The sequence below is a fragment of the Gobius niger genome (genome assembly GCF_951799975.1).
Source record: "Gobius niger genome assembly, chromosome: 9".
In the NCBI taxonomy this organism is placed as follows: Eukaryota; Metazoa; Chordata; class Actinopteri; order Gobiiformes; family Gobiidae; genus Gobius; species Gobius niger.
The window spans coordinates 6,732,571-6,876,749 of NC_136860.1; the positions used below are offsets into that span (position 1 = coordinate 6,732,571).

A 144,179-nucleotide genomic window follows, 5' to 3' on the forward strand; every position below is an offset into this window, starting at 1 on the left:
GTACTCTGACACAGTAAGCAGGGAGTCATTTATGGATAGCTGACACGTTTGTTGTTGTGACTCCACTTTGTTTACATCAGCAAAAGAAAAATAAAGATGGTAAATGCTGTCGGGGAGACCAGGTATGGTTGTAACATGGGGAGAGTTGTAGACACCATCAGTTTTCCACCACTCAGTCAAATGATCATATCAGTGTTTGTTTACCCACTTCCTCCCTGATCACACATAGTGATTGTCAAGGCTGTAAACAGGTTCATGCAGGTGCAACATTTTTTATTTTTACTATATTTTGTTTAGTGTTTATACTATTGCACATAAAACCATGTGACTCACATTGGATTCAATTGTAGTTTCTCAGGCAAAATGTGCACAAGATGCACATTTCCCCTGATAATCTCAAACCATTATGCTGATGCGGACAGTGGAAAGAAAGACTGACAGATTTGTGCTAATGTTTTTTTTTGAAAAGCATCTGCTGTGGTCAGAATGAAGGGCCAGTCAGATCAGTTGCAAAGGCTCATGGGATCTGCCATGTAAAACTGAGCAGATACTGTAAAACACTGCCGAAGCTGAGAGGGTCCAGAGATCGTCCCAGTGCAGGTCACTGAAGCATCAACGGAGTTTCCTCTGAGGAGCAGGAGGACGTGTTTGGTGATTATTCGACTCAGACAGAGCTGTATTATGTGAGGTGAAGCGTATGACAGGTTAGAGAGAGAGAGACGTGTTCTTTGATTTAAATGAGCCTCTCTTTGAAGCAGATCACATGACCTGGCCTCGGTTTTTATTTATTTTGTTTAACTGTTACCTCGTACCCCATCATGTGGTTCCTCCCCCGGTAGTGGGGTAGGTTATAACACAGGAACACCATGCATTTGACATCAGCTCACGAGGTCTGTGATTTTCTTGCAGAGGTTTGAATTGGTGCAATCTGTAGATAACAAATGTGGGTACTTTGTATAAAAGTTTCAGAACTCTACCTCAAAAATCCAGTGAGTTACAGGAGCTAGAGCAAAAAGTGTTAAGACCATATGCCCAAACCTGTGTGGCACGGTATTGAGTTTTACTCTGAATTATTCATTGGAACAACAAAACAAAGTTATAATGTTGGTAAAGATATAAAAAACTAGACTATTTCTTTGACAAAAAACAATGTATTTATTATTTATTTGAGCTGGGGCAAGCAGGTAGCATTGTTTAACTGCGGTCTCAGGTCCTGCAGGTGCCGACTGGTACAATAATGAGGTGCGTTACACCGTTTTGCATAATCCAACTGTCTTTAACGCCAATGCATTCAGAATCACCCCACGATACTCAGATCTCTGTGTTCCTGACAGCAGGTGAACATGGGCCTGTCACTGTATCAAACAGATCAGTGTGTGGATGCAAAACTACTTCTTCCAGTGAAACAGATCAAACTGAGATCCTTGTCTTTGGCACAAACACAGAGACGTTGTCATCGGTCATCAACCTAAACCACGGGCTTCCTGTTTCTCAGAGAGTAGACTTTAAAACAGCTCTGCTTGTGTATAAGTCAGGCACCAAAGTATACAGATGACATGTCACAGCCGTATGAACCACCTCAGGGTCTCATGGTGGATTCCAGTCACCACTAAACTGAGGCTGTGTTTCAGTTTCATGCTGCAAAGGTCTGAAAACGTGGTTATGCACTGCTAGCGTATTTGAACAAATAATAATATACAGTAATCGTGTATCTTGATATATGTGTGCATATTTTTATTAGGTAATTGCATACATTGATTTGTTTTTCTTGTATTTTCATTATACGTTTTTGGCACATTGAGTTGTCTATATAAATAAACTTGCCTATATGGTCATGTTTGAAGCAGCCAGAGGGAAAATGGAACTTTCTCCGATTTCTCCACCATTGCTTTCACAAATGTTGAATTTTGAATATTTTTTTCTTCCACATAAAGATACAGAGACATGGAGAGGAACAAAGTGCTTCAACAGCCCATAAATACTTAAACGGACAATGCTAACCTGGAGGCTACTTTAGCTTCATGCTACATGTGCTAACTTTTGCTATGAGTGCTGGGTGTTTACTGGACAATCTGCTGTGAAAAAACACCCACGTGGACAACATTTTGGCTAGACTTTACTGGTGTGTGATAAATATGTTTATGGTCTGTCAGAAAACAGGTAAGAAGAGGGAAAAATTGTGATTCTCATGAGAGGTTTTCTTCCCCCTTGGCCAGGCCAACTGAGGGTGGCCAACAGAAAAATAAGGGACACTATTGGGCAACCGGGGTGGGGGGGCAGCCATGACCTTAAAAGATGCAACTTTAGAGCTTGTGATTCCTAATAAAATAAAAGTTGCCTAGTGCTCCTTTAAGGACATATGTTCCTTGTGGTTAATTTGGTTCCTGTCGTGACAACGTGCTCTGTGTTTGAATAAATATAAGAGCTTTGGAGATTAGATCGGAAAGTTCTAGACGGTCCTGTGTTTGAACAGACAAAAAGTGGGCAACTGAACAGGCAAGAATTATGTAACTTTTTATGCAAAATGAATAAAAAGTTCATATTAACACATTGAGGCCGCGCAGGGTGGCTGGGCACACCCTCCGAGATCGGGTGAGGAGCTCAGTTACCCGGGAGGAGCTCGGAGTAGAGTCGCTGCTCCTTCACGTCGAAAGGAGCCAGCTGAGGTGGCTCTGGCATCTGTTCCGGATGCCTCCTGGTCGCCTCCCGCGGGAGGTGTTCCAGGCATGTCCTAGTGGGACAAGGCCTCGTGGAAGACCCAGGACACGGTGGTGGGACTATGTCTCCGAGCTGGCCTGGTGTCGCCTCGGGGTCCCCCCAGAACAGCTGGAGGAGGTGTGTGTGGATCGGGAAGTTTGGGCGTCTCTGCTGAGACTGCTGCCCCCGCGACCCGGCCCCGGATAAAGCGGAAGAAAATGGATGGATGGATGGATGGATGGCCGCGCTGTTTTTAGGATTTAGCTGTAGAGTGCCAACAATCCAGACCATTTTTCATGATATTTGTAGCACCACAGAATATTATATGTTATAGCTATGGACACATGAAACACATGATCGTTTGAAAGGTGAGACTCTAAGCTCTCTGTAGATGAAAACAGTTTAATTCTAGGTGCCTCTGTTCCTGAGAAATCTAAGCTAAACAGAGGCAAGTTTTTTTTAAATCAAAATCACAGATGTTCACTGCACACCACGCCCCCTTGGACTAAAAAAAAAAAGAAAGAAAAGAAACGCGATATATGAAATGATCTGGACTTTTTACAGGTTTTTGATCTTTATTTATTTCACTTCTGTTCTTCACAGAGCTACCAAACTCACACATAAGGTGTATTAGTGTCTAGTTTGGTTTTTGGCACTCCATGTGTTAAAGCAGTACTAAGTAACTGGTGCCCCGAGAGGCCATAAGCACCACTGCAGGAGTGTTTTTTCACGCATTAATTGCCCGTGAGAGTAAATACTACACTGACAGAAAAGACAAAGGGACAGAGGGATATTGTTCATCCAATTACACAATGGAGATCATTTTTTTCACTCAAACTTGGCTGTTAATACGGTTTAAGTGGCGCTAGCCCGCAGTTAGCTTTGCCCGTTAGCATGTTAGCTTCTTCTTCATGAATCCATTAGTGTGTCTTGGTGCTCTGGTCCAGTGGCAGTCAAGTTGTAAACATGGTTTTCTGAGACGCCAGGGGGAGATGAAAGACCCCCCAGTCATCCCTTTAACACTTGTATTACCCCCAGAGGGAGGTAGGATTTATTAAGGTAAACAAGTTAATGTGTGTTTGCCTTTCCGTCCTGGTGGCCTCTGGGACGCTCCAGGACCGATTGTTTTTTTTGTAGGGTTTCTGGTAGGTTTTCACTGCTGATGGATCTGTGTCCATGCTTACGTACATTCCATCCATAAAATTGTTCATGATGGGGGGCTTAGCTCCTCACCTCATGCCCACTGAGCACGTGCAGCTATCTCAGCCCTCATCCTGCCAGAGCGAGGCTAAGATGAATCTGAGGGGGGGACATCGATAAAGTCCCATGTTGAGAAACTACATCACATCCCCCTTTAAATCCGCCTTTTCGAAATCTGAAGGCTGTTTTCTCCCGATGTTAGACGTCTGAGCCGTGCTGCGGTCTGACCGTGAGTGGATTATGGGTACAGTCAGTTTATGGAAGGGTCATTTAGGGACATCTCTGGCATAATGACGCACTGAGCAGCAGTCTGATGTGTGCTCTCTGACTACAAGCACTTAGACGTGACTCTTGAGTGATCGTTCCCGTTCGACAGTGGTGTTTGGAGTGGGATTCCATTACAATATCCCCGGAAAGTGCTCTGACCGCACCATCTGCTCCAGATCATTCTGCAGAAGTCAAATCAGAACACACTAACTGGCAGCGTCACAGGCGGTTAGAGAACTAAAGGTGGTGGAGTGGTCGTGTAAACAGTGAACCCCACATGCCGCCCTTGTGCTGTTGGCCAACACATTTCTCCTGCGTTGTGAAACGCTTCCAATGAAATTTACGTGAAAGAGCTTCTGCACAAAGATGAATCATTCTCATAGTCCTGAATTTCCAGCTCAAATCAAATTCACTTTATTTATCCGTTAGGAACTTCATTTGCAGGAGAAGTGCCAGCAGTGTTAATTTCGTCGACTAAAATATTTAGTCTTAATTTTAAGGCCTTTCTGTGTGGATTTTGCATGTTCTCCCTGTGTCTGCGTAGGTTTCCTTTGGGGACTCCGGTTTCCCCTACCACTAAAAACATGTGCAACAGCTGAATCCTCCAGCCAGGTGATTCTGACCATCAGCCTGGCTCCACATCATGGAGATGGGTCGCCGGGCGCAGGCACTGCTCCTTACGGGTCGCCCCAGCGGCATCGAAGTATGGGTTAAATGCAGAGGAGAAATTTCCCTACAGGGACAATTAAGTATACAAACAAACAAAAACAAACAAACAAAAACAAACAAACAAACAAACAAACAAACAAACAAAAACAAACAAAAACAAACAAAAACAAACACAAACAAAACAAACAAAAACAAACAAACAAAAACAAACAAAAACAAACACAAACAAACAAAAACAAACAAACACAAACAAACAAACAAACAAACAAACAAAAACAAACAAACAAACAAAAACAAACAAAAACAAACAAAAACAAACAAAAACAAAAACAAACAAAAACAAACAAAAACAAACAAACAAAAACAAACAAACAAACAAAAACAAACAAACACAAACAAACACAAACAAAAACAAACAAAACAAACAAACAAACAAACAAAACAAACACACAAACAAAAACAAACAAAAACAAACAAACAAAACAAACAAACAAAAACAAACAAACAAAAACAAACAAAAACAAACAAACAAAAACAAACAAAACAAACAAAACAAACAAACAAACAAAAACAAACAAACAAAACAAACACACAAACAAAAACAAACAAAAACAAACAAACGAAAACAAACAAACAAAACAAACAAAAACAAACAAACAAAAACAAACAAAAACAAACAAACAAAAACAAACAAACAAACAAAAACAAACAAACAAAAACAAACAAAACAAACAAAAACAAACAAACAAAAACAAACAAACAAACAAAACAAACAAAACAAACAAACAAAAACAAACAAACAAACAAAACAAACACACAAACAAAAACAAACAAAAACAAACAAACAAAAACAAACAAACAAAACAAACAAAAACAAACAAACAAAAACAAACAAACAAAAACAAACAAACAAACAAACACAAACAAACAAACAAAAACAAACAAACAAAAACAAACAAACAAACCTGTCTGGTCTTTGTGCCTGTGGAAGAGCGCGGTCGCTTCTAACATCAGCTATAGGAATATGCTGGGAGAGGCCAAATGCTAGCAACATCTTTGGTCGTTTTGCGTGACTGAGCGCACACACAAAGACCAGACAGGTATGCATCAACTCGTCTAAGCTCAGGTAAGACCATGTTTCTGTATGTAGAAACGGTGGCCTGTTCCTTTAAGTGAGGAGCTGGGCTTTCTTTGCTGTGTGAATGAAAGGCTTTCATGGAAAAAAACAAAACAATGAAAGACTTCCAGACTTGATGAGCAGCCGTATACACGTGGATGAGTAGAATTCCATTATTTTTTGTACAAATACCTCAAACCGCTCTTGCCCCTTCCAAAAACAATTCCACAGGCCTCTCTGATGCATAAACTCACGCCAAGGGCAACTCTGAGTAAAAATGGAGTCACGGAGTTATTTTCAACTGTTTACAATGTGGGAATTGACAGGCATTTTCCTCCTCTTGCCATTCTAGCTAAAAATGACCTCATGGTGAAAAAATGTGTCAGGGTGTTACTCAGACAACATGCAGAAGTTTGAAATGACATGTTTATCTGTTTTATAGAAGCGTTTTGAACAATAGTGATGAGAATGTAAGTCTATGGAGTCAAAGGGCCCACAAGGACAATACATTTGAGTGACTTGGCGACAGAAAGCTAGCAATGAAAGAGTTAAAATATCTACAAAGAAATATATCATTGTCTAAGTGGAGAGGTCAAACTTCAAATTTAAAAAGTAATTCATTGAGTTATTGCTCTCTAAAGTTACAAGCACGTGTTTGTGCTGAAGCTCCCACAACGCTTGTGTTTTACTAAAATTGCTGCCACATAAACACATTGACCATAGAAACAAATCCTTCTTTGTCATATTTCACCGACATCAGCTGCACCAGCCAGAACAGACATTTCCCGTTTTGCATTAGAGATTTTAAAATGATTTCATTTTTTGTGTGTTTTTGGAACATGGACAATAACCTTGGGTCAGAACGTTGGTAATTAAAGGGTTAAAATATTGATAAAAGAGTAATATGGTTATGGTTAAAATTATTCTATCAACACAGACATTTATATGGTTAGTCTGGTGTTATAAGTGATTTGCCTCAGGTGCACTGTGGAGCGGGTCAGACTGTTTTTAATGCAGGCTAGTTGATACCATAGAAATGCACTAGCCTTGCATTAGCCTAGCGCCACGAAACTCTTCAAACATAAGAACTGCATGAATTACAGAAGATAGCAACACTCTGGATAACTGAATGGAAATGAGGCCCTATGTCAAAAATCCTGAAATATCACTTTAACATGGAGCTGGAGAACAAATTCATTTGGATTCATTTGGATCACCAAAAACTACACCCCCGGGGAAAACTTCACTCAACTGGCATAAACTACGGTATACTATATATATAATAACGCCTATTTTAAGTCTTTTATTATTCCACAGAGTCTCTTTGGTTTTAAATTATGTCAGTGTGCGGGAACTATTATTATTGTTTAAAATTATGTAAAAGAAAATCAAATTATTATTAAAAAATGGCCCACGGAATCAGGCATTTTAGCAACAATCACAGAGAATGCCCACAACATCCTTTCCTCACTCCCTCACTGACACGCTCGGATGCTCCTTGTCATGGCAGAAGATGAGGTAGGCCCGGGTCACCGAGGAGGAGGAGGAGCTCCTTCAGGTGCAGCCGTGCTCTGGGCCGATGCAGATGGCAGATACGGCCGAGCGTCAGGATGTGATTGGCCGATACACAGAGGCACAGTGGGCGGAGAGGAAACCGCTTATCTCACCATGGTTACGGAGAGCTTCTGAGTACGCAAGAGCTGAGAGATCAGTGTCAGCTTTGTGGTCCATCCCACCACATTTGGAGCTCACATTTGACACGAGGCTACTCTCAAAACCCTCTGTAGGCCAAGTAGTACCGGAAAAAACTAGAAAAAATGGATTGGATTCACAAACCCGCCAATTATTTTCTATAGCAGAAACACGTATAAACTGAGGTCCAATTATTTTCTCATAATGGCGTCCAAAAGTGCCGACAATATTGAAAAACATGTGCTTAATGTTGGTCAAGATGAATACGGCCATTTTCAGAGAGTAGTACTGGTCCCTTTATCACATTCTAGAACGTAAACACACTGTGGGATTGTTAAGTGATGTCATCGCTCCACTTCCAGGTCCAATGGCTCTTTAGCCCTATTCACTATAAAGGGAATTGCCTTCTCTTCTGTCATCACTGAGACCTCATGTACTTTGATCTGCTGAAATGCTTCACATTTGATAAAAAAAAAGAGTGCAGTGGATTTATTTATCTATTTTATGAGTTTATTTGAACAGGGACAGTGCACATTAACAAACATCACTGTAAATGTGCCAGTTTTAGCTCTAAAGTTAGTTTTCAACTGTAGTCCTTGGACAAGATGTAGATTGCCAACAGTAAACAATATACAACAATAACAAGCAGTATTAACCTGTAAAGTGATAAAACTCATTAGTATAGTCTCTCTGACATTCGGCACAAACACTATGGACAAAAACACACTGGTAGAATTACACTGGCAACAGGCAGCACAAGAGACATTCAAATACATTAACAGTGATGTGCACAAGTTTGATTCTCAAGTAACCAGGATTTTAACATCTTTTTGAAAGGTCTTAATGTATCAACATTGTGTATGTGAGAGGGGAGTTTGCAGCATCTGTATTCAAAGTCTAATATTCCTAAAATTTGCAAATAAATTGTAAATTGTGAATCTAAGATGATACCCAGGTATTTATACTCTGTCACAACACTGATCTTCTCTCCTGCGATACACACTTCAGGATCTGGTAAGTCGGACTTTCTGTTTGTAAAACATATGCACTGTCTTTTTAAGATTTTAATGTAGACACGAGTTGTACAGCCAAAGGGAAACAAACTCCATAGTTTTAGAAAGCCTTTTAGCCCCCTCCTCCTTGTCCTTCCCATGTACATAGATCACAGTATCCTCTGCGTACATTTGTATCTCACATTCAGAGCACACAGACGGCAGGTCGTTGATGTTAAAACCAGTGTTAAATTCGTCGACCAATATATTTAGTCTTAATTTTAGTCAAAGTGTTGTTGTTTTTTACGACAAAAATTGGACTAAAACTAAATTAAAAGTTTTTCATGAGACAAAAACTGTGACTAAAATGTCCAGATATTTTAGTCGACTAAAATAAGACTAAATAAAAATGAAAGGGAGAGACTAAAATCATCCAGACTTCTATTGAGCGTCTGAAAGAGCCTCAGATCAATTCTCTGCTCTGAGCTTTGTTCATGTGGAGCAGCTCCATGAAGCAGAGAAAAAGATTAAATATGATTATAATGAATATTATAAATGCAAAGTCGACTAAATTTACTTGCAATTTTAGTCGACTAAAACTAGACTAAAATTGAAGATATTTTTTTGACTAAAACTAAACTAAAATCGAACTACATTTTCGTCAAAAGACTAAAACTAAATTAATATATGTTGTCAAAATTAACACTGGTTAAGACTAAATAAAAGTGGCCCCAGTATTGAACCCTGGGGTACACCTATATCATTAACAAGGTTACATGACAATTACTTTTTGACCCTGACAGCTTGTGTTCTGTATGACTTTGTCCAATGATTTGGATGTGTCTAACATATACATTTAGCAGAAGTGTATTATCCATTTTAATCCAAAACTACAATTTTTGAATATTTACAGTGTTTCTTCACTTTCATTATTTTTCCTCTGCTGTAAAGTGCTGCCAGTAAGTGTCAATAAAATGATAGAATGTTTCAAACTCATTGAAATACTGCCTTTAGGCATATTTATTTATTTTACAAAATACAGCAAACATTATTTCATGACTTTGCAAAAGCCACTTAATCATTTGCATTATTTGCATGTTGAACAATTTGCATCGAAAATTACAATACTATCCACAACCCTGAGAAAAACTGTGAAGTGTTGCTCCTTTTAAAAAAAAAAAATACATCCTTCTAGTACAGTACATTTGTGTTAATGTTTCAGGTTCACATTTGTTTGGTCTACAGTGCTTGCTCCACTTGGTTCATCACTCTTTGGTCTGGAAGGCGCAGTATCAGCACCAGCCAAAGGAGGGCAGTGTATCAGTGTATAAAAGGGCCTGACTCTGGGACTCGGCCTCAGACTGGCACTCCTTGAGCTGAGGACTTGGCTGGAGCTGCACTTGGGCTCGACTTGACAAGCTCCATGAGGCCCTGCTTTGGGCGGTGACCACGGTGTGAAGCAGAGCGTGACTCGGGCTGGACTGTTCCGCTGTGCACCCCCCTCCCTAGGGGCACCGGGGGCATGTGGTAGCGCAGTCCGTTCCAGAAGCCCCTCTCCGGGCGCAGGAGGAGGCTGAGCCTGCCCCTCGGTGCGAGTCTCCACCGCAGCGCCCCCTGTGTCCTCCTCAGGTACTGCACTGACTCAGGCAGAGAGCTGTAGTCCACTGGCCCACCTGCAGGGGGCAGTAAAGGGAGATAAAGGCAAATGATTGATAGCTTCCTCTCTCAGACAAAAACGCAAGAATCCAGCCAGTCTAAGGAAGCTTCTTTACACAAGAGTGTGAAAAATGTCTACAGTAAAAAAAATCAATATGACAGCAATATGGCACTTTTCCAATGCAAGCCGTTTTCTTCATTCATGTCAAATCTATGTGAAATAAAATGTATCTGACTAATATATATAAATATAAATATTTCACTGTCTCTTGAGTTTGGTTGGTCTTTATCGAAGAAATACAGAATTCCCAGAGTTTAGCGACTTACAGTATAGTAGATGTAATGCACTACACTGCTGGCACTCCGGACATGGGGCTCACCACTTTCTGCACGCCACACTTGACAACGTGCAGTTCAAGTAGTTACTCGTGATGGGATTTACGGCTCTCTTGGCTCCCAAATGGCTCTTCATATTTTTACATATACAGTTTAAATGGATTTAAATGGATTCATGGCATGTTAAATGAGCTTTTCGACTACTCCAAGCACAAAACAACTATAATCAAGAAAGAAATTAAAAATAATGTATTTGTTTTTCCATTGCTATAATGAAGTGATTTTGGCTTATAGTGGTGTTGTTTTGTCTTCAATAATCCACGTTGATTTTTCGAGATGGTAGAGCCATTTTTTATTATAGCAACACATGAACTTTTAAAGCTGGTAGTAGTTACATATATGTACTCTTTTATTTACAGTCAAAATCCTCAGTGTTTCTCCCCAGTCCCTCCGCCCTGGTCCTGCTGCGTCTGTAGCTGCTGCAGCCTCGCACTGAGAGAGGGACACAGACTCCAGATATCACTGAAGTCCAAACTTTAGCCTTTTGTTGTACTTCTGCTTTAGTTGCTTTTGCAATGGGCTCATCCACATGAGCGGTAAAGGCCGACATTGCGAGTATCGCCCCCCGTGTGTGATCGCATTGTTTACTTTTCACTCCACAAACCCAGCGTAACCATAAAACCTGAAAATATGAGGCGGATCTTTCTCATTTAAGAAGTGGCTAAAAGCTAGAGATGCACTGACTACGTTTATGGATTAGTTTAAGTATGTAGAGGTCTTGATTTTGTGTAAACAGCAGGTTCATTCCTGGCGGACGCTGTTTTACCTCCTTTCTCCCTCTCTCCCCAATCGAAATCTCTTACTCTTTTCTTTTCTCTTTTAGCATTTGCCTTTCTCTATTTTTCTCTAATGTAGCATGGAGAGGTGCACGTAAAGCTTGATAAACATGCAACCTTTAAAAAAAAAAGCAGCTCACGGGTGAGACTCGGCTCTCATCGTTCACTTAAAAGAGCCGGTTCTTTGTACCGACTCGTTCGCGACCGACCCATCACTAGTAGTTACAGTACTAGTAGTAGTCGGCAGGAGTAGTCCTGTACCAATGTCGATGAGGATGACTTGTTAGTAGTAGCAGAAATACGCCCGACACTAAAGGTAGTTACAGTAGTAAGAGCATTCAGAAGCAGTAGTCCCGTACCGATCTCAATGAGGATGACACGTGGCTCCTTCTGCGTCAGAGCGTCGTACAGGCCCACTCTCTGCTCGAAGCACAGCGGTTGGAGCTCCTCTGAGGATGACAGCGGCCCCTGTGCTCCGGAGCCGCACAGCAGCAGGAGCAGTCGGCGGCTTTTCCTCACCGTCTCTGAGAGAGCCTCGTGCATCGCTGCAACACAAAGTATATGCCACCATCAGCTAACGCGTACCCCTGTAGTGCTAATGATGCTAATGACACATACGTTTTGCTAATTATTTATTTACTTTCATACATATTTGAGAAAGCTACTAGATTATGGTTCTCAAGCCATATACAGTAACAGCACTGCTGTTACAGAGCAAGGAATTTTTCACTGGGGTGGCCTAATTGGGGCTCTACGTAATAGGGGATCTAGCAGAAACAGGTACATTCATCAAAACGCTCCCGTGCAATCAATGACATCTCCATCCATCCATCCATCTATCTATCCACCCTCCCATCAATCAATCCATCCATCCATCCATCCATCCACCCATCCTTCCATCCATCCATCCATCCACCCATCCATCCATCCACCCATCCATCCATCCATCCATCCATCCATCCACCCACCCATCCATCCACCCATCCTTCCATCCTTCCACCCACCGATCCATCCATCCATCCATCCATCCATCCATCCATCCACCCACCCATCCATCCACCCATCCTTCCATCCTTCCACCCACCGATCCATCCATCCATCCACCTACCCATCCATCCATCCATCCATCCATCCATCCATCCATCCATCCATCCATCCACCCACCCACCCATCCATCCACCCTTCCATCCATCCTTCCACCCACCCATCCATCCACCCACCCACCCATCCATCCATCCATCCATCCATCCATCCATCCATCCACCCACCCATCCATCCACCCTTCCATCCATCCTTCCACCCACCCATCCATCCATCCACCCACCCACCCACCCATCCATCCACCCACCCACCCATCCATCCATCCTTCCATCCTTCCATCCTTCCATCCACCCACCCATCCATCCATCCATCCATCCATCCATCCATCCATCCATCCATCCATCCATCCATCCATCCATCCATCCATCCATCCATCCATCCATCCATCCATCCACCCAAACCCATCCATCCATCCATCCATTTTCTTCTACCTGTCTGTTGCTGGGTCATGAGGGCAGCCTTCCGTGCTGACAAAAAACACGAGTAAACCATTTCCAGCTATTCCGGCCTGATAGCACAGTGCTAATATGACCAGGTTTGGACAGTGGGTGCATGTGTGTGTATAGCTTGAGATGAGGCCCTCACCTTCTCCAGGGCAGTCGTCTCTCCCGGGGACGTACAGCCTGTACCCCCACTGTCCCTCCAGGTGCCAGGGCAGGACCTGCAGACTGAAGAGGCTGAGCTCTGTGGGGGTCATTCCGGGAGGGTGCAGACAGCTCACCAGGCCATCGTACAACTTCCCATCTTGAACTGCACACAGGACAAATCATCATTGGAATTTTAGGACATGCCAAGTTGAATTCTTCAAGTCTGCATGCAGGTAAAAGCAATTCTGGATTGTTGATGTTCATTTTTTTCTTTTTCTTGCATTTTTATTGGAGCCTACGTACCTGGGGGCATTTAAGCATGAATGAAATAGTAAAGTCACCACTGCTGATGAATCCATGGTTCTGTGGCATTAGACCTGCTACACTGAGTCATTCTGTTTTATAGCTTTGTAATCAATGACTCACTTTTGAACTATTTAAACTGGACTGCCCATGCTTTTTGTGCTGTTCTGTGATTATTGCAAAAACAAAACATTTGTAGTAAGGCCGGGACTTTAACATCTTCATTTTGATTAATCGCATTTTCAAAAAGTCCTGAGTCAGAACCTTTTTATTTGCTTGTTTCTGGTATATAGATCTACATTCGCCCCTCACAACAGTGGCTGTGTCCGACTATAGTCCCTGACCCCAGATTCACTATATAGTAGTGCACAGATTCTGTTGGCGTTTTGGACCAGAAGGCCCCTCCTCTTTCCTCGCCCTCGCCGCGTGTCGTCTCGTGAGGCTGGAGAAAGTAGTGAGCCCGGTGTCCGGAACACTATATCTACTGCAAGTTTGCTAAACTACAGGAACAATGTATTTTTTCGATAAAGACCGACCAAATTCAAGAGGCGGTGGAATATTTATGGATAAATATCAGTTACGTTTGATTTTACGTGGATTTGTCATGAATGAAGAAAACTGCTTGGTAACCATTTATATTCAAGAACTTTATTCATGAAAAATATGCAACACGTGATTTTCACTCATTTGTGTTGTGTTTAGTTTTCCTCTGACTCTCGCAGTGCAATGTGGTCACTGGAGTGCACTATACACGACACAACTGTACAGAAAATGTCAAACTCTTAAAGGCAATGCTTTATGGCCCTTTTGCTACATTAGTTTGACTATATACAATGCAAAACATGGCACTATAAACACTACTGTTTACAAGTGACATGAATGATCAGAGTTCCTAAAACACTTGAAGCTGAATAGCTATAAATGCACTTTGAATTAATTTGTTTGTTAATTAGCTTAACAGATTAACAACACTAAATATAGTTTTAATTTTATTCAATAATAGCGTTGCCAAAGGGGTTTTTGAATTGAAAATGTTGTTTTTGGTTTGCGATTAAAATGCATTTAATTACAATTAATTAATTACAGAACTGTAATTAAAGTCCCACCACTAATTTGTAGTATGTGATAGTGATTAAAAGGGCTACTGCTATGCGATCTTCAAAAACACATATTTAGTGCTGTTGTTTTAAATGTATCATGCCACCGTAGATCTACATTGTAAATTAAGTGTTGTGTGCGAAAGAAAAACATACATTATCCTAAAATATGCAACCGAGTAAACGCGGAAGTAAGAGTCCAAATTAGTGTAGAGTTTACTTTACTATCACGTCAAGAAAATGCTGTTACATAACGTTATTGTGAATGATGTTACCGTAATGTTAAGAGAATGCTTTTACCGTAATGTTTAGAGAATGTTGTTACTGTAATATTTAGAGAATGCTTTTACCGTAATGTTAAGAGAATGCTTTTACCGTAATGTTTAGAGAATGTTGTTACTGTAATATTTAGAGAATGCTTTTACCGTAATGTTTAGAGAATGTTGTTACTGTAATATTTAGAGAATGTTGTTACCGTAATGTTTAGAGAATGTTGTTACTGTAATATTTAGAGAATGTTGTTACCATAATGTTTAGAGAATGTTGTTACTGTAATATTTAGAGAATGCTTTTACCGTCATGTTTAGAGAATGCTTTTACCGTAATGTTTAGAGAATGTTGTTACTGTAATCTATAATAGAAAACGCTATCTCAATGGCCGCCGCCTGGGCGCCGCCATGTTTATTTCCCATACCAACTTTGAAGCTAAGCAGGGACGGGCCTGGTTAGGACTGGGATGGGAGACCGTTTGGGAACACCAGGAAGCCTGGCGACAGTGAGTTTGTGCGTGGTTGGTGCTGGGGGCTGATCCGCCGTTACAACGCGAGTGCACGAGATCTGACTGCCGTGCGTGTGCGCGCATCCAAACAGGGCGATGTGTGTGTGTGTGTGTGCGCGAGTGCGCGCCCGTTTGGGTGTGCGTGTGTGCGTCCGTGCGTGCATGTGTGCGCGCGTGCATCCAAACAGGGCGGTGTGTGCGCGTGCGTGCGTGTGCGCGTGTGTATGTGTGCGCGCGCGCATCCAAACAGGGCGATGTGTGCCATCGTCACTCACCCTAACCTGCAGCTGCAGACGCTCTGCACAGGTACAGTTACCTCCTCCAAAACACATCTGCGTGTCTTTGTTTATGTCTCTCCTGCAGTGACCGAGGCTGTGGTTCATTATAGATCCAGTGCTGCGTAAAGTCAGAGACGCAGACAAATGCGCAAGATCCAATCCTGGCCGTATTCCGTCTCCAAAGCTTTGTCTCCGAAAAAAAGTGCGCGCAAAACATTGCCCAAAACACGAGCCTCTAATCAAACGCGCTGCTCCGACTGATTTATCCTCCGTGTGAGTAAAAGCGAAAATGAAACTACCACTTAACGAGCGCATGGCCTGCACTGCGTAGTTTTTTTCTTTTTTTTTACTTTGCTGCTGGACCATTTGTTTTCTATTTTGCTTTCACGTATTGTGAGCCCAGAGGTACATTTTATTCTAAAGCAGCTTGGAAAGCATTGCCAATTTTATTGTAAGGTTATAAATACTGTCAAACAACGATCATTAGCCTATTTCATTTCAAAACCTACTTAGTATTTTTTTGATTGTACACTACAGTGATGCACCAAACCACGGGTCCTGCACCGTGAACTAAACCGTTAGAGCTGAACCCCTAATATTTATCCATAATTATTCCACTGTCTCTTGAATTCTACTCCCTGAGTTTAGCGAACATATTGTCGTTGTAGTTTATAAGAAAGGAGTACGGGTGCATCAAACACTCCAACTGCAGTTTGTTTGAAATTATTTTTTGCATTCATTCTTTTACACATTTGTAGTGGCCATAGTTTTTGGAATGGGTTGGGAACCACTGGTCTACAGCTGAACTGTGTGACGGGTTGGACATTTCTTTGTAATCACTCATAATCTCAGAATATCAAATGTGGAGACTAGCGAGGCCCGGCCGAAGGCCGGGTCTCAGCTAGTATTTAGAGAATGTTGTTACCGTAATGTTTAGAGAATGTTGTTACTGTAATATTTAGAGAATGTTGTTACCGTAATGTTTAGAGAATGTTGTTACTGTAATATTTAGAGAATGTTGTTACCGTAATGTTTAGAGAATGTTGTTACTGTAATATTTAGAGAATGCTGTTACCGTAATGTTTAGATAATTCTTTTACCGTAATGTTTAGAGAATGCTTTTACCGTCATGTTTAGAGAATACTGTTGTCGTAATGTTTAGAGAATGCTTTTACCGTAATATTTAGAGAATGCTTTTACCGTAATGTTTAGAGAATGCTTTTACCGTAACGTTAAGAGAATACTGTTACCGTAATGTTTAGAGAATGCTTTTACCGTAATGTTTAGAGAATGTTGCTACTGTAATATTTAGAGAATGCTGTTACCGTAATGTTAAGAGAATGCTTTTACCGTAACGTTAAGAGAATACTGTTACCGTAATGTTTAGAGAATGCTTTTACCGTAATGTTTAGAGAATGTTGCTACTGTAATATTTAGAGAATGCTGTTACCGTAATGTTAAGAGAATACTGTTACCGTAATGTTTAGAGAATGCTTTTACCGTAATATTTAGAGAATGCTTTTACCGTAATGTTTAGAGAATGCTTTTACCGTAATGTTTAGAGAATACTGTTGCCGTAATGTTTAGAGAATACTTTTACCGTAATATTTAGAGAATGCTTTAACCGTAATATTTAGAGAATGCTGTTACCGTAGTGCTTAGAGAATGCTGTTACTGTAACGTTTAGGGAATGATGTGTGGTGATAGATGTTACCATAATGTTTGGTGAAGCGGCTCCTCAGGTCTCTGGAGGCCAGCACCAGTTCCACCCTGCAGTAGTACATGAAGGCAGCCAGGAGCAGCAGAGCCAGGCTAAGGGAGAGGCTCCAGGCCAAGGCTGAGTGTAGCTCATTGGGGTCCGCTGTAGTGACACACATACACACTGGGTCATTGTTACAAGAACGGAGTATAGAAAGTGACCAAACAAAAAAATCCTTACAAATTTGTTTGTTCAATGTTTTTCAGCCTAAACTAAAAGTATACAAATATGACATCAGTGTCCACTCTGACGTGGGACGGAGTGGTCCAAATGTTCACAATGTTCTATAGTCCACAGTGACACCTTGTGGTGATCTCTGTCCTGTCGCGTTGTTCTGAATGTCAAATGAAAAATGTGCTGCAAGTTTGGAATTCCCCATAGTCAGCTTATCCCATTCAAAGCTGTATTTCCGCATCAGAGGTGGGTAAGTGGTTAGAATTTACTCCATTACATTTAATTGAGTAACTTTTTGAACAAGGTGAAAGTGTAAGTTTAACCTGTTACTTGCTGTCCCTCCAATCAGGAGGTTAGGGTAATCATTAGGGTTAGGGACAGCAAGTGTGATGTAAGTTGTGTTTCACTCACACAGATCTCACACATAGTTTTAGACACTAGAAGGTCTTGGCTTTCAAATGAGGCGTCACACTGGCATATAGGCTGTAAGTTCTCCTGTCAATACGCTTTGAGATTTGGATATGCAGAATTGGAGAAAGTAACTCAGTAATGCTGAGTATTAATAAGGTATTAATAGGCATTAGTAATTAATAGGCCATTAATAACATGCTTGTGTAAGCTGCTTACTATACTTTTATCTATTAACATACAAGTCGGCCATTATAATGCTTATAAAGATATATTGGTAGTTAATAACATTATATTGTTAACAACTGCCATAAATAATATGCGTACTTATAGCTTACTCCAACAATAACGCTAACCTTAACCCTTACCCTAACAAGATTACTAATGCTTATTAATACTTAATGAGCACACCTTAATAAAGCCGTACCAATAACTCTAATCCTAAACCTAACCCTAAAATAATAATAATAATTTTTTAGACCCTACTACTTTTTATTTGTAGTTCAGTAATATCATTTTGAAGCAACAGTACTCTTACTGTTCAACTGCAAGTCGTAATTTACACTGACAAAAGCATAATTTAGACACCAGAAATTCATTTTTTCCTATTTTTAAACATTTTATGGCTTGATATATTACGTCACCAGTAAAAACGTATATATACTCAGTTACACAATACTTAAAGAGACAATGGGCCTCATTCTGAACATCTTCTTAAGTAACTTCTGAAAATCCGTCCTTACGAAGGCAGTGTCAGGAAACTGCCAGATTCACGACACATTCTTAAAGGAATAGGCCACCGTTTTTACATACTAAGATATGTTCTTAGCTCACTTTAGCCGAGTTAATATATCCCCGTCTGGTCTTTGTCCGCGCGCTCTGTCACGCAAACGGAGCACATACGCAGCCTCTCCCACATGTCACATAGCTCCGAAAAAGCTCACGATAGAAGCTACCAAGCTCTTCCACGTGTTCCCTATTTAAATAAAGTTACGTGAAGTGTTTTCATGCGAAGTATATTTACCCAGAAATGTAGCATGTCGATTTTATAAGCAAATAAAAAGGGGGACTATATTGTGAGGCGTAATGATACGAGGAGTAAAACGTCCGCGCAGTAACTCCTAAAGGTTATTGACGGAAGTGAGCGGGGGAAGTCTTTAGGAATTACTACGCGGACGCTGTGCTCCTCGTATCATTACGCCTCACAATATAGTCCCCCTTTTTATTTGCTTATAAAATCGACATGCTACATTTCTGGGTAAATATACTTCGCATGAAAACACTTCACGTAACTTTATTTAAATAGGGAACACGTGGAAGAGCTTGGTAGCTTCTATCGTGAGCTTTTTCGGAGCTATGTGACATGTGGGAGAGGCTGCGTATGTGCTCCGTTTGCGTGACAGAGTGCACGGACAAAGACCAGACGGGGATATATTAACACGTCTAAAGTGAGGTAAGAACATATCTTAGTATGTAAAAACGGTGGCCTATTCCTTTAAGTAGGGAAAAGACTTTGTACGTGTGCTCTTAGTTTGGTGAATACCGACTTGGATGCGCGTGCATGTGCGGACCAATTAGCACCGCCTATGAGTCACCATATAAGGACGAAAAAGTGCCGCACGCGAAAGAAGCCCAGAGAAGAATATGACTGACGAAACGGGAATCAAACCTAACAACCAAGAAAACCCTCAAATAATCAAGGACCCTCCTAAACCTTTGGGCACGCGAATTAGCTCTCATTACAAAATGTAGATGATACAAAATAGATGTAGACTTTTAGCAGTAATACATTGGCACTTTACTTGTCATTAACATCTTAACTCCCGCCTGAACCGAGAACATTTTCTCCAGTTCAGCTTTACCCAAATCCTGTAGGCCAGTGTAACACCTCATTTGAAAGCTAAGACCTACAAAACGAAATTGATATTTTTCCTCACGTCATCAGATTTTTTTTCATCACTTTTTCGATTTTTTTTGTCCATTTTTATGTCACTTTTTTGTCACTGTTTCGTCAAATTATTAGCGTTTTTTGTCAAATTCTTCTCACTTTTTTGTCAATTTTTTTGTCAATTTTATTCATTTTTTAAATTTTTTTTGTCACTTTTTCGTAAATTTTTTGTCACTTTTTTCACATTTTCATCCTTGTTTTCGTCTCAGTTTTGTTGCTATTTTCACACCTTTTTTCCAGAAGCTTTTGGATTGGGGTAAAGCTGGAGAAAATGTGCTTGGTTCAGGTGGGAGTTAAGGGGTTAATAAAAGTAGGCGACAAGGGATATTACCAACTTATTTCTGAATAAAGGCATCTGTAATATAATATAGTTATATTAACATTTTGGAATGATTTAATATATGACTTAATATGTACAAATATATATGACTCAGAATGTTCCATCAGAACATACAGAACAGGAGATTTGTTTTGTGCGTTAGAGTCCTCATGGCTGTTCTTAGGATTAGGAAGTAAGTAAGAACAAGTTTTGTGAATGCCAAGAAGGCCTTAAGAACAAATGTGTGCATAAGAACGTGTCGTGAACGTTCGTGAATGAGGCTCAAGCAACCCATTGGTATGAAGTTTATTTGTGTGGCTTCATACTACAGGGCTCTCTCCCTCTTCCACAGCCCGAGCACCTGTCCCTGGTCAGGTCCAGGAGTTCAAGCTCAGCGACTGAGTTCTGGAGGAGTTTGAGGAATTTCACTATGTGTCCATAAATAAACAAATGCCAAACAGATTCCAATAATGCATTATGAAAGTGTAAAAGGTGACCTTGAGTGAGCCAGAGCTGTCCATAGTCCTCTCCAACCGTGTTCTTCACACAACAGAAGATGGAGATGTTCAGGAGCTCCTGGTGGACCTCTGAGATGATGAGAGTGGACTTGCCCTTGACACGGCGCTGCTCAGGTACGCTGACGCATAACAGCATCAAAGTGAGGAGAGATTACGAATGGAATAATTTGAGAATCAAGGTAAACGGGAAAAATATACATTTAGCAAATTATTCATCATCTGAAGGACAATTAGTTTTGTCTTTTTTTCAATGTTGGATACAAATAGTTGTTCAAAGGGGATATGCATATCTTAGTTAGTATTTGCATAGTTGTTGTTGTAACAAAATATGATGATATAAATGTAATACAGAAACACAATTAAAAAAAAATCTCACAAGATCCAGGAGTCGCTGACCTCGGGATAGTCTTCTGTGTGAGTGTTGTTCAGGAGCCAGTACATGTCCACGTGACTGTCCTCACTGTAGCCCAGGTCAGCCAGGCACTGCAGCTCCACGCTCCGACCTGCAACAGGCAACAAGATGTCAATGCAAAACGTCAGAAACGGAACATCAGCGGCATAACGTTAGCAGTGAGGCATTAGCGGCAAAGCATTAGCAGAAACAGAAATGTCAGCAGCAAAACATAAAAAGTAAAAGGTTAGCTGCAAAACATTAGCAGCCAAAAAAATAGCAGCAAAACGTTAGCAAAACATTTGAGGCAAAACATTAGCGGCAAGAATTAACAGCAAAACATTTGAGGCAAAACATTAGCAACAAAATGCTAGCACCGAAACATTAGCAACAAAACATAAGCAACAAAACATTAGCAAGAAGAACATCAGCAACACAATGTTAGCACCGAAACATTAGCAACAAAACATTAGCGACAAAACATTAGCAACAAAATGATAGCACCGAAACATTAGCAACAAAACATTAGCAAGAAAAACATCAGCAACAAAATGTTAGCACCGAAACATTAGCAACAAAACATTAGCGACAAAACATTAGCAAGAAGAACATCAGCAACACAATGTTAGCACCGAAACATTAGCAACAAAACATTAGCAAGAAAAACATCAGCAAACAAAATGATAGCACCGAAACATTAGCAACAAAACATTAGCAAGACGAACATCAGCAACACAATGTTAGCACCGAAACATTAGCAACAAAACATTAGCGACAAAACATTAGCAAGAAGAACATCAGCAACAAAATGTCAGCACCGAAACATTAGCGACAAAACATTAGCAAGCAAAACATCAGCAACAAAATGTTACCACCGAAACACTAGCAACAAAACATTAGCAAGAAAAACATCAGCAACAAAATGTTAGCACCGAAAAAATAGCAACAAAACATTAGCAAGAAAAACATCAGCAACAAAATGTTACCACCGAAACATTAGCAACAAAACATTAGCAAGAAAAACATCAGCAACAAAATGTTAGCACCGAAACACTAGCAACAAAACATTAGCAAGAAAAACATCAGCAACACAATGTTAGCACTGAAACATTAGCAACAAAACATTAGCAAGAAAAACATCAGCAGCAAAATGTTAGCACCGAAACATTAGTGACAAAACATTAGCAGCAAAGAATTAGCACCAAAACATCATTTTGGATCTGAGTCAGGATCCTGTCAGTACTGAGATGGACTCTCTTGACCTAGCAGTATGTTGGCCGCGTTGAGGACATACCCAGATGAACCTGGACCACCTGATCCCGAGGGTAGACCACGTGAGGCTGCACAAACACAGTGTCTGTGAACACACACGCACACACATGACTTTACCACACAACCAAATCTCAACACAACAAACCGTAAATCCCTTACATGTTTAGTTTTGAATATGTTGCGTGTGTGTTTGTAAGTGTAAGCCCCTGACGTATTTTGCGTGCTTGTTATTTAGTTCTTGTTCCAAATACACATTCAAAAATGCAGCCCTTCTGTGTTGCACGTCTGCGGGATTCGGGTAGTTTTGGGTTTAGGGCAGGTGGGATGAAAGCAGTACATGGGTGTTTCTGACAGGGGGCTAGGCCCGCTTTGCACCCCCATGTAAAGTCTCTTTAGCCTACATTGGTAGCGAGGAAATGTTGTAACAAGAGGAGGCGGGGCCCGATGCCCGTCAGTGTTTTATCATGGCGGTACATCAGAGCCATCAGTTGGGGATGGCAGTAGTTTTCAAACGATGTTCATTGTCACAGTTGTTCACAGTTGAAGACAGGTTTACTTTATAGTCAAGCCAATTGAACCAGAAACCAGTGGTCATTACCGTTCGCTTATACAGCAATGTGCACACTGCTGAACACAAGGCACAGCAGACTGAGTCCTTTAGGGGGGGGGTGTTTTGCAGTTCATTCATTACCTCTTGCACTTGCTCTTGGATCAGGTTTTTGTGTCCTGGAACATGGAGAAATAACCCATATACTCAACATAACTTGGCTCGGATCTATCTTCAAGATGCTACAGTTCCACATCAGTCAGCCAGAGCACTTCGCTCTCAAAACTCAGGCACTAGTGATTCCTCGAGTCTCCAAAATCACTGTAGGTGGCAGAGCGTTTAGCTCCATGCTCTGGTTTTATGGAATAAACTCCCAGCTCACATTAAAGGAGCAGACACAGTCCCTACATTTAAAACTAGGCTCAAAACGTACCTCTTCGCATTAGCTTATGATCAGGTCAGTTAGGTAAAGCTCTGACCCACAGCCTGAAGTAAATCTGCCTATCTACAGCCTGTCCGTCCATGGGAGTGGATCTCTCCTTCTGTGGTTCTCCCTGAGGTCTATTTTCTCCAACTGGATTTTGGAGTTTTGTCTCGCCGTGTCAGAGTGTGCGGGCGGGTTACGCCCACGCGGCTCGTCACCACCTGCTGCCAACGTTTATTTGGACATTATGTTCATTTACCAGAACTTTGCATTGTCTTGTTTATTGTTTGATTAGGGGCAGACATTATACGTTTTTACTTCTTTCTGCTCCTTTTCATTCATGCTAAATGCTGTTGCATTTTTAAATGAATGAAATAAATAAAAAAATGGAAAAAAAAAAAAATGAAAAAGTTTAGTTTTGTCCGGATTGAACTAAATCTGAACAAGCTTCTAACTTTGCTTGCACGCTACAGAACACAAAGACCCTGTCAGTGACATTAGCTGATAAACGATGGTCATCACCATAGTCATTCTGTATACGACGGGAAATACAGATAAAGGACAAACACATAGACACAATCAACTGACTCATTGGTAGGCATTGAGGGTGAGTTCTGTCGCGTGCAAGCAAAGCATGAGTCGGAGGCTTGTTTAATCCAGACAGTTTCATTGCTTTACTGTTTGTGCAGTCCTGTGAGAGAACTCCTGTTGCGACATCGGTCTATACAAAACAATAGATACAGTGCCTCTCAAAAGTATTCATACACCTAGAACTTTTGCACATTTTGTCATGTTTACAACCCTAAACATAAAGATTTTATTTTGATTTTTTTACTGAACGTTCACACACAAGTAACAGACAACTGTGAAGTGAAAGCAAATTGATACATGAGGGCGTGGGGCGTGCATAAGTATGCATACAGCATTTCTGAGTGCATTAAATTGCCTTTATAACATTCCTAATGACTCCAGAATGTTCACACCTTGGCCTAACCATTAAACAGAGGTCACCTGTGTGTAATCTACTCTCAGTATAATTTCAGCTGTTCTTTTAGGCCTTCAGAGCTGTGGTCGGAGTGTATTGGTCACTAAACAACATCATGAAGGCCAAGGAGCACCAGAGAGGTCAGGGATAAAGCTGTGGAGAAGTTTAAAGCAGCGTTAAGTTATACAAAGATTTACCAAGATTTAAACATCTCACGGAGCAACTGTTCAATCCATCATTAGGAAATGGAAAGAGTATAGCACCACTGCCAACTTACCAAGACGTGGTCATCCACATAAAATATTAGATCAAACAAGGAGGACACTGGTAAGAAATACAACCGCTGAGCTGGGGGAATCTGTACATGGGACAACTATAAGTCTTACTCTACACAAATCTGGCCTTCATATACGAGTGGAAGAAGGAAGCCATTATTGAAAGGAGGCCATAAGAAATCCCGTTTGAAGTTTGCTGGAAGTCATATGGAGGACACAGCTCCATGTGGAAGAAGGAGCTTTGGTCAGATGAGACAAAAATTTAACTTTTTGGCCCAAATGCAAAACGTTATGTATGGAGCAAACCTAACACTGCTCATCGTCCTGAGTGCACCATCCCCAGTGTCAAATACGGTGGGGGGAGCATCATGCTGTGGGGCTGCTTTTCCTCAGCGGGGACTGGGGAGATTGTGAGAATAGTTGGGAAGATGGATGGAGCCAAATACAGAGACATTTTGGAGGAAAACCTGCTGGAGTCACAAGAGAACTAGGCCTGGGGCGGAGATTCACCTTCAGCAGGACAATGACCCGAAACACAAAGCTAAATCTACAATGGAATGGTTCAATAAAAACATATTAATGTGTTAGAATGGCCCAGTCAAAGTCCTGACCTAAATCCTATTGAAAATCTGTGGAAAGGTCTGAAAACTGCTGTTCACAAACGCTCTCCTTCTAATGTGACAGAGCTTGAGTTGTTTTGTAAAGAGGAATGGGCTAAAAGACTTTCTGCTGTTATTACAGCAAAAGGGGGTTCCACAAAGTATTCATGCTGTATGAATACTTATGCAAGCCCCACTTTTCGGTTTTCTATTTTTTGAAAAATAACAGAATCATGTAGCATTTTTCTTTCACTTCACAGTTGTCTGTTACTTGTGTGTGAACGTTCAGTAAAAAAATAAAAATAAAATCTTAATGTTTAGGGTTGTAAACATGACAAAATGTGCAAAAGTTACGGAAGAATCAGCACTTCCTCTGCCCTTGCTTTGACAATTGTGGCGCCGCTGCTGCTGCGCTGAAGGAACATACCGTTTGTCAGAGTCATCTCCACACTCCAGGCGGCGCTGTAGTTCTGTCCTCCCACACTCAGATCTATAAAGCAGGTGTATGTTCCCGCGTCCCCTGGAGTGACCCATGGTATAAGCAAATAGCCCCGCCCAATCACCTGGGCCCCCGACCTGTGCAGGGGAGCGCAGCCCTGCAGACACACAAGAGCGTACTGGTTACAGTGGAACCACCTCATAAATGTGGCTGATGTTTTTCTCTTTGTGCATCTCAGTCTGAATATTTCACACTTTATAAAACTGAAATGAAGGACACGTGATGAGTGAGGACTGCCTTTTTAGCATCTGCATGATTTGGAATTTATGAACCTATAAATGTGACTTCCTGTGTGTTGTTTCTCAAAGATATTTTGGAAACAGGGTTGACAACGGATGATTGCGGTGATGGTGATACCTTTGTCCAGCGAGTGTCCTTGGGGCTGTTGAGGTTGTAGGCTTTGTAGACGTGTGGGAGTTTACAGGGGATCTTCACGTTCTCCCCCAGGTGCAGGGGTCTGTGGTCGGCCACCACCGGACACTTCTCCTCGGACACGGACAGCTGCACCTGAGCCTGCTTCTGCCCACTCTGGGACCTGTGGGTTGGCATAAGTATACTTAATTCATCATTTATTACAACTGTAGAATGTTTCCCTCAATTGTTTTCGAGACGTCACACAAAGGTTGGGGTTCGATTGTCGTAGTAGAGAGTTAAATATTGTCGACTGGACCAGAGTTGACCAGAGTTATCCTCAGAAGCTTCTTGTTGCTGTTGTTCTCAAAATGTGACTGATTAAACATAAAGCCAAAAGTCTGTTTAACTCTCGCCACTGCAGAGGGGCGTGGTCAGGACATCACCACACCTGCAGCACCGGTCAAGAGTTTGGAAATGCTTTTCATATGTATTCGGTTTTCTTTTATTTCAAGATTATTTACTTTCTCACTGAAGGTGTTAATTTCTGAATGAACTAATATGGAATTATCTTTTAAAGGAAATAAGTTGAAATAGATTCTTCCAAATAGCCGCCTTTACTTTGATTACTTCTTTGCACTTTTGACATTCCCTCCATGAGCTTCACGATGTCGTCACAGAAATATTTTTGACTTCACAGGGACAAGGGCCTTTTGAAGCTCATGGAGAAAATGCCAAGTGTGCTAGAATATAACATATAAAACATATGTTTTTGGTTCCTACATAATCCCATGTGTTCATTCATAGTTTACTACTCCTGTAGTAGACCCCCCATTGCAAACGTCTCTCCAAGCGATCCTTTCTTGTACTCTTCCTTGACAATGGAGGGTCACAACTCTTCATTGGAGTCCGTTTTGAGTTCTTATTCCTTAAGGAAGTAGTCTTCGCCTTTGTGTAGTGTCAGTTTTTCAACATTATCATCCTTGGTGGCTGGCAAAAATGTCTGACGCTCCACATAAAATAAAATAAAATAAAATAAAATAAACTGGTAGACAAAAAAGATTTCAAAAATGGTAACGGAATTTATTACAGAAATTAAAGAGGTGCATATAAAATTTAAGCACTTGAGCAGAAATAATGATTGCTTTGATAAAAGGAAGATTAACTAAGGCAGCAGTGGAGGTCGAAGACTGTGTCTTCCTGCTGCAGCCACACCTTCTGCAGACAGCCTTTGCCCTTTATTTCTTCAAAGCGTTCTTCAAAGTGCCCACTAGATGGCGGCAGGAATTCCCCCACTCAAACATATTTGTAAATTTATTTGCAAGTCCATTTCTGGCTCCTACAATGTCTTTAGTGAGAATCACACAATGGAAAAAGTGTTGAAAATGAAGAAGATCCGAAACATAAAAAGTGTTTTACGTTAATGTACAGTTTCCCTGATTGGAATTGCCAGTGTTCTGAGCTGGGACAAAACTAGGAGTCATTAGGCGCCTTTGCATTGCCAAAGCCCTTCTGCTCCTGTGGCCTGAGGAGTCCAGGAGACAATCCCCCGTTTCTTTGTGGGTCTGTGTTTTTTGACAAAAAGTACCATGAATTGGATTACACTCTTTTTCTAATGTGGTCGTAGCTTCTTTCATTTCCCTTGATGCCGCCACATGTATAATCAGTGGCTTTTGTATCTGAAACAGTCAACACAAATAAAATATATCCTCTTTGTCCATTTTCAAGTGTTAGCAGAGACACGCAGACACAGCGCCTGGTCTAACCCGAGCCCGTCCCGGCTGCCCTCTACACGCCACCGCTTCACAGCAGGATGTTTGGGTGGACGCTGACCACGGCTTGAATGACACATGCTCTTTTCACCCGTGAGGGTATGAGTCATGCAGTCTCAGGAGGAAGCCCATGGCAGTTTTCAGATGAGCAGCAGAACAAGCAGCATAGTACTGCAGATGGATTACTACACTCAGTAGGCAGTACTGAGTATCAGTGTGTTATACCACAAGTTATAGCACAGGCTAGTTAGTAGCTTTGATGGAAATGCATAGCTGACTGTGGATCCATTAGAGCAGGGGTGTCAAACACATTTTGGGTCGCGGGCCACATATAATAGAGAAAATGTTTCCAATAAATGAATAATAATAAGCTGTGATTTGATCAAAGCCCCAACTTGACTGTAGCTTCATTAATGACAACGGCTCACACTTGTATTGCACTTTACAAGCCTGTGTCACAAGTTCCTGAAAGTGCAGTAGTCATTATTCATTCACTTGGTGGTGGTAAACTTTTATTGAAGCCACAGCCGCCCTGGGGCAGACTGTCCATTTACCACATGACTATATAATGTGTTGTTCATATCCTGAGCTCTTATTATGTCAGTGCCCTCTGCTGGACACGTGTGGAACTCTATCCTTTTTTTTTTATTAATGCCCCCTAGTGGCTAGAATGAGCATTCTGGTTATTCTTTAAAAATTCATAACTCCGCACAGGAATGGGCGAGAGACTTACTTTTTTTTTTTGACATACTCTGGAATTTATGCTCTACAGGGCAGGGGCCGGAATAAATCATCTCGCGGGCCGGATCAGAACCGCGGGCCGTATGTTTGACACCCCTGCATTAGAGGGAGGTGTGAAAGAGGCTATTTTTGTAAATTTAAAAAAAGCACTCACCCACCATAACCCTTGGGGTGGCCTACGGACCACAGGGACAGAAGGACTTTCTTGATGCAAATGGGATATAGGATATAATGACTGTTTTCACAAAGGCCCTAGTTTGGTCGACCCAAAATGGCTCTCCACCCGAGAGCGGCACTTTTGGGTCAGTGTGAATCCAAGCGCAGCTCTTTACCCACATATGGGTTTGGTGTGAATGCGGCCGACCTCAGGCCGATCTACTCTCACTTTCATGCCTCTTTTTTGAGCAAAGAGAGAATGACCACACGCTGCATGTGGACGTTTGGATTACTGCTCTGAAGAGGCAAATTGGATCAACTTTATATCATCAGTAGATCTCTTCTGCCGGCCTTTCACTTCCTGCTGCAGTAAAGCTTTCCCCTCCATGAGCCGATGAAGTGCATTTCTTCTCACCTTGTGCATCAGTCTCATTGTATTTAACCACAAGACAGATAGAAACAGGTGGATGCCTGTTGTCATGGGCAAATGATGCTGAACAGCTGCCCACAAGGCGATGCCCTCAGTTTCACTCCAAGCCATAACAGGGGCTATTCTAGTAGTTCTAATGATAAAACAAGAGCGAGAAGAAGCTTCTGAAGACAGAACACAGTTGTCAGTCCAGTCAACAATACTGAAATCTCTCCTAGGATCCAGAGACTGAAACGCTGCGACGCTTACCTGTAGTGGCAGGTGTACACCCCGCTGTGAGAGGTGTTAGCGGGCCTGAACCATAGCTGCCCCTCCTGGACCTCCACGCCCATAGTCCCGCCCAGCCCCTGACCGTCTCTGCTCCAGCTCACGTTCGTACGGTGTCGCTGTGCCGGACTGCACGGTAACACGGCCAGGTGTCCCGCGCTCACGTGGAAGGTCTCCAGCGCACCCTGGTGGTCTAAAAGGGACAGAGAGTGGAAAACCTGAAGCGCTGTGGTGGATTCATGTTTGTAGGATTCACTCTACGTGGGTTTGCCTGAAGCTGCGTAAGAGGAGAAAAGTGCAGGCGTCACTGTGGTGAAAACACGACTGCAGGTGTTGCAACAGCAGCAACGTAACTTTCCCTTCTTGTGGCTCAAGCTGTGATGTTGTTTGTCAAAGGGCAGAGTCATCACATTCATCCCTCCCCTTCCTCTGCTGGGCTCAAGTTCTGATCATGTGGTGAGTCTTACAACCTTTTTTGTGGGCGGGACAAACATCGCAGACTTTCCAGTTCATGTGAAGGAGTTTTTCATACAGTACTTTTTACTTCTACCTGAGTCAAATTATTTTAAAGTCGTGTTATTTTGGCTACTCTCCCCACCTCTGCACTTTGGTTCACTGTGACGCAAATAAAAGAATAGAATCGAAAAACTGTATCGTCTACCATGAACAATGACGGCTCACTCACACATTCAAATATAACTAAAATACAAAATACATTAAAGTCCATTATCAAATCAGTTCAGTGTAGACACAGCAGCAGCAGATTCACCGCATCAAAAGAAAAGGAACAGAACAGACTGAGCGACATTAGTGGTTACAACTTATTCAGCTCGTGGATGGCACTGGTGCACGAGGAAGTGTGCCGGTGATTTTACTGCCCTGTTTAACAGCTCTGCCAAGTTTGGCTTTGTTTTTGACAGTGAGATGACCAAACCAAGAGACTAAGTGAAATACCAGTACGCTCTGGTAAACCCTGTTGGCTTTCACAAGTGTGTTCTCCATGTGTTTATCATGATAAAAAAGGTTATTTTGTGTTCATTGAATGAATGTACAGACACCTAAATACTAAATCACATTGACATATATCTGAAAAGCAATAAAGTAGCATATTGTTACAACGTGAACTATTCCCATTAATGTCAAAATAGAAGGAGGTAGATCCTAATAAGCTCTGTGCTCCTGCTTGCTCCTCTGGGCAATATAACTGTTCTTTCAATGAAAAAATTATAGTAATCTTTTACAAAACTGTTATTAAACATATACAAATAATCATTATTTGTGGCCTAGTTAATCATCCCAAAAAATTCAATGTGGGTGCAATTTCTAATAACAGAGGGATGGTGGGCAGTCTAATTATAGCAAAACTCTCATTGATTGACTGCGGAATTCTTCCGCAGTCAATTATTGGTTTTCATGTTCTTTATTATTATTGATTGACTGCGGAATTCTTCCGCAGTCAATTATTGGTTTTCATGTTCTTTATTATTATTCCTCTTCCATCTTTTTCCCGATTTTCTAGAGCTTTCAGCACCTTCATGCTTTGTGCAATTTATGCAAGTTATGCATCAAAATGTTCCGCATGTTGAGGAGAAGGGTGCTATTACTTTTGGGACTTCTGCAACTTACGTTTTTTCCGCAATCGGCCAAAATGTCGGAGATTTTTCCCATTGACTTATAATGGGGCTGCAGCAAATCCATGCGTTTCTGCACTTTTTTCTGCATTTTATGCAATTTCTGCATTTTGTGCATGTTCAGCTTATGCAACTTGTGGGTTTTGAGAAAAAATTGGCCTTCTGCAGATTTCCAGTTTTTTTATACGAGAGTTTGAAATTTTTGCATTGGTGTGTATGGGGGAATCCAGCCAATGGGGAGACTCCAGGCCTTTCAGCCATTTGTGCTTCTGCCAATCAAGCACTGAGGCCATTTCAACAGTTTGACCAGTTTATGGAATTTAAAAGTTTATGCAATATTAACAATTTATGCAAATCAACCACTTTATGGGATTTAACCAGTTAATGCATTTTAAACCGTTTATGCAACTTAAGAGTTTATGCCATTGAGGATTTATGAATTTTAAAGAGTTTATGCAATTTACATAATTTATGCAAATTAACCCATTCATGCACTTTACCACTTTATGCATTTTACCAGTTTATGCAAATTAGATTATGCAAATTAAGCAACTTATGCAATTTGAACAGTTTATGCAATTTCTGCATTCGCTTCCTGCAATTCCGCAGTCAATCGCAATGGCGCAGCCATTGCATTTCTAGTTCCTCTTCCATCTTTTTCCCGATTTTCTAGAGCTTTCAGCACCTTCATGCTTTGTGCAATTTATGCAAGTTATGCATCAAAACGTTCCGCATGTTGAGGAGAAGGGTGCTATTACTTTTGGGACTTCTGCAACTTACGGTTTTTCCGCAATAGGCCGAAATATCGGAGATTTTTCCCATTGACTTATAATGGGGCTGCCGCAAATCCATGCGTTTCTGCACTTTTTTCTGCATTTTCTGCAATTTCTGCACTTTGTGCATGTTCAGCTTCTGCAACTTGTGGGTTTTGAGAAAAAAATGGCCTTCTGCAGTTTTCCAGTTTTTTTATACGAGAGTTTGAAATTTTTGCATTGGTGTGTATGGGGGAATCCAGCCAATCGGGCGACTCCAGGCCTTTCAGCCATTTGTGCAGCTTCTGCCAATCAAGCACTGAGGCCATTTCAACAGTTTGACCAGTTTATGGAATTTAAAAGTTTATGCAATATTAACAATTTATGCAAATTAACCACTTTATGGGATTTAACCAGTTAATGCATTTAACTGCAACTTAAGAGTTTATGCCATTTAGGATTTATGCATTTTAAAGAGTTTATGCAATTTACATCCATCCATCCATTTTTCTTCCGCTTTATCCGGGGCCGGGTCGCGGGGGCAGCAGTCTCAGCAGAGATGCCCAAACTTCCCGATCCACACACACCTCCTCCAGCTGTTCTGGGGGGACCCCGAGGCGACACCAGGCCAGCTCGGAGACATAGTCCCACCAGCGTGTCCTGGGTCTTCCACGAGGCCTTGTCCCACTAGGACATGCCTGGAACACCTCCCGCGGGAGGCGACCAGGAGGCATCCGGAACAGATGCCCGAGCCACCTCAGCTGGCTCCTTTCGACGTGAAGGAGCAGCGACTCTACTCCGAGCTCCTCCCGGGTAACTGAGCTCCTCACCCGATCTCGGAGGGTGCGCCCAGCCACCCTGCGAAGGAAACTCATTTCGGCCGCTTGTATTCGCGATCCTGTCCTTTCGGTCATTACCCAAATCTCATGACCATAGGTGAGGGTGGGAACGTAGATCGATCGGTAAATCGAGAGCTTTGCCCCGACTCAGCTCCCTCTTCACCACGACAGACCGATACAGCGACCGCATCACTGCTGACGCCGCACCGATCCGTCTATCGATCTCACTCTGCAATTTACATAATTTATGCAAATTAGATTATGCAAATTAAGCATTTTTTGCAATTTGAACAATTTCTGCATTTGCTTCCCGCAATTCCGCAGTCAATCGCAATGGCGCAGCCATTGCATTTCTAGTTATACTTGAGATTAAAGTGACAGTATGTGAGTCAGAATGCATTACAGGTAGAATGTAGGGATGCACCGATACCACTTTTTCTAAAACCGATACGAGTATGAGTACTTTGATTTAAGTACTTGCCGATACCGAATACTGATACGAGTACAAGGCATTTTCTTCAACATTCTTACTTTTTTCACAGCAGATTGGTTTGTAATTAGTTAATTTACTCATGTACATTTCCTTAAGTAAAGTAGGCTACACATTTAAGAGCCGTTATATTAGAATTGTGCTGATGCCATTTATTATTTATTTTATTTTCATTCAATATAATTTTTAATTTTTATTGCACCCATTGTCGTGGGTTATTGGTATCGATCTCCCAGTTCAAATGTTGAGTATTTAGAAGAATTATGTGACAGAGCATCAGCTCAAACTAACGATCTTTCTTCTGGGGAATTTCAATATTGAGTGGCTTTCACACACAGTTCACAAGACATTTCTATGAATGACGGATCTAAATCAACATGTATTGACCACATGTTTACAAATGTGCATGAACCGTGTTCACCAGCACGCCAGGACTGACGTATCATTTGATCCTAACCTGTTTGTGGGGATGTAAACGGGTCCACCTGGAGGAGGATGTGAATGCTTCTTTCAGCACTTTTATGGATAAGTTTGTGAAAAGAGTTGATAAACGTGCTCCAATTGGAAAAAAAAGTCTCTAAAGAGTAATAATGTGGCTTGGTCAGACGCAGAGGCACAAGGACATGGGCACATGGCTGTGGTTTTCAAATCTGAAAGTGATGCTGAGAGACTGTGTTATTGCAGTTTAAAATTTAAATTTAAAAAAGAGAATATATTTTTGCCAAAAACTTTGCAGCTCCTTAAATGACAGCAAGCAATTATGGAAAGTTATAAATGAATGAGTGTTTAAAAGGCCAAAGTGTTGTAATATGTAATATGTAATATGTATGTAATATGTAATATGTAATATGTATGTAATATGTCATATGTTGCCAGTCATTAGATATTTGGGTTTTGGTGTGGGTGAAGTATCTGTGAATATAATTGTAAAACCTCTCCTCACCTTTTTTTTTATTATTGGTTTATTTGGTCAGGACAGTGCATGTTAATGAACACACATGGGTCTCATGCATGTAAACAAGCCACACCAGATTGTAGCCCCAAAATGGTATTATTTACATAGCTCTAACATTAAAAATATAGGCCTATATTTTTGTATATATTTATATTAAAACACTTTGTGTTTTCTAATGATTAAAATAACATATCTAGAATTAGTAAAAGAAATATATCAACTTTTATATTATGGTCATAATGCTGGAAAACACTGTCTTGTGTTTTGTCTTTGTCAATAAAAGGTATTAAACTCTGAATTACATAATCTTGTATTGTCTGTCAATAATAATGGAAAAGTAGACGAGTTAAGTTACTGCACGTCCACCATCATTGTGGGGGTCATTGTGTGCCTTATACACTGTGCCTCATATACTGTAAGTGTTCCACCTAGGGCTGGGCGATATATCGATATTTAAGATATATCGATATATTTTTAAATGAGATATGGAATTAGACCAAATCGTGTATATCGGGATATTTCAAATTCCGATAAGCTATGAAGTTAACAAAAAGAAACTGAGCACTTTATTTTGTCCATCTCTTTATGTATATAAATGCTGCCCTATTTTATTTTCTAGGCTATTTTTTTTAATTAAACGTGCACCTTATGGAGCTTTGTTTTACAGCATTTATGTTGATATTTTATAGTGAGTTTCCAATAAAACTACTCGTATTGGGCTTTGACTTTGACTTAACATTTCACAGCTCTCACTTTGCGGAAAAAATATCGGGATATCGTATATCGATGTTCAACCAAAATATATAGGGATATGACTTTTGGTCCATATCGCCCAGCCCTAGTTCGACCCAGTGACAGGCTGCATCAGATGGCTTACATAACACTAAGTAAGGAGGCCATCGTATTTTTGACTCATGGCTAAAGTTAAGTTTCTCCAGCTCTCCCAAGGTTGGCAAAAAATGCATCTTAAAATGTATCAGATTGATGTTTTAAGGGTGGAATTTAAAAACATTTCTTCCGGGGATCATGCCTGGTTACAGTAAAAGAGGACATAGTATAGTAGATGTTCTCTCTCTCCCTGAGGACAAAACAACAGGTTTAGCTCATCTCCTGACGGCAGCATTCCCCAAACTGTTGCAAACATTCTGTGCAAGTAGAAGATCAGGCTTTACTGCATCACATTGTCGACCCATCACCATTCTCCCTGTGCTGAGCAAAAATATCTGAAAGGCTACGTTTGAATCAACAGCAGGTCAGCCGGCAGGTGAGCTCAGCGGCTGCAGCTCCATTCTCAAGGTCCAGTTCTGTTATTCATCCTGACCGAGCGGCTCTTTTGAACGGCTCTTTCAGGTGAACGGTTTCGAACCGGATCTCAGTTGAATCTCAAAAGAGCTGGATCTTTTTTTTTTTAAGTCAATTCGACCCAGAACACAAGAATCAGCCCAACAACGGAGCAGGCCACACAAGTGAAAGATGTATGCTCTAAAGTTAAAGGAATAGGCCACCGTTTTTACATACTGAGATATGTTCTTACCTCACTTTAGCCGAGTTAATATATCCCCGTCTGGTCTTTGTCCGTGCGCTCTGTCACGCAAACGGAGCACATACGCAGCCTCTCCCACATGTCATATAGCTCCAAAAAAGCTCAAGATAGAAGCTACCAAGCTCTTCCACGTGTTCCCTATTTAAATAAAGTTACGTGAAGTGTTTTCATGCGAAGTATATTTACACAGAAATGTAGCATGTCGATTTTATAAGCAGATAAAAAGGGGGACTATATTGTGAGGCGTAATGATACGAGGAGCAAAACATCCGCGCAGTAACTCCTAAAGACTTCCCCGCTCACTTCCGTCAATAACCTTTAGGAGTTACTACGCGGACGTTTTGCTCCTCGTATCATTACACCTCACAATATAGTCCCCCTTTTTATCTGCTTATAAAATCGACACGTTACATTTCTGGGTAAATATACTTCGCATGAAAACACTTCACGTAACTTTATTTAAATAGGGAACACGTGGAAGAGCTTGGTAGCTTCTATCGTGAGCTTTTTTGGAGCTATGTGACATGTGGGAGAGGCTGCGTATGTGCTCCGTTTGCCTGGCAGAGCGCACGGACAAAGACCAGACGGGGATATATTAACTCGGCTAAAGTGAGGTAAGAGCATATCTCAGTATGTAAAAACGGTGGCCTATTCCTTTAAAGTTAAATGCATGATTAGTCAGACAGTCGCAGCGGCCTTTTATTAGTTGTGGCACAAGATTTGATTCACAAAGTCGTTTTTCAAAGCGTGAATATCGGTCCAGTATCGATCGGCTTCGATATTGTGTTACAACATGAAGAAGAGCCAGTGTTTGGAACAGCTCTTTGAAAAGAACGGATCCCAAAGACACTCAGTAAAGAGCCGTAAATCCCATCACTAATGGGGTTCCCAATCTGTTAACAAATCTAACCTTGATTATTTAGGCTTTTTTCATATATATATACATTTATTTAGCTTTTGGTAACAAATGTGTTAGTGAACAACATGACAAACGTTCACCAGTCCTGCACTCCTCTACAATGTGGATTATTTTCTGATAATGGACTGAAAGTAAAACCAGTATATAGCGCGTATCTCGGTAGTAGCGAGTGTTTCGTTGCCAGGTAAAGCACTGAGGCACTACACTCACCGTGAGCCTGGACGAGTGAGAGCAGCAGAGCGGGCACGATCCACAGCGGCATGTTATGAGCTGGCGGAGCGGCACAGGAGCGCGTCAGCCTGGCCCAGCAGCAGCAGCATGGTGGTTTGTTTCAGAGCGAGACCGAGCGTGTTGACTCGGGTCTGGAGAAGGGGAAGTGACAGAAGACGCCCTTCCCACACGCGGATCCCACTGAGGCACTTCCTCAAACAGAGCGCAGAGCGGAGCGGCCGTGTGCGCAAACCTGGGAAAGTCCAGCGCGTAACGGGACTCTAGCAGCAGTGGAGTCTACGTGATACTTTAGACTGAGCTCTACTTTAGACAGCCCAACACAGACACGGCTCAAAGACAACAGGCCGCCGGGTTTTCCCAGACGCAAATTACGCAAATTACGCAAATCGCATCTCAGTCAAACTGCGGCGTTGTTTCACTGATTCATCAACGCGTTGTTACGGGGACAGGCTCTGACGTCACAGCGCCTACTTTGCCACATAAAACACCCAAACGGAGCAGTCTGCTGAAGTGGATGAGCGGGAGAGACCGACCGCCTTCCCCCCGGTCACTCCCGAGGCGCGAGGTCTCCGCTCGTGTCCCCGCTCGGCCGTCCTGCTCGAGAGTCAGGACTGTAGTTTGGTGAATAGACGAGAGTAAAGGCGTTCTCCGCGGTCTTTTTGTTTCAAAGAGGAGTTGAATCCACGCGGTTGTCATGAGTTACTTACAGTAACTCTGGTTCTCTGAATGTGCGCAGTCTAGAACGAGTTGGGCGACTCACAGGCTAATTCTCAGTGGTCAGGCAGAAATAACCGTCAGATGCAGGTTTTAAATCAGCGGTTCCCAAACTGTGGGTCAGGGATCAGAGGTGACAGAATGGGCCCTGTTGTGTGCTAACCTTAATACTTAATTAGGCGCTGCACTCTGAATTCAATCATGACAAGCGTACTTTTTTTGTTGCTTTATTAATCAACGCGGACCACACAAAATGCCGCTCCGGGAGGCTCAGCTTGAATCTCAACATCGCGTATAGACGTAACCTGATATCAATACATGACAGGACCATCTGCCATTTACCATTTTAAGAAGTGGGGAAAATATACTAGTACTAGCCCTAAATCCCAGTCTGACAGTGGCTTAGTGGTTAGTGGTTCTCACACAGGGGTGCAGGGCCTGAATTGAGGTCTGTATGTTCCCCTTCTGCTCTGCACTACTGACCAGTGGACCTGTTTTTGACCGTAAATGGATTCGCTCTTCGTCGGATAGCCATGGGATGTGCACTGTAGGGCCCCCGTGTGGATTTCTGCTAAGGGCCCCAGAAGGGCCAGCACCGGCTCAAGTACAGAAATACTGTTTCAAAGTAGGAAACAAATGCTATATTTTAAATAAATAGAATTGATTTGTTTGACAGAGCCACACAGACCACATCCTTCTGGAGTTTGATTTAAGATCTTTGTCTCTTTGAAGGTCCCAGGTTCCATTTCCATGTGGAGTTTGCATGTTCTCCCCGTGTCGGCAGAAGTTTCGTCCAGGTACTCCGGCTTTCCACCAAAAACATGTACAATACGTTGACCCTATTGTACATGACCCATTGACCCGAGTTGCTAATGTCTCTGTGTTTCCTTCCGTTTTTGTGGCAGAACAACGTAGATCATTTGTCTCCGCTCGTCGGACGATGCCTATCCTCTGATTGGTTAATACGCTTGTCAATCACGTCCATCGAGAATTTGAATAAATCAGCCTGATCCCAGGTCTCTGTAAAGAATAGGAGTGTATTATAAAACCAAGGCACTCTCTGGTGTGATCAAAATGACTCTTTCTTCTTCATCGGGGGCTTCATGATGATGAAGGTCTTTTTGGCTGAAACGTGTTGAGGCTGTTTGTCCATTTAGACATACCATAAAAATGAAAGGCATTAGAACCACACCAGAGGGCGGCTTGATATTTCATAGCGTATAATTTAGTTTACTCAAGATTTAGTCCAAAGTAGTTGTCAATATATCATTAGACATTTAGTCAGGAGTTTCATACAGTACTTTGGACGTCTAGAGCACCGTATAAAATGCCTCTGAGACTAATCGTGTATTTTACATCTGCAAACAAAAACATAGCAGATAGACAGGATTTGCTGCACACTGAAAGGCAAAATAAGTTCAAAAACAAGCTCAAAGGCCATGGTCATGACTAAAACATTGAATATTGATATTTCATTCAAACTGAACATTGAATATTGAGCGTACTTTCTGAGAGCAGAAGAGACAGATGAAACGAAACAAAACACCAGTACAAGGTTTGTTTTGATGAGGACTCAAAAAGTTAAATATAACATTTAAAAAGTACATAACCATTATTAACAGCCTATTTGATCATTGAAGATGATGCTAGACTTCGCCCTTTCCAACTGTGTGACCAGCAGCTCTTCTCACAGTGTTGATAAGTTTACAAACACACCAGAGTCTTGAATCTTGAACCGCTCCCACTTCACGGTTCCAACAGAACCAAAAGACACAAATAACAACAGGGTGACTCAATGTTCTCTGTATTTGACCCATCCTGTTGGAGCAGTGAGCTCCAGCGTGGGCCAGTGCACGGAGACCCATCTCCAGATGTGGAGTCATGCTACTGGTCAGGAACACCTGGCCAGAGGATTCACCGATTGTACATGTTTTTAGTGGTAGGGGAAACCTACGCAGACACAGGGAGAACATGCAAACTCCACACAGAAAGACCCAGTCCAGGTGGGAATCAAACTCGGGACCTTCTATGAGCGCTAACTGCGATAGAAACAAAAGGAGCCAGTGCAGCAGACGTGAGGCTTCGAGCCGCCGCCCTCCAAAACCTCCCACTGTCTACAGCACTGCTTACTCAATCTGATAACGGCCACCACCGAAACCACCGCAGGAAACAACCGAGCTGCATTCATCAGATGTGGGTTAGAAAGTGACGGTCATGAGCACGTCTCTTCTACAGGTATTACGCCGCTTTTGGACGGCTTAGCCTTGGTATTTTTGAGCAGAAAAGAACCAGCACAGGCTGAAGTCAGCTCCATTATCTCCAATACGGCGATGAAAGCAGTGAAAAGATCAAATTAGGACGATCACGTGCATGTTTAAGGAACAGGCCACCGTTTTTACATACTGAGATATGTTTTACCTGAGCTTAGAATCAGAATAGTTTTTATTGCCATTGTTTGGAAACAGGTTCACAAACTAGGACTTTTTCTTGGTGAGATGTGCAACATTACATAAAAACTTATAAGACAGAGTTTAGATGAAAATAAGCTATACACTTTAAACTATAAGGCTTTAGGGGCATGCTTAAGAATATTAAAATATATAGATATAAAATAAGAGGTAAAATATGGTAGGCAACAATTGACATAGAACAACAGGATTGGATTTACATATGGTGGGTAAAGTGATATAAAGTGATACAGTGAAAGTGATGCAGTGGATCTAAGTGCGGACAGACCAGAGTGTAACAGAGCAGATACAGTCTGTCCTGAGTTATTAGGTCTTTATCGTTCATGAGTCTGATGGCTGTGGGGAAAAACTGTTCAAGTGACGGGATCTATGGGTCCACACGGTGATGGAGGTGAGGATGGACCACACGGTGATGGAGGAGGTGAGGATGGACTTGATGATGGCCATGTAGAACTGCACCAGCGTCTTCTTCAGCAGCTTAAGTTTCCTCAGCTGCTGCAGGAAGAACATCATCTGCTGGGCCTTCTTGATGAGGGAGCTGATGGTTGGCTCCCATTTGAGGTCCTGGATGATGGTGGTGCCCAGGAATCGGGAGGAGGCTAAATGCTAACGCCGTCTGTGCTGTGTTTACGTGACTGAGGGCACGCGTGAAGCCAGACAGGTACAAATGAATAAGGTCAGGTAAGAACATATGGAGGTCAGAATGACAACCCTGTCATCAATAATGACTTAATGAGGGGCAAATGTTTGATTGGAAAGTCCACAGGTCCTTCCAGAGCGATCCTAATGTGTGCAGACAGTCTGGGCAGTTTTGAGCGTGGAAGATGGAGATGTACTAAACATGCAGGATCACTGAAACATGCACAGTTCTTCTTTTGAGACTCTGTTTTTGTTCAGTTATTGGTACAACAAAGAATCACGGTGTATATATAAAATGTATATACACTGTGGAACAATCCAGATTATTATGGAATATGCATGCCCAAGGAACAGTTATTCAGAATTATTTATTCATTTAAAAAAATAGCACAATTTTTTATTTTATTTTTTACACCTGTATATTATATATTTACCTTTACATAGTTATGCCATGGTCACTGAACGTCCAGGGGATCTTTAACATTCAAAATGTAGTTACGTGGGGAAACGCCACAGTTACAACATCAAGGAAATATGTGCAACAAAAATGAAACTTCACGGTAATAAAATAAAAAAATAAAAACTAGGTTAAACAAAAAAAGCGCGTAGAGAAAGTGTGTCAGTGGATGAACATTTCCGTTAAGTGGCCTGTGTGGGTGTCTGGAGGTTTTGAAGAATGACTTGTAGCAAAGGTTATCATCTGAAAAAAGGAGTTGCATTTATCCTAAGGTAAAGGTTATGTAGCAATACAAAAGTTTCGTTTGCATTTCAAGTTTCGTAGCAGAATAAAACTTTTTTAACTAAATTAAAAACATATTTTTATCGTTTGGCCTTTAACTAATCTCTTGTTGGATCTGTACATTTGTTGTCCACATTTGCTGTTGTTTAACTGTTCTTTTCTTGAATTGTGATTGTGATTGAAAGTGTGATATATCGATGTAATGTTTTACTATTGGAAAGCACTTTGAACTACCCACCGGTATGAAAGGTGCTCTATAAATACATGATTATTATTAATAATTAATAATGTTCACATCTATTCAGGTCATTTTGTTTGACTTTTGATTCTAAAATCATGTAAGTTTGTGGTTTCCTTGTAAAATTCTACACTCATTCCCCAAGAACAGTGTTTCCCCACCAGGGTTTATGGGGAATTATTTCAAATTTAACAGGAAGATAAAGTTTATTGTATAAGGAAAAGACAAATTTGCAGTAAAAGTATTTTAGCTTTAATTTGAATACAACACATAGTCTTTTCACAACTAAATAGGATTTCCAGTTGATCACTTTAGATACAATTGGCCGCACCCACAATGTAGGGGGTACTCAAAGTATACACGTGTACACAGACAAAACATATACAAAGGTTGGGAACCACTGCCCTAGAACAGGGTGCTCCAGTGAGATACTATTACGTAACAAAAATTACAACTTGAACTCACAATATACAATAAATAATTACGTAAATGTTTACCTCAAACTTTTCTTCAATTACTTATATGTTTGAAGAGTGTGTAAGAGAAAATGCATCTTAAAAAAGTAACAAGTGACTGTCTCCGTTGTCATATAAATAAAGGCTAAATCTTAACTCATCTAATCTCATCGAAAAAAGTTGCCAGGTCCTATCAAGAAATAAGCTAAAAGTCACAATAATTACGTAGAGAACAGCACGGCCAAAACTTGTGGACAACTCATGGAAAAGCATAATCTGGCAACCCTGTGTCTGGAGATCCCTGCACTAAAATAATACATAGATATACACATTTAGACAGATCTGGCATACAAGAAGCGTCCCACTTTAAGGTGAAAGTGGTACAAACTTAACATGGTGAAGAGAGCGAAAGGTGTAAGGACTTTGCACAGTGACGGGCGTGAAAGGTGTAAAGAGTTTGTATATTGAAGAGAGTGAAAGGTGTGAAAGGAAGTGAAAGGACTTTGCAAAGTGAAGGGCATGAGAGGTGTGTGGACTTTGCATAGTGAGTGAAAGGTGTGTTGTGTGTGACAGGAACTGGTGCAGAGAGGCCAAATACCGCTTTGACAGGGGAGTGGGGAAAGCCAAATCAGCTGACTCCCGTCTTCACAGACATTTTCAACACCTCCCTGGACTCATGCCATGTGCCGTCCTGCTTTAAATCGTCCATCATCATCCCTGTTCCTAATGTGGCAGTATCGCCTGCAGGCAGGCTCTGCCACGTAAATGTTTTGTTTTTATTATTGGCTTCATGCATTGCGTCGCCCTATAAATAGTGCGTGGTTCAGGTTACGCGCCCTCTGACCTCTCACTTCCGCCCCTGGTCTCTGGGCCACCCGGTTCGAGCGCTCCTTCATGTCTGCGCAGGTAACATCAACCCGCTAATTAATGTGTTTTACTGCTAAATTGGTCCTAATGCTACCTTAGCATGTCGGTGCCGCTGGTATCTGGTGCGCTGTTTACATCGTCCAACCTTGCGATGCTCGTGTGGGAGGTAAGAGTGGCAGCTAGCCTTTTAGCGTAGCAACATCTTTCAAAACATACTCACGACGTATTCTTGTCGCAGCTGTGGTGGTAGCCCGACTAAAGCTCCGTCCACTGTTGACCGCTTAGGTTTCCCACGTTTTGTTAGCAGGTAACTTTTACACAAGACATATATATAACTTTGTTTGAATAGTGCCTAAAGATGCGCCCTTAATTTGTGCAGCTTCCGGCATGGAAACTGCTGTCTTGTCTGGTCCTCTCTTCGCTTTGGAACAAGTGCAACCGAATGACTACAAAATTGTGTATTGAAGTAACGAAAACCTGGTACTGGATAAAGGACTGAAATTATGGACAAGTGGTACAGAACTTGCATTAAAAGTAACAAATTGTGCACTTCGAAATGGAACTCAACAAATAGATGTTTTAACTCATAGAAAAATAAAGCAATCTTTTGTAAGATGGACTTTGCCTGCTTGTCATTTTATATCATAACGAACCTGTGTGCCTTGTACTTTGTCAACCTGTATTTAGTTAAATCTCCAGGTGAAACTCCTGGGGTGGCGTTGTGGCATTTTGGAGCTAAAGTAAAATCTAAGTCAACCCTCGCCTTGCCACACTAAGAAACCACAGATCACAGCACTTAATGACTACAGACCACCATCACCCAGGGACTCAAATGGGAGCCAACCATCAGCTCCCACATCAAGAAGGCCCAGCAGAGGATGTTCTTCCTGCGGCAGCTGAGGAAACTTAAGCTGCTGAACAAGATGCTGGTGCAGTTCTACACGGCCATCATCGAGTCCATCCTCACCTCCTCCATCACTGCGTGGTACCCTGGGACAAGTACCGACTGCAGCGCATTGTGCGTGCTGCTGAGAGGGTGATTGGCTGTAAACTCCCACCTCTCCAGGACCTGTTAAACTCCAGGACACGGAGGCATGTGGGTCGAATCACAGCTGACCCTTCTCACCCTGGACACGGACTATTCACCCCTCTCCCCTCAGGTAGGAGGCTACGCTCTATACCAGACCCATAAATACCGCCACTTCAACAGTTTTTTGTCCCCACTCATGAACAATAACAAGACCTAATAACTCAGTACAGACTGTAATCTGCTTGCACTATGTGGTATGTCCACACTTAGATCCACTGCACCACTTATCACTTATCACTGTATGCACCTACACAATATGTAAATCCAATCCCGCTGTTGTTTTATATGAATTGTTGTCGTCTTACCATATTTTACTTCTTATTTATTTTAATATTCTTATGCATGCCCCTAAAGCCCTACCGTTTAAAGTTTTATAGCTTATTTTAATCTAAACTCTGTGTTATATGTTTTTATGTTGAATGTTGCACGTCTTCACTAAGAAAAAATCCCTTCCACATAATTGCTGCCTGCGCTGTACTCTACAACAGTTGCCGTGGGGTTTACAGAAGACTTTTGGATTCCAGGGCTGAGAGCGCAAAAGGCCGTTCCGTGCTGCTCTGGCCCCATCACTCAAAATGTTTCAGGAACTGGAATCCGGCACAGCAGTGAAGGCTGAAGGATCAATTAAATTTCATTATTTCGTAATTGACCTTTTTGTGACCTAATGGCTGTATGAGTGTTTAGCATTGCACCTGGATCCGTTAGCAGTGAACACCTACCAAACGATAAATTATGGAGCATCATGGAGATCACGTTGATGGAAGTAAAGGCGCCGTGCTAACCACCCATACAGCCAAATGCGCACTAATAAAAAGTTCCATGGTGCACCTAACATTTAATTATACTTTAGTATAATATAATTAAGTATACTTTGAGATAAGTTAAAATGATGTGAGCTTATTTGTCCTTTATTACAGGCTGAGTCAAAAACAGCCACGAGTAAGCTAGCATTAGCATTTGAGTTAGCAATCCCGTTTCATCCCCTATTACTTCAGTCAGGAAATAGATACATTCAGTATCCTGGAGAACTGTTTGAACCCACCCTACAGACACACAATAATCATCATTTTAAGACAAAGTTACAAAAAAAGATCTAACAGGCGTCGATGATGAGGACAACTTGCTTCACGTGATTTTATCTGAAGAGGAAAATGCTCTCAGTTTTCTCGTAACAAACACAGTCTTGAAATGTATTTAATTATTTTTCATAATGCACTTTAAAGATTTAAAGACACAGGCCGTCCTGGTGCCACCTTTGAAACACTAAGAGCCAGCTAAGTGTAGGCAACACTGAATCAGCCGTACAAAAATATTGCCCCTCAAACAGGCAGAGCATGTTCTCCTCGTGTCCGGGTCTCTGTCCTGTGTAGGTGGAGCAGGGCGATATCCTCAGGTGGGGTGGTCCTCTTGCCACACACCGGCATCTTGTACCGCACCTCCTTCCAGAACCTGCAGTTGGGGGACACGCAGGACGACAGCGTTTTTTCCACGTCCCATGTCCTGCGGGTGCACACTGTCATCCAGGGAGTACCCGCTGCCCCCCGGGTCCTCCACCAGCACACGGCGCCCTGGGTCTGCCTGAGGTGACGCATCGACTCTGGGAGCTGCTCCAGGTCTGAGGGCCCCAACTCCTCCAGCTCCACCAGGATCACCTGCACCACACAAGACAAGTTCAAGGTCTGTCATAATGTCCCTCCATGTTGACTTGGGTTCACAATCAGTAGTACGTTGCTCAAAGATTAGCAAATTATATATGATTAATGGAGGAATTCGGACCACCCATACTCCAATAGGAACTCGGACCACCCATACTCCATTATATATGATTAATGGAGGAATTCGGACCACCTATACTCCAATAGGAACTCGGACCACCCATACTCCATTATATATGATTAATGGAGGAATTCGGACCACCCATACTCCATTATATATGATTAATGGAGGAATTCGGACCACCCATACTCCATTATATATGATTAATGGAGGAAATCGGACCACCCATACTCCATTATATATGATTAATGGAGGAATTCGGACCACCCATACTCCAATAGGAAGTCGGACCACCCATACTCCATTATATATGATTAATGGAGGAATTCGGACCACCCATACTCCATTATATATGATTAATGGAGGAATTCGGACCACCCATACTCCATTATATATGATTAATGGAGGAACTCGGACCACCCATACTCCATTATATATGATTAATGGAGGAATTCGGACCACCCATACTCCATTATATATGATTAATGGAGGAATTCGGACCACCCATACTCCATGAGACGAAACGCAAATTGATAGATTTGTAAAGATAAGTATTCAAACACGGATTGCTCGTAGTAGTGTCGTTCTTACCTTTAGGGATCTCTCCAGTAGAGCTCTGTGCATGGCTGCCACACATTCCAGCTGTGTGCGGGCGTGGCCACAGGTGTCCTCACAGCTCAGAGGACCATCGTTGTTGGGGTCCTCGCTGGGGCAGAAGTGGACCTTTCTCGAGTTCAGATTGTTGTTTGTGGTATTAATGTCCATTTGGCTGGTGGTGAACTGCTCCCTGCTGGAGTTTAGGTTCTCTTTTGTGGTGGTCAGAAGTTCCCTGGTGATGTTGAGGTTCTCCTTTCTGGTGGTCAGGTTTTCCTTGCTGGTGTTGAGGTTCTCCTTTCTTGTGGTCAGGTTCTCGGTGTTCAGGTTCTCCTTGAAGGTGGTTAAGAGCTCCTTGCTAGCGTTAAGATGGTCTTTGCTGGTGCTGAGGTTCTCCTTGCTGGTGTTCAGGCGCTCCTTGCTAGTGATCAGGTGGTCCGTCTGATTGTGGTGGCCTGTGTCTGTGTGGTCCATGGGTCTCGCCAGCAGCGTGTTGTTGTTGTTGCTGCTGCTGCAGTACTTGTGGCTGAAGGTAGAGGCGGTGTAGAGCAGGATGATGCGGCGGCTGACCTTCAGGTTCTCCTCCACGGAGTCCGTCACAGCTGCACCGACAGACACAAGCTCATGAGACAGTAGAAATGCAAGCTACCATAGAGTACAAAGTTTGTTGGTGATCCTAAGCAGGGGCAGATCCTTTTGTAAAAAATAAATAAATAAAAAATCATCATCCTGGGAGCCACAGGAGTTGGCACTCGGCTCCTTATTTAGCTATAAAGTTGTTATAATTCTTTGTCCTGTCAAATACTAAGCACCAGGTAGCTTCTAGAGCAGTTGTGAGACATCACATCAATGGGGTGGCAGCTGGGGAGCAAGACCTTTACTGTGCCACCCCTCTAGATCCGCCCCTGCTCCTAAGGCGAGAAACTGCAGGTGAAAACGTAGATTTTCCATGCACTGACAATTTGGGATTTGTGGCTGGTTGTCTCCTTTATCGTCTTAGCCCCTGCTTGAACCGAGACTATTTTAGGTTTGGTTTGGATTTACCTTAATCTAAAAGCTTCCAAAAAGCATCAAGATAGCAATGAAAAAGAGGATGAAAACACAACAAAAACACCACAAAAAAAGTGACAAATGAGTGTCAAAAATGTGCCGGAGAAGCAACAAAAATGCAACAAAACGTGCCGAAAACATGACAAAAACGCAATGAAAAAGCAACAAAAAAGCCACAAAACATGACAAAAACGTGATGAAAACCTGCCACATTATTCTTATTGCTTAAGTCCTTTTTGCTGACCAAATTCAGTCTCATGTTTTTGAATACTGTCTCCACTTTTGGACGCCTTTATGAGGAAATAATTAGACCATAGTTCATATGAGCTGGAAGAGAGGACTTTAACTTTGCCACAGTTTTTCTTTCATGTTCCGTGAGATACACAGCGCATTTGTTACAAAACTTTATGGCTTGTCTTGTTTTCTCTCGTGAGGTCACCAAACTTTTTTTAGTCCTGCTTTAGTTTTTGCTCTGAGCTTTGGTAGCGGTGACTGACCTTCCCCGGGCAGACTGTCCCGGTCGGGGATGAACAGCGAGTACCCGCAGGCCTCCTCCAGCACCTGGGGCAGCGTGTGCAGGGCGAACCTCTCCAACTCGAGTGTCCAGCCCACAGCGCACCTCTGGGGGAAGGCCACGTACGCGTCATACAGCTTCCCATCAGGGCCTGAGGACGGACAAGACAGTCAAGACTCCTCGTGTGGAGAGGTACATTCTCAGTGATCCAGCCACAATGATCCCTCCTGTCACCCGTGAAGGAACAGTAGTACTAGCAAACACAACGTTATTTGGCAATGTGTTGTTGTTTTTGTGTTCGGCAGCCTGACAGTTTCCGGGACAGTATAAGCGCAGCTACTTTGTGCTAATCCAGAGCGTTTTGATACAACTCTGCGGTAAGGCTGGGCTTTAACAATACTTGGTGTTTGATATAGATACCTGAGTGATATTTTTTCTGATACCTATCCTAAAATATTTGTCCTCTAGAACCAGAGGCAGAACAATAATGTGTGGAAGCTCTGCACATTTCTAATATCAGGTTGATCGGGTCAAAAATGGGTAAAAAAAAAAAAGAAAAATGGGGGAATATAGTGAAAGTATTAGTAATAAAAAATGAGAAAAAAATTGAGAAACAAAATTGGGAAAAAACTAAAAATGGGGGGAAAAATTTGGGGAAAAAACAAAAACATTTATTTGAGCTGAAATTTTGTTCCTCGACCAACAGCATCAAAGATTTTGTCTTCCAGTACCTGCTTTTGATGCTTTTATTTTTTCAATACCAGTAGAACCTGTCGTTTAATGGTGCCCAGCCCTACTCTGCGGTTTACGTATCGCCGAACGGTTCTTTAGGAGAACATTATCGCAATGGACCCATAATATACCAGCAACACTCTGACGTTTTTATGAATTCCCAGTGCCATCAGTTAGGGTGGATACTGTCTGTTCACATCCTCCAGCGGATTGTCACCTTTTCCTCCGCAGCCCTGCTTGGATATTAAGCCGTCAACAATTACATTTAAAAATATAAATTTGTAACTTCTGCAGTAGATTACTGATATACTATGCATCTGGAAAGTATTGACACCCTACACTTTTCCCACATTGTGTTGTGTTAAAGCCTCAATAACAGGAATACCCAACTGGCGGACCTGGGTCCTGGGACCCCAAAGCCTTTTCATCCTATCAATATACTTAATATCCCAGGCTGAATTAAAAATGATCTAAACAATTTCAACAAGACTGAAATAAAATGGCAAAATTATTGATTAATTGATCAGCTCTGCTTTGTAAATACGGATATATTAATATATATGCTTTAAAAAAAAAATGTATATGCTGTTTTAACAATTCCAAGAGCAATAACTGCATATGTCCGGACCCTGGACATATGTTGAAAGTTACGAAAGAAAAGTTTGTGGACCTCGAGCTAATTTAGTTGGGAACGCCTGCTCTATAAAGGTCCCACAGCTGACAGAGATGCAAAATCTAAGGCCTGAAGTCAAAGGAGTCTGTAGACTCAGAGAAAGGTTTGTATCGAGGCACAGACCTGGGGGAAGGTACAGAACAATATATATAACATATAAGATGTGCAGCTTTGAAGCTCCTGAAAAGCACAGGACTCTTCCTAGAGCTCGTTGTGGATTCATTGATATATTTCACTGACAAAAACATTTGTATCATTTCACGTTTTAACTACTGCAAACAACAGCTCAGCCCAGTTAAAGTTTAAAAGCCTAGAACAGCCCAACTGTGAGTGTCTGTTATTACGTCCTATGTTTTGTCTGGGGTCCACTGAGCACCCAGCACCTCATTGATAAAATCTCCTGGATGTTCTTCTGAAATGGTTCCACATTACTCCAGACATTGTGCTGTAGTTACCTGAGCGGGAGTAGAGCATCGGGAAGGTCTGTCTGAACCACAGCACCAGCTCCAGCTTGAAGACGTGGTACAGAGAGACACAGAGGAGGAAGAGGAGCAGACAGGAGCCCAGCACCAGGCCCACTGGGAGCAGCAGCTCCGGCTCTGTGGAGGAACACACAGGACAACTGCTATGACGGCCACAAGCAGGGACAAGGGCTCAATAAGCTGCTGACCTGACTTTTCGGAGCATTTAAGGAAGAAGAAAGACAGAGGTTTTGAGTCGGCTAATGAGGCTAAAGATTGGACTCTATCGGATTCAGGAGCGGAATTGGATTTGGTGTTCAGGCTGTCAGGAAAAGATCAGATTTTAGCCTGTGGCCCTCCAGTGCCGCCGGTTTGATTTCCAGCTTTGACGATTTGCGGACTGTCCTTTCCCGTCCTTGTTCCCTCATTCACCTGTCCTGTCCAAAAACGGAACAAAACAAAACATTGCTTGCGCCACATGAGTATAATGTTTGTACACCAGAAAACGGCTAAAAAGAGTAAAAAATTGTGATTCCCACAAGAGGTTTAGTCGCATTGCCGTCTGTATCTATTCCAACATTGTATTTTCATTGTAATATGTCATTTTCATCTTTCTCTGTCAGGGTCTGTTTCAAAAGAGAACCAAACCTTAGTTCTGATTCTGAATTTGCGAGTCCAAATCCAGAGCGTGGGTGGAGAGGGAAATGAGAGGAACTACAGTCTGAGCAGCTGGTGGTTTGTCAGAAATAATTCCGCGGCGTGACATTCTCAGAGCCACCTTAGGTCTTTAAGCCTTCTGCAGGCCTAACCACATTTCCACCCGCAGCTACTTGAACACCTGCAAGGCTCAGACTCATCGGAATGACAGAGCGATGTAGCAGTAACGCCTGTTTGCAGTAGTAGAGGTAGAGCATTTCTGGCAGGAGTAGGACCTGTGTGAAAGTAAAGGGAGTAAAGTAGCATTATACAGTAGAACCTGAGTAGGAGTAGAGTGAAGTAGCAGAAGCCGTAGTCACATATGAAAGAGAGATCAACCAGAAAAGTGCTGACTCAGGACGAATACTACCAGTGTAGGGGGCGAGAGCCTCTGGCTACCTGAATGAATGAATGAATGAATGAAGGTTTATTCGGTTACAGAGAATAGACTTTAAAACAGCTCTGCTTGTGTACAAGTCTTTTCATGGTTTAGCTCCAAAGTACATCTCTGACATGTTAGAGCCGTATGAACCATCTCGGGCCCTGAGAACTTCAGGGAGTGGCCTCCTGGTGGTTCCCAGAGTCAATAATAAACACGGTGAGGCTGCGTTTCAGTTTCATGCAGCTACAATCTGGAAGAGTCTTCACGAGGATGTGAGACAGGCCTCAACTCTGACAATGTTCAAATCCAGACTGAAAACAGTTCTTTTTGCCCATGCATATGACTGAAAGTATTTTATCTGCACTCTAGCCTTTAACTGTAATTGATTAATTTTATGTTGATGTTTTTATTGATTCTATTTGTTTTCTTGTATTTATGCAACTGTGAAGCACTTTGAATTGCCTTGTGTATGAATTGTGCTCTACAAATAAACTTGCCTTGCCTTGCCTTGCCTTACAAAACATAAAACAAAATGCATGTACTGCAAATTCATTACAGACAAGGCGGGTAACCGAAAAGGTGTAGCTGAAGCCGTGGCTTATTTTGCCTACCCTATTCTTCTTTTCTAAAATAATAATATGGTAATTTGTAAATACAAATGCTTGTTTGTTTCTCTATTCCAAATTATGCACAACAATAATGCATGAGCTTAACTTTTCTCAAGCATTTTTTGTATATTTCTCAAAAATTAAGGTTTTAAACTGTTTTTTGGAAATAATGAATGGAATTGCTCCTTTTAAGATCATCATTGAGATCGTTCCACAAGTCGACCCCTTTGACCGAGATGGTGTTCATTTTAAAGTTTGTTTGGACCATTTGCTTTTTAAACATGTTTTCTCCTCTCAGGTTATATTTCTGGTTCCTGTTTGCAAAAACAAAGTATATTTTCAGGCAGTATTTTCCTATGGACTTTGTACATAAATACAGCGGTGTTCAGGCTGACTAGATCACAGAATTGCTTTAAATTTGCAGAATATTGCGTTTGTTGGTTCATTATACGGTGAGTGATTGACTTTCCTTATGGCTTTTTTTTGTAGAATAAAAATAGGTTTTGTGTTTGTAGCGTAGGCATGCCCCCATATTTCAACACAATAGGTAATGTATGGAGCAATAAGAGAGCAATACAGAATATACAGAGAGGGTGTATTTAGAAAAAGAAAATATTTGGCCTTATGTAATATAGCTTTTGTTTTGGACAGCTCTGATTGAACATGAGCGATGTGTGGTTTCCAGGATAATTTATGATCTAATATTATACCGAGAAATTTGTTTTCATTCACCCTTTCTAGTACCACATCAATACCTCACAATTCAATACGATCCACGGCTCACAATAACGATAATCCCATGATACGCTGATGCTGTCATAATCAATATGTTGCACAAAAAAATATACAATACATCACATGTGATTTTTAGCCTTTTTTTCATGTGCTTCGATCCTATACTGAATATAGTATATATTACTGAAAATGGGTCTAATAGATCTGTCAGTGACATCACTTCATTTACATTTAAATAAACAAGAAACCACAGTCCTGTTCCAAAAGAAATAAATCAACCCCAAATGAATCTTATTTAGAATTACAAACCTATTTAAGCTAAGTTTAAAAGTCATATATTTATGTCACAGTGTTTGGCCCAAGTCCTTAAAATTGACTTGACTATTATTGGCAGTGATGGGCTTCAAGGCTTCCCTGCAAAAAAGTCTCATAGGGTTCAAAGTCTCTGAGCGGTTTCATTCTGTTTGAACACTGACCTCTTGTGGACAAACTTTGTTATTGCGACTTCTCATGAACACAATCACGTGGAATCATGTGGTTTCAAACAGACGTCTGGCGGTTTTATCATTTACAGCCTGATATTGTTCAAATCAATCATAGGCCGATAAATAAGAGTCATTTTCTTGCTTCCCGGAGCCCTAGTGGGCGGGGTCAACTCAGTCACCTGCCAGGCTGGACATCACTGTGTGATCTTTTTATTTCATTCAGTCAGAGCTCATTTTGCCACTATTTGCTGTAGATGGCGCTTCCTTGGACAGTAATCCACGCCTTCTGTAGTATCTCTTCAAAAGCAGGACTTTGGCCCTCAAGATGATTTTGAGAAACATTATCACACAAATTAGAGAGTACTTTTAACATTATTAGACTTAAATGGAAGAAAAATAAGGTAGAAATACTGTCAATGCACCCAATTAGGTCATTATGCTGCATCGCCATGGCGACGTGAAAACAGGAAGTGACCTCCCTCTCTCCTGGTGCAGCTGAATTGTTTGCCTTTTTCAGTGAATTGTTTGCCTTTTTCAGCGAACCACGTTGTTTTTCTGGATACTTTTTTACGTCTTTACCGTGTTTTTGTGGAGGTTTGGTGGATTTGTTTCCTTTGAGAGTCCAAAATGGTCCTGAAGAAAGCAGCTTTTTGAAAGTAAACAAACTGCTAGCTTATCAGCTAAACCCATTTGAGATCTACAAACATCTTCTTCTGAGACACTGAACAGTGAAGAGGCACCAAGAGCCCCCACACCTGCAGCACGGAGGAGGCGTCACAAGAGGAGCTACAGGAAACAACAAAAGGGACCAACGAGGAGATGGTGATAGACTGTGGAGGGAGCTGTGCAGGAGGAAGAGGAAGGACGAGGTGGAGTTGACCAGTGCAGGACACCACGCTCTGAGACGGGGACAAGCCCAGGAGGCGGTGCACCGTTTCAGATGATCAGAGGAGACAGAGGGCAGCTACAGTTTCTCCATCCTCCAAGGTCATGCGGGTGGAGTGGCTGTAGGACAACGAGATCATCGACCCGGCCGAGGACAGGAACTTCTACATCACCGTGGACACAACCTGATCATCAAGCACAACCTGATCATCAACTACACCTGTGTGGCCAAGAACATCGTGGCCAAGCGCAAGAGCTCCACCGCCGTGGTCATCGTCTACGGATTTCCCATCAACCAGTGCTCCTCCTGTGACCAAAACAGTGAAGATGGCGGCCGCGACACAACGATCTTTCACCAAAGAAAAAAGAGTGGTGCGCTCTGAATGGGTGCTGCTGCCGGATGCTCTCTCATCGAATGCAATTTCTCCATCTGTGAGATCAATAAAGTACCATCTTATCTTATCTTATCTTATGTACAACACTGGCATTTGAAGGAAGTGCACTGGAAAAAGAATAATTGTTTTACGGAAGAAATAACATAAATCTACTTGAATTAAGAGATTAAATCTAAGGTTTGAGTAGATTTGGTCTGGTCTTAGATGAGATAAAACCTCTAGTAGTTGTTATTCTCTTAATTCAGATAGTTTTGTGTCATTTCAAGTGAAAAACAATTGTCTGATTTGAAGTAGGTTTTATTCCTGCTCCATTGGCTCTAACATTTGTATCTTGTTTTAGTTCAAAGTTAAACCGACTCAAATTCAACATAGAAGACCTTTTATTCAAGCAATATTAAGTCATTTATCTCATTTAAGATGGTCATTTTTCCAGTGTTGTGCTTTACTTTGGGCCAATAATCAGTGGCTTCGGCCCTCAGTCTATTTACAATAAAGATAATCGTCCCTCCGCCAAGAAAACTTGCCTACCCCTGCTGTAGCGTATCGTCCCGCTAATAGCGTGATATATTGCAAAACTGATTATCTGATTATAAACTGATGATCACACCCTTATTGAACATGCAGAGAGCAGGTCTAGTTCATTATTTTACTGCACTAAGTTTTCATTTGGACTCAGTCCCCAGAGCCACAGCCAAATCTAACCAACAGCCTTGATTTACTAGACCACAATAATAATGATTAAGAAAAATAGTAAAGTAAGTGAAGAATTTCAAGTATTTTAAGTCCCATTAAGTGTATGTGCAAATTGGAAATAAAATGTAGAGTAGAGCCAAGGATTAATGCCTATGTATACAGTAGCCTCTTACTTTTTTTCCTTTAAAGTACCGATTAGAGTACTGTTAAAGTACCGGATCAATAAGAGTAGTGGTATTGATAAATCCTTAACAACACCCATCCCTAAAGGCGAGTGCCCCGAGCTCATCGCCAAGAGAAGAGCATTAAGAAGATGAAGGATTCAGGGGATCGAAAGGTTAGATCAGAAAACCCAAAGGAGAGAGACTGGAAATGGCAGCAGTGGATGAAGCAAATCGATGAAGACTCCATGAGCCTAAATGTACGGCTGAAACAGAGGACGATTGAACCACGTTTCTTACAGGCATACAGTGGCAGTACCTTTGTACAGGAGAGTGAAGTAGCTGACGGGACTGCCACGCCCACTCAAGACCATGCAGGTGTAGTTCAGGTTCAGGTCCTGCTCCTTCAGCTCAGAGATGACGAGCCAGCGGTCGATCAGCACACCTTTGTCCTGCCACTCGAACCTAAAACGATTCATCATTCATGAACTAGTTTGGTCTCCCTTCCAAATAGAAACCGAGTTTTTACTGCACAAATGATTTCCGTGATATTTGCCGTATTCCTAGGAGGGTTTTTTTAATCGACACATACTTTTATCAAAGATCAAGAGTCTAAAGTATTTGTAAAAGCCTGAATAAATCATATGCATTACTTGTAGAGAACTATCCTTGGTTGAACGGACACTGACCGTTCCTGTGTTGTGTAAATGCGTTGATTGGGGTCGTCTGATAAGTAGTCATCACTCTTTAGCCAATACACTCCCACGTCCAGGAAGGGGTTCCCCTCTACGGGCACAAACACCAGGCAGCGCTTCGTCACAATTGAGCCTGGGCAGAACAAGTAAAAAAAGACAAGTCCTCTGTAACACAAGCTCACAGGTAATACTACTATTACTACTTAAGACTAGTGTGTGACCTTAGTAAGTACTCACCCAGTTCTGCTCTGATGACATCTTTGGCCGGCTCATGGATGTGTGGAAGTAGATAGAAATCTCCTAAAACATTATTTAAAAGAGTTGATAAAGACCACGTCTGCATTTAGGATGTTTTTATTGATAAATCATTTTTAAAATGTCCTTTGTTTGTTTTATTTGACCTCTATTTAACCAGGAAAGTCCCACCGGGATTTCACAATCTATTGTAGGGGAGTCCTGACCCCAGAGCAGAACCTATTGTACATGTTTTTAGTGGTAGGGGAAAGCGGAGCAGGCGTGGGGAGAACAGTCAACATCTGTGTCACCCTATTGGCTGTATTATCATTGTTGTGGGGTGGGGGGTGATTATAGCTATAGAGAGTGGAGGCTGGTGTCTAGATCACATTTCTGTTGCGAGGAGAGTTCATCAGCGGCGCTCTTTGATACCGTGGTAACGGTGCAGGACCAGGATGTTCTCTTTCTTTCCGGACTCTTTAACTCACAGTGGCCTGTGCTATGAGAGAGTCCGGTGTTTTTGCTTTGCTTTGGCCTGATCTTAACTCTAGGCCACCCATTTCCTCTTATCGGGGCCCCTCAATAATACTAATACTAATACTAATACTAATACTAATACTAATACTAATGCTAATGCTAATGCTAATGATAATGCTAATGCTAATACTAATACTAATACTACTATTACTCAATTCAAAGGAATTTGTTATCTTCATAATAATGATTTTTCCTTTCTTTATGGACAAGCTTTGGGGTCCCATGTAGTGTCTCCCATGTAGTGTCTCCCATGTAGTGACTCCCATGTAGTGTCTCCCATGTAGTGTCTCCCATGTAGTGTCTCCCCATGTAGTGTCTCCCTTTGCAGTGTCCCCCCATGTAGTGTCTCCCATGTAGTGACTCCCCATGTAGTGTCTCCCCATGTAGTGACTCCCATGTAGTGTCTCCCCATGCAGTGTCTCCCATGTAGTGTCTCCCATGTAGTGTCTCCCCATGTCTCCCATGTAGTGTCTCCCATGTAGTGTCTCCCCATGTCTCCCATGTAGTGTCTCCCATGTAGTGTCTCCCCATGTCTCCCATGTAGTGTCTCCCCATGTAGTGTCTCCCATGTAGTGTCTCCCCATGTCTCCCATGTAGTGTCTCCCATGTAGTGTCTCCCATGTAGTGTCTCCCCATGTCTCCCATGTAGTGTCTCCCATGTAGTGTCTCCCCATGTCTCCCATGTAGTGTCTCCCATGTAGTGTCTCCCCATGTCTCCCATGTAGTGTCTCCCATGTAGTGTCTCCCCATGTCTCCCATGTAGTGTCTCCCATGTAGTGTCTCCCATGTAGTGTCTCCCCATGTCTCCCATGTAGTGTCTCCCCATGTAGTGTCACCCATGTAGTGTCTCCTAGTGTCTCCCATGTAGTGTCTCCCATGTAGTGTCTCCCCATGTAGTGTCTCCCCATGTCTCCCATGTAGTGTCTCCCCATGTCTCCCATGTAGTGTCTCCCATGTAGTGTCTCCCCATGTAGTGTCTCCCCATGTCTCCCATGTAGTGTCTCCCCATGTAGTGTCTCCCCATGTCTCCCATGTAGTGTCTCCCCATGTAGTGTCTCCCCATGTCTCCCATGTAGTGTCTCCCCATGTAGTGTCACCCATGTAGTGTCTCCTAGTGTCTCCCATGTAGTGTCTCCCATGTAGTGTCTCCCCATGTCTCCTATGTAGTGTCCCGGGCCTCACTTTGGGAACCAGTGCTGTGGAGGGATTGCCAATGTGAGGGCAACGATGGTAGAAATGCGGACTGACCTTTGACCTCGGCGTCGATGGTCTCGGACACACGCCTTCTGACTCCGCCCATGTTGAAGTGCAGAGTGCAGGTGTACAGGCCCTGGTCCGCTAACTTCACCTCCTCCACCTTCAGGATGGTGTTCCAGTAATGGAATCTGCCTGCCCCATCAGAGATCAGCTCACAGCCCTGAGAGATGACGGAGAGTTAGTTTACTAAAGCCTGCCCACACTCACTGGGCGAGGACAGCACTTCTCTTTGGTCCTCATGGAGGGGGCTGACATTGCTGCAATACCACCCCCTAGTGGCGAGGGGCAACTCCATAGGATTCAACAATGCATGCTTTATCGTCTTTATCATTAACATCTTATAAGCTGATGTTTAGTGGCCATTGGATGTATCCGACCCACAAAAAGCAGAAACTTCACTGAATTTGAGTTAGCATTTAGCACAGAGGACACTTGTACATGCTGATTTGTATCTAAAGTAAACTCTCCAAAGGTCTGTACGTTCATTAATGTTTTCTCGCCAGGCTTTGACCTAAAAGTGCTGAAAACATCTGGATAGTTCATAATTTGGGATGTTTGGTGGCTATTGCTAATGGCTACGGGAGAAATACAGTGAGCAGGCTAACAGACTCCTAGAGGCAAACATTTTCCCCCCAAGATGAGAAATCGTTAAGGTCAGGTCTAAGGTAAGGTTAGGGTTAGTTTGTAACTCCACTATCCTTGAGGTTTGGGCTAAGGTAAGGTTAGGGTTAGTTTGTAACTCCACTACCCCTCCTGGAACCGCCACCTTAACGTGGTGGAGGGGTTTGAGCACCCGCATGATCCTAGGAGCTCTGTTGTCGGGGGCTTCGTGCCCCTGGTAGGGTCTCCCAGGGCAAACAGGTCCTAGGTGACGGGTCAGACAAAGAGCGGTTCAGAAGCCCCTCATGAGAGACCAACAGGCCTGTTAAATCATGAGGCCGTCCTTCTGTGGACCCACCACCTGCAGGAGGAGCCATAAGGGGCTGGTGCAATGTGATTTGGGCAACTTAACGACTGCCCCCACGACCCGGCAACGGACAAGTGGAAGAAGATGGATGGATGGATGGATGGATGGATGGATGGATGGATGGATGGATGGAACTCCACTATCCTTAAGGTTACGTCTAAGGTAAGGTTAGGGTTAGTTTGTAAACTCCACTATCCTTAAGGTCAGGTCTAAGGTAAGGTTAGGGTTAGTTTGTAAACTCCACTATCCTTAAGGTCAGGTCTAAGGTAAGGTTAGGGTTAGTTTGTAAACTCCACTATCCTTAAGGTTAGGGCTAAGGTAAGGTTAGGGTTAGTTTGTAAACTCCACTATCCTTAAGGTCAGGTCTAAGGTAAGGTTAGGGTTAGTTTGTAAACTCCACTATCCTTAAGGTTAGGTCTAAGGTAAGGTTAGGGTTAGTTTGTAAACTCCACTATCCTTAAGGTTAGGGCTAAGGTAAGGTTAGGGTTAGTTTGTAAACTCCACTATCCTTAAGGTTAGGTTTAGGATCAGGTACACGGTTTGTTTGGATTAGTTTAAGCTTGCGTTGTATTGTGGATGTGACGTCATGGTTGGAGCTCCACTTGGCTGCTAATGTCCTGTTTTGGAACACACTCTGTAGGAGGAGCCATCTTTGATTCTCTCTCAAATGGAGTCATTAATGTGAATAGGGAGGAGTGAGCAATGACAAGTCTATGGACATACTGACTAGAGCAGTAGTTCTCAGACTTTTCACAAGTATGGAATATGATGAAAAATCACACACCCATTTTCTGTAAAGAATTGGGTCATCACACACGAGACCAAAAAGAGTCACTTGATCAGACGTGAGGTCAGGACCCAAATGCTTCTTCACAGATCTGCAGAGGGCCACTAACAAACTCGGAGAGAGACTAATCCGGCTCAAAATCGGCCTAAACATCCACGATTGTGTCCCCAGCCTGACATGGACGGTTTTTGATCAATACTGTCACCTAGTGGTCAGTTGTGAAAGCATTACAGAATCTGAAACTGAACTGAGAAACTTTGTCACTGCCGACCATAGACTGTAAAATTAAGAATGGACTTATAGTGGCCGACGTCTTCTTGAAACCGTAAGAAAATGGCGGCTGGCTCCGGAGGTTTCTTCCTGGCTCCTTTGGATCTTCCACAGCTTTATTGAAGACAGACTTGTCATTCTGACCTCCACGTGTTTGTCTAAACATGCGCAACACCGTCCTAATTGTATCCTTTCACTATTTTTATTTCTATTTTTGCTCGATTCTTAATAATGGAACTATTTTACACTTCCTCACCTTGTACCATGTGATGTCGTAGGAGATGCCGTAGCTGCGGAACTTTCTAATGTAGTCCTCGAGTGGACAGGAGAGGACGTCGTTCACCCCTTTGGTCAGCAGCTGTCCTGACGTCCTGGGCCGTTCGCACTGGGAGATGGGCAGGTCCACCACCAGCTTGGTCTCCAGCCTGAAGCACTGCCGGGGAGTTCTGAGGACGCACACGGAGAGTAACGCTCTGAATAGCCAAATGCTAACGCTGGAATACAACTACATGGAATTCAACTACATGGAATACTACTACAGAAGTTTGTTTTTCTGCGTGAAACCAGTTAACTTTTCCATGCTAACTTTTCCAGTGTGACTGATGATGCCCTGGCTGTTAGCATGCACAGTGCCCCCTGCTGACCATTACGTTTCCTGAGCCAGCTCCTTGCCTCAGAGCGTGTTTTAAGACAGAAGGATGTAGCGCGGATTTGCATAACTCTCCATTGAAAATAACTGAGCAGAAGGCCCGTAAAGGTTACTTCAGACGGGTGAGTGAAAGTTTGTTTATTTTGACTTGTAGCCGCTGTGCCATCGTGTCTGTTTGCTTCTTGATGAGGCCATTGTTGTGCTGTGAGCTAACGTGGTGTGTTCGGTTGATTAGATTTGTTTGTGTTTTGTTTTTGCAAGTTATGGATAATATAACGTAGTCATTGTCCATGGCACTAATGACCGTGTGTGTGTTCTTCTTTCCCTCTGGTCAAATGTGTGTGTGCTGGGATAATGTTGCTAGTTGTCATTGTGTTGCTAGTTGCTGTAGAGGTAGGCTCTATGGGAAGTGGATTTATGCAAGTGATATTCATTTATATATTACCTTTTTGCAAACCTTTTTTTTTCTGTGGTGGCACATTTTTCTTGCGTCTTGCCAGGTATGGCTTATCTAAATGAGATGTATATATGAGCCCTATTGTCACTCTGAGCAGCAGAGAGAGGTGAGAACAGCCCAAAGGTTTAGAGGCCGAATGCTCTCTTTGACATGCTTCCAGTTCCTAAATTCAACTTGCCACATCTTCTCCAAATATTATCAGATTTCCATGTGTTACACATCTTTGGAAAGCTTGGAGACTACACTTTCCGAATCGGTGAATAGCTCAAAATGTCCCAGAACCGACTTGTGTCCTTACTTTCTGTGTCTGGTCACATATATGGTATAGGCTTAGTGAATTGGACACAAAATGTGATTATACTTTAGAAAATAGAGGCGTTGTCTCATAGTTCAGCCTTTTTCCTGTGGTGCGGGGAGGGGTGTGTGGTGAGGGGGCAAACGTGCAATGTGTGTTGGACACGCTTCTGAAGCGGCGATGCCAGCGCTTTGATACTGATGCTACACATGCTCTCTTTTGTAAATGCAGCACAATGACCTGACCAGGAGTGTGTGTGGTGAGCGTGACCTTTCCCACACGGCGTGCACCACTCTGCCTGTTTCACAGGCCTACAGTTCAAGTTAATTGGTTCAGGTCGGCAGATCTCACATCTAACCCCGGTCATCTACAAACCAAAAACGATGTGCACAAAGAGCCTCACCTGACCACAGTCACATAGCGTCCAGCGTTGGCCAGTGTGACGTTCAGGAACCACAGACTCTCCTGCACCACCAGGACCTGCCCGCTCTGGTTGATGATTGGCTGGTCCGAGCCCAGCCTGTACCATGTGATGTTGTAGGGCTCGGCTGATAGGTTGAAGACAGAGTGGGAGAGCAGGGTGCTGTTGAGCATGGCCACTTCCCCGGGAACCGAGAAGACCCGCTCGAACTGAAGGCTGTAGTTCTTGCACCCATCTGGGGAGGAGAAGAGGAAATATATTTAAGGCAAGGCTACAAGTGCGGATAAAGGCTAATCGACTGATTGAATCACTACACAATTCAATTGAATTAAATTAAGGCCCTATATCTGATTTTTGGTTCCAGCTGTCATGGGGACAGAGCCATTTGAGGATGTGTACAGAAATCTGAGAAATATTACCTCCCAGGCGGTATGATGGTCCCTAAAAACTTGTTTTGGTATAATTTCACAAGATTGTCTAGGAGTGGCATAGTTTGTCCTTAACATTACTAAAACTAATGCCGTAATGAATGCCGCGCGAACTGGTAATTACAAGATGTAAATATGGAGATGGTCAGAGTGCTTGGGGTTCAGATACGAGATGACAACAGCAATGGCGCCCCCAGTGGAGAAGGGTGGCCAATGATAAAACAAAAACAAAACCATTAAACCACTGCACCAATGACATGAACATTACTTTGGGTCACAGCTTCATTTAGCATGTTTTGCAGTATAACTGCGTTATATTTACTGATTTCCGTAGGGAAATTTGTTCGTTCATGTATTTTTAGCGTGTTTGCATCATTTGTTTCCCCTCAGTCACTGAAGTGAGTCCTGCTGGGATTTTGAATCCAAGTCCAATTAACTGAACCTCAGATGCTGATTTTAGCTCATCTTTTTTTCAGCGGAACGAGGCTATTACAACGCAACCTGTGTAAAACTGACTGCTAAACACTGAAGCAGAATGTGAGGAAAATCCCAACATCCATGGGATAAACATACATCAAGTATATCGCATACTCAGACTTTCTAAAACATAAAAAAATCAAAATACTTTACAGCTAGTAAAATTAATGTTACATAAACAAATTTATATAACAACAAATTGTAAAAAATAAAAACATTATTTTCCCAGGCAGCATGCACACGTGCCAAACCAGTAAACCAGTTACAGTCGTCCTCTCGTCAAAAACAGAACTGAGTTTTGCTTTTGCTTTTTTTCCCAACTTTGTTTATCCACAAATTAAATCAGTAAGTTACAACTGAACAAAGATTCTTTCCAGATGTTTAAAAATAATGATAGCCCAGAATAGATTTCAAAGTGACGACCTGACCAGAACATGAGCGTCCTATTGGCAGGTGACTCAACATCTGTTACATTCATCTTTGACATTAGAGTGCATTTTGGAAAGTCTGGAATTTGTAAAATTAATGGACAATCAAATTGTATTGACTTAAGTTTTCAACAAGAAGTGCTACCAGGTCTGCTTCCCACTGCTTTCTGATTTGGATTTTTCCCCCATGCATTGACTTTTAGTGTCTGACATAAGATAATAGATTTGAGAAAGAGTATTCTGTTGCCTACAAGATTTATCTACAGCAGTGCGAGGGGAGACCGAAGGAAAGGACATGGTTTGTATTTTCTAACCATCAAACAGGTGACAGATGGATGAGATTTGCCGCCTGCAGTACACACAACAGCCAGCAGAGCGCGCCCTGTGACAGCACCAACGCTCCACCGTTGTAACTCTGTGCAGGCTTGGTGTTTGGAGAAGTCTTACCATGTTCTAATCCACAGCCCAGGCCCCACAGTGAGGAGAGAAGCAGCAGTTTTCCGAAGACATCACCCCATCGCTCCATATCTGCAGACACAGGACAGGACATGAGGACAGACTTACGGACACTCTGAAAAAGGGTTTTCCAAAGACAAAAGCAAGCCAGGACCTCCATGGTTACATTTAAAAACAATGTAATAAACCGTGTTAAAGAGTGTGTTCCTCTGGGCGGGCCTGCAGGACTTTCACTTCTCCATCTGGATACTACAGGCCACCTTCAGTTCAACCAGGAGAGACTTTAACTTGGATGCTCAGATCCGTTACGTAGGCGGCGCGTTTGTGATGTGATGTACAATACGACTTGACAATGTACGCCGGCTATTAGCCTTAAGGTAGTCAGGATTTCAGACCCTTCCCCTGCATTTGGCGTGAAGAAAACCACCATAAAAAAATCAATGATATGCCTGATTGCGACAGTCTTTTCAAGCATACACGAAAAGGCCAGAAAATGGAAGAAGTCAGATGTAATTTCCTGTAATTAGCATAACTATATATAGTAGAAAATGAAGAATACTGGCCAAAATGAATAATATTTAGGATTCCACTGTCTCATGGATACAAAACAATATTATAACAACTAGACAACACTTTAAAGCTGTCCAATCCTGTGAAAGAAGGTGAATGATGGCTATGGCCGTGTCCTCGGTGACAGGTCGTGTAACAATGCACAGAGCAAAACCTGATTATATGCATCGTTCTAAAGTGACGGTGCAAGTTTTAGTCTATATTTCTTAACCACTTAACTGCCACCTTAGGGTTAGGTTTAGGATTAGGGTTAACAGTTATTTACATCCAAATCTCTAAGCGTATTGACTGGAGAGCTTCAGCCTGTGTGCCAGTGTGATTGCTCATTTGACAGACAAGACCTTCTAGTTTCTAAACATATGTGTGAGATCTGTGTGAGTGAAACACAACTTACGTTACATTTGCTGTTCTTAACCTTAATTATATCCTGATTAGGGTTAACTAACCCTAACCCTATAACTCTAACCCTATAACCCTAGCCCTATAACCCTAGCCCCTGATCAGGAGGGCAGCAGGTAACAGGTTAAAGAGGGGGTATTATGCTTTTTTCAATCACATAGTACCACTCTATAGCACACTACAATGATGATTCAACCTTCTGTTGGTCTGTAAATGCAGAAAATTAAAATAACTGCCTTGAATAAATTTGCTCTCGCAAAATGGCTGTAGTGAATGTCTTGTCTCTTTAAGAAACCCCAAACCTTTACGACACGCCCACTTCAGCACTGTCTGTGGCATCATCACAACACTATTGAAACTACAATCAATTTTTGGTGCATTTTAATTTTACTTTTGGAAAGGAGCAACACTTATCACTTTGTGAACAATGGAGACAAACCTTTGAGAGTTCAGAGGCGTTCTGTCTACTGCCATGCCCTATGGATATAGGGCTGGGTACCGTTCGTTTTTTTTTTCAATACCACTACTTTAACGATACCTGCTTTTCGGTACCGGTGCCTTAGCGGTACTTTTTTTCGATACCTATGTTATTTCAATTGAGTTAAAATAATGTGTATAAAAAGTATCGTTCAGGAAAACAAACAGCACAGCGGCACAAACACGGCACATCAGAAAACAGGCGCAGCAGCGTCACCTGGAACTAAAGCAGTGATTAAAAGAGAAAGGACATTATTGCCTCCTGAGCTGCAGGAACAGACCAGATCCACATCCGGCACCGTTTTCTTTCAGATAAACTTTTCTAAACACATTGCGCTGTTCGACAGTGAAAGCACCTCACACGTCAAAGATCTGTTACATAGTGAGAGCGCTCACTCTGTCACTGAAAATGTACCACAACTGTTCCAAACATGGCTAATGCAGAGTGAGTGCATTGTGAGCACCTTTTCCAGAAACAATCTGATCCCAAACGCTCCGGTGCTGCCATTTGGTGCAGCTGGAGTTGTAACCGAAAAAAAAAAGTTTTTCGATACCGCCCCCTACCGGAGCTTTTCGGTCGGTACCAAGTAGGTACCGCTTAACAGTACCCAGCCCTACCTATGGATCTTTAACTATACCCCCATGGTCTACACCAGGATCTCCCCAGAATTTAAGCCTATATCCAGCCCATACCCTTCAATAGAGGGCCATTATCTGTGCAGGTGAACAATGTTTTTTCAAGTTTACCCCCGTTAGCATGTCACAATCGGCTACAGCTCATTGTTGATGAAAAGTCTGCAATAAACCACACATGTGTAAAGCCCGGCTCAGTGTGTGATCATCGTAAAGGCATTAGAGCATTATATGCTGCTTGTTTTCAATGAATCGTTCAAAGCTAGCTTCTAGCTCCTCGCGGCTAATAGCTTGTTAGCTACGACCCATTGTAGAAGTGCATAATAGGCTACTTGTTAATTTGTTCCAAGCGTGCTGTTCAAAATCAACAAGCCCGGCTCAGTGTGTGATCATTGTTACACGGTTCTTTATGTAGATGGTGGTTTTATTGACTTTATTTATTTTCGCGATCGGAGCTTCAGCGTGTAGCATTAGCATTCTCCTCCAGAGGGAATGCTATTAATGCATTATCAAGGCCCAAACACATTCCCAGCACAGATCCAGTCATGGACATACCTTTTCTTGTTGCCTGTTTTAATCCTGAGTGTTTCGGTAACAGAAACACTGATGTGTGTCTTTGTAAAAGTCTCAGAGCTGCTGTAGCTCCGGTTCACAACACATGAAGCTAAAGCTCCATGATGACTCTGACTGTTTACATCTTCGGCCTGGACACTGTGTGGAGGGGGTTCTGCTGAGGAGCAGTGGTTGGTTACTCGGCTGGTGACAAATATTATATAATATAATATTAACATATTAATAATAAAGCGCTGAAATATTTGTTTTCCTCTCAGAGCTTGGATCTTGGAGTTTGGTCACTTTTGACCCCCACCTTCTCTGACTCACTGTGAAGTGATTGGCTTCAGAGTTACACTGTAGGTCAGACACCGTGAGTGACAGTAACATGACGCTAAAACATGACGCTACAAGTGTGCTTTTCAACAAAATGGCCTCATTTCTCTTCAGTCTGTCACCGACTGACAGATGAAGAAGGAAGTCATGGAGCTTCTGCTTTAGAATAGAATGTTGAAATTCAAATATATTTTAGTCTCATGTACAAGTGTGAACGTTATTTAGAATAAAAACGCAAAAAAAATAATATATATATATATATCATTATTATTATCTGCTGTAGATTGATTTCTCCCAGTTCCCCTGACTCGTGGTGCAGCTGGCCTGATGTGGACAGATGTTACAGAAGAAGCTTATGTGGTTCATTGCTTCAACACAATTACTAAAGTAACTATTTTCTCCAAAGTAAAAGATCTACCACAGTCCTGTCCACATCTGTCATGGTCCAACAATGACCCACCATGACATACAAGACCTACATGATATAATATGCATGCATGTTTTTTCAACGTTAATGCATTAATCATGTGATTATTTAACCTAATTTCTAGTTCATTGTTGATTTATTTACTACATACTTCAGTTTCTGCATTTACCTCTTACAGCACACGTGAACAGTTCTGTCTAGTTCTGACAGTTCTGCCTCCGCGATCTTAGAAAGTCATTAAAACCAATGTTCCACACTCACACTGCACCGGTTACCGAAGAAGAATTCGCAAGAAGTCTATTGACACAAGTGAACAGAAGCAAACACTATTTGTAGAGAAGCGAACAGAAGTGAACAATAAGTGGACGCAAGTGAACTCAAAGTGGAAGCGAGAAACTTGCATGTACCATTAAGTGAGGTTTTCAGCAAGGATTTGAATGTGAAAGTGGATCTCAAGGAATTGTAAAATACGCTGAGTGAAAGGGTTCTAAGGATGAAACTGTGTTAAAGTGTGGAGTCATGAGAGTGTGTTCCTCTGGGCGGGTCGGCAGGACTTTCACTTCTTCATCTGGACCCACAGGCTGTCTTTAGGGGTTGTCTGTGACACTGCAGGCTAACAGAGGTCATCTTTTTGGATGCTCAGATCCGGCAGGTAGGCATGTGTGTGATGTTATGAAGGAAGCCGAGGTCATTTGGAATAGACTGCTCCATAGTCAGTCAAGTGACCATGTGATCTCACGCTCGTAGTGAAAACCACAGATGTGGCTGTGTCATTTTTCTTCCATTGATACCACAAATATGAATTACAGACTACATGGCCTGCGTGGCCTTTGTGTTGGGTTGCTGACAATCCTGATGCGCTTTCACTTTCATGCTATATCCACATGAAGACAAAATGCTTATCGTTTCATAAAGTTTCTCCACACAGATTGATTCAGGTCTGTGAAAACGCAGTCATACAACTGCCAGGCCTGTGTGAGGCGCTGTGGTGCTACCAAAGAAAATAGAACAAGTCTGGAGACTGTAGTAAGCGTTTGGAAAGTAAACAGCAGTAAAAAAAGAAACTACTGCATGGATTTACGATCTCCAACGGAAGAAACGAGGAGGTGAACTTACTCTTCAGACTCACCAGGCTAAAGCAGGACAAACGGTCAGTTCGAAAACACAGACTGGATTGAGGCTAACTCTGTGTTCTTCTCCGTGTCACCTGTGGCTCGCCGTAGGGCAGAGGAGCAGAGGATTGTGCAGTAAAGGGAATTATATGGTCAGTATATATTCATTCATCTCCACCATGGCCACTCCAGATCTCTCTCACTCACTGTCCACAAAGAAATCATTGAAAAGGCTTCACAATTGACCATTAACTGAATCCATCCTCACATTCAACATCACTGCACCCGGATCTCCACGGACGATTCACACACTCTGCACCCTCACTACGCCCTAGTACTGTCAGGGTGCAGGTTCAGGTCCCTCCCACTGGGGGGCACAGAGCGTGACCTCCACTTTCCTCCCTTCATCCGCCTGTTGAACAAATGAATGACTGAGTGCACCTTGTTTTTTCATGTACCTACTGTAGCACATGTTGATTGTGGTGTTGTGAGTCTGTGCATGTGCTGTTTTTATTGGGCCCGTACTGGCACTTCCAGAATTTGAGATGGAGATTTTTGATGTCATCGTTTTAGGAAAAGTTGCAGAGCCGACGTAACAATGGAGCCACGTAAACAGCGTTTTCAGCTCTTTTCACTCTGGGACCTGGAAAATGTTTGTTTACAGACCCCCAAAACCAAAGCTCCAACAAATTTACATGGGAGATTGAGCACTGAGTGTATGAGCCCAGGTCAGAGGTCAGAGGTCAGCTTAATTTAATGTCTCTCAACTATTGTAAGCTGTGGAACAGGTTATTACTGCTGCCTATAGGCCTATGTATGCCCAACTGGAAAAAAACTGTTATTAATCAACATTTTTCTATGGCCCAAAAGTAGCTTTGGTCTGAAACGTCTGACTCTCACGATTAGCCAGCAGGCCGCTGTACACAGTAATTCTGTGCTTGTCACATCCAAGTGTGTTATCTATTAATTCCCATTAGCGTTGTTTTCCTCAACAACATCCCTGACCCAGCTTTTATTTCAAGACGATAAGGTAACTGTGACTTGTTCATGTTTGACGAGACGTTTATGCGCTTTTGTTGACAAGACGAATGTAAGAAAGTATTTTGTCAGGGTTGCAACCAGGGCTTGACTAAAAACTCTCTTTGAGTAGAGCGTTAACTTTCATTCAAAAGACTAAAAACAAAGAGGGCTGCCAAAAACCACACTAACTGTTGACTCTGTCCAGCATGCTCTGTAAGTGTTTTCCAGAAGTCCTCTGATTGTGTAAACAGTTTGTCTGTTTGCTTGTACTTGTACTCAGGGTCGCCAGTTCCCTTCAGTCAAACCCGTCCCAAAACATAAACCCATAATCTGAAGGCATGGCACAGCGGCAATTTCCTACTTAGAAAGAGATGAAAAAGGGCCGATTTTACACAAAGAATAGCATGGACAAAACTTGGGACCATTTTCAGCCATGGAAGAAGAATTGTGTGTGTTCGTGTGTGTGTGAGGACAGCAGATGGACAGAGTTGACCTGTGGACACTCGGTAAACATGATCAGTGTTCCTCTAATATCCTCCTCAGCTCTTAGCAAACATTACTCAAACATGTCTCTTCCGGCGTTTCCCCACACTGCACACACGCACTCGGCTGTTAGCAAACACTCAAACATGAGCAAAGGGCAGAGGAGAAAATTACTGGAGTTGTGCTCTCAGTGGTTAAACAAAGGCTCCTGGGTTGAGAACTCACAAACACAAGACTGAAATCCAAACAACCTCCAGCGTTCAGTCACTGGGCTTTTACTGCCTGAGGCTGCACTAATGCGGCCTGGTGGCACAGTGGTTAATGGCTCACCAGCCTGGAGACAAGTTGGAGACTCGAATTGCTGCTGGTCACAGAGATGACTTGAAAAGGTCTCCACACAGTCTCAAGCAGTTGTGTTGCAAATATTATTTGTTGTCCTTCACTTGTAAGACATTTCTGTGACGTTCATGCAATGTCTCCAAGACCTGTTGGACACCAAGGAGATCTCAAAGAGACGTACAGCATGAAGTCTCTTTGAGACAATAAATACTGTTTGCAATGTTGCCACAGCTTCTTCAGACTGCGTCCACCTCTTGGAGACCATATGAAGACTCCGCTGAAATTTAACCTGCTCTTTTTCACCGAGACTACCTGGAGATTGGCCTTATCTCCAGGGGAAGTTTCAGAGAGATCTCCATGACTAGCAGCAACTCAAGTCCACTACTACTCTCCAGGCCCTTTGTATGTGCGCTATCAGTCTGAGTTGCGGAGTTCCGAGTTGTATCCTCTCCTCCGGTGAGATAGGCCCTTTAGCGTTCTCCAGTCTCACCAGGATTTCAAGGGCATTTTTTGTGGTTGTTGCTAAAATGCAAGATTTTGCAGGCCATTTTTCCAAAAGTTGTTTTAAAACTAAAATTTAAACACCAAACTTTTTTTTCTTGCTGATAAACGGTGTAAATGGGTGTTGAATAGAGTTAACTACATTTCCCAGTCAATATTTTGACATTTTATCTCATCCTATTTTTATTTATTCTTATTTCCTTATTGTTATAATTCCGCCCCCTTTAAGATTTTTGCTTTTACTTATTGTATTATTGTACATAAGATACCTTTTTTTCTACTATTTAACTGTTTGCACATTTCCTGTCTGTTATGCACGCCCTGAGTGATCTTATTGAATGCCGATTGTAACAAGTGAATTTCTCCGTTGTGAGATCAATAAACTGTCAACAGAGCAGACACCACCCACACACTCAGCCCCCCCACGTCTCCCCCAAAGCCTCCGAGACCTCGAAGCTGTGCACCCCTCCTCTCCCGTCCTCCGCTCAGCTGTGGACAGTGGGAGGAGCAAACAGGCACCTGTCTGTCACATGACCCTGATAAACAAAGCCCTGAATGACACTCCGAGGAGAACAGACCACAGGACGAATGTCGACGTTGAGCTTTGGATCTGGTTCAACAGCAGTGACTCCTAAAGTTCACACAGTAAAGAAAGCCCAGCCTCTCACACAAATGCCCCTGCATCATGGGGAAAACGTGTCAAATACCGCCAAATAAAGATCCAGGAGTAGAGAAATGAAACTCGGACAGAGGGCAGAAGCAGCACAGGGCGGCACTCGCTGTAAAGTCAGACCCAGGTGAGTGAGAGGAGGCGGGAACAGGTGCAGAAGTCCTCGCTCTCACTTCAGTCTGAATGACTTAAACCCAGCGCTGGACATGACTTCCAAACAAATATAACAAGTAAAATGGATTCAACTGATCAGAAACTCAGGAATGCGAAGTTCAGGAATAGTTGTGGGAAAGTCGCACGTTTTTGGAAAAGTTGCAATGCCGCACTGACTTCATGGAGTTTGCGTAAATAGTTGAGATTGCAACATCGTGTTGGTGCATGTTTCCTTCGGGTGCTTTGGTTACTATAAAAAACAGCTATGGCTCTGACTATTGGACCAAAAATATGTAAGTTCATCCTCATTGTGTTCAAGTGTTTTCTGAAATGTTCCAGTGGAAAATGTCTTTAGCTCCGAAAGGCTTTCGTTTCTGGAGCGTGTGTTGTAGCGTGAGAGCGGAGCCGACCTTAGAGACAAAGGTCAGGGCGATCACCCTGGTCACATGACTTACAGTCGAGCAGGCCCACAGTGCACACAGATAAGGACTGTGCATGAACACATGAGTAAAGTTATGAAGATAAACTGATGTAAAAAGCACCCCTCATGCAGGGGCACATATTCCACTGCTCCCTCATGCCCTGCACTCCCACGCTCTTCTCCGTCCACTTCCTCAACATTAGCTCTTAAAGGGACTGGACGCATCTTGTCCAATTTTCAAATGAAGTTAAGTTTGGTCCAATCGTATGTTACCTTATATATCCCTGTTGTTACGGGACAACAAAATTGCTGAAATGCAAACAACAATTTGAGGAAGTCAGACTGTTCAATTAATAACAAGTAAATATTACTAGTCCAATAAATCGAATCAACTGCATTTTCTTGACTTAATCCTCCTGTGTAGTTGTACCTTCTACAATCCTCAATTGTGTTTTTAATTTGAACAGTTGTCAGGATGTGGTGGAAACAGCCAAATCCAAGACAAACTACCCTCAGGAGACAATAAAGTTTTTTCTTCTCTTCTTATCTCTCCACACACCAGGGGCACTTCAATCCAACAGCCGTCCCGTTTCATGCAGTTTGGAGTTGTTTTGAAAATGTGATGAAACACAGTACGGTCTAAGAACTTTAAATGCAGTGTTATGGTCACAACATAACAAGTATACAGAACCATACAGACACAGTCCAGATCAAAGCTTTGAGAACAGTTTAAAAAGTTCATATTTTTCACGGCTGGATCTTAACAAAGGTCCAAGTAGATATTTCAATACACAACAACAGAAGAAAACAACCATTAAACTCAAATAGGCTGTTTTTTCAGACCTCATGCCTTTAAAAGTCCAAATCTGTGCAAAAATGTGGATTCAGAGTCATTGACGTCCTGATGCAAAGGAACATGGAAGGAACATCGTTTTGAACATGGTCGGGTTGTTGAGCTGCATAAGCAGAACCTCTGGCTGTGCTCCATCCCTGCAGACCCAAAAAAATGTCTTCGGCTGTTAAATTTAGGCTTTTGCAGGACCTCGTCTCCTTGAGCCACAAAACCGTCCACTTGGACTTTGGAGAGAGATCCATCATTGATATTAAAAGGTGGAAGATGATAATCATATATCATATCATAAAGATGATAAAAATGTGACCTTGATGGTCCTGATGGTTTCCAACATTACTGGAATCACAAGCAGATCCACCCAAGATGTTTTCTATGCACCACATTATGACATTCAATGGCACAATGGAGCTTCAGGTGGAGCAGATGTCACAGAGCATCCCTCAGACTGAGGCCCTCGTCTGCAAGAACCACTAGGTTTTCAACAGTACAACACCCGCAGGACAGAGGACTTCTTCAGAAGAATAAGATAACTCTTTTGGACCATCCTGCGTGCGTTTCCTTGATCTGAATCCAACTGTGAATGGATGGCACGACAACAGTTCCTGACAATAGATGCCCTTTATGAGGCCGTCTTCACTTGGAGAAATGTTTCCACACACCTCCTGGAAACGCTTGTATCCAGCACGTCTTTGAAGTGATCGACAATAATGGTGGAGCTACTCAATATTGAGTTTATGTTTGGAGCTTTGAAGGGGTTTCAGGAGTTTTTTAGGTGTGGTCCTAAACTTATGATCAGCTGCAAAAACAGCCTATTTCAGTTCAATTGTTGTTTTCAATCAAATTGTCTCCATCCCATTATTTCTTGTTGCGTATTGAAATTCTACTTGGATCCGTTAAGATCCAACCAGGCAAAATGTGAGTTTTTATCATTTTTCAACTAGTCTTAAAACAGGGTGAAGATCTGACATATTGAATCCTGCCTCCCCCTGTCTGAATAGCTCCTCAGTTATTCAGGTTTTTTCTTTTATTAGTTGTGTGGATGTTTGCGTCATCTGTGTGGAGTTATGAAGGAATGCTCCGAGTCAGCTCCAAGTGTGACATCAGTCTTTCTCAGCAGTGACTCGGCACTGGGAGAAAACAGAAATTGCGTCATGTCCCATACCGCAAGTGATGACCAGAGCCTCCGAGGGGAGTGTGTCCGGACTACAACACAGGCACATTTTTACACAGACAGGAACAGCTCTGGCCTGTTGGAGCTCTCTGCTGAAGACGTTGATATTTCTGCAGGTTCAGTCCTGCGGGATGAGAGTTCCACATACTGAAGGAGAAGCTGGACTGGACTGCTCTAAAGATGTTCGGAAGTTCTTGCTTCTGTTCAGATAAACAAATTAAACTTAAATTTGGGGGCCACAGTCGGAGCTGACAGAGGCTCTGGTGGAGGGTCAGACACAGCCCTGACGCCAGGAGAGCAGAGAACACAGATGACTAGGGCTGGGTTCTGTCAAAAACAAGGTTTAGGTTCTACTGGTGTCAGAAAATGAAAAGTGTTGAAAATGTTAAATCTTTAGTTCCAAGTTTTGATGCTGTTGGTCATCAAAAAAAAATGTGAAACACAAGGTGATAAAAAAGGAAAACCGTGGAAAAACTAGTAAAAATTGGGTAAAATTGGGAAAAACATGGCAACATTTTGGGAGAAAGAATTTGGGGAAAAATTGGCCAAAAATAATAACAAGAAAAAGGGGTAAAATTCTGGGAATAAATTGTTAAAAATTGAATAAAAAATTGGAAACATTTGAAAAGTTTTTTTTTCCTGCCTTTTTGTCGTTAAAGGAAGTTTCTAATAAATGATATAAATGTAAAAGAAAATTAAATGGAAGGAAAAAAATAATAATTAACATTGTTAATCTGTTTTCTGGTTCTATATCACAAATATTTTGTATTGGTATATTAAAAAAGTATTGTTAAAGTATCTGTATCTAAACAAATGTAACAGTTCACAGCTCTACTGGTGACACAGTTGTTGAAACATTCACAAGTCAATTTCAAAATGCTAAAATCTACAACATTTTCAAAGGTGTAAAGCTTGTGCTTTTGCAAGTGATGTCACAATTATTGTGAAAGGAAATATTGCGATTTTATGATTAATGAAGGAAAACAACAGAACTGACCGTGCTGGTGAGAAATGACAGATGTGATAAACCATTGCACGTGTGACTTCTCTCTGATCACAGGAAAACAGATCAGATTTGACTTTCCTGCAGACGTGGTTTTACTTGACTTGACTCCAGATGTTTATCCAACATTATGCCCATGGATTTGTTTCTTTCACCTCCTGAACAGGTTCAGCGAGTAAGCAAGTAAGTGCAATATTTGTCACTGAAATAGTGTTCAGGTGTTAGTCCTGAGCCGCTGTGACTGAGCCGCGCTGCCATTGTGAGCCAACCTAGCACCCGGAGGAAACCTGGCTGCCTTCAGTCCTGATCTAAATGAAACTCAACGTCCGCTCACCCCTAATGCAGTGCAGTTCCTAATGACCATGATGAAACGAGCTCTGATAGGACGTCTGCTGGAGACCATCTGCTCTGGTGCAAAGGCCACTGATTTATACGACTCTATAAAACACTACATTCCAGTGTCACATGACTGTCTAGCCATTTTCGGTTTTAAATCAAAAAGTCTCTGAACTGTTACAGGAATCACATACAGTCACAATAATAACGAACGGGAGAGAGAGAGCTCGTTTGCTGTAAATGACTAAACACACATCAACAGTAGGTGAGTTTGGTGATTCATAATTCAGCTTCAAGATCAGATGCTGGTCAAGAGTCGTATTCCACTGATTACGACCCCAACATTCCCACGGGCAGGTTTCTCTCACATATGATTCTCCTAAACATTTCCGCATGTAAAAAGTATGGACAGTATGTATCAGAGTATCTCGAATCACTCCGACACTAACCAGAGCTACAGTGCTTTGTTGTCTGTTATTCTGTGGCTTGGGCGGGTATTCAGCTGAAACTGAAATGCAGGTTTATTGTAGCGAGCACAGTGGAAGTCGAACAGAGTGTTTGTCCGAATATGCACACATGTGTGGTCAGTTGAGCTATTTTTAGCAGAATCAGGAAACCAGACACAACTCTATCTGTGTGCATCCATAAATGTGAGTAAGCTTGTTTGCATTTGATCGTTTTCTGCCTTAAAGCTGCCCTAAGCTATGCCTTTTTTTTTTAATTTTGTCGGCAGGTGTCAGTAATGAACCCTGCTCTGCCCCCTCTAATGCTAACCTCTGACTGTGCTAGCCGCTAATGCTAACCTCTGACTGTAGTAGCCGCTAATGCTGACCTCTGACTGTGTTAGCCGCTAATGCTAACCTCTGACTGTGTTAGCCGCTAATGATGACCTCTGACTGTGTTAGTCGCTAATGCTAACCTCTGACTGTGTTAGCCGCTAATGCTAACCTCTGACTGTGCTAGCTGCTAATGCTAGCCTCTGACTGTGTTAGTCGCTAATGCTAACCTCTGACTGTGTTAGCCGCCAATGCTAACCTCTGACTGTGTTAGCCGCCAATGCTAACCTCTGACTGTGCTAGCTGCTAATGCTAACCTCTGACTGTGTTAGTCGCTAATGCTAACCTCTGACTGTGTTAGCTGCTAATGCTAGCCTCTGACTGTGCTAGCTGCTAATGCTAACCTCTGACTGTGTTAGCCGCTAATGATGACCTCTGACTGTGTTAGTCGCTAATGCTAACCTCTGACTGTGCTAGCCGCTAGTGCTAACCTCTGACTGTGTTAGTCGCTAATGCTAACCTCTGACTGTGTTAGTCGCTAATGCTAACCTCTGACTGTGCTAGCTGCTAATGCTAGCCTCTGACTGTGTTAGCCACTAATGCTAACCTCTGACTGTGCTAGCTGCTAATGCTAACCTCTGACTGTGTTAGCTGCTAGCTGCTAATGCTAACCTCTGACTGTGTTAGCCGCTAATGCTAACCTCTGACTGTGCTAGCTGCTAATGCTAGCCTCTGACTGTGTTAGTCGCTAATGCTAACCTCTGACTGTGTTAGCCGCCAATGCTAACCTCTGACTGTGCTAGCTGCTAATGCTAACCTCTGACTGTGCTAGCTGCTAACTGTTGCGGCTTCTGCTGCTTCAAACATTTGCAATCCCTGCACGTGTTTGTGTTTTGATGGCGAGGGGCAGGTGAGGGGTGTGGTGGGGGGTGTGGTGGGGGGTGTCCTGTGAGGTACTATGACATCATCACATTCTAGAACAGCAATTAGGTTCACTATACTACTACAGGAAAACCCAACAAACCATCACCATCAAAAAGCTCATCAAGCGACTCATACAAAACACACATAGTTTGAAATTATAACATGTGACAAATCAATGCAGAGGCGCCCAAATCAGGTTCTCTATGAGGCGCGACTACAACAACACAAATAAAAGCATGTTGAAAATCTAATTACAGTATTTAGCGTTTTATCAGAAACTATTCAAGTGAAATCTCTTTGCGCTGCTGACGTCTTCATGAATCCCTTAACGGCAGCAGTTATCACAGACGAGTGTGTTTGAAGTCTGGATAAAAATACAGAGGACATGGATATTTCCTGTGCAGAGAAAACCGACAAACCCGACAATAGGCTGAGTCACCTCCGGCTGAGACACTGACACATGAAGAAGACCCGAGAGGAGTGAGAGCTCACCAAAACATCACCCAAACCTCAGGACAAAAGCACCGGCCAAACGGAGAAGAACCGGTCAAACAAACACGCAGAGAGAGGAGTTAAAGGTGAGCAAGGTGGTCAGCGCACGAAATGAAATCACCAGCAGTAAAGAGATGCCAAAACAGCAACACACAACATATGTAATATATTGTAAACATTTTGGATGTGGGGGAAACCTGCCCCGGGACAAAGCCTCTTAGCAGCGCCTCATTTCTCTTCACTTGTTATAATATACGTGCATTATAACACTCGTTATAATGCACGTCTAATGCACGGCTCCGAGCAGGGGCGGACTAACCATATGTCCATTCTGGAAGAGCACAGAGGGGCCACTGGCTCTAGGGCCACCGGTCCCGCCTCAACCGAGCTTCACCCAAATCTAAAAGCTAAAAAGAAAAGCATCAAAATAGCGAGAAAAAGAAGATGAAAAGTCAAGAAAAACGTGAGAAAAACACGGACAAAAAATAAAAACCCTACAAAAACGTGAGAAAAACACAACAAAAAAATGATAGAAAAAAGAATTTAAAAAAACAACAAAAATATAACAAAAATGCGGCGACGTGACGAAAAGTTTCCATCACTTTTGCAGGTCTTAGCTTTCAAATGAGGCGTTACATTGTTGATCTCCAGTCGAGAAGATTTTAGATTTGGGTAAAGCCCAGTATTAAAAAAAACATGAATCTAAAAGGAATTCCGTGGAGTATGGTGTGCCACAAGGTTCAATTTTGGGACCATTATTATTTATTATTTATATTAATGATGTTGCTTCTGTTTCTACGACCGCCTTTCCCGTTCTTTTTGCTGATGATACCAGTCAAAAAAAACAATAATAAAAAGCCGAACTGGGGAAAATGCACTCGATATTGTTAAGGCGGGGGGTAAGAGGTTAAAATATGTATTTGTGGAAGTGCACGTGAATTTTTCGTCAATTTTTCATCACATTTTTGTCATTTTTTTGTCCATTTTTTATCACATTTTTGTCACATATTTTGTCATTTTTTGTCATTATTTTTGTCACATTTTTGTATTTTTTTGTCACTTTTTTTTTTTTTAAATCATCAATTTTTTATCACATTTTTGTCATTTTTTTGTAACATTTTGGTCATTTTTTGTCACATTTTTGTCATATTTTTGTTATTTTTTTGTCACATTTTGTCACATTTTTGTCATTTTTTCGTCCATTTTTTGTCAATTTCTTGTGACATTTTTGCCACTTTGTAATAATAAAAAGCCGAACTGGGGAAAATGCACTCGTTATTGTTAAGGCGGGGGGTAAGAGGTTCAAATATGTATTTGTGGAAGTGCACGATTACGCTAATTTGGGCCGGGCTGGTCAGAGTCCAGGGCTGTCTTTCAGTCCCAGTCCCTGGCTCCGAGTTGTTTTAATCCGCAGGCTGAGGGCTCTTGGCTCTCGGCTCTGGGACTCAGAGCTGTGACGCTACGATCACCACTGCACTCATCATTGAAGCTCCGGTCATGTCAATAAACTCATCTTTGAAATCCTTTTCCTCAGCCAAGTAAAACAGTATGCCCCAGTAACAGTCAAAAAGGAGTTGTGTGAGTACCTGAGTGAAAATATCTGATTTATTTTCAGTGACGCCCTAAACTGTGTGAACTAAAACACGATATGATCAAGTGGAAATTGTGATGCTTCCAAACAGAACTCCAAGAAAATACAGAACAACAAAATCATTCTAAAGAGCAGTGGGAAAGGGTGTAGTATTATTTTTACTAAGAGTACAGATACTTCTTTATAATTTTTACTCGAGCAGAAGCGAAAAGTACCGTGTGATAAAACAACTAAAAGAAACCGAGTAACACCTGCCTCTGGTGACAAACAAACGATCTCTCGGAACCTGACCCCAACCTGAAAAAACGGGGGCACGAGTAGGACACGCCCCTCACTCAAGACTCACCTTTACTCCCCTGGCGCGGTCCACACCTGGCCGGGTCACGTGATCTGAGGCTACAGCGGTGGCAGCCTCGCGAGCGCGGCCCCTGATAAGACCATGCTGTTGTTGTGTCCTTCTTCACTTCCTCCGTCCGCAGCCTCTCCTCTCCCCGCGCGTGGTGCAACTTCCTGAGCGCGGGGCTGTTGCAGTGCAGTTGCGAAGCCGGTGTGTTTGTGTGTGTGTGTGTGTGTGCGTGCGTGGACAAGGGATTGAGCAAGAGCAGGGAGGAGGCCCCGGGCTGGGGAGGGAGGAGGAGGCGGAGGCCGGGGGAACCGGGTCATGAAGGCGCACCGGCGGCGCTCCTCCTCCGCACCGGCGCGTTTGGACACGCAGGAGACACGCGGTACAGGGAGTTTTCTTCACACATGCTCCGGTTGTTAACCTCTTAACCCCCGCCCGAACCAAGCACATGTTCCACAGTTTTGGCTTTACCCAAATCTAAAAGCAAAAAAAAAAAAAAAAAAATAGCAAAAGAGCGACAAACACGTGACGAAGAAGCCGACAAAGAAAAGCAGCAAGAGAGAGTGAGAGGTTAATGTTAACCTCTTAACTCCCGCCTGAACCGAGAGGATCTTTTTCCTCATGTCATCAGATTTTTTCTCCATCATTTTTTTGTTGGGTATTCAACTCATTTTTGCAACTTTTTTTTGTCATTTTTTCGTCCATTTTTGTATCACATTTTTGTCACATTTTTTGGCTTTTTTTTCATCACATTTTTGTAATTATTTTGTCACATTTTTGTAATTTTTTCATCAATTTTCTTGTCACATTTTTGTAATTTTTTCATCAATTTTTTTGTCACATTTTTGTAATTTTTTCATCAATTTTTTTGTCACATTTTTGACATTTTTTCGTCAATTTTTTATCACATTTTTGTCACATTTCTTGGCTTTTTTTTGTGGCTTCTTTGTGATTTTTTTGTCATTTTTTCATCACATTTTTGTATTTTTTTTGTCACATTCTTGTCATTTTTTCATAAATTTTTTGTCACATTTTTGTAATTTTTTCATCTATTTTTTTGTCACATTTTTGTAATTTTTTCATCTATTTTTTTATCACATTTTTGTCACATTTCTTGCCTTTTTTTGTGGCTTTTTTGTGATTTTTTGGTCATTTTTTCATCACATTTTTGTAATTATTTTGTCACATTTTTGTAATTTTTTCATCAATTTTTTGTCACATTTTTGTAATTTTTTGTCACATTTTAAAAAAAATTTCATCAATTTTTTTGTCACATTATTGTTATTTTTTGTCACATTTAAAAAAAAAACATCAATTTTTTATCACATTTTGGTCATTTTTTTTGTCACATTTTTGTCATATTTTTGTTATTTTTTTGTCACATTTTGTCACATTTTTGTCATTTTTTCGTCATTTTTTTGTCCATTTCTTGTGACATTTTTGCCACTTTTTCATCAATTGGTCGTCACTTTTTTGTCAATGTTTTCTCACTTTTTTGTCACATTTCCATCGTTGTTTTCGTCTCAGTTTTGTTGCTATTTTCACAGCTTTTTTCCAGAAGCTTTTGGACTGGGGTAAAGCCAAACTGGAGAAAATGTGCTCGGTTCAGGTGGGAGTTAAGGGGTTAAACACTTTTATTTTAAAGAACCCTTAACCTCTTTGCCCCAGCCTTGACCCAGTGCATTTTCTCCAGTTCGGCTTTACCCAAAACTAAAAGCTTTTTGACTGGAGTTTACAGCCTATAGGCCATCGTTACGTTTTTGTCCTTTTTTGGTTGTTTTCATCACGTTTTCCTGTTTTGGTCACATGGATAAACTGGATAAAATGTGCTCGGTTAAAGTGGGGTTAGGTGAGATTGAAACGGTTTTGGGGAAATGCGGAGGTGGATATAGTGGCCAAAATATTGACTCCAGTTAGAGTAACTTTACTTTGAAAAAACGATACTCAAGTAAAGTAAGTAAAAAGTAGTGGCCCAAATAAGTGCTCGTGTGCAAAGGCGGTTAGTACTCAGTAACAACGTTTTTCACATTTTCTATAAGTACTTTTTTTCTCTTACTTGAGTAATTATTTTCTACCTGTTTTAGGCCCAAAGCGCTTTCAATCAATGAACCAGTCGCCCATTCTCTCTCTCATTCACACACCAGTGTACACAGACACTGAAGGTGAGGAGGGAGTTTATGTAATTATAGCCTTAAGATTTTCACTAAACAGGAATAAAATGAGGGATTTTCCACCATCCAAATAGCGAAGATAGTTAGCCGAGTTTTCCTACAGTGTTTGACGGCCCGCCCCGGCTGTGACTGGATCGTGTGGAATGAAGAGTATTTTCTGAAAAGTGAAGGTGGATGATGAGGTGAAGTTTACACATGGACAAACAGAGACCCCTGCTGGCCACAGGAGGGTCTGCAGCCTGGGCCCTCCTGTGAAGAGGACGTTTCTGAAATGTTGATTGGAAAGAATATCTTTGAAACTCAGAATGCACAATACGTGAGGTCACTAACACACAGTGAGGTCATTAAGAAGATCTTTATTTACATAGCGCCTTTCACAGACATGGTCACAAAGTGCTTTACATGAGACAATTGTACATTCACTCCACACTCGGTGGTGGTAAACTACGTTTGTAGCTTCAGTTTCCCCTGAGGGAGACTGACAGAAGCGCTGTCGCCACTGCACACGTCTGCACCAACGGACCCTCTGACACCACCATACACTCACTCACACACATCATTCATCCTGGCCTATTGTACAGGTTTTTAGTGGTAGGGGAAACCAGAGTACCCGGAGGAAACCTACGCAGACACGGGGAGAACATGCAAACTCCGTCCAGGTGGGAATCTTGGACCTTCTAGCTGTGAAGCAAGAGCGCTAACCACTGCGCTACCGTGCCGCCCTCACACAGTGAGGTCATTAACACAGTGAGGTCATTAACACACACTGAGGTCATTAACACACTGTGAGGTCATTAACATACAGTGAGGTCATTAACACACAGTGAGGTCATTAACACACAGTGAGGTCATTAACACAGTGAGGTCATTAACACACAGTGAGGTCATTAACACACAGTGAGGTCATTAACACATAATGGGTCATTAACACACAGTGAGGTCATTAACACACTGTGAGGTCATTAACACACAGTGAGGTCATTAACACACAGTGAGGTCATTAACACATAATGGGTCATTAACACACAGTGAGGTCATTAACACACAGTGAGGTCATTAACATATAATGGGTCATTAACACAATGGGTCATTAACATACAGTGAGGTCATTAACACAGTGAGGTCATTAACATATAATGGGTCATTAACACAATGGGTCATTAACATACAGTGAGGTCATTAACACACAGTGAGGTCATTAACACACAGTGAGGTCATTAACACACAGTGAGGTCATTAACACACAGTGAGGTCATTAACATATAATGGGTCATTAACACAATGGGTCATTAACATACAGTGAGGTCATTAACACAGTGAGGTCATTAACACAATGGGTCATTAACATACAGTGAGGTCATTAACACAGTGAGGTCATTAACATATAATGGGTCATTAACACAATGGGTCATTAACATACAGTGAGGTCATTAACACACAGTGAGGTCATTAACACACAGTGAGGTCATTAACACACAGTGAGGTCATTAACACACAGTGAGGTCATTAACATATAATGGGTCATTAACACAATGGGTCATTAACATACAGTGAGGTCATTAACACAGTGAGGTCATTAACACACAGTGAGGTCATTAACACACAGTGAGGTCATTAACACACAGTGAGGTCATTAACACACTGAGGTCGTCAACAGTGAGGATTTGTCACGGACAGCGAGTAAAGGTTCGGATGTGACTGGAGCAGGTTAACCTCATAATCCCCGCCTTAACCAAGGGTTTGTCTCCAGTTCAGCTTTACTCAAATCTAAAAGTTAACAGCCTATAGGCCAGTGTAGCACCTCATTTGAAAGCTAAGATCTACAAAACTCATCTAAACTGATCCTTTTTCTCGCATTGTCTGAATTTCTTTTCATTGATTTATTGTTGCATTTTCAGCTTCGTTTTTGTTACATTTTCGATGCTCTTTTGTGGCTTGTTTGTCACGTTTTCATTGCTTTTTTTTGGTCTAATTTGTTGTTGCTATTTTGACAATTTTCTTTAGACGCATTTTAGATTTGGGTTGAGCCAGACTGGAGAAAATGTGCTCGGTTCAGGTGGGGGTTAAGAGGTTAAAAAACATGACATGAGACACAACATCGCTGGAGGAAACCTCTGTGTTTATTATAGTGGGAGTTTTAGTCTTGAGGCTAACGCGGCTAACAAAACAAAAATTAAAACTAGCGCAAAATTTTGATTGAGCCTGCGCTTAAAAGAATCGGCCTGTAAGTAGTTTAAATTATATTTAGTTGTTAACATGTTATATTATCATTTTTTAACGCCTAATGGCGTTTCCTTTGGGGCATGAACATGAAGTTTGTAACACGTTGCAGTGGTTCTCCTTAACCAAATCCTGGGCTATCTCTTGTGTGGGACATGCTAATGGTGAATGTAAACTATCGATGACAGGAAGTCCAGTGTGGCTAATTTTCCAGGAAGAGGTCACGTGGGGAGACTGTGCATACAGCCCATAAGATTTACAGAGCGGTCCTCAAAGACAGTCACATGAGTGCTATACGTGTAGGTCTGAAACCCTGCAGCGCTCTGAAGGATGCTAGCGGTTTGTTTCCCCGCCCCTCTCCTGAAGAAGCTGCTGTGGTGATGCTTGTGGTGGCCTCGCTCTCGGCTCCTCTCGGCTCCTCTCTGCTCCTGTGGGTGAGGGAAAGAACCACAGTCTGGGGAAAGTCCAATGCACCATTCTACGAAAACTTTCAACTGACCTAAATGTCCCTTTATGCAAATGAAGACTACCACATCTATGATATCTCAGACATTTTAAACAAGCAAGAGTTACGTTACTTTCAAAAGTAGTGGCCCAAATATTTACTCAAGTAGAGTACAAATACAAAGTACTTGGGAGTACTGTGAGTAAGTGTTTGAGTGTAAAAGGCTGATTCATGTTTCAGTGGGGACACAACTTGCGAGAAATAAAACATGAAATCATGAAAATAATGTTAATGTTTTCAGAGAAAATGCCATAAAATACATATAAAAGTAAATCATTAAGAAACATTAAGCAACACTTCCAACTATAAAACTATAAAACTTCCAAACTATAAATAAATCTCTTGCATAAAACCACTTCCCATAGAGCCTACCTCTATAGCAACTAGCAACACAATGACAACTAGCAACATTATCCAAACACACACACATTTGACCAGAGGGAAAGAAGAACACACACACGGTCATTAGTGCCATGGACAATGACTACGTTATATTATCCGTAACCTGCACACACAGCTTACGACCAAAAACAAAACACAAACAAATCCAACCCACTGAACACATCACGTTAGCTTACAGCACAACAATGGCCTCATCAAAAAGCAAACAGACACGATGGCACACAAGCCAAAATAAACAAACTTTCACACAGCCGTCTGAAGCAACCTTTAGCTGAGCCTTCTGCTCAGCAAGCTTGTTCACTATTGTGATCAAATCCATTTTCCTCACTCAGTTATTTTCAATGTAGAGTTATGCAAATCCGCGCTACATCCTTCTGTCTTAAAACACGCTCTGAGGCAAGGAGCTGGTTCGTTGTGCATGCTTACGGCCAGGGCATCATCAGTCGCACTGGGAAAGTTAGCCTGGAAAAGTTCACTGGTTTCCCGCAGAAAAACAAACTTCTGCAGTAGTATTCCATGTAGCTGTATTCCAGCGTTAGCATTTGGCTATTCAGAGCGTTAGCAACAGGGGCCGGCCTCCGTCAGCCACACACGGTGAAGTGTTGTATAATCATGAAGTCACACACAGACAATGCGCTATTTCCCTGACTTTTTAACCCTGAGATTTCACGCTTTTAAACCTGTGAGGCTTCTTCGTGATCTCAGCTAAAATAATCTGCAAAAAAGCAAAAATCATCAATTAAAAAAACAACTTCTTTCTCGATTTGTGGGAAATTGAGTCAGCCGACTTGTGTCCCTGGTTCTCGCGACGGGGCACATATTACAAAAGTAACGATTACTACTTTTTTCAGTAATTAAGGAATATGAAATATTATTGACACAAAATAGCCATTACAATTTAAGTATCTGGAGTTACAAGTACATTTAAATTGAAGCAGGCTGGACTTGCCACTAGATGGCGCAAGCCCTAAAATATAAATAGCCCCTGCTTTAGCTTTTACCGTCCTCTGCGTTCACTGTTTCCGCCCCCACATACGCCGCCTCACCGTTCCTCTTCCGGGTAGTCACGGAGCGTTAGCTGCGGGTGGCACACAGGTAATCAGCATAGTTCTCTTTATCGTAACTATCGTATCTTACTCGTTGTTGATCAGGCGATTGTATCACTTTTAGCTCCGGCCTGTGTAATAATAATAATAATAATAAATTTTATTTATATTGCACTTTACATTTCAGCGAAACCTCAAAGTGCTACAACAGAATAATAAAATCTGATAAAAACTAAAAGAACATTCACATAGTAAAAACAACACAGCAAACAAACAAATTAGTCTGAAAAGGCCTTTAAAAATAAATGTGTTTTTAGGCCTTTTTTAAAGGCCTCAACACTCTGGGGAGCCCTCGGGGGCTCTGGCAGGGCATTCCAGAGTCTCGGGGCAACTGCCTTAAAGGCCCTGTCGCCCATTGTGGAGAGCTTGGTCACGGGCTGGTGAAGGGTGTGGGTGAAAGTGGACCGTAGGCGCCTTGTGGTGGTGTGTGGGGTAAGGAGCTCAGTGAGGTATGCCGGGGCTGTTCCATGGACACACTGGTATGTGAGGAGGCAGATTTTGTAGTGGATTCTGTGGTGAATGGGCAGCCAATGAAGGGACCGGAGGACGGGGGTGATGTGGTCATATTTGCGCCTCCTCGTCAGGATCCTGGCTGCACAGTTCTGAATGTGCTGGAGCTTCAGGAGGCTCTTACCAGGGATCCCGACGAGGAGGGCATTGCAGTAATCCAGCCTGGAGGAGACAAAGGCATGGACCAGTTTCTCAGCGTCTGATTGTGAGAGGGAGGGGCGGAGTTTGGCGATGTTTCGTAGGTGATGGAAGGACACTTTGCACAGGTGGCGGATATGGTTCTCAAATGACAGATGAGGATCAAATCTGACCCCTAGGTTTGTAACGGAGGAGGAAAGGGGAATGTTATGGCTTGAGACATGAATATTGGATATGGTGGATGACTGGATTTGGTGCCGGGTGCCAATCAGGATGGCTTCAGTTTTGCTGCTATTTAACTGGAGGAAGTTGTTAGTCATCCATGCCTTTATCTCCTCCAGGCAGAGGTGGAGTGCAGACGGTGGGACTGAGGAGGATGTAGAGTCATTTACAGGGGTGGCCGATGGCCTCGCTTTTGTCCTCCGTGTGTGTGTCCCTCCGGTTGTTTGTCCTGACAGCGCGGAGGAGGTACGTGTTTGTTTTGATCAAGGCAGTGGTAAACGTGATAATTTCGTAGCCTAACGTTTCTTTTTTTAAATAGGTCTTCTCGCCTCTTGCCCTTCTGCTTTGTATCTATGTCACCGGGGTTGTTTCCTTCCCTGTGGTCAACCCACTGGCGTGCTTCGACAAAACTCAATGAACGATTGTGCCCACGTTTGTCACAACCAACGTGAGAATGTGTGTACTTGGTATGATGAAAGGAAGTGAAACGAAATAATGTATTGATATATATGTATACAAAGTAAATCAATGAAATACTATATTTTTCATAATGGAACTGTCTATGCCTCTTACTCAATTACGAACCTGTGTGTCCTCTATTGCTTGTTTATTCAAGTTGGCGTTGATGGTATTTTAGTTGCTTTTAAGTATATTATGTTTAATGTCTAACACCTTAACCACCCGTCTTGCCACAAAATGAACAAAAAAATGCCAAATTTCCCAAATAAAATGCAGCACCAAATCAAGTTGCACGCTGGTGTATAAGATCTGCAGTATCGTGTAGTTAAAGGAATAGGCCACGGTTTTTGCATACTGAGAAATATGAGATCAACTCGTCTAAGCTCAGGCAAGAACATATCTCCTTATGCAAAAACACTGGCCTAATCCTTTAACATCGTCAAAACAAAACTTGAGAGAATGGGGGAAGTGAATGAACAGGAAATCTTTGATTGCTCTTTTGCTCTATTGCATTTTTACTATTTTCAGTTTATATTTTGCCAAAAGTAACTCAGAAGTAACTCAAAGTAGTGTAGTGTTGTAACAGTAATATGTAATACAAACATAGTATATGTTTATAGCTGTAATCATTAATATAGAATTTATTACATTCTTAAAGTAACGTGCCCAACACTGTCTAACACTAACATTTCTCTTCTTTTTCTCATAGGACGTGTTTAGCTCTTCAACTAAATACAGTCGTATTATGAGTGCAGAGAGCATCTAAACGAAGAGCAATTCCTCATTTCCGAAATATGGGCTGGGTCACAGTTTAGGCGAGCTGCACAAATATGTGAGACCGGCCACAGGTTGGGATAAACATCAGTCCAACATCAGTGTAAATGAGCCAGAAGTGTAGAAATATTTGTGGTACAGGGAATCACAGTATCCACGGCAGGTGAGGGTGATTATTGTGTATTGTCAATGTGTACGGCGTGCACAAGTGCTGTAGATTAGTGCACGGAGCGGTGGGACGATGTTTAGAGCGTGTTTAGAGTAGCGTGAAGAGGCAGTGGAGTCCACACACACATTCAGGAAAAAGGACACATCATGTGAATTTGGAGCAACATGACCAGCTCTACTACATCATAAAGACACAAGAGAAACAGAAACACCGTCTGGAAAGAGGAGGAAAAGCAGCTGTGGTTTGAAATGCCTTTCCTGAGCCTAGGCATTCAGATCAGAGGAGTTATACGCTTCAGTAAACTTATGAAAACACAAACGCAATAAAGAACACACTGGAAAACAAACGGGGGGGATTTCATCATGATATGAGGCTGGACAGACTGCACACTCAAACCACACATATTGAGATAATGTCCAGCGAGGTCAGAGAAAGGTCGTAAAACTATTCCAGTGTCACCAAAGCTCAAGCAAAGAATAAGGAAACTATTTTCATTCATAATTTAGTGCTTAGCATCAACAGTGCATGCAAACCCAGATTTTTTTCTTTTTTTTTCTTTTCATAATGGCGCAGCAGCAGTGGCTCCTCCTGAAGTGAATGTGCGCGTCTGATTGCAACTGTTTCAAGCGTCCAAATGGAAGCGCTAACGTGATTGGTCCAGTTAGGTGTGTAAAGGGACTATACAGAGTTTGAAAATGTTAAAACTCTGTATTTTCCTCCCCCTACATGTTCCCGCATTGTCCTGTTTGCCACAACTGCCTCTAAAATCCTGCACTGTCACTCAAAAAGGTGTTAATTCGGGTCCGAAGTGTCGCTATGCGCGAGCTTAATATAGAAGCTGCAGTTACGCATAAGGCCTGAGATGGCAGTAGTGAGCATAAAATCACGAACTTGCATTTAGCCCCTTTAAAAGCATCTTAATTTATCATATTGGCTTATGCTGTAAGACCAGTCCCAGCCCCCCTTATTGATCCGAAATTCTCTCAGGTGCCCCGCAATAATAATATACTCTTTTCAAAGGAATTTTCATATCATTTACTGCTAAAATACATAAAAAGCAACATCTTGCAATGACTGTAGGCTAAATATTTGTTTAAAGTAATATATTTTATCAATTCTCCTTATTTTTCCTTTTAAAATCTGTTTTTCAATATACTTGTTTTGTAGACAAGCTTTGGTTAGTGCCTCTGAGGGCCCTCAAGGACCCCGGACCCCACTTTGGGAAGCACTAGTATACTGTTCCCTCTGAGCTGCACACATCTGCACACATCTGCAGACCAAATATGATTTCATTTAATCAATTGGACCAAACATTAATGGTGCATTTTGCAACTATTTATGCAAAACACAGTAGATATTTGTGTGTATTTGAACTGGTCGTGACCCAGCGGCTGTATGAGTGGTTAACACTTTACTTTCCATCACAGTGGTCTCTACAACCCTCCAGGATCAATTATTTTGTAGGTTTTCTGGCGAGAGGCTCCGTCAACAGTGAAAATCTGCCAAATAAGTGATCCTGGAGCGTCCTGAGAACACTGTGACTGAAGGACTTCCTCCTTCGTTGCACGTGTAAAGTCGGATAAAGGGCCTTTAATGTCAGGTGGGTGGTACATCCTGTACTTCGAGCTCCTTCAACACCACACCTCTCCTCCTCTCACTCCGTCTGCTTCACAAGTGTGTGCGTCTCGGGCTACGGTGAGTCTCTGCACAGGAAATATTCTTTAAAAAGGGGACAAATACTGTATGATTGTTTGTTTTTATATTGGTCTATCGTTAAAACAACACTCACTAATTCATCTTCAAACTACCACATTGTTTGCTTTTCTTACCAAATGCCTTTTATTACAAATTAGTAGTTGTGACGTGAATTCTTAATTGCAATATTTTTCGAGAACTGTCTTGAATGTTGTTTACTTTGTAGCTTTATGTTTATCTTTGTTTTTCACCAAACTGTGTCAAAGAAAGACTCCGAATTAGGCTAAAATGAGTAAAAAATAAATTAATGTAAAAATGACACTTGTGACACAAATATTGCATCACCTAAAACCGGGATAATGGGAATTTGACAATATCTTCTTACTTGATATTACTGTTTGACTATGATTTCTGGCCACCCAGTTGTCCATACACTCAAAAGGAGCGTGTGTTGGAAAGTCAACAAGTAAAAGATTAAAAGACACATTTCAGTCAGTCCTTTTCTTTCATCTGTACTTTTACTTAAAGCTTGTTGTGTTCTTCTACTGCTTTCAGGTGCTGGTGTTTAACACTTGGTCTAACCTCATTCTTCCTGCACTTTGTGGTTCACAAACTGACAAGTGCTTGTGTCATATACATGCAGTGAGTGAGGCCAGTGTAAAGGTACGTACACACGTACGGCAGGTTTATTTGTAGAGCACAATTCATACAATGTGCTTCACAGTCACATAAAAAGAAGATTAAATCAATCCTTTAAACATCAATATAAAATGTATTAATTACAATAAAAAGAGTGCAGATAAAATACTTTCAGTGTCATATGCACAGGCAAAAAGAACTGTTTTCAGCCTGGATTTGAACATTGTCAGCGTTGAGGCCTGTCTCACATCCTCATGAAGACTTTTACAGATTTTTTGCTACATGAAACTGAAATGCAGCCTCACCGTGTTTATTATTGACTCTGAGATCAACCACGAAACCCCTCCCTGAAGTTTGTTTGTTTGTTTGTATACTTTACTGTCTTCTGCATTTGACCTATTCTTCGATGCTGCTGGGGCAGTGCCCAGGGAACCATCTCCATGATGTAGAGCCAGGCTGGTGGTCAGAATCACCTGGCTGGAGGATTCACCTATTGCACATGTTTTAGTGGTAGGGGAAAACGGAGCCGCCCTCAGAGTATTTAGTCCTGACTCTGGGAACCACCAGCAGAAAGTTCTCAGGGCCCGAAATGGTTCATACGGCTGTAACATGTCAGAGATGCACTTTGGTGCTAAACCATGAAAAGACTTGTAACAAGCAGAGCTGTTTTAAATTCTATTCTCTGAGTGAGGAAGCCAGTGCAGAGACCGGAGCACTGGACTAATATGATCGTGTTTCCTGGTTTTTAATGTACTTGTTCTAACAGTGAGCAGACCGTTATAGTAATCTAACCTGCTGGAGACAAATGCATGGATAAGTCTCTCTAAGTCTGATTTTGACACTATTCCTTTGATCTCATCAATGTTTTTCAGATGGTAAAAAGCTGCTGATGTTATTGCTTTGATGTGGCTGTTTAAGTTCAGGTCTGAGTCCATGATTACTCCTAGATTTCGAACCTGATTTTTTGGTTTCAGAGAGAGAGACTCAAGGCGACTGATAACACTTTGTCTTTGTGTCTGTGGGCCAGAAACAATGATCTCAGTTTTGTCTGGGTTTAGTTGGAGAAAGTTGTTTTGCCTCCACAAACTGATCTGTTGGATGCAGTGACAGAGTGTATCTACAGGCCCATGTTCACCAGCCGTCAGTGACACGTAGATTTGAGTGTCATCTGCATAGTTGTGGCACGACACATTGTTGCTGTTTATTAGCTGACCCAATGGAAGCATGTACAAGTTGAATAAGAGGGGTCCCAAGATTGACCCCTGGGAGACTCCAATTGATTGAATTGAATAAAAAATGTTGTCCCTCGTGGGGAAATTTCTTCATAGTGCAGGTGCAGCTGACAACATATAATATAGAAACCAGAGGTGGGAGACTCGAGTCACATGACTTGACTGTCAGACTCCAGAGCAATTTTTAGGACTTGAGACTTACTTGACCAAAGCTCCATAAAGACTTGACTTAACTTGGGACTTGCTGTTTGTGACTCGAGACTTTACTTGGACTTGAGGCCAATGACTCTCAATGACTCGCTGTGACTTTATAGTTATTATTTATTTGAGTGAAACTGTTAAAAGATTCATTTCGTAAAAGCGGCGCATCTATGTTTACATATGGTAATTAACCACATGCGTGTTCGGTTTCCCCACGAGCGTCTAATCAATACAGATCAAAAAGGCAGGAGGAAATGCTACGTGTTTTTTTGGATTTCTAAAGACAGTGAAGAGGTGGAGATTTACGGACAGGAAAACGTTTGAAACAATGGACTGTACCTACAGCGCAGACGGAGCCTCCAGAACGACGATGTGTACGAGCTGGATTAAACAACAGAAATCTCGGGGGCTTTTCGGTGTTTTAAGGCGTTCACACAAAGTTAGTGGCTATTTTACGCATCCGCACACAGCCCAGTGACAGCGGGACAGAAGGCTACGCGGAATCTATTTTGAGCAGGGGCGAATCCGAGTATACAGGGGCTGGGGCATTACAGGGGAACCACTGACAGAAAAACTGCCAGAAACTAATAAAAATAAATATATTATTTTACATTTACATTTCAGACTGCAGGGTAAAGCAGCTCATGTTTAAAAGACTCTGTTTCATTCTTTTTTAAGTCGGCCCCCCCGGGCCCCCTTCCTTAAAATGCTGTCCCAGTAATTTTGTACATAGACTGGAGCATTTAAAATATATATATTTTGAATTTTGTGGTGATTAAATATTAATTTGACTTTAAATCCAAAAAGTTGGTTTGTCAAATACAGCTGCTCTGTGATGGTCTCAGAGGTCTGTTAATAGACTATTGGGGACAGCATCATGAAGTCCAAGAACACACCAGTCAGGTCCAGGATTAAGTTATTTATCTGGGGGGGGGTCAGACTAGGAGCCCGGCTCAGGCCGTGGTGAAGCATCGGAGAGAGAGATGATGACGTCATCAACACGAGACGTGTGTTGCTGAACGCTGATGATACAAGCCTATTCCTATCTCACAAAGACCCAACACTTTTACAAAACACCATAAATGATGAATTAACAAAAGTGGACACATGGTTCAATTGTAATAAATTATCATTAAACATAAATAAAACCAAATTTATCATATTTCGTTCAAATAGAAACAGGAAAAATCTTGAAAATGTACGTATTTCAATAAACAGTGTAAATATTGAAAGACTAAATTGTATTACATTTCTTGGAATTCAAATTGACGAACACCTAAATTTCAAAAATCATATTGATCATCTTGTGAAAAAATTATCCAAATATGTTGGTTTATTTTACAAATTGAGACATTTTCTTCCTCTTGAGGCACTATTAATCTTGTATCGTTCCCTTCTGGAGCCCCATCTAAATTACTGCAACGTGATCTGGTGCAATACATTTCCCAGTTATCTTTTGAAACTACAAGCCCTTCAAAAGAAAGCCATTCGAGCCATCTCTTGGGCCAAGTTTAACAGCCCCACTGACTCCTTCTTCTATAAATATAAGCTGCTGAAACTCACGGAGTGCAACTTCTTTCAAAATGCATGTGTAATGTATAATGTCATGTTTAGACCTAAGGACAGACTGGCTCAACTCATCCCAACCTCTACACCTGCTCATGATCACAACACAAGACATAAAACCCTCTTAAAGGGAAAAACGAGGACACTCAAGTGTACAAGTTTTAGTGTGGCGTGTAAAGGCCCCGAAATTTGGAACAAACTGAACACTGAAATTAAAACTGCTACATCTTTGATCATTTTTAAAAAGAAATTAAAAATTGAGCTTCTAGGAAAATACAATAAACCCTAGTTGGACCTCTATAAAAACATTTTTTTTTTTTTTTTTTTTTTTTTTTTTAAATACAAAAATAAATAAATAAATAAATAGATTCATACAAAAAATAATTAAAAACTTGTGTCTGATGGTAGTATGTCCCAATGTGCGTGAGCATATAGTGTGTACTCTTTTAAATTGATGCATTGCTAAAGTAATAAAAGTAAGATATGGTAGCTTTAGATTAGAGTAGGTTAGGTTAGTTATAGGTTTGGAAGGAAATAGGCAACAAAGGCAACAAGAAACAAATGTTTCCTAGGTTGCTAATGTATTAATGTATGTTTGTGTTTTTAATATTGTGTCCTATCTTGGGCCCCATATATAAGCAAACTGTTGCTTCAAGGGTGTCCCATTTATGAATATGCAATACTTCATGAATGAATGTAAATGTTTTTACTGTATATTCATAATAAAACGAAACGAAACGAAGCAAAATCCATCAGTGCTTGTGCTCGATACGTCAATGGTCCGCGACGTGAGGGGGTTATTTTAATCTACACATAGACAACCTCCTAGACCCCATTTAAACCGAGTTTCTGAATGTTCTTAATTATATGGATTTTACCCAACACGTCACGCAGCCAACTCACGAGAAAGGACACAGTCTGGACCTGGTCATCACGTGTGGCCTGTCCACTACTGTGTCCTCTGTCATCGACTTGGCTCTCTCTGACCATTACTGTGTGTTTTTTAATGTCACCGGTTTGATAAAGCGAATGTCCTCGGCAAAAACTGTGAGGAAACGTAATTTCACCCCTGAAGTGGCTGCAAAATGTACTGATGCTTTTCAACAAATTCCTCCAGTGACTTTACCCTCTAACTGTGATTTTATTGTTGACAATTTTAACTGTAAACTACTCATTGCCCTCGATACAGTTGCACCATTCAAACTTAAAAAGATTAATCCTAATCTTTTAAGTTTCCCCCCTGGAGAAACGAGGAGCTAAAGCAACTTAAGAGAAATTGCAGGAAGGCCGAGAGGAGATGGAGGAAATGCAAAATAATGATGATTATCAAATATTCTGAGCTCAACAAAAGACCTACAACACAGCAGTAAGAAATGCAAGAAATAAATTATTTTCCACAATAATCACCAATCATAAAAATAACCCAAAAGTCTTATTCTCAACAATAGAAAATGTTTTAAACCCTGATTTAAACAAAACTCCTTTTAACGCTCACATGTCTTTTAGACCCGGTCCCAACGTCGTTTTTTAAAAACATTTTATGGACCTTTTAGAGACGAGCTTTTAAACATGATGAATTGCTCATTTCAGACAGGGGTCTTCCCTGCTGGGTTTAAAGGGGCGGAGGTGAGGCCCCTGTTGAAGAAGAGCAATTTGGACCGTAATGATTTTAACCATTTCAGACCAGTATCCAACTTACCACTTTTAAGTAAATCTTAGAAAAACTTGTCTTTATCCAACTAACTGATTTTAGTACTGTACATAATGTCCTTGAGAAATTCCAGTCTAAACCACACCACCGAGACCGCCCTCTTAAAGATTTTAAATGACTTTAGATTAAATGATGACTCACAGAAGGTCACAGTGTTGGTTCTCCTGGATCTGAGTGCTGCCTTTGATACAGTCGACCACACTATTCTTTTAACTCGTTTAAAACAAATCGGCCTCTCCGGTGCTGTACACAAATGGTTTACTTCCTACCTCACAGACAGGACGTTCATGGTAAGTGTGGATACCTGCTCCTCTAAGGTCCATGGAATTACATGTGGTGTGCCCCAGGGTTTAATTTTAGGCCCAGTGCTTTTTAGCCTGTATATGCTCCCTCTTGGTGATGTCATCAGGAGACACGGAGTCAACTTTCACAGTTATGCTGACGATACACAGTTATACATCTCCATGTCTCCTGATGACAGCAGGCCAATAGATGCACTTTTTAACTGCATTTTAGATATCAAATTCTGGATGGCAGAAAACTTTCTCCAGCTTAACCAGGACAAAACTGAAATGTTAATCATCGGCCCTGAAAGAGAGACTTTTACCCAAACTACAGTCACTGTCTATTAATCCTTCCTCACAGGTGAAGAACCTGGGTGTGATCTTTGACTCTGAGCTGACTTTTATTCCACACATTAAGAATATCACAAAGATAGGTTTTTACCATCTAAAGAACATAGCCAGAGTCCGTCCCATTCTCTCTCGGGCCAACACGGAGACGCTAATGCATGCTTTAATCACCAGTCTCATCGACTACTGTAATGCCCTGCTTTCTGGTCTTCCCAAAAAGAGGATCTCAGGTCTGCAACTTTTACAAAATTCAGCAGCTCGTGTCCTGACGAAGACCAGGAGGCGGGACCACATTACACCGGTTTTAGAATCGCTGCATTGGCTCCCGGTGTGTTTCAGGATCGATTTTAAAGTTCTTTTAATGGTTTTTAAATGTCTTAATGGCCTTGGTCCTTCTTATCTTTCAGAACTGCTTTTATCTTATGAACTTTCACGGCCCCTTGACTCCTCCGGCAGGGGTCTCCTAGTTATTCCTAAAGTCAACAAAAAGACTCATTTGAGTCGATCGAGTAGCCAGTGGTTTAGTCCAGTGTAATGGTCAATCCTCGAGCTGATGAAGGCAGGAATGGTTTTACCAACTGAAGAGAATTAGCTGCTAAAAGCTCACTCTCGCAACTGAACTTAACTGCTTGTTATATTTCAAACTGTCATCGAAAGTAACACCCAGATTACAGACCGTGGGAGCAAACTGAGGTGTTAAAGGGCCAATGTTTTTTTAAACCGATTCTTCCTCAAGCAGATTCTCTGCTGTAAAAAAAAATCCACTGAATCTCACACAAACACAGCAAAGTGAGCTGATAATAGTGACCGATGTTCAGACATTCAATCACATGATTCAGAGGTGATGTTCTTAGCCAGCCGCAATGTGTTGTTATGGTAGGCGGCCTCGTACAGTCCATCCAGGGGCTGTCCTACAATCTTTGAGCAGATTTTAATCAAGTGTCTCAGTCCAGATTTGGCTGCTTCTGTTCTTCACTTCTGTGATTCTCAGTGTCCTGCAGTTCTGTAACTCTGTGTGGTACAGCTGTCTCTCTGTCACTGCCAAATCTGGACTGAGACACTCGATTAAAATCGGCTCAAAGATTGTAGGACAGCCCCTGGATGGACTGTACGAGGCTGCCTACCATAACAACATCACCTCTGACCCCAGCCATGTTCTGAACCCTGAATACTGTATGCGCTATTACCATGTGCCACACTTCAATAAGGTCAGATTGAAGAACTCTTTTGTTCATCAGTCCTTCCTGAAACTAAATGAGGAGCTTAACAATGGACAATTGTTTATAATGTCTTTGTGAATTGTCTTATGTCTTGTCTGTATTTTGTGTTGATACGGAGCAGATGAACTGTAAAACAAATTTCAGATCTTCGCATCTGACAATAAAGTATCTATCTATCTGTCTATCTGTCTATCTGTCTATCTGTCTATCTCTCTCTCTCTCTCTCTCTCTCTCTCTCTCTCTCTCTCTCTCTCTCTCTATCTATCTCTCTATCTATCTATCTATCTATCTATCTATCTATCTGTTTTGTCTTTGGTCTGTCCGCTTTGTATCAAATCACAGAAGGTTCAAAAATCCCACACTTAACTGAATGAAGGTCAGGTTTGATTTTTCCCCCGTCCATATAAATGCAATGGAAATTTCGGCACGTGCTTTGGCCAGTGCTGTCGTTTCCCATCATACTCTGGGGTTCCCCATGTAACTGAAGAAGTGAGTGTTATTCAGTGCAGTCAGCCACCACTCTCACTTTGCGTCTTGTGGTTTCCCTCAGAGTTTAGTGATGATTACATGGTATTCATATACTTTGAAATACAGGCCAGGTTGACAGTCATTTTGACCTGGTTTATTCCTGATGTTAGTCTGTTGTGTTAATATAACTTTTACAGGGTTTCCACAGGCATTCAAAAGCATCAATAGTCGTTAAGTGCCATAATCAAGGCCTTAAATGTCATTAAAAAGCATGTGTGGAGTTTGCATGTTCTCCCCGTGTCTGTGTAGGTTAGGGGTAAAAAACATGTGCAATAGGTGAATCCTCCAGCCAGGTGTTTCTGACCACCAGCCTGGCTCCACATCATGGAGATGGGTCCCCGAGCGCCGGCCCATGCTGGCAGCTCACCGCTTCACTGAGGATGGGTCAAATGCAGAGAACAGATTCCTCTTCAGGATTAATATAATAACATAACTTAATTAAAATGTAAATCTCTTGGAAAAGGACATTGCTCATATAAGTTCATGAATACCATAACGACGGTCTAAAACTTGTTCAGCTGCAGTTATGGCTGAAAAGCTTCTCGTTTTATCAAATTCTCCTTCCTCTGTTTGATGAAATATGAATACATTTTATCTTTCTTTGTGGCATTCAAATATAGTATTTGGCCATTAAATAAATTGGACTTGCATCTGTTCACTAACACTTCATGTTATTGTTTGTTCTCAACTCAATTATGATGATATTTTAAATCAAAGATCATACAATGTAAAAAAGAAAATGTGCATCTGGAAATCCTCCTCATGTCTGTGTGTGTGTGTGTGTGTGTGTGCGTGCACGTGCGTGTGCTCGTGTGTGTCTGCAGACATGGAGCGATGGGCTGGTGTCTTCAGAAGCCTGCTGCTCCTCTCCGCACTGTGGGGACTGGGCTGTGGACTAGAACACGGTAAGACTCAGCAGATCCGCTCACCTTGAGGAGTTTCTTTGAATACCCACCGCGGCACATTCGTTCGTGTCACATTCTTGTTATCGTAATCACCATTTGTTGGTCTTATTACTTTCCTCTATACTAAATATGTATATAATTCCAATCTATCTCCATACTGGCTCAAAGTGAAGGCAAGGCAAAGGGGAGACGCACAAGACATAAAGCACAGAATGCAGGATTGTCAACCGCAAAGTCAGGAGGCGGTAAAGCAGTGAAATCGACATATAAAAAGTGATTTTTATTAAGTCAAGGCAACTTTATTTATTTATTTAAATTTCGTACACAAGGCAACTCAGTGCACCTATAATGAGGGAAGTCTCCACAAAAAGCAAAGTTCATATTTCTAATGTTTTGGTGAATTTTAAGAAGAGCCCACCTGAATACACCCCCCTCTCTCTCTTTCTACAGTTGAGGTTAAAAACACAAATTCAAAATACAAACAAAATACAAACATGATCTGTGAAAATAGAACTTTACTTTTAAGCTTTATGGAGGGGACTTTCCTTTGTTATATTTAAAAAGAGCAGGTCCTATGAACTTCACCCTGGTGCATTTAAAGAGTGAAGAAAGATAGCGGTGTGAAAGCATGTTTTAGGGCATTTTAACCACAATGTAGGTTTATTTTTCCTATAACTTCGGTGAGCAAGTTCAAATTTGGTGTGGTTTGTTGCTTAACTCATTGACTGCGAGTCATTTTCAAATCAGAGAGCTCCCCACTGCCAGAGGTTTTTTAGGATTTTTACTGTTTTTTTCAAGACCCACAGAAAATTTAGGTCTAGGTCTAACCCACCAAAAGAAAGATTAGATTCTCTTCTTTCATCTTAAAAAAAGTTTGTTTGTACCTCTTTCCATTCTTTAGTAATTGTCCGTAGAAAATAGGTGAAATCACCCAAAATGATGTTTTCTAACCAAAAAGCTGAGAAAACGAAAGAGCAATGCTGCCACCTAGTGACTCAATAAAATAACGTGTAGTTCTTTTATTGAATCACTAGGTGGCAGCATTAGGCAGCACAACTAAGATTTTGACCCCAGACATGCTCAAGGCTTTGCTGCAGCTGCTCCCGTTGAAAAACCTAATTGACTTCTATAGACGTCATTGGCACTCAATGAGGTAATAGTGAATTCATCAGGGTTTGACGTGACCTTTTTTGCTCACTGGCCAATGTCACTCAGTATCTCTTAAATGTTACCATCCATTTACAAGCCCCAATATGATGTTTTTTTTTTTTTTGCTAAACATTTTTTAATTTACATAAAACCAAATAATAACTATACCAAAATGTATAACAAAAAAGTAGACCGAACCATAGATACAGAAAATATATACCTTGCTTAACTTTCTTCATCTCTGAACTCAATCAGATCTATTCATAACTAAGCTCAACTGGTCAAACTTCGCGATCATTTCTCTCCTCCCCAGATGGGTGCAAGAACTACAGCCTTCAGTTCGAGCGGGTCTTCTCGGTTCCCGGGGAAGTGGCCATGCTCAACAGCACCCTGCTCTCCCACTCTGTCTTCAACCTATCAGCCGAGCCCTACAACATCACATGGTACAGGCTGGGCTCGGACCAGCCAATCAGCAACCAGAGCGGGCAGGTCCTGGTGGTGCAGGAGAGTCTGTGGTTAATGAACGTCACCCTGGCCGACGCTGGACGCTATGTGACTGTGGTCAGGTGAGCGAGATGTGAAAGTGCTCCCAGGTTCAGTCCGTGGATCATGGGAGGACTTATGGAGAAGGACTTCCTTAACCTCTTAACCCCAGCCTGGACCAAGCACTTTTTCTCCTGTTTGTCGACAAAAAACAAATGACAAAAAAGTCAGAGGAAGAGTGGCAAAAGTGTGGTGAAAAAGTGATGGCAACAACGCAAGGAAAAAGATCAGTTTAGATCAGTTTTGTTAGTCAAATGAGACGTTTCACTGGCCTATAGCTTTCCTTTAGATTTGGGTAAAGCCAAACTGGAGGAAGTGTGCTTGGTTTAGCTGGAGGTTAAGAGGCTAAAGGTGCATTATGAAACTTGTTATGCAAAAGAAAGAAAAAAGAAACTTTCCGTGACCCAGTGGCAGCGTGAGAGGCTCCATCAGCGGTGAAAACCTACCAGAAACTCTGAAAACAATTGATCCTGGATCATCATAAAGGTCACTGTGATTGAAATTAAAGGCGCCATGCTGACCACTCACTGGCTCACTGTAAGGGTAAATACACGCAAATAAAAAGGTAATTTGCACATAAAAAGTTCCACAATGCACCATCAATGCCTTGTTATTATAACAGAGGTTAGGAGCTCAGTACACTGGGAGGAAACACTGGAATTTCTTGCATTTCTGCCTAAATTTGTCATAAAATGTAGTTTGTCCTGATTAAACAGTGTCTGCTGGAACTAATGCCACCCAAACATTTACATTTTCTCATATTTTTATTAGCCATAACATGTAAACATTCACAGGAGACGGAGGAATAAGTAAGTACACCCCCTGAAACTCACTGAACTGCAGCAGTTTTGTAAAGAGGAATGATCCAAGATTCATCCTGATCATTCTGATCGTTTAATCTGTACCTACAGGAAAGTGGTTATTGCTGCAAAAGAAGGGTCAGCAGATATTTAATACAGGGGTTCACTTACTTATTCCACACTGTTGTGTATGTGTCAGGTTTTTCTGCAAAATATCGTGATAAACTTGTGAATGATTTTTTCTGTTGATGATAGCTCGTTGTCCGGGCCCTGACGCAACAAACAGCCCCACATCATGATTCTCCTGCTCCACACTTCACAGTGGGGATAGTGTAAAGATGTTGATGTGCTATTCAATTTTTCAGTCCATGGAATATTTTAATGCTGTGGAGCATCCAAGTGCTCTTTTGCAAACCAAAGTCGCTCGGACAGCACGTTCAGCAGCCCCACAGAATAAATGACAATTGAGAGCTCCGCCTGTGTCCTCAGAACCTCTGGACAGTGCTTCAGGCAGGAGACCAAGCTGGTGGTGGACCTGCCCCTCTCCCAGTGCCAACGGCCCCGGTCAGTGGGACAGAAGCTGACCAAGGGGGTGAATGGCCGCCTCTCCTGTCCTCTCAAGGACTACATCAGCAAGCTCCGCCACTACGGCATCTCCCACAACATCACATGGTACAAGGTGAGGAAGCAATTTCAGTGATTTTCTCTTCTAAGGTTTTCTAAATAAAGAAGAAATCAAACGAATAACTCTCTGAATGCCCACGATTCTTCTTCTATCTGTCAATGGCTGCTCTGCTTTGTGACGACGACACTAGGGGCCGCCATTGGTCCGCCATTGCTGTAGTACCTCCATATAGCTGCTAGTCCCCCATTGGAAAGCATTGTACTTTAGACATGCTAAAAACAACTTTAAAGCCTGGTATCTAATTTTTCTATAGATATTGCTTCTGTGATAATGACCAGACCTGCTTATTCTAAAAAAAGGAACAAAACCCTTGCCAAAGTGACACTGCTCACTGAAAACCTATCCTTCTGCTGTGGTGTGTCTGTCCACGTCTCTTAGGGCTGTGAGTGGATCTCCGATGGGGCAGGCAGGTTCAGCTACAGGGACACGTTCCTGTACGTGGAGGGGGTGAAGCCTGTGGACCAGGGCCTGTACACCTGCACGCTGCACTTCAACATGGATGGAGTCAGACAGAACGTGTCCCAGGCCATCGACACCGAGGTTAAAGGTCAGCATCAGTGCTCCTGTGAAGATAAAAAATACATGTTCGTTAGATTTAGAGACCATGAGATAATAATAATATTAGGCTATGTTTCCTGATTTTGTGGAGTTAGATAAGCTATCTAACTCCACAAAATCAGGAAACATAGCCTAATATTATTATTCACGTTTAGCTCATATGCCACTTTTACATGCTAATTATTTTCCAAAGTGAAATCTCTGAAGTCTGTCTGTACACATTCATGACCTAACTGTGGTCATTGGTCGACAACAGCCAAACAATCAGATGGGCGTCCCTCTGCAGATGTATCCATGTCATGGATGGATGACATTTTCATAGTCAAATTTAGATCCCTAACATTTTTAAATTTTTATTGTTTTAATGTTTTATTCTAATTGTTTTTATTTTCTTGTGCAGCACTTTGGAAACTCTTGTTTATGAAATGTGCTTTAGAAATACAGTTGGATTGGATTGGAACAAAAAAACAGAGAAGAGTAGTGGACCCAAACAGCTACCTTGTGGTAAACCGCAGTCTGTCAGACAGAAACACCATTTTAAAAAACTTCTGTGATCTGTAAGAGCGATAACTTAGCACGAGTAAAATGGCAGAAGTAGTGATGCCACAACACTTCATTTTCTCAGTTAATTCTCATATTTGTAAAATTCTACCCTCTTCCTCTACATATTTATGATTGTATTTTAGGAGATTATTGTCTGCTTCCACAAATACGTGAACCGGCCAATGAGGTAGTCAGAGCAGAGCTGGGTGAGTATTGAGCTGTAAGTATCTGAGCTTGTACTGCAGTGAACTTCAGGTTTTCTCTCGGCGTCTCCAGGTTCAAACGTGACCAAGCGCTGCCTGGCGTTCGTGCCCTGTGAGGGGAATCCATATGTGAGTGAGGTTATGTTCTGGATGGTCCAGGACATTATCATAAAAGACAGCCCTGATGAGCGCGTCTACAGAACGAGAAAACGGTTAGTGGCCACAACAAGACAACACCAGTATTGCAGTAGAGGGTTCCAAATATCGTTCATCGAGTTGAGGACCGGGGCGGCTCTACTTCAGGAAAACATGACACTGGAGTGCACCTCCTCCTCGCAGCTGGGTGGTCATATAGGACAAACCAAACACCTGTGGAGCCACTGTTCTCCTGTCCAGCCCTGGCTTTATGACGCTTTGTGAAAAAACTCTGTGTATTAAGCGTTCTAATGAGATAGCGCGCTCTCACCAAAAACATCTCAATGCTTGTATCTTCACACTTCCCACAAACGCAGATAAAATTGAGTCAAATGAATAATTCAGATATTATTTGGTCAAGGTAGAGTCCAGACAGTGAAGTTTGACAAGCGTATTGACCGGTTGAACACTCGAGCTAGCTCAAAGCAGTTTCCCCAAACTCACGCTGCATCAGCTTCATCACCCACTTTACAAAACTGAAGTTCCTTACCTTAAAGTTATTGGTCAGGCCTTTTGTACCGATGAAGAAGGGAAACACGCTGCCCACCTGCCGAGGACCGCGAAAAGTCCTGCTCCTTCATGTGATAATCCGAGCAAAACTCGAAAACACGATTCACGAGTGTCCTTGTGCTTCGGTTTGGTAAATGTCAGTCCGTCCAACGATAAGCCTCCAGTATTCTCACGTTAGCCGTTTTTCACCAGTTTACAGAGCCATGTCAAGGCCATGTTTACATGTCAGCCGCTCTGAGGTGATGGTAACGGAGCCGCATACAGCATCGCAAAGCGGAGTGGATGCATCATGGGGCGACACGATACTGCCGTGGATAATGCCCAAATATATAGTTTTTTATGGTAAATAAGGCGCAGGTCAGATTTAATTGTTTGCTCTCGGCCGCCAATTGAGAAGGTCCAGTCTAAACTTTAAAGTTCATGTAAAGTCAATGAAAATTCATGTTGTGAGAGTGGAGGGGACCAAACAAACACTTTTCAAAAGTGGGGGGGACACGTCATCTTGACCAGGTCTTTTGTATTTGTTCTTGGGTTGATAATCACATTTCAGACACAGCATGTTGACGGATGAACTAGACTGTTTCCAAGGACATGACATTGTCATCTGGGCTTTCCCAAATTGTTTTTAAGGAACAGGCCACCGTTTTCCCACACTGTGATATGTTCTTACCTGAGCTTAGACGAGTTGATATGTACCTGTCTGGTCTTTGTGGGTGCCTGTGGAAGAGCATGGTAGCTTCCAACTTGACCCACGTTTGGAGCTATAGGAACATGCTGGGAAAGGCCAAAAGACTACATCTTCTGGTCGTTTTGTGTGACTGAGCGCAGGCACAAAGACCAGACAGGTACGCATCAACTTGTCTAAGCTCAGGTAAGAACATATCTCAGTTTGTAAAAATAGTGGCCTCTTCCTATAAAGGTATAGTAATCTTTGTTTATATAAACTGAAGACTTCAATATAAATTGTGTAGAAATGTCTATCTCTCATTCTTCTTCTATCATATGCCATAAACCAATGCACAATGGTCAGTATCTACAAATAAATGCAAGTAGTACTACGCAGTACATGTGTGTACTTGTGTGAGCAGGAAAAAGTGGCAGGATGGAGGTGTGTCCATCGACCAATGGCTCGTCATCTCAGAGCTGAAGGAGCAGGACCTGAAACTAAACTACACCTGCATGGTCTTGAGTGGGCATGGCAGCCTCAGTAGCTACTTCACTCTACTGCGCAAAGGTACTACTTCTACTATTACTACTACTATTACTCCACTCTACTGTGCTAATGTACTAGAGGTTCAGTTTCCCTACCTCCAAAAACATGCTGTTCAGGTTGGTCCACAGTGGTGGCGTGCTCAGGACAAACCCAACCCTGTGTGTTCCTCCACAGAGCCGGAGCTGCTGCTCCCAGTGGGCCTGGTGCTGGGCTCCTGTCTGCTCCTCTTCCTCCTCTGTGTCTCTGTGTACCACGTCTTCAAGCTGGAGCTGGTGCTGTGGTTCAGACAGACCTTCCCGATGCTCTACTCCCGCTCAGGTACTGCCCCCGTCAAAAGTCATTTATTTGCTGGGATAAAACTTCTTTCTCAAGTCACTGAGATAGATCGATTTGCACAGCATGTTCATAGAGTGTGCATTACTAGGCATTTGAAATGAACAAAACACCACCAAATGTACTTTACTTTAGAACCTTTATCGAAATGTAGTGGAGTACAAAGTATTATATTTATCGATCAAATATAGTAGAGTGAAAGCAATTAGTTCTCAGCAAAATCACAAATCCTTAAAAACTCTTAAGTACAGCAAGTAAATTGTCCACAACCATGTCTGCGTTGCTTTTGCTCACTGAACAAAGGCCCAGTTTGGCAGTTGTATAGATCTCTGAGAAGCTTTTGAAAAGGGCCATGATCAAATTCTTAGAATTTAACTTTATTTATTTCATTTTTCTGCACATGCCATAAATCTGAAAAGGACAAAGAGAGCGTTGGATAAAAAGGACGAAAAGAAAACAATTCTGAACAAACATGGACAAACAAGGAGCCTTACTTTGTTACAGTGCAGTGCTGATTTGTAAATGATGTAATTACAGTAAGTGTTTTAGATTGCACTAAGTCATTTGTCTTATATGCCAATGAGTTATTGGTAACAGTTGCCTACAGCTTGAATACTGCACAGACCATTATCTTCCAGAAACTGTAATATGGTGTGTTACCATCTAACACCTTCTGTACATGTTCTGTCTTAGTTCTACACGCAAACTGGACTGGTTTTCAACATAAGATTTTGTAACTTCATCTTTAGCAGATCAGGTGTCAGTGAAAAGCCATCAGTTTGGTTCAATGTGGCACAGTGTTAACGTAGGAGTCTGGACTGTCTTGTCTGTCCTCAGGCCCTGATGGGAAGCTGTATGACGCGTACGTGGCCTTCCCTCAGAGCTGCTCCACAGGCCGGACACTCGAGGTGAAGAGGTTTGCCCTGCACACGCTGCCCCAAGTGCTGGAAGAGGCCTGCGGGTACTCCCTGTTCATCCCCGACCGGGACAGTCTGCCTGGGGAAGGTCAGTAAATTCTACCAAAGCTCAGAAGCTCAGAGGCAGGACTAAACTAGATATGAAGCCGATCTAGACCAGACTTCAAATCTTTTTAAAACATTCTTCTTTCTTCTAAAATTTACACCAAAATTAGCACCATAGTGTGATGGTAAGTATGCTATGACATCACATGCATACCCTTCATATGTGAGCAAGGAGTCATTTAGGGCTAAAGCAAGATTCAAGTGGAAGTAACTAGTATTTCTCCCACCATCTGCTCCCATTACCAGCTGCTCTCACTTGTGGCTACTCCAACAACCAGCTACTCTCACTCTATTAGCAACTCCAACAACCAGCTACTCTCACTCTATTAGCAACTCCAACAACCAGCTACTCTCACTCTATTAGCAACTCAAACAACCAGCTACTCTCACTCCTTGCTACTCACACCACTAGATACTCTCACACCTAGTGTTGCCACCTGTCCCGGTTTTTCCTGATTGTCCTTCTGTTTAATGGTCTGTCCCGGGGGAAAAAAATATTCCAGCACACTACTGAGTACAGCGCAGTCTTATGCACTTTTGTGTTGTTTTTTTATCGTCGAGAGTTTCGGCTCTCGCGGGAGGTGTTCCAGGCATGTCCTAGTGGGACAAGGCCTCGTGGAATGCCCAGGACACGCTGGTGGGACTATGTCTCCGAGCTGGCCTGGTGTCGCCTCGGGGTCCCCCCAGAACAGCTGGAGGAGGTGTGTGTGGATCGGGAAGTTTGGGCATCTCTGCTGAGACTGCTGCCCCCGCGACCCGGCCCCGGATAAAGTGGAAGAAAATGGATGGATGGAGCTTCGGCTCTTTCCCTCCAGCGCCTCTCTCATCTCCACTGATCCCCCCACACACACACCAGCAGCAGCTGCAGAATCTCACTCCCTGCTCTGATTGGCCAGAGCTCAAAGAGAGCGAGGCTGACATTGGCTCCTCAGGCGCGCGTCCCGCCTCCTCCCCTCTCTCTTTGGCTGTGCTCACGTGTGTCTGACTCTGTGGCTCAGCGTGGCTGTTTGTTTTTACAGCGGGGAAAACGGACTGTACCATCGACAAAGGGAGGAGACTGTCTGATAAACACTAGGACACATGCTGCGTCAGTAATCAGCCATATAACATACAGTTTGTGCAGAATAGATCGCTGATATATAGAGAATGGATCAGTTGGAGGAGTTTACAGGAGCACGTGAGTAACATTAGCATCTCAATAAAGCTTATAACAAAACCTGTTCACCTCATTCATACAGATGAATGTTTGTCAGGTCAGGTCCTAGAAAAGACGCTATGCACCACAGAGTCATTTCCGGCGGCGACCACCAACCACAGAACAAGATCTGACAGACACCTGTGCGTAATTGGCTCATGCACTTCAGCTGCGTCTCAAACCCCGCCTCCACGTGCACCTGCACACGGGGGCTGGTGAAGGAAGTAGAACAAGCTGAGCGACAGAAGTGTTTTTATTCCGCTTGGTGTGACTGGTGTCAATGGGAAGTGCGGGTGATGAGCGTGCACGTGCATGGCGGCAGGTGCGTGAGGTTGGTTTATACTTCCACCACAGCTCCGCGTTTACATGCTGGACGCACGTGGGAGCCAATCAAGGCCTTTATACTTTATACACCGTAGCCCCGTCCGCTTGACCAGAGCCAGAATCGTTCCAACCTCCGTGTAGCTCCTCTGCCTTCACCTTGTTATGTCTATTTAAAAAATATAATAATAATTACATAACAAGTAAAAGCACAAAAGTACTAAGTCATAGGAACTCCCTGATTGGCTCCCACGGGCGTCCATCACGTAAATGCGGAGCTGGCGCGGAAGTATTCACCTTATTCCGGAGGCTCGCGTGGGCGCCGCCATGAATTGTTCCCGCCCCTTTTCTCCCATCTGTTAACATGGGGCTGGAGAAGTCCACATAAAATCAGTCACTACACGAAAACAAAGCCGTTTTTCGGCCGCGCAGAGAAACGGTGCAGTGTTGACATGTTGGTGCAAATGAACATTGGACATTTTACACAAATCAATCGACTAAACATCAGGTTTGAGCGGAGAATATTTTCCCTCGTTCTCCGTTTAAATGAACGGGCTTCGCGCTCGACCAGAAATGTCTGTACAACGGAAGTGCCGACACAACGCAAAAAGAGGCAAAAGTGGGCGGGGCGGAATAAGGTGAATAAACCAGCCTTCAGGGACCTGCCGCTGAAGTGCACCTGCCGCACAAGGTGACTCCGCGAAGTGCTGCAAAACGTGGTGCGATTGGTTGATCCTTTCGCAAAACAAGGAAACACACAACAAACTCCGTCAGTCTCCATCTTTCAATATCATATCATGAATATATTGTTCCTATGACTTAGTACTTTTGTGCTTTGACTTTTTATGTAATAAAAATAATACAAAAGAATAGACATAACAACATGAAGGAGAGGAGCTTCAAGGACGTTCAAACAATTCTGGCTTGTGTCAAGCAGACGGGGCAGCGGTGTGCGGGGCCGCCCGCCGAAGTATAACACCGGGAAAATAAAGATTTACGTTGCTCAGTTTGTTCTACTTCCTTGGCCAGCCCCCCGTGTGGAGGTGGGTTTGAGACGCAGCTGAAGTGCATGAGCCAATTACGCACAGGTGTCTGTCAGACACAAGTGAAACGAATGCCGTGTGAAAGAGGAGGAAAAGCCGCAGCAGCTGTGGTTTGAAATGCCTTTCCTGAGCCCAGGCATTCTGATCAGAGGAATCATTCTCTTCAATAAACTTATGCAAACATGGGCGCATTTAACAAAGCACTGGATCACAAACATGTGTAAAAGGAGATTTTATCGTGACATAAGGCTGGACAGACAGGAACTACACACTCAAACCCACTCGTATTGAAAAAGTATCTGAGAGAGGGAGAGAGGAAAGAGGCGAGATTTGACTCAAGTGTCAGAGAAATGTTAGGCTAGTTACACAATTCCACTGTCACCAAAGTACAAACAAAGAATCAGGAAATCGCTTTCATTTATATCTTAATGCTCAGCAGCAACTGTGCAGAGTTGTTTCCCCACTATAGCCTCGCGCAGCAGTGGCTCCGCCTGAGTGAACACACGGGCGTCTGCGCCGTCCGTACAGTAGGTCTGCAGGCTCCTCAGGGCACCTCTGCGTATACGCAAAGGGTTGATTGCTGAAATGTCAAGGTTTTTTTGTCAGACACAGGTGGCAACCCTAAGCTACTCACACTACCAGCTACTCACACTACCAGCTACTCACACTACGAGCTACTCACACTACCAGCTACTTACACTACCAGCTACTCACACTACCAGCTACTCACACTACCAGCTACTCACACTACCAGCTACTCACACTACCAGCTACTCACACTACCAGCTACTCACACACCAGCTACTCACACTACCAGCTACTCACACTACCAGCTACTCACAATACTAGATACTCTCACTCCTATTTACTCACACTCCTAGATACTCTCACTTCTAGCTACTCGCACTACCAGCAACTCTCACTCCTAGATACTCACCCTATGAGGTACTCCCACTACTTGCTAATCACATCACTAGCAACTCACACTGCTCGGTACTCTCACTCCTAGCTACTCACACTGCTAACTGCTCACACTACAGGCTGAATGGAGGGTATGAACATGATGTCATAGTATTCTACTGTGGGTTGTGAGTGGCATTGTTGAGTTAGGAGATGTGTAGTCGTTTAGAATGAAGAGAAAGCATCTGCACACCTTCTATAGAACCACCTGGAGATCATCTGACATGTAAGATGAGTCTCTGTGGGAGTAAAGAGTTACTTTTGCAACACACGGCTTTTAGCAACAACAACAAACAAAGCTACAGAAATCTTGCATCATCGTCATCTGTGACGCCAAATGGAAGTTATTTATTTCTTTGCCGGTGTCATTTCTACTAACTCATGAGCTTATGTCGTTGGTGCAGCTGTGACGGACTCTGTGGAGGAGAACCTGAAGGTCAGCCGCCGCATCATCCTGCTCTACACCGCCTCTACCTTCAGCCACAAGTACTGCAGCAACAACAACACTCTGCTGACCACCAACAAGGACTACCTGATCACTAGCAAGGAGCACCTGACCACCAACAAGGAGCACCTGACCACCAACAAGGAGCACCTGACCACCAACAAGGACCACCTGATCACCAGCAAGGACCACCTGACCACCAGCAAGGAGCACCTCAACACCAACAAGGAGCACCTGACCACCAGCAAGGAGCACCTGACCACCAGCAAGGAGCACCTGACCACCAGCAAGGAGCACCTGACCACCAACAAGGAGCACCTGATCACCAACAAGGAGCACCTAACCACCAACAAGGAGCACCTGACCACCAACAAGGAGCACCTGATCACCAACAAGGAGCACCTAACCACCAACAAGGAGCACCTGACCACCAACAAGGACCACCTGATCACTAGCAAGGAGCACCTAACCACCAACAAGGAGCACCTGACCACCAGCAAGGAGCACCTCAACACCAACAAGGACCACCTGATCACTAGCAAGGGCCGCCTGACCACGAACAAGGAGCACCTAACCACCAACAAGGAGCACCTGACCACGAACAAGGAGCACCTAACCACCAACAAGGACCACCTGATCACCAGCAAGGAGCACCTCAATACCAACAAGGAGCACCTCAACACCAGCACAGACCACGTGACCACCAACAAGGACCACCTGATCACTAACAAGGACCACCTGACCACCAACAAGGACCCCCTCAACACTAACAAGGACCACCTCAACACCAACAAGGAGCACCTCCTGAGTGAGGACCCCGATGGCGCCTCTCTCAGCGAGCTCCGCCCCCTGAGCTGTGAGGACACCTGTGAGGACACCTGTGGCCACACCCGCACACAGCTGGAGTGTGTGGCAGCCATGCACAGAGCTCTGCTGGAGAGATCTCTGAAGGTAAGCACCATACTTTTGGCCCACATTGGTACAGTAATGACCTCCTGTAAGTGGCACAGCGGTTAGTGCTCGTGCTTCACATCTGGAAGGTCCCGGGTTTGATTCCCAGGCCGGACACGGTCTTTCTGTGTGGAGTTTGTGCTCTGGTGTCCCATGGACAATAGGCCTGGTTGAGTGAGATTGTATTTGAGGGCGAGTGCAGGACAGCAAATACAAGCTGACTCATGGCTAGGGCTGGTTAACATTGAACAATACCAGTATAGTATAAAAATAAAAGTTAAGGTACTACTGGTATCAAAATAATTAAAGTATTGAAAGCAGGTACAGAAAACCAAAAAATCTTTAGAGACCAAGTTTTGATGGCTGTTGGTCCAGGATTTAAGGAAGTGTTTTGGCTCAAATAAACAATAGAAATTGAATAGTCTTTTATGGAATACATTTTTACATTATTACAGCACAATACATTAATAGACACACTCTGATTAAGTAAATGTCCTTTATTGGACGAGGAACATTATTGTTCTGTTTTCTGGTTCTACATGACAAATATTTTAACTTAGGCATCAAAAAAGGTACCGTTCAGGCATTGGTATCAAAAAAAATGTAGCAGTACTTTGCTCTACCCATGGATGCAGTCCTCCTGAATGGCGAGCTTACATGTCTGTAAATTGTATCAAGGTTTAAAATCCACAACATACTGTAACAAAGCTAATAAGAAAGGGAAAAAAGTCAGTTGTCTGTGCGGTGCAGGTGATCCTGGTGGAGCTGGAGGAGTTGGGGCCCTCAGACCTCAAGCAGCTCCCAGAGTCGGTGCGTCATCTCAGGCAGACGCAGGGCGCCGTGTGCTGGTGGAGGACTCCCTGGAGGACCAGGTGCACCCGGGGGACAGGGAACATAGAGACAGCGCTGTTGTCATGCGTGTCCCCCAACTGCAGGTTCTGGAAGGAGGTGCGGTACAGGATGCCGGTGAAGGGAAAGAGGACCACCCCACCTGAGGCTATGGCCCTGCTCCACCTCTAGAGGACAGAGACCAGGACACGTGGACAACACGCTCTGCCTGAGATTTAGAGCAGACATAATTATAGAATTAGCATTTATAAACCTGTTTCAATTCAAGCAAATAGTGTGCCAAGAACAAAACAAAAAAGGATACACAATAATAATAATAATCATTTATAAGCTGATGCTTGAAATGGAGTGGGGAGTGTAAATAGCCAAAGACACGACGTAGTTCCACAGAAGGTTTTTATTCCAGCGCCATGTTCATTGCCGGGCAAATCAGTCACCAGAATCTCGCAGAATCTCGCGATGGTACATTCCCTCGCACAGGAAGTCAGCAATCTCCCTCTCTCTTTAAATAAAAATAAAAATAATAAACTGGTGACTTTGACATATTAAACATTGTCACCAAAATGCAAACACTTCTACGAACACAGTAATATTTTTAGCGAGCTTTAGAATAAAAAAAAACTGCACCAAGATAAATGCTTAACGGTCCAGATATTACAAATGCCATACACCCTCATACAGCGCTTTAAGAAGCATAAGCACCTTTCTTCGTCAAACAGTCAGCAAGTTGTGACTCTGCTTCTGACCAACGCACCTCTTTGATTTTGTTTCTTTCTAATCTGAGTCTCTTCTCTGTGACCTGTTTTGTAGACTTAACAGCGGTCTCTCTGGCTCGCCCCTCGAGCCCCAGCGCCACCGCGAGTGCCTGCTTCTTCTTGTCCAAGTCCGTAACAAGTCTCCAAATACTAACTTCATTTTTCCAGCACTCGTATGGCCTGGCTTCGTCAAGCTTCGGCGGTACTCTGTAGTTGGAAACCATCCTCTGCTACCATGTAAAGAGCCAAAGACACGACGTAGTTCCACAGAAAGTTTTTATTCCAGCGCCATGTTCATCGCCGGGCAAAACAGTAACTAGAATCTCGCAGACTCTCGCGATGGTACATTCCCTTGCACAGGAGGGAGAAGTAAACTTATTGAACCCCACCCTGATCTGTCCATGAATTTATACAAACAAAGTAGCTGCTTCCTTATTCAGTGATCTCCAAAACACCTCATTATGGAACAGTAGAGTTGACATGGGCGAAACCACACAGACAAACGAACTCATAATCCTCCACAGGCAGCAGTGGGAATTGTCGGTGTTGTAAAGTAAATACAATCATCTAAAGGTCCCATTTCACCAGCCTGGAGAAATAGGAGATGAGTTGGAGACGAGCTAAAGACTTGAGTTGCTGTTGGTCACAGAGATGTCTCGGAGACGTCCCCTGGAGAGTCTCCAGGTAGTCTTGGTGAAAACGAACAGGTTCAATTTGAGCGGAGACCACGTGAGAGCAGTTGTGTCGTGAATACTATTTGTTGTCCTTAACCTGTGATACCAAGGAGATCTCAAAGAGACTCCATATGACTCTTTGAGATCTCCTTGGTATCCGACAGGTCTCGGAGACATTGCAGGGACGTCACAGAAACTCTCGGAGACCTCTCAGAGACCTCTCGGAGACCTCTCAGAGATCTCTCGGAGACCTCTCGGAGACCTCTCAGAGATCTCTCGGAGACCTCTCAGAGATCTCTCGGAGACCTCTCAGAGATCTCTTGGAGACCTCTCAGAGACCTCTCGGAGACCTCTCAGAGATCTCTTGGAGCCCTCTCAGAGACCTCTCGGAGACCTCTTGGAGACCTCTCAGAGACCTCTCAGAGACCTCTCGGAGACCTCTTGGAGACCTCTTGAAGACCTCTTAGAGATCTCTTGAAGACCTCTCAGAGATCTCTCGGAGACCTCTTGAAGACCTCTCAGAGATCTCTCGGAGACCTCTCGGAGACCTCTCAGAGACCTCTTGGAGACCTCTTGGAGACCTCTTGAAGACCTCTCAGAGATCTCTTGGAGACCTCTCAGAGACCTCTCAGAGACCTCTTGGAGACCTCTTGGAGACCTCTTGAAGACCTCTCAGAGATCTCTTGGAGACCTCTTGGAGACCTCTCAGAGATCTCTTGAAGACCTCTTGGAGACCCCTTGGAGACATCTTGAAGACCTCTCGGAGACCTCTCGGAGACCTCTTGGAGACCTCTTGGAGACCTCTCTGAGACCTCTCGGAGACCTCTTGGAGACCTCTTGGAGACCTCTTGAAGACCTCTCAGAGATCTCTTGGAGATCTCTTGGAGACCTCTTGGAGACCTCTCAGAGACCTCTCAGAGACCTCTTGGAGACCTCTCGGAGACCTCTTGGAGACCTCTCAGAGATCTCTTGGAGACCTCTTAGAGATCTCTTGGAGATCTCTTGGAGACCTCTTGGAGACCTCTCAGAGACCTCTCAGAGATCTCTTGGAGACCTCTTGGAGACCTCTCAGAGATCTCTTGGAGACCTCTTGGAGACCTCTTGGAGACCTCTCAGAGATCTCTTGGAGACCTCTTGGAGACCTCTTGGAGACCTCTCAGAGATCTCTTGGAGACCTCTTGGAGACCTCTTGAAGACCTCTCGGAGACCTCTCGGAGACCTCTTGGAGACCTCTTGAAGACCTCTCAGAGATCTCTTGGAGATCTCTTGGAGACCTCTTGGAGACCTCTCAGAGACCTCTCAGAGACCTCTTGGAGACCTCTTGGAGACCTCTTGGAGACCTCTCAGAGACCTCTCAGAGACCTCTTGGAGACCTCTTGGAGACCTCTTGGAGACCTCTCAGAGATCTCTTGGAGACCTCTCAGAGATCTCTTGGAGATCTCTTGGAGACCTCTTGGAGACCTCTCAGAGATCTCTTGGAGACCTCTCAGAGATCTCTTGGAGATCTCTTGGAGACCTCTTGGAGACCTCTCAGAGACCTCTCAGAGATCTCTTGGAGACCTCTCAGAGATCTCTTGGAGACCTCTTGGAGACCTCTTGGAGACCTCTCAGAGATCTCTTGGAGACCTCTTGGAGACCTCTTGGAGACCTCTCAGAGATCTCTTGGAGACCTCTTGGAGACCTCTTGAAGACCTCTCGGAGACGTCTCGGAGACCTCTCGGAGACCTCTCGGAGACCTCTCGGAGACCTCTTGGAGACCTCTTGGAGACCTCTTGAAGACCTCTCGGAGACCTCTTGGAGACCTCTTGAAGACCTCTCGGAGACCTCTTGGAGACCTCTCGGAGACCTCTTGGAGACCTCTTGGAGACCTCTTGAAGACCTCTCGGAGACCTCTTGGAGACCTTTCGGAGACCTCTCGGAGACCTCTCGGAGACCATGCGGAGACTCCACTGAAATCAACCTTTTCAGCGAGACTACCTGCCTTATCTCCAGGGGATACCATATTCTACCATATTTTGCCTCTTATTTTTTATCTATATATTTTAATGATCTTATGCATGCCCCTAAAGCCTTATAGTTTAAAGTGTATAGCTTATTTTAATCTAAACTCTGTGTTATATGTTTTTATGTTTAATGTTGCACATCTCACCAAGAAAAATTCCTAGTTTGTGAAACTGTTTACAAGCAAAGGCAATAAAATCTATTCTGATTCTGATTCTGATTCTGATTCTGATTCTGATTCTGATTCTGATTCTGATGCCTCAGGGACATCTCTGTGACCAGCAGCAACCTTAAAGGCAAGTTAACAAGTTGATGGTGTCTTGTTAATGTTGAGTCCATGTTTTGTTATTTTTCATTCCATTTGCACCAAGAGTTCGAGAGTAATACGGCAGCGCAGAGGTTAGCGCTTCCACTTCACAGCTAGAAGGTCCTGGGTTCCATTCCCACCAGGGACGGGGCCTTTCTGTTCTCCCCGTGTCTGTGTAGGTTTCGTCCAGGTACTCTACCACTAAAAACATATAGAACATAAAACATATACAATAGGTGAATCCTCCAGCCAGGGGATTCAGACCACCAGCCTGGCTCCACATCACTGCTGTTGCCCACTGCTCCTTACGGGTTCCCCCAGCGGCATCAAAGGACGGGTCAAATGCAGAGGACCAGTTTCCCCACGGGGACAATAAAGCATACAGACAAAACACAAACAAACTAAATGAAGGTGAGATGTTGCAGGTGGAAACATGGATAAAAAAAAAAAATGGAGCTGGTTAATGTTTGGATGTAATAGGCACATCACCATACCTGTCAAGTGTTGGATCTGAAAATAAGGGACATTTTCCGGCACCTGCTGCGGGCCGTCCCATCACTACACCAAGCTCCAAAACACGGTTGTTTCCCGGTCAATACAGGACACTTGACTGCTATGAAACCTCATCTACTGCCACACAGGCGGGCCACTGCACCTGCATTTCTCATGCATTTCTCATGAGTCTAGTGTTTTTTTTAAATATTGTTTTTATTGACTACATGTATCAATTTTATATCTATTGATAGGTGGAGTCACAAGTATAAGCCCATTTGTTTTTTCTGCCTCTTCCTTTTATTATTATATCTTAATGCTATAATGGATTGTTTGCTATGTGCAAAACTAATAAAGAAAAAAAAATGTGAAAGAATGCGTTTCCACAGTTTAGGTGCTGACTCAGTATGGAACACAGCTTAGGTTCACTACCCACTAAAGTCGAAAGCTTGGTAAGGCTAATTGTCTCAACTGGTGGGTTGGGGACCAAAAGTGCGTCACGGGACAATTCCCAGTGGGTCAGCGGCCAGGTCTAATAACTGCAGATGTCTGAATCAAAAGAATTGGGTGGCATGTTAATTGTCAACATGCCATAAACAGAACTCCAAACTATGGCTGAACGATGTGGACAAAATTTCATATCTCGACATCAATATGATATAACTATGGGCTAGGTCAGGGGTGCCCAAAGTGGGCACTACACTACAATGATGACCAAACCTTCTGTTGGTCTGTAAATGTAGTAAATTAGAAAAAACTGCCTTGTATAAAATTGCTCTCTCAAAATGGCTGTAGTGAATGTCTTGAAATAGGCCTCTGTCTCTTTAAGAACCTCTGACCCTTTCAGACACGCCCCCTCCACACGCTGCCTGTGGCATCAGTGGGGAGGGGGTTCTGCTGAGGAGCAGTGGTTGGTTACTCGGCTGGTGACGAAAGCTCGGAGGCGCCTCCAGGAGGTGGGGGCGTTCCTAGGAGGACTCAGGCAAACCTATCCCTAAAATGGCCACCATTAGAGTTTTTACAGATTACTCAAAAATACGTGAATGTGCCAAGGCAACACTTCAGGCATGTTTTTAATGAGGGAATGACATAATAACATGATGTAAAGCTTGAAAAAGTCGATTTTCCCCCCTTTAAGGAAACACTGTTGTGATGTCTAGGTTTTTATCAGAGTGTTGTAGCATCAACTTTCCCAGTTTTCCAACTTTTATTTCAAAGGTCGTTGACCTCAACAAAGGCCCATGTTAAAAATTGACTTATAAAATAATTTATGCTGACCTGACACTTTCAAAAATGATCTAATAGCTATGGCATTTACTCAATGAATGAGGCAAAGTCACTGTAGGTAATGTAGATACAGATGTTGTTGTTTTTACATTTTGCACTACATTTCTACAGTTGTTGATTTTGTTTGACGAAAAGGCTTTTGCCACAGTTAACATTTGTATTAATGTAACGTGTTATTTGCATAGATAGAATCAAATGCACATGTATACCAGAAGTGATTTAATATTATAATATAATAATAATAATATTATTATTTGCAGTTATATATGTTTCACGCTTGATATTGCCGTGTTTAGCCCACGACCCACGGGAACTTTTTCATTTTGGCCCTCGGAGACAAAAAGTTTGGGCACCCCTGGGTTAGGTGAAAACCAAGCATTTTCCAAAAAAATAAACATTATAATAGAGTGCAGCTTTATTGATGAAAATCTATGTTGTTCATATCTTGCTTTTAAGATCTCAATATCGACACGATAACGATATATCTTTCAGCCCTTCACCAAACAGCTAAAAGTTAAAATGTTCTTTATTTTTCTTGTCATGCTACACCACTTGAGAACCATCAGCCTACGCCTTTGTTTAGTTTATCCAGAATGTCAATGAGTGGAATCCATTAGTAACCAGAAAGGCTAAAAACACCCTAGAGGCCGCTGTGAGGGACAATAAAGGAGCCACGATAAGCACTCACACAGCCACTGGGTCACAGAAAGGTCAAATACGCACAAATATCTACTTTTCCTCCCCACATAAAAGGTTAAATAATGTACCTTTAAAATAGCATTTTCGTGCTAAATAGTTCAAGGGGGGGTATTATGCAAAATCGACTTTTTCAAGCTTTACATCATGTTATTATGTCATTCCCTCCTTAAAAACATGCCTGAAGTGTTGCCTTGGCACGTTCACGTATTTTTGAGTAATCTGTAAAAACTGTGATGGCGGCCATTTTAGGGATAAACCGCCTGAGTCCTTCTCGGAACGCCCCCACCTCCTGGAGACACCTCCGAGCTTTCGTCACCAGCCGAGTAACCAACCACTGCTCCTCAGCAGAACCCCCTCCCCACTGATGCCACAGACAGCGTGTGGAGGGGGCGTGTCGGAAAGGGTCAGAGGTTCTTAAAGAGACAGAGGCCTATTTCAAGACATTCACTACAGCCATTTTGAGAGAGCAATTTTATACAAGGCAGTTATTCTAATTTACTGCATTTACAGACCAACAGAAGGTTTGGTCATCATTGTAGTGTGATATAGACTGGTGCTATGTGATTGACAAAAGCAGAATACCCACTCTTTAAAGGAAAACACTATGGGCCAGATCTTGTGGCGGCGCACGGGGCGGCGCAGGCTCTTGGCGAATTATTTTCCGAGTGGCGGCGCAATATGTGCCATTCGCCTCCGCCACCTGTGAGGGGGCGTCACAAGAGGAGGTGACTGCACTGATGGAAACACGGCTGACATTCACTTCCTCGTTTACATTGCGCTGTCTTGCGTTCTTTCTTAAGCCTTAGGCTCTCACAGGTCAAACTAAAAACTTTATTTACCCCATCGTGAGCTAAACCATGTTCACGTCTCGAGAGAAAAAGAGCTACAGCGTCCGCTGTGGCGCGGATCGGCCCGCGCTTGGCATGAACGCGAAGCAAAACAAAAGCACATGTTCACCCCCCACTCCCACACAACCACTCTCCTGGACGCGGAGTCGATCTGGTTGGAGGAAAATCTGTGTCTCCACCCACTTAAATGCGCTAAGTCTGGAGTGGCAAGATCACAAAGTGCGCTCCTAGGACCATGTGGCGCGGTAGGTAGAGCGGGTCGTCTCATGATCAGAAAGGCAGGGGTTCGAATCCCGTCTGCTCCAAGTGTGTCCTTGGGCAAGTTGCCTCCAGTGTCTGCGTACCCTGGTGTATGAATGAGGGAGTGAGTGGGTGAGTGGTTCCTTGCTGTAAAGTGCTTTGAGTGTAAAAGTGATTTACCATGTATGTCACTGTAACTGAATGAACTTGCAGTCGCAACAAACTTTGACGAGATTTATTCATTTCATTGGGTTTATTGACACAATGGAAAAAACTCAGTCTGATCATTATCCATAATTCCTGTGTGAGAGGTCCATTTGTTTCATGAGGAGTGTGCATATTATACATTCATTCATAAAGGCGTTACATTCACTGGTGCACAGTCGCTGCACTATAGGCTCATGTAAAAAAAAACATTTCTACTTTCTGATACTTCTGAGGTGGAAGTCTCAACATGCTCCCACTCATTTTCAACGGGTTAAAGATGTGATGTACTTTCTTAAATGTGGAAAAAATCAGACACAGTGCAGGTGGTTCTCAGGACAAAGTTTCAAGAATTTGGAACCCCTTTCTACTTTATGTTGGAAATATTCCTGTTCAGAATGTTTCGGGCTAAGATTTTTATTTTTTCTTACTGGGTTACACTCAATGTTCTCCCTCCCTTTATTGATTGATTTATCTTTTTAATTTTCCTCTTTGACTAATTGGGCATGTACAGTGGGTTTTTAAGGGGTAGAGTGTGTTTTGATTAAACTTTACTTGTCTGTTTATGGTTTTGCATAGTTGTAAAATGTAAAATGTATAAATAAAGTTAAAAAAAACAAAAACATTTCTACTTCCTGAAAAATATTCAAATAAAAAAAAGTCTTTCAGGTATTCAGAACACTGAAATATGAACTGCTAAACTATCAACTAACAACCATCGCAAGGTTTAAACCCTTAACCCCTGCCTTAACCCAGTTTTACCCAAATCTAAAACCTTCTGGACTGGAGCTTACAGCCTTATACGCCAAGGTAGCGCCTCATTTGAAAGCTAAGACCTGCAAAACTCCTCTAAGCTTCTTCCTTGTTTATGTTATCACGTTTTAGTCGTTTTTGTTGCTTTTTAACAACATTTTCATTGCTGTTATGAAGCAGTTTTTGTTCATGTTTTTTATTACTTTTTTCCCCCCTCATTTCTCACGCTTTCATTGCTTTTTTTTCTGACTAAAACAACAACAAAGGACATTCACAACGAGGAAGAGGCTTAGTTTTGCATGTGTAACACTCTGGCCTATAGGCTGTGACCTTTTAGATTTGGGTAAAGCCGAACTGGAGAAAGTGTGCTTGGTTAAGGCAGAGGTTTATCAAACGCAGTAAGACCACATTTACATTTACATTTACTACGTTCAGACCAGTATTTACAGTTTGCTTGGACAGTGGCAGGTTGGATCAGAAGGTGCTGTCTTGCCGGGCCAGCCTGTACTTAGCGTCCACTTTGCTCCGGCTCAGTCTGGGTCTGATGAGGACGCAGAGGAAGACCGAGACCACGGAGAGGAAGCAGAGGAGGCCCACGGAGGAGACCACCAGCCAAGTGTGAGTGGAGTCTGCAGACACCCCAACAAACAAAACAACATTCATTACAATATAGTGAACATTTAATCAGAATCTGTGTGTGGATCAAGCTCAGTTTAGTTCATAATATATGCAGTATTATGTTGGCTAATCATATTTATTTTGTATTTTGTCATGTAATTGGTCAATTCAATGCACCGCCAGTGCCGGATGTTGTGTGCACAAGGATCAGAAGAATGTGTCCATGTCCGTCAGGCTTACCCTCGAGCTGCAGCCGCACGCTCACTTCCTGTCGGCCGCGCTGGTTTTGAGTGACACACTTTAGCTCCGCCCCCGTGTCCCTCGCTCTCATCTCCAGGATCATGAGGCGGACTTCAACATGGCAGCCTCCCGGGACACGGCCCACCCTGCAACACCACACAACACACATGGAAAGTCAAAATGTCGCTTAATGTGAGCATTGAAGCGAGGGAAAGGTGAGAGTCTGGTTTCTTCCTAACAAAAGTCTTCTGAGATATTTTCTGTCTGTCTCGCACGCACTGGATAAAGCCTTCAGCCTGCACTTCTTGAGGTCCTTTGTAGAAAGAGGATCAGATGTTTGCTTACTGAATTTGTTGGAATTCAATTGAATGAATTGAATTCCTCAATCCATTAAATGTTCCCTTTGGCCCAGACTGCAATAAAACCCAATTAATAAACCTGTGACAATCAGACAGATGTTCTTATTGTCCATACTTTGGCTCAATCCTGCCAAAAAGTTTTGTTTTAAAGGGACTATACGGAGTATTTTCCTCCCCCTACATGTTCCAGCCATGTCCTAATGTGTAGAATGAGGCCAGACCTGTTCACCACAACTGCCTCTAAAATCAACAGCCCCTCCCACCCAGAAATACCTCTGGGTTCAAGGAAGTTCACAGACGAACAAACATTACAACATAACATTCTTTTGAAATGTGCCCTCTGTTTTCTGCTTTCTGTTTTCATTAGTTCAGCTACAGTTCTCACCGCCGGCCCCCCTGCAGAGCTCGTCCATCCAGGTACGAGGCCTCCACCGACTGACCGTCCACCAGCCACGTGACCAGTGTGGACTCCGCCCCTGGACAGTCTGTGAGCAGCACGGTGCAGGCGAGCTCCACACCTGAGCCTGGAGAAAGCAGTGGACTGTTATTGCAATGTCATAGCAACTTTCTGCCCACTCGGGATCCTGAAGAGCACCAGATCGCTCACACTGAGCTTGGGTCTGGCGAGCGCTCCTACAAGTGTGTTTGTATATGTAACATTTGAGACTCACCATGGGAATTTTCAAATATGGTTCCGTTTAGAGGAGAGAGGATGACCGGAGGGCTCACTTCTGATGCTGGAAAAGAAAACAAAAGAAATCCTTACTTTGTATGCACTGCAGGAATTCAAAGTTTATTCAATGATATGATTAAAAACAAAAATTGTTGTGTATCATGAATATACGAGTCATTACCTATTTGTGTGGACGTCAGCTTGGGTTCAGAGGTCGTGGAGAGGTCATTGGGCAGGAACAGTGGGTTTTCTGGACAGAAACAGGGCAGGTAATCAACAAAAGTGGAGGATTTAAGTCTTTAAATCTGAATGTTGACCAGCAGAGGGCAGTGTTTGGAGGGAAATGCAGAGCATTGCATTGTTCATTGAAATGTAATGAATTGATTTCTAGTTTTCCTCAGAGTGAATCACGGGATTAGCAGAAGTTAGTGTGTAGTAATGAAATATAATACACGTATGTGGCAACACTGACATTGTTTGTCAGAGAACCCACATTGTTCCCCACTAGGTGTCAAAACCAAAAACATGTCATCACTTAAAGGTGCATTATGCAACTTTAATGTGACCAGACTGGTGAGGCCTAAATTGCACTGTTTTGACTATTAATAAACATATTTACTACAACATGAATAAAACATATTCAGCTTAAAATCAAAATAATAATGATCAGTATGTTTCAGAATATTCAGAAAAGTGCAAAGCAGAAACACCAATGTCCTGCTCTCTCCTCTCATGTTGTTCCTCCTCTCCTGCCGGCCTGGCTCAGCGGACGCACAAAAGTTATGGGAAGAGTCAAATTTCAAGGAAAACTTTCTTGACACGTTTTGAAACGTGGCACGCAATGCCGCTGAATGATGGCATGCTCTGGCACTACCGGTAAGTTCTCTTGTATATAAAGATATAAAATATGATAGTTAAAGGGGCTGGATGCAAGTTGACCATTTTATACTCACTACTGCCACCTCAGGTCTTATGCGTAACTGCAGCTTCTATATTAAGCTCGTACATGACGGCAATTCGAGCCGAAGCGACACCTTTTTGAATGAGAGAGCAGGATTTTAGAGGCAGTTGTGGTGAACAGGTCTGAGCTCATTCTACACATTAGGACATGGCTGGAACATGTAGGGGGAGGAAAATACTTCATTTTAACATTTTTAAACTCTGTATAGTCCCTTTAATAATAAATTAGCTGCTAGCTAAACCTACAGGAGCCATGCTGCTCACAGATCCCTGCTTCTAACTGCAGTAGCTCTGTCTCCCCCGCGGCTGGTGACAGATTTGTAATGATTCTCCAGCCGGGATGTTACGATGTGCTTTCAGCGCCGGCAAAACAAAACCATCCACTGCAGTTGTTGTATAATGACAAAATAAGCACTTTAACCTTTACCTGAAATATCAAGGCTCTGCTAAGAGCAACTCAACGCTTCCTGTGGAACTTAGAAAGTAAACATGCTCAGGAAACTCTTGGTAAACCAGTCTTACCTTGGCTTATAAGTTAGCATGAGCTGCTTCTGCTTTTTTAATCAGCTTTAAGAGGGGAAAACACATCGCCCTCCCCTATTTTCAATGGGAGGAGATCCAGAGCATCATGGATAGTAACGGTATGAGGCATGACTGGACAACAACCGTTTTGGAGCGGTGTTTTGCGAAAGGTCAATTGCAAAGGCTGCAACTATTTTGTCAATATAATGTTATTTCAATCCAATAAAACATCCCGTCTTCATGGGGTCCTACACCTAAAACTCAGCAGTTTTAAGAAGGACCTCATTGGAAACAAACAAATGTACAAAATAATCATCGCACAGTTAAACGGGCTCTGCTGGCTGACCAGGGAGCTCACCTTGCACAGTGATGTTGACCGCTCTGCTCACGTTGAACTGCCTCTGGTTCAGCCGGACCTTCACCTCACACCTGTACAGGCCCCTGTGGCCCCTCCGCACTGTGGGGATCAACAGGCGGCCCCTACCCGAGTCAAAGCGCTCCCCCGCTGGTCCGGACACCTGCCCAACACAGAGCAATCAATGTGGTCAATAAGGAGGTCAGTGGAGCTGTGGTGAGTGTACTGTGGAAACAAGCTGCATTATCTGTTCAAAAAGGCTGAACAAAGTAGGTTCTTGCTCGGCCAAATATACCGAGTATTATCAAATTAAGCATCTTTCTAGAAAATATGCAATGCAATTTGTAAAACATACATTTTGTTGTTAATGCACTTTTCACTTCAACCAGAAACTGTAGGTGGTATTTGGTTAATAACTTTTGGACACATTATTTTATTTTTCTTTGAAGCATTTTCACAATACTTACGGTATCGGAGAGAGAGAACGAGGCGTGTTGCACAGAGGAAGCATCATGTCAAATGTTGAATATTGCCCTGTTTGCACTGAATGGTTTGCCCACAGTGTTCTTAAACACTGTGGGCAAACCACAGTGTTTAAGAACACTGTGGTTTGCCCACGCAGCAAAAACAACGTTTGCTGCGTTGTTTTTACTATGTGAATGTTCTTTTTGTTTTTATCAGATTTTATTCTTCTGTTGTAGCACTTTGAGGTTTCGCTGAAATGTAAAGTGCAATATAAATAAAATTTATTATTATTATTATTAAATTGAGGAAATGCACATAATAATCTCCAATTGAAATATGAGCGTTAATACTGACGAGCAGATGATGCTCTGAATAAGTCGTCCTTCTTTGAGATTTTTACGCATGAGTTTGAACATATTTCTGTTGCAAAATTCATGCTCAAAGATTCTGTTCAGAAATCATGTTTAGTTTGGCTTCTTTCATCCTGTAAACATCCTGTGGACATTAGTCCATAGTTACCATAGAGATCCGCCATCTTTGCAGCTGTTAGCATACATTTCCATTGACTAACATTAGCTAAAAGCAGTATAAAAAGCGGAGAAAAACGCAGTGGAACAGCTCCGTTAGCTGCTGAGTTACTGCTGGTAAATACATCTAACTCTGCTATTTGTAAGCTGTGTTTTATGTCAATAAAAAAAAAAAAAAACTTTGACAGAAACACAATATGCGAGGAGAGATATGGAAATAAAAAGTATCATTTCCAGGCATGCGAGGAGATGTTTGATGGTATATAAGCATCACGAAACCATTACATAGCTCGATGTGGTACTGCTGTCTAACCAGAACTACATGCCATAAAAAAGCATTGTCATTTCATTCAAAAAAAATAAAAAACAAATAAAAAAATACATCTAACTCACTGTGGTGTCCAAGTATTTTAATGTGAACAATAACTCCACTATTTTAACTTTTAAAATCTCCATTAGTTTACAATTGCTGCTAATCCCATAATGCTTAGCGACATGACATCACATTCCCGAACTCTATAGTTACATTTTCCCCTAAACATTAAATATATAAATAATAATAATATATAATAATAATATATATATAAATAAATTCAATAGTTGAATTTTACACTATGAGTCAAAAATCGAAATGAATCCTTCTGCACAAAAGGCAGTGTGTAAAATGGAGGGTACAATGCTGGACTTGGTATGTGATAATGAACAGAACGTATCATGAGCCTCTGAAAGACCGTCTGCCGCCCCCGACTCTGCAGGACGTTTCTGACATGAGCCTCACCTTGTCCCAGCGGGCGTGCGTCTCTGTCCTGTTGAAGACGCCGAGGGAGGGGCATCGGAACTCCAAGTTCTCCCCCTCGGACAGGTTGATGGGGTAGCTCAGTCTGTCCATGTCCACGGAGCGGGACGAGTACACCTGCAGAGTGAGGGCCCCGCGCACGCAAAACGCCTCCAACCTGCACACAACATCTGCAGATTATATTTACTATCAAACTATTAATGCTCGTGCCTCCAAACACAAGTATTGAAAGTATTGCGATACTTGATAAAGTATCGATACTTGTGATCCGATATATTGTCCCAGCCCTTCTATACATGCGTTTCCAATGACATCACACATAGTTCCTGCGGCCATTTTGAATACTGAGGTAGCATAATGCAGTACTACAACATGTCACAATATCTCTACTAGGATAAAAATGAAAGACAACTGACTGACAGTGACATTTTATGTACTCGTAGTCATTGCTCAAGAAGATAACAGTTAAAACACGGAAACGTTTATGTGAAGAAACCAGCAAATGTGGCACAGACGTAGCAGCTCTGTCTGTCGAGCTACAGCAGGATTTACTAAAGATCTGCTTCACTCTGAAGACTAAATGAACACATCAAAGACAAAACAGAAAACCATTTTCTGTGATTTTTTCTGTGAGTCTCAGTCTGAGTCAATGTTTAAGCTGCTCAAGATGTTAGCATGCTACCGGTTAGCAACTGTCAATCAGCTGTCAATGGCTTCAACGCGATTAACACATGTGTGGCTCACATTTATGACACTGAGGAAATATTTCAGTAACAGCTCAGCTCTGGCCTCTGTCACATGTTGTATCCAAGGCCAGATGTTTGGAGTGTGGTTCAGGGCTTTCTCTTGGAGAGGTCAGAGCTGAGCCGTTGAAGCTAAATGCTAACCGGTAGCATGCTAACATCTGAAACACTGACTCACTGGTTTCTTCACATAAACGTGCGTCTCTGGAGCCGGACCAAAAGTTTTGGAACGTGAAATAAACATTGTATGGGAGAGGTTTAATGTTATACTTTGACATGTAGTACCACAGCCCTGTCCATGTCTGTACCTGTAAGTGCAGCTGTACTGTCCCGAGTCAGACTCCAGGGCGGGGAGGAGCCACAGCTGGGCCCCCCGCTGCAGGACACGCCCCTCTGCCTCGAGGCTGTAGGTACCATTGGGGGCACTGGTCTGGTTGGTCTTGGAGAAGAGGACAGTGCCTCCGGACAGGGACATCCGACGGTCTCTGAGTTCACGGAGGAGGAAGGGGAAGGACAGGATCACAGCCTCGCCCTCCACCCGGAACAGCCCAATCTCTGGGGTCGCCACCAGGCAGCCGTCTGCGCAGGGGACACAGAGGTTAGATTTCACACATTAAATGTAATGGCTTTTTTTCTAAAGTTAATTTCGATTAATTCATTACAAAGATTTTAACCCGTTAATTTTTTTTTTTACCCAAATAATCGTATTTCCCCAATCCAATCAAATACAACTTACTCTGAGGTGGAAAAAACAAATGTGCTTTTCAACAACAAAATAGTCAGGTTTAAAGAGTGCGAGACAAACTCCACGCCGCAGATTCCAGTCTGGTACGGTCTGTAGGAGGTAAAGCTTGGGGAGGGACCACTGCTGTAACATCGTGATGGGGGTCTGTCCAAAAACTGTACCAGGTCCGAAGCTGAAGATGTCACCGAGCGTAAAAGTCTAGTCTGCGTTTTGAACAGGGGTGCCCAAAGTGGGGCCCGCGGGAACAATTACGTTGGCCAGAGGGTGACCTTTTTTTGCGTTGCGGTTAATGCTATGGTACTATACCCTGGTTAATACTAACTCTCTCCCATTCTCAATGGTAAATATTGATGCAGCACACTTTTTGGCCATCAGCGTCAAATTTGGGGCGCTGTTTCACTCCTTTCGAAAAGTTACAGAAACACTCTTGTGTTGTCTTGGTGTTTATCAATCACAGAGCGTTGTAGCATCAACTTTCCCATTTTTCCAACTTTTATTGCAAAGGTCGTTGACCTCAACAAAGGCCCATGTAAAAAATAGACTTATAAAATAATTTATGCTGAACTGACACTTTCAAAATGATCTAATATGGCATTTTCTTTATGTTAACAAATGAATGAGGTAAAGTCACTGTAGGTACAGTAGATACAGGTGTTGTTGTTGTTTACATTTTGCACTATATTGCTACAATTGTTTAAACTTCGTAACGTTCATTGAGTCTACTTGTGTTCTAGTATCACTTTTTAGGTTCGTTTTGTCCGACACTAAGGTTAGAGATGATAAAGATCTTTTACCTTTACATGTTTCAGCCTCAACATGTAAAGGTAAAAGATCTTTAACATCTCTAACCTTAGTGTCAGACAAAACGAACCTAAAAAGTGATGCTACAATTGTTGATTTTGTTCTACTAAAACTTGGCTTTTGCCGTAGCAAACATTTGCTTTAATGTATCATTAAAGCAAATGTTATTTGCATAGATAGAATTTAATACAAATATATTCCAAAAAAGAAAATAAAGCAACTATTATTATATGCAGTTATATGTGTTTGGCCCCGACCCACAGGCACTTTTTTATTTTGGTCCTCAGAGACAAAGAGTTTGGGCACCCCTGGTTTAGAAACTCCAGATCCTATGTGTTAACCTATTGAAAACAAATTTAATCGGATCTCACTGAACATAATTTATTTCCTTGCAAAACCATATTGCGTTTGACCGATGCCCCTCTGATTTCCATTTCAACCTTCCAAAGGAATCAAACCTTGGGCACTCCTGCTCAAACATGGCTCAAATATCGTGTGTTTACCTTTGATGGGCAGAGGATTCAGGCGTGGCATCCCTCCGGCAGACAGGACCTGGGCCAGCAGCAGCCACAGCAGCATCTTCTACAATGACATCAGGTTTATCATTAGCTGAATACCCGTCGCCATGACATGCCTGTGCTGTCTTTATAAGCCACGACAGCTGACGTATGGTGCTGATGTAAACCTGTGATGTCATCAGAGCTTTTTTCTGAATGAACACACAAACACAATGATAAATCCATGACTCATGCTCAGGGATCTCCTCGATGCGTGGGTTTCTCTGCGGAATGGAAACAATGCCGCACTTTTCGTGAAGATACTTCTGGAGTTGAGTTTTCAACAACTGATACAAATGATGTAAAAACGATTGGCTAAATAGCATTTCATTTCATGATCTTTGACAAATAATAAGTAAAACCCATATCCACAAATATTTAGTTTCAGGCCAGTCCTGTGACCGCTTTTGTGAAAATTTTCCATGTTTGCAGTCAGAGGAGGTTTCACTTCTGCTGCTGCGGGACTAAAATAACTGACACGTGCCTTTTTTCCCCCCCCTTGCACCCGAATGTGTCACCAGGCCATTCCGGTCACGAACGCTCAGAAACACGAACGGTGATACTGTGACGAAACAGGCGTGCCCCTTTTCCTCGTATTTGTTTGCAGCTTTTAGAAAACAGCGTGAACACAAAGAAACGTGGTGACAAATCAGTGCAGGCCAGTGGAACAAATGAAGAAGAGTGAGTTGTGGAATTGAAAGGACTGAAGAACGAATTTGTAAACAGGGCCGGCTCTAGCCAATCTGGGGCCCCAGGCAAGATTAGTCCTCCCAGATTTTACCACATCCTTTTGGCTTTCCATTTTTTTGGCTACCATTGTTTATTCCACCATTTTGCCCAGTATTGATCTAGCAAAAGTGAAGTTTTATGGGCAAATAAAAGGACAAAAAAACAAGCATTTTGCACATGGAAATTCATGAGTGTATGTACTGTATCATTATCAGGAAATAAACTAGATACTTTAAAAAAAAAAAGATAATAAAATAGTGTCTATAAATAAATGCACAAAAGGCTTGTTTAAAAACCTAAAATTACATTCAATATACATTTGGAAATAAAGTGCAAAAAGTGCAAGTTAAAGGGGCCAGATGAAAAAAGAAAGAAAGAAAGAAAGAAAGAAAGAAAGAAAGAAAGAAAGAAAGAAAGAAAGAAAGAAAGAAAGAAAGAAAGAAAGAAAGAAAGAAAGAAAGAAAGAAAGAAAGAAAGAGGTGGAGATGTGTCTGGATTAGCAGCCGATGTGGAAAGAGAAAGTGTTGGCACCGATCCTAAAACCTTTCATTATCAAAGCTAGCGCAACCTCTAGTCCACGGATCAGCAACCTTCAGCATTTCAAAGCAAATGAACATTGTAAAGAGCTGCAAACGTAATTTTAGTCCGCAAACACTGAAGCATACCCATTTTTAATCTATTAAATGATGATAAATTACGTAAAAGTATTAAATGTACTGAACATTTAAACAAATCATTTGTCACTCCCTAAGTTCTGGATCACTTGAAATCACAATAAGATGTTTGTAGCAGCTCATAATGCAAATACACTGGAGGTCATTTCTCAGGACAGGTGCTAGCATGTGGCTGAATTGTTACCATTTTGAAATTGTCTGTATTACAGTTTTAATGCCCCACATCTTAAATGGAAATGAGTGAATGCTACATGAGTTAAAATGCGCAAATTCATTTTAAGTCTGCTGCTGATCCACTTTATACATGTTACTGCATGTATTGTTGTCACATTATGTAATTGTAAATTGTAAATTGTGTATGTGCTGCCTGCCTATAGGGACTACAGATGGAAACTAGCATCCCCGCTATAATCTGGCATATTTACAGTGGTCATGTGCAACTGTTCATCAATATACATTGTCCCTATCAAATAAAAAAATAAAAAAATAAATACATTTAGCGCTCGCTACTCGCTCTGCACATGAGTGAACTCTGCAGTGAATCAAAAAAGACACAGAGAGAGCAGAACATTCGACAGGGCTGAATCTGTGCTTGTCAGCAGAGGACACAGAAAGAAGGCTGCATCCTCACCTCCTCCTCTTTATCACCAGAATCTATACTCATCCTTTCTAAGACAGGATTGAGCGCAAAAGATAAGCCAGAACTAAGAAAAGTCATTAGAATAAACTATTGAAAAAGATTCAGGCCGTTTGATGATCATTCAGTGTAATATTTGCAGTGAAACTTACCGCGTTCAGGTAGATCCAGGTAAGTCCAGGGGCTGAAGGAGGGCGACGTGCTTTCATGTGCTGCTCAGTGCGTCCCTCACACTGATGTGTGAGTGAGAGTCTTTATAGGGCACAGAGCAGGCAAGTCCACCTCTGGGAAAATTCTCAGGTTTCCCAATGAGCATCTGTCTCTGCTGCTGTCACACTGCCGTCTGTCACACTGAAGATCTGTGTTTGAGAAAATATTCCTTCTACTACACTAGCAAGGAGAAATAGAATCATTTCTACATTTCTATAAAAGCTCTAAAGTCCAACATAAAAAGTCAATTTGTTCATGTGTTCACACTCCAGAACAGTAGGTGGCGATATGCAGAGGTACTCTTGACTCACCATGAAGAAGGTTTGAAGGCGCAGACTTATTTGGATTTTAATGGATTTGAACTTTCTACTTTGAAAACGTGTGTTTTCTGTACAGCAGATACTTCGGTACTTTCAACTGAGTACAAGTTTACCTTTACTTTTACTTTTATTGGAGTAATATTTCACTAATACCAGGGGCGAATAGTACTTAGTTACATTTAGTACAAGTGCTTGAGCAACTTTATGAAGAAACTGTACTTAGTAGAAGAGTAAATATATGATTCAGTACTTCAGTAATATTGTAAGGAAGTGTCTTTACTAAATGACTTGTGCCACTGTGAGTCAATTTTACAGTTACAAAAGCTTCATGTCGCCCAAAAATATCTGTAGTTGGTGTTTTGGGCCCTTTTGTAATATTTGGATTTTCACATTATTGCAGGTTTTGTTTCTCATAATTTATGTCACAACTGAAACATGAACCAGACTTTTACTCAAACAGTTACTAACAGTACTTTTTATTACTTTTACTTGAGTATTTATTTGGGTCAATACTTGTACTTGAGTAAAACTATTTAAAGTAATGTTACTCTTACTTGAGTAAATATTTTTGATGACTCTACCCACTTCTGACTAATACTACCTGTACTTTTCCTCAAGTAATGAAATCATGTACTTTGACCATGGACTGTAAAGTTAAGAATAGACTGAGGGGGCGTGGCTTCCCCCATCGCGCTCAGCGCTAGCTAGCTGACGCCCGTTCATGCCATAGACTGTATATATAAATAGACAGCTTCTCCTCACTCCTCCCCGTTTACCATAATGACCACGGTCGTGGGGGAATTCATGGCGGATTCACAGACTCCCCCTCCCCAGCTCTGACGAAGCATGTTCCTAAAAAGGACATAAGGGCGGGATCTTCACCGTAGACTCGGCCCTTGCGTGACGTGTAGCTCGCGCTGCTCCAATGCTAACAGTCCGACCCTCATCAAGTACGAGATTTGTAAAATTCTTCTTACGAAAACCAGCCTGGTTTCTTTAATTGTGATTAACCCAGCGTTATCTCAGGAGGAATATCTAGCCTAGTCTAGTGTTGAAATAATAGAAACCAGGCGTTAAAGTTGTTTTTAACGTGTCTAAAGTCCAGTCCTTATCAATGGGGCACTAGCAGCGATATGGAGGTACTACAGCAATGGCGGAGCTATGGCGGCCTCCAGTGTTGTGGGCATACAGCAGAGCAGCCAGCGGCCATTGGTTCATGCTAGCAATTTGGCTGGGTTTTTCAAGAGTGGATCTCCACACCTCCACAGGAAATGACATCACCTCCTCTTTGTTCTGCAACATTTAATAAGATGTCTTTAATAATCTCCACTATCCTTAATAAGGTTAGGGTTTATTTAGATTAGCTTAAGCTAGCGTTGACCTGTGGAGGTGTGGAGCTCCACTCTCTATCACGTTCCCCTCCATCGGCTGCGTCCAGACCTTTTTCACAGTTTTTTTTGAGCCTGCTCCATTTTTTTAATATGTTTGTTAAGTGTGACGTCACGACTTCCACTTCCAGGTACTAGCAGACCAGCAAAATGCGAGAAAAAAAACATTAAAAACAACTATTAATATTTCTGAAACTCAAAAGAGAGTTACTGAACCTACTTATTTCTCAGACTCATTAGCCAAAAATGTCGCACCTACTGCTAAAAAAGTAATATTTACTAAAGTCACTACTTCCAGGGTTAGCGTAGCTGCTGTGCCGTTAGCATTTATCTCTGCTAACCCGGTTGTAGCAATTATGGTAAATATTACTTTGGTTCAGCATTTTTGGCTAATGGGCCTGATAAATAAGTATGCTCAGTAACTCTCTGTAGAGTTTCAGAAATATTTATTGCGGTATTAAAGAGTTTTTTGTAGTTTCTCGCACATCTCGGGACCCGGAAGTAGAGCTGAGACGTCACCACTTAGCAAACGTGTAATGGGGCAAAAATAAAAGTAGTGAAAGGATCAAATTAAGACAAAGTTGCGCATGTTTATACAAACACATGGAGGTCAGAATGATATGTTTGATAATAACTTATTAAAGAAGGGCAAAAAAGTGACAATGGAAATGGAGGCGGGAACTTCTGGAGCCAGCTGCCATTTCCTTTTGGTTACAGGAAGACGTTAGCCACAATAAGTCCATTCTTAATTGTTCAGTCTGTATGCTCTCCTGGGGAACATTTCTACCTGAGGCACTTTACCTTCTTTTCTTTTTCATCTCGTCAGAATGTGATGAAATGTGTATAAAAGTGTCTAAAAAGGTAAACCACAATGCAAACTTCACGCATCGAGCTTATTCTTCCACACACTTTTATGGGTCTAAAAGAATGTTACCCTACAAAATGAAAATGAAAAGTCGGGAAACCCTTTGATAAGAGACCGATGTAAATATAGTCTGAGGCAACAAACCTCAACATTGAGATCACTTTAGAACAGTCGGGGGGTGGATGTCACTGCAGCGGTTTGACATATTTTTGGGCCTGTCGAGATTGCATCAGCTGTTTGTGGACAGGAGTCACATGACCAGAGCATATGGACTGTCCCTGACGTCACTCCCACGGTAAACACAGTCCAGAGAGAACACATAAACACCCAGTCCAGTCACACAGGGGTCACTGCAACACTGGCCTCTGATGTCACGATCCCGCCGAGTGAAACTGCTCTGTCAAAACAGTTATTTGTCACTTTGAGGACGCAGGCAGAGCTTCTGTTGGAGATGCGTGGTTCCCCCCAGGGCTGCCCTTTGTCACCAGTTCTTTTCATTAGCTTTTCTGGGGGTCAGGGGAATCTGGATTGCTTTTGTTTTTAGCAGATGGTGTTGTCCTGTTAGTTTTGACAAATCAATCAATCAATCAATCAATCAATCAATCAATCAATCAATCAATCAATCAATTAAGCAACTTCATTAATCCCAATGGACAATTATGTTCACTGCTCTCTGGTCATAGTAAAATAAAACACATACAACCACATTCAATACATTATGAACTGTAAGTGTTTTCTTCCACACTGAGGCGTTGATATGATGGGATGGACCATTGCTGTGTCTATTATGTGAAATGTGACACTTACTACCGAGTCTTTAACTTTACGACACTTGTCATGTTGCTCTGAAGTGTGGTCCTCTGTCACTTAGGAAAATCGTGTTCAAAACAAAGCGAGACTTGCTCTTGGATGCTCAATTAGAGAACACATGTATTCAACTCTGTCATGGCTCAATCTAAATCACACTGGGCACCTAAATATTTAACATCCATCAGTTAAAATGCTGTTTTTGTATTTGATCAAACTGTTCATTAAATTGTGTGAATAATACTAATAGCATCCTGTGGTCATATAATGAATGACACAACATCCTAAAACTAATTTCATGAAGAAAACTGTTCCCTACAGAGCTATATCCACCTGGAACAGTTAGAATGTGTGAACTTAGAAATTATGTGCTATTTAAAAAAAAGTTTGAAGCGTCATGTTTGTGTCTGATTTGATTTCTTTTTTTAAATACTGCATATATATTTCTGTATGAACATGTTAATGCTGTTTGGAATGGACCCAGGAAGACTAACTGACTGCTTATTGCTCCCAGCTAATGGGATCTACATAAATTAACTAAGAAACTCAGCCAAGGTCTTCTGATTGCACACTATTTCACACTTTTTGTACTCGGTCATGAGCAAGTTCTGAATCTGAGTTCAAAATCTGCTGTCAACTCATGAGAGCACATGCTGAAGTCTGTGGAAATGAAACTGTAAACATCGGTCACTGCCGAATGGGCACTTGCCCAAATGGATTGTTTTTAAGTTGAAAAACTAAAACTGAGAAACTGAACCTTATTTTTCTTGGAATAAAATGCATAAAACTAATGGAACGACTTGTCTCTTTTCAATGAACAAACCTGTGGTCCTTTTAATGTTATCTGTAACTGAGCTAAGCTTAAAAACCCACCTGAAGAGCTTCCCAGTAGAGCCGCTGCTCCTCCTCAGCTGTGGCACTTGTTGATACAGCATTATTCCAGCAGATTCACTCTGGCAAGTAGTCGATAAGCTTCTGCAACGGCCAAAGTGTCGCATTGTTGTTTTCCCAAGATCTTGAATTGATGATGGGAAAGTGTGAGCACTGCACAAAGGCTTCTCCAAGCACGTCCCATAGATTCTCAATGAGGCTACGATCTGGACTCCGATGGCAGCCGATCCATCTCATGCCCACTGAAACCCCCATCAATCCAGGCATTGTCATCTTGGAATAAGCCCGTGCCACTGATGGAATAACCTGGTCATTCAGGATGTTCAGGTCGTCTGATCTCATTCTTTGGGCTCATAGTGTTGCTGAGCCTCGACCTGACCAACTGCAGCCGCCCCAGATCAGAACAGTCAGTTACATCCAGGTAAAGGACACCTTTTATTTGTCTTGAAACAACACGTTTTAATACCTGCTGGGCCCTGAGGTGGCACTAAAGAAAGTTACTTGGTTGTTCCAGCTCAAATAAATGATAACAAATGGAAACAAATGTTTTTTATGGAATACATGAATATGTATCTTTGTATTATGTGGTTCTAGAACAAGGTTCATCCCCTCCTGCATCCCCTCCTGGTTTCCAAACTTTTCAGACCACGACCCCCAAAACCGTCAGACCCAACTCTGTGAAATTAATCATCATTTACAATAACTTAAGGTTAGAAACAACAACAGACTTATTAATGTTGGTTTGGAGATTATTTGTTGATATTTGGCTCGATTTCATGAAGAAAATGCTGTGCTCAATAAAAGAGACATCAGATTGTGTTTTTTATCAAATATTGACTGCTCTTGTGTGTGAAATGAACCGTGATGTAAAATGATCTCACAATATTTGGACTTCTTCGTCAGAAAATGTGCGATTGGACAATATTTTCCAAAGTGCGCGCGGTGTTGTGCCACAGTTCCCCAGATTATGTGGCGGCGGCGGCGGCGGCGAGTCACTGGACGGTGTCGTAAGCGCTGCAGACAGGACTTCTCTCTTCCCACACGCTCAGCGCCGTGCTCAGCTGACCCACAGTTTCACTATGTCAGAACAGAGTGGGAGATTTGTACTTTTCTTGGCCCGTTGTGGTTATTTTTGTGAACCTATTTTTAATTGTGTTGGCTTACTATGAACATTTTATTTTATAGTATTTTTTTTTAAAGATTTAGTTTGTAGGGCGTTTTTTATTTTTGTGTTTATTTTTCATTTTATTACCATTTATACACATTATAATAACTACGCCTTATTTAACCCTTAATAAATGATGAGTTAACACTTAACTAATGAATTGTTCATGGTGAATTAAGTGGGGCAAACATTCAATAAGTATGTGAAGAACCATTAATTATGAGTTAGGCATTAAATGTAGTAGTTAAGTAGTTATTAAGTGTTAGTTACACTTAACTAATGAATTGTTCATGATGAATTAAGTGTGAACTCATCATTTATTAAATAAGGTGTAGTTATCATTAAGTGTTGCTCTATTTTTATTAGTAAAATTAAAATTTTAGGAGTTTTTACCTATTTTATTTTTTGTTGCATTGTTATTATATTTTAGGCCTATTGATCCTAATGATTGTTTTTATGTAAACCAATTATTTTACCGTTTAAGACATAATTATGTTATTTTATTTATCCTTTTTATATATATACACATATCTATCTATCTATCTATCTATCTATCTATCTATCTATCTATCTATCTATCTATCTATCTATCTATCTATCTATCTATCTATCTATCTATCTATCTATATCTATATATTGGGTAATACATATTGTGATTAATTATTATTAATTTGTGCAGGACATTAATTTATTCATTTATTTATTATAATCCTTGCATATTATTATTATTATTATTATTATTATTTATTATTATTATTATTATTATTATTATTATTATTATTATTATTATTATTATTTTTATTATTATTATTATTGAATAGCTTTATTTTTGTGTGCTTTTGTTGCTGGTCTATTTGGTCTAGAATTTTCATTTTACGTACCATTATTTATTTATATATGTATTTATGTAAACATAAATGTGAATTGGGCAGCTCCAACAGCTGCCCCACGACCCAGCCACAGAAAAGTGTAATAAAGTGTATGGATGTACTTGTGTATTGATTGACTGATGAGGAGAAAAAAGGAAACATGTCCGTGAAGAGCCGTCTGCACTTCCACAAAGTGCTATCGGTCTGACTGTGAGGAGGAACGCAGAAGAGGAACCACTGAAAACATCAGCTTCATCTCAAAGGTCAGAGCTGCAGAGGCTGAGGAGGCTAGTGCTTCTGCTGCCGCGGTGGAGGGATACAGATGAAGTGAAGGTGGTGAGCTGGTTAGTGGTGACGCCTCACAGCAAGAAGGTGTTTGATATCTGGCTCACGTGGCCTTTCTGCATGAAGTTTGACCCGTTCAAAAAAACCTAACATCTAACATAAAACCTTCATGTTCTAGACTTCTGTTTCTGTCGGAGCAGGTGCCAACACTCTATGGGAGAGAAACAGACATTTCCAAAAAGAAGGTGTTTTTTCTCTGATCATTATTATTTGACAGTGATTGGATTCACAAACCTGTCACATTATTCTTCTGGCTGAAAGTCCAACATCACACACGTTTCTGAATATTGTCTCTGCTTTTGGTTGCCTTCATGAGGAAACAATTAGGCCATAGTTCATATGAGGAAGATGACCTTGAACTCTGTGACAGTTTCATGAGAATTGGCCAAGGAATTACAGAGGAGTTGCAATAGAGTTCGGGGAAATCCAGTTACCATGGAGATCCGCCATGTTTGTAGCTGTTGGCATACATTATAGACTAACATCAGCTAAAAACAGTATAAAAAGTGGAGAAAAAAAAGCTACTGCTGGTATGGAATTTTCTGTTGCTCTGCCTCAGTTTTAAAGTACAGGCTCTTCAGAAGGTTGTGACGTCACGGAATGAATGTGAAGATCTCAGGCTGAGCAGGGGCCAGTGCAACTTCAGGGAGAGCTACAGTTTTTGTGAGAAATCAGAAAATAGACAAATGATCTATATTTATGGTAGATTGAGTTGCCTTGAGTATGTAATGCGCAGTATAAATAAAGTTGCCTTGCCTATATTTTTTATAGCAGCAAGCTGTGTTAATTTTGACAACATATTTTAATTTAGTTTTAGTCTTAGTCTTTTGACAAAAATGTAATTCGATTTTAGTCTAGTTTTAGTCAAAAAAATATCTTCAATTTTAGTCTAGTTTTAGTCGACTAAAATTGCAAGTAAATTTAGTCGACTAAATTTAAGACTAATTTAGTCTTTGCATTTATAATATTCATTATAATCATATTTAATCTTGTTCCTCGACTTGATGGAGCTGCTCCACATGAACAAAGCTCAGAGCTGATCCTTTGGCATAGAATTTAAATGATCTGAGGCTCTTTCAGACGGTCAATAGAAGTTTGGATGATTTTAGTCTCTCCTTTTCATTTTTATTTAGTCTTATTTTAGTCGACTAAAATATCTGGACATTTTAGTCATAGTTTTAGTCTCATGAGAAACTTTTAATTTAGTTTTAGTCCAATTTTAGTCGTCAAAAATATCACTTTGACTAAAATTAAGATTAAATATTTTAGTCGACGAAATTAACACTGGCAGCAAGTCCTTTCTTCTGATCAACATCACACTCGTGTTATTGAATATTGTCACCTCTTTTTAGAGAAAACAAAGTGACAAAATGATGAACTATGAGAGCGTTTTTGTTTCATGTGGATTCTCCCAGTACCGACAGAGACATGAGACCAAAACAATCTGCCGTTTGACCGTTACCATAGTTACTAACATAGGCCCTGTACATTGTGATGTCATGTGAACACAACCTGTCTCATTCCTGCCTGAGTCATGGAGTTTTGAAAGTTCAACTAACATGGCGAAATTTGAAATTTTACAGATTTTTCCACCGATAAATTTCTTTGTCACAAAATGAAACCATACATTTGGCTCTATCCATTTTAATGCCAAAAATAACTTTTATATTTATTTTTATATGAAAACCTAAATTGATAGAAAACATGCAATATCATTTTTCATATTTATGTCAGTAAATCTAAAGCAAAAGTTTGAAATTGATATATCTAAATTTAAAACATTTTCTATTCGCCCGCACCGTCTCGCCTTAAAGCAAACTCCCAGTCGTTCAGAATCCGAATTCTTTTTATTGCCATTGTTTAAGAACAATGAAACATATAACACAGAGTTTAGATAAAAATGTGCTAAAACTATATAAACTGTACGGCTTTAGGGGCATGCATAAAGAATCAAATAAAAAAAGTAAACTATGATGAAGCCACACTATTCTTTTAACTCGTTTAAAACACATCGGCCTCTCCGGTGCTGTACACAAATGCTTTACTTCCTACCTCACAGACAGGACGTTCATGGTAAGTGTGGATCCCTGCTCCTCTAAGGTCCATGGAATTACATGTGGTGTGCCCCAGGGTTCGGTTTTAGGCCCAGTGCTTTTTAATCTGTATATGCTCCCTCTTAGTGATGTCATCAGGAGACATTTCACAGTTATGCTGATGATACACAGTTATACATCTCCATGTCTCCTGATGACAACAGTCCAATAGATGCACTTTTTAACTGCATTTTAGATATCAAATTCTGGATGGCAGAAAACTTTCTCCAGCTTAACCAGGACAAAACTGAAATGTTAATCATCGGCCCTGAGAGAGAGACTTTTACCCAAACTACAGTCACTGTCTATTAATCCTTCCTCACAGGTGAAGAACCTGGGTGTGATCTTTGACTCTGAGCTGGCGTTTATTCCACACATTAAGAATATCACAAAGATCGGTTTTTACCATCTAAAGAACATAGCCAGAGTCCGTCCCATTCTCTCTCGGGCCAACACGGAGACGCTCATGCATGCTTTTATCACCAGTCGTATTGACTACTGTAATGCCCTGCTTTCTGGTCTTCCCAAAAAGAGGATCTCAGGTTTATAACTTTTACAAAATTCAGCAGCTCGTGTCCTGACAAAGACCAGGAGGCGGGACCACATTACACCGGTTTTAGAATCGCTGCATTGGCTCCCCGTGTGTTTCAGGATCGATTTTAAAGTTCTTTTAATGGTTTTTAAATGTCTTAGTGGTCTTGGACCTTCTTATCTTTCAGAACTGCTTTTACCTTATGAACCTTCAAGGCCCCTTCGCTCCTCCGGCAGGGGTCTCCTAGTTATTCCTAAAGTCAACAGAAAGACTCATGGTGAGGCGTCTTTCCAGTATTACGGCCCTCGCCTCTGGAACGACCTGAGGAGGAACTCAGGGCTGCAGAGAACGAAAATGTTTTTAAGAGAGACCCACCATTTTAGCTTAGCTTTTAACTGACTAATCTGTTTATTTAATCCTAATATATAAATATATATATGGGAGGTTGTGCCAGGCGCATTGTTTTAAATGTTGTAATCTGTAAAGCACTTTGTGATACCTTGCAGTATGAAAAGCGCTTTATAAATAAAGTTTGATTGATTGATTGAAAGACAACAATTTGACATAGAACAACAGTGAGAGTGTAGGAAAAAAAATGATCTGAGGCACTCTGACTTTATTGAATGGACATGCCGACACGTTTGGACCTAAAGACGGTCTTCCTCAGGGCACATGAACAGTGTGGGTGTATTTACAGATGTACAGGTGCATTGAGTGACAGCAGCAGATCTAAGTGCAGTGCATATTACATCCATGAGTCTGTAACTAAACTATTAGGTTTTGTTTTTTGTTCATGACTCTGATGAGAAGGGTCAGAATCTTTCAGGGCGAGGGGGGAAGTCCTTTCCTGACGTCCACGATCATCTCCACTGTCTTCTGGGCGTTCAGCTCCAGGTTGTTGTGGCTGCACCGGGACGCCAGCGGGTCCACCTCTCTCCTGTAGGCGGACTCGTCACCGTCCGAGATGAGCCCGATGAGGGAGGCGTCGTCCGCAAACTTGATCAGTTTGACAGACTGGTGACTGGAGGTGCAGCAGTTTGTGTACAGAATTTATACTAATGGGAGAAACTTCCCATCAGAAAACTTCAAAAATACTGTTAACAAATTCCTCGCATTGTTTTATCAAGCATTTCATGTATTTAAAAATGATATATATTTTTTTTCAGTAATAGTTTATTCAACAGAGTTCTGCGGGGTGGCTTTAAATGTGCCCTTGAACCAACCCATCCCAGAGAAGAGACGAAATAACCAGGCGCTCTGTGTTACACTTGACACTTTTATTAATATTTTTGGACTAAACATCCACAGTACTTTATTGAAACACACCTCTTACTTCTGTGATAAAGCAAGCAACCCGTGGACAGAGGGTCAATGTGCCCCGTCTTAGAAAACAACGAAAGACAGCTTCAACTCCACGTACGCAATGACACCGATCTCCAAGGAATATTAATCAATAATCATAATCATAATAACAATTCAAAAAAATACTATCTTAAATCCATCTGTCTCTCTGGCACCTTCCACGCTCTGCTCGACGTACGGTTATTCCTCGAAGTCCACCGGCGGAGTTTCTTCTGCGCCGCGAAGATCTCTGTCCACACAAGCTGAATTGTCTGGAAATCGCAATGTTCGTCTTGATTTGAGTCGCGCCGCGGCTTTAGATTTCTCCCGTCGCTCAACACATGTTGACTGTTTACAGGGGACGTATGCAAAATCAACCTTTACTCATTCAACAGGGATTTGCTCGCCTGGTTTTCGTGCTGCACTTGACGGTTAAAAGTATTCTTCACCACCAGTACAAGTACAAGTTGTATTTTCATTAGATTTAAGTGGTAGCAGGGTCACATGACTGAAACAAACGGCCAAAATGAACAATGTACGGAAGACCAATAATGTAAAAAAAAAAAAAAAGCAATGAAATGAAAAAAAATGACTGTATGGAAATGTCTGGAAGGGTGCTAGGGATAAGGAGATGGTAGAAATATTATTGTTTTTGCCTGTTATTTTGTGGGGAACTTTTGGTCTTCCGTATATTAGCGGACTATCAAACCTGAAGTAGTATTTTGGTTCATTCGCATAGGCTTCTTGAGTAATTCTGTTTAGGGCTGGGTGCTGTTAAATGAAAACCAATATGGTATCGAATAAAGGTAAAAACTAGTACCGGAAAAAAGTTTTGATGCCTGGTGGGTCCTGAAACAGCACCAGATTAAGTTACTTGGTTGTTCTAGCTAAAAAAAACATGATTAAAAGATAAAAAGAAACAATCATCAATGGAATAAAACTATATCTTATTGTAATAATACAAAAATAATGAATAATGTAGTATAGATAACGGAAAGGGTATTCTTCAGGTTCCAATATCGTAAACCAAGTGCCAAAAAAGTACTGGTGTTGAAGAAACTGAACAGTACCCAGGCCTGACTCTGTGTCCTCCGCATTTTGAAGTCCTTAAACTATCACCCTACACATTGTGAGCACTTCGGCGCGCAAACTCACCGTTGATTTGCTAGCATGCAGCTACCACACAATTGAAAACCCATGTCTTCTTTTTAACGTGGAACATTTCTCTAAGCACGAAATAAGGATGATGCTGAAGGTTTCCAAAAACATTAAGTTAGACAGATGTTTCCTATTCTTTTGGTAGCCTGTCAAATGTGTTTTTCCGATAGCCATTAGCATTAGCCATTAGCCAACATTGCTAAGTTTTTGGCCATAGTCAACCCCTGTCACAGCCTTGTTAAAATTCATTACTGCATGTACTGACCTTTGGCGTTTTCACTTTGGATAATAATTGGATAATAGTCTTAAAGTGGCATAAAAGCTAAACGCTTATATAAGCTATACTACTGTGGGGTAGTGGCCTCTATATCTCCTCTTTCAGTGTGTTCATGATGGATAAACCCACCTAAAGTATACAAAGATGGTTTTGCATAACACCCCCATATTTGATTGAAAAAAAAAAACCCTAACAACTCAAGTCAAGAAGAAAACGATTTCCAATTCAAGTCACTTTAACCTCTGTGGATGTTCCTTTTTCCGCAGCGTAACCAACAGTTCAACCAAACAGAAGGACATTTACACACTACTGGAGCGTCGACACCACAGGCCCCGCCCACTGGAGCCCACGGACACAGCTCATTGGGGGAGGAGGGTCGGGGGGGGGGCGGGATCTCTCTCCGAAAGCAGTAGTAGAAGTATTAGAAAGTTAGTAGTTAACACCCGAAACGTCCCGCCCCAGGCTGCCCCAAAACGGGACTTGAGGAAGGAGGAAGTACAGAGGTCCGTTCTTGCGGGCGGGGTCGAGGACGGGGCGGGGCTTCGCGGCGGTCCAGTGTTAGTCACAGCGGTGGTGGGGAGGAGGGGGGAGGCGCGGTCTACCAGCTGAGGAGGTTGCTCCGCCCCAGAGTCATGAAGTAGACCTGACTGGAGCCTCCGGAGCGGACCGAGGCGAAGAACACCTACGGGAGGGAAGAACAGTTCTTAGCTTTCAGTTCTCTGTTCTGTATGACCATGACTAGCTACACAAACAGTGGTTTATACATTTATTTTCTTCCAAATACAGTTACAGAGACATGGAGAGGTTGAATGGCCCAAATTTGGACATAAATAACAGAGAATGCTAACCATAATGCTAACTAATATTGTATACTGCAGTACTTCTTTGTTGTTATACGTGTATTGTATTGGAAACTATGTATCGCAAAACCTTTAATACTCAATCCTCAAAGTTATGGAAAACAAATATACAAATGCCTTTGACATAAAGATAGTTTTGTTGAATCCAGAGTTGGTGCTGATTGGTTTAAAGGGACTATACAGGGCCCGATAAATGCACTCCCTTCCTTTTAAAAAACTTTGCCACAGAGTTGGCTCCAGCTTGGCAGCCAGTGTTTCAGTTATCGATCGACAAATGCACAGTTCCCACAGCATGGAAAACTTCTCATATCAAACCACTGCCCAAAACTCAGGACTTCAGACCTATTGCTCCAACCTCAGTCATCATGAAGGCCTTGGAGAGAATCCTGCTAAAACATCTACAGAGTTCAATCAGTGCCAAACTGGATCCTTTTCAGTTTGCGTATAATGCTGTTGTTTCCCTCATCCACACTCACCAAACATCTCGACAAATCCAATAACTACGCAAGAGCTCTCTTCCTGGACTATTCATCTGCCTTCAATACAATAAAACCGGACAAAGTAAATGATACACTCTCCTCTGCCATCACAACGTCCGTCGGCGCCCCCCAGGGCTGTGTCAGTTCAGCGCTGCTGTTCACCATGTACACTGACGACTGTTGAACCACTTCAAATGATCAACACATTTCAAAGTACTCCGATGATACGGTCCTGGTGACCCTCCTGTCAAACACTGACAACCCTGGGCGTCCACAAGATTCCTTGTCCTGGAAACACCACATTGACTTCATCTGTAAAAAGACTAAACAAAGAATATATTTCCTCCGTCGCCTGCGGTCTCTCGGAGCGTCTCGTCAGGTGTTGCTTCTGTTCTTCACTTCTGTGATTCTCAGCGTCCTGCAGTTCTGTAACTCTGTGTGTTACAGCCGTCTCTCTGTCACTGCCAAATCTGGACTGAGACACTCGATTAAAATCGGCTCAAAGATTGTAGGACAGCCCCTGGATGGACTGTACGAGGCCGCCTACCAAAACAACATCACCTCTGACCCCAGCCATGTTCTGATTATCAACCCTGAATATCTG

At 42.2% G+C, this 144,179-nt stretch overlaps 4 protein-coding genes and 1 long non-coding RNA gene across 5 annotated transcripts in view; 1 reads left to right on the top strand and 4 right to left on the bottom strand.

The window, feature by feature from the left end:
* Positions 1-9,748: 9,748 nt before the first annotated feature.
* il1rl2 (interleukin 1 receptor-like 2) lies at positions 9,749-36,851 on the bottom strand. Its single transcript, XM_079562922.1, has 11 exons — positions 36,781-36,851; positions 29,424-29,634; positions 26,082-26,259; positions 25,653-25,821; positions 22,418-22,480; positions 21,109-21,235; positions 20,712-20,851; positions 17,321-17,467; positions 13,149-13,313; positions 11,822-12,007; positions 9,749-10,307 (listed from the first exon to the last, which is right to left on the bottom strand). The coding sequence occupies exons 1-11, from the start codon at positions 36,830-36,832 to the stop codon at positions 9,991-9,993; spliced, it is 1,755 nt and encodes a 584-aa protein (XP_079419048.1). The 5' UTR covers positions 36,833-36,851; the 3' UTR covers positions 9,749-9,990.
* An 8,349-nt stretch (positions 36,852-45,200) lies between these two features.
* On the bottom strand, positions 45,201-79,019 carry LOC306968270 (interleukin-1 receptor-like 2). The gene is made up of 12 exons (XM_079563612.1): positions 78,795-79,019; positions 63,201-63,281; positions 61,403-61,655; positions 59,855-60,044; positions 57,566-57,734; positions 55,784-55,846; positions 55,541-55,679; positions 55,171-55,316; positions 49,806-49,949; positions 47,929-48,096; positions 46,379-46,983; positions 45,201-45,663 (listed from the first exon to the last, which is right to left on the bottom strand). Exons 2-12 carry the CDS (start codon positions 63,277-63,279, stop codon positions 45,331-45,333), a joined length of 2,289 nt encoding a protein of 762 aa, XP_079419738.1. The 5' UTR covers positions 63,280-63,281; positions 78,795-79,019; the 3' UTR covers positions 45,201-45,330.
* Positions 79,020-97,717: 18,698 nt separating this feature from the next.
* Positions 97,718-111,519, top strand: LOC306968409 (interleukin-1 receptor accessory protein-like 1-B; the record flags this gene model as incomplete). The annotated part of the gene is made up of 11 exons (XM_079563756.1): positions 97,718-97,796; positions 99,259-99,511; positions 100,778-100,967; positions 101,352-101,520; positions 102,218-102,280; positions 102,351-102,489; positions 104,071-104,216; positions 104,370-104,513; positions 105,366-105,533; positions 109,474-110,465; positions 111,216-111,519. 11 exons carry the CDS (start codon positions 97,718-97,720, stop codon positions 111,483-111,485), a joined length of 2,613 nt encoding a protein of 870 aa, XP_079419882.1. The 3' UTR covers positions 111,486-111,519.
* An 8,524-nt stretch (positions 111,520-120,043) lies between these two features.
* Positions 120,044-130,196, bottom strand: LOC306968027 (interleukin-1 receptor type 2-like). The gene is made up of 10 exons (XM_079563268.1): positions 130,128-130,196; positions 127,882-127,960; positions 126,141-126,411; positions 125,072-125,246; positions 123,305-123,464; positions 121,646-121,714; positions 121,463-121,528; positions 121,177-121,315; positions 120,433-120,578; positions 120,044-120,203 (listed from the first exon to the last, which is right to left on the bottom strand). Exons 1-10 carry the CDS (start codon positions 130,182-130,184, stop codon positions 120,049-120,051), a joined length of 1,317 nt encoding a protein of 438 aa, XP_079419394.1. The 5' UTR covers positions 130,185-130,196; the 3' UTR covers positions 120,044-120,048.
* A 12,413-nt stretch (positions 130,197-142,609) lies between these two features.
* LOC306967827 overlaps positions 142,610-144,179 on the bottom strand; it is a 2,774-nt gene continuing 1,204 nt past the window's right edge. The window contains exon 2 of the long non-coding RNA XR_013793210.1: positions 142,610-142,918. This is a non-coding gene — a long non-coding RNA (uncharacterized lncRNA). The remainder of the gene's footprint in view (positions 142,919-144,179) is intronic.

Bases quoted from the DNA above. Each gene is read 5' to 3' on its own strand.
- il1rl2 (XM_079562922.1), bottom strand. From the start codon at position 36,832: ATGCCGCTGTGGATCGTGCCCGCTCTGCTGCTCTCACTCGTCCAGGCT. The intron at 29,635-36,780 runs GTGAGTGTAGTG...TGTCCCTTTTAG, and splicing joins CTCACTCGTCCAGGCTCACG to ACCACCAGGGTGCGCTGGAG. The intron at 13,314-17,320 runs GTAACATCTATC...TCCTGTGTGCAG, and splicing joins CCGCTTCACCAAACATTATG to TTCAAGATGGGAAGTTGTAC.
- LOC306968270 (XM_079563612.1), bottom strand. From the start codon at position 63,279: ATGGAGCGATGGGGTGATGTCTTCGGAAAACTGCTGCTTCTCTCCTCA. The intron at 55,847-57,565 runs GTCAGTCCGCAT...ATAATGTTTTAG, and splicing joins CATCGACGCCGAGGTCAAAG to GAGATTTCTATCTACTTCCA. The intron at 46,984-47,928 runs GTCAGTCACCGC...CTGTCGGTGCAG, and splicing joins GGACAGTCTGCCCGGGGAAG to CTGTGACGGACTCCGTGGAG.
- LOC306968027 (XM_079563268.1), bottom strand. From the start codon at position 130,184: ATGAAAGCACGTCGCCCTCCTTCAGCCCCTGGACTTACCTGGATCTAC. The intron at 121,316-121,462 runs GTGAGTCTCAAA...TGCTTTCTCCAG, and splicing joins CATATTTGAAAATTCCCATG to GCTCAGGTGTGGAGCTCGCC. The intron at 120,204-120,432 runs GTAAGCCTGACG...GGGTGTCTGCAG, and splicing joins CGTGCGGCTGCAGCTCGAGG to ACTCCACTCACACTTGGCTG.